Genomic DNA, 135,088 nt, shown 5'->3' with positions numbered 1-135,088 from the left:
AGCCCTAGTTTTTACAGAGGGAATTTTGGATATCTCTTTTTATCACTCCATAAATCAGAAAATACTGTCAACAGCCATAAAAAAAATGTTAAAAAAGAAATTCGCTATGTTTTTAGGTATAAAATGTTCTATAACTAAGGCTGTGAATGGTATATGAACAAACCCCTCTGTAAAAAAAAAAATCAGAATATACTGTAGATCGGAATGAAACTAGAAAGTTGGTTGTATGTAAGTGCTGAAGTGGTATTTTCTAACTCAATTCCCTACATTTTGAAGACACTACAGGTGAATAGGGTAAATATTTTGCCATGAAACTTCCCCAGTTGATTACTGACATTAAGACAATCATATTTAGTATTACAAGATTTCAGATATTGGATGTTTAAATATGCAAAAGAGGCATTATCCAAGGCTAACGTTTAGTGAATTCAGGGAGAAATCTACAGACGCAAATAGACAAAGTAGTAAAATAAACAGCTACATGTGTATTTTGGATATTTTCTTTCCACTAATCTGAAAGAAGACATGTTATGGAAGCAAAATAGCCCAAAATCTCAAATTTGACCAGTGTATGAAAAACAATGCTTTTACCCGGGTATCTATCTATAACAGATCCAGGTCTGATTATTAATTGGAGAACATTTATTGAAGTTTGAGTCATTTCCTTTCCACCACTATGATGATACTTTTGGTGAATCTGTGCATAGTTAGTCTTTAAATACAGCTGGAGGTGTTTCAGTAGGCTATATGTTCCACTGTGGATTCAACTTCAGTGATTCATCTTCTGGGATCAGTTTGATTTCTGTTTTGTTAGTGTTCCTGGTGTTCATCCAGAAACTGCAAATTGAGTGTGAAAGCTAACACTCCGAGTACTACGCTATCATCAATGCAGTGTTAACTTTCACAGTACACCCATCGCGCAACACATAAGGAATGAACCCCCTGACCTCCAGCAGTGTTATGGCTGCGCTGTGCTGGTCTACATTGGACCACATGGAGGAAACGGGACCAGAGGAGCCAGAGGTGAAAAGCAGGACACGTTATAAAGGGGTGTGGGAGGAAAAAGCAATTGGAACATCTGCCATGAAAAAGTTTAGGTGTGCCTCTGAGAGTTTTAGCCAAAGATCGTTTGAGCTTTCTATGACGGTAATTTGAAATATGTCAAAGAAAAGACGCTCCATTTGCAGCTACAAAAGTCTTCAATATTGCCAGAATACGAAAATAGTAGATACAACTTATAGCTCCCTGAGGCTATATTCCAAGGTGAGAAAGACGAAGATGAAATATTATGAAAATGGAATGAAAACTGTGGAGTGATCGGTGTGGAATACAGATTACTCACTACTGAAGACAGGCTGTTTAACTTTATATGCAGCTTCTAAATGCACCTCTATATGAAACACAGCTTCATGTGTAAAGTTGCAAATGTAGACAATATGAAACATGCTGTGTGCAGAACATCCCTCTAAAGAGCACTGTTGACAGAATAAGCGTTAAAGAAGGGGCAGGACATTTCTCAAATCGCTCCCTCACCCAGATTTGTGCCAAAATCCCTCGTCACGAGCCCATTAGCACTGCTCCCATTGTATTGTTGGTCTACCCTGTGGCCCCTTGCGTTCGCGTGCCTCCCATCAGACTACAGGAGAGATGGGGGTGCAGGAGAGCCACATCCATCATGTACAAAAGTAGAGCTCCATTGTTGTCTAAAAAAACACATCACTGAGCTACAACATAGCACCGGGTGCTCCTCAGCTATGATGAACACGGCCATTGTAGTTTATTTTGAGTCAGTCCATCGTACGCCATCATGGTGTCGTATAACAGAGCACCAAGTCCACGGCTGAAAATAGCCAACAAACAGTGTTAACTTTCATGATTATGTTCATGTTCATCTTTCTTGTCTTCAATAAGAACAAATGGGCTGAGTGCCGCTGCACGTTTTCATCCAAACTCATCACATACTGACGCTTCGTCAGACCACTTTCCCTTTACTGTTGCCGTTAATGAATTTACATCGTAGTTAACGGACAGCCGGGTGCGTTGCATACGGGCCATGACAAAGCGTCTCTATTTGACGCCCTGGGAATGAGAACGGGCTGGATGGGCTGGATGAATACTTTATTTTGAGTCATTCCATCACACACACCATCCTGCAACAACAGAGTACCAAATCTGTGGCTTAAAATAGCCAACGAACAATGGTAACTATATATTCATAACCCTTTTTTTAAAGGTTTTCGTCTTTGGGAAGAACAAATGGGCTTGGGGCTGTATCAGAGTATTGACAGAACTCATTGTTGTTTTTGGTCTTTTCATGGGATTTGTTGACAATAACGACAGAAACATGAAATTTCAAGGCAAGGCAGCTTTATTTGTAGAGCACATTTCAGCAACAGGGAGATTCAAAGTGCTTTACACAAACATTCAAGAACATTGCGACAAAGTGCAAAACAACATTAAGCCATAATTAAAACATAAAAACGTTAAAGATTAGAAAATAATAAAAGCTAGAATAGAAGCTAAAATAGAGTTTAACACACAAGAATAAAAGTTATAGTGCAGTATAATTATTTGGTTTAATAAAAGGCAGCAGCATCAAACAGGAAAGTTTGAAGCTTTGATTTAAAAGAATTCAGAGTTGGAGGTCCTGCAGGTTTCTGGGAGCTTGTTCCAGATATTTGGTGCATAAAAACTGAGCGCTGCTTCTGCATGTTTAGTTCTGACTCCGGGGACACTAAGCAGACCTGATCCAGATGACCTGAGAGGTCTGGATGGTTCAGAACACAGCAGAAGATCAGAACTGATTTTGGCCCTAAACCGTTCAGTGCTTTGTAAACCAGCAGGAGTATTTTGAAATCAATTCTCTGAGAGACAGGGAGCCAGTGTAGAGACCTCAGAACTGGACTGATGTGATCCACTTTCTTGGTCTTAGTGAGGACTCTAGCAGCAGCGTTCTGAATCAGCTGCAGCTGTCTGATTGATTTTTTAGGAAGACCAGTAAAGACGCCGTTACAGTCGTCAAGTCGGCTGAAGATAAATGCACAGACTAGTTTTTCAAGTCTACAATTGAACTGTCTTTCCACAAAAGGTTTTGTGAGTAGTTCCCCAAAAAGTAGCTGAATTATCTTTAGTCCATGCCAGATTGGAGTAAAGCAGCCTGGACCGGCTGTCTACATAGAAAAGGTCAAAAACATCAGCATGATTTTACTCCTCTAAGACGCTGTTGTAAAAAACGAGTCTACAGCTGTTACAGCTCTGTGAGGCTGTACTCAGGCACAGTGGTGCTTTGAGCTAAATACTAACAACAGTAGTAGTATTTTCTCCATCAATTAATTGTTTGGTCTATAAAATGGCAGAAAATTATGAAAAAACTTGATCAGTGTTTCCCAAATCCCAAGATGACATCCTCAAATGTCTTGTTTTGTCCACAGCTCAAAGATATTCAGTTTACTGTCACAGAGGAATTTTGACTTTTTTTTCTTTGGAAAATGACTCAAAACGATTAATTATTGATCGATTATCAAAACAGTTGGTAATTAATTTAATAGTTGACATCTAAATTGATTAATTGTTGCAGCTCTAAACAACAGCATGCTAACATGCTCACAACAACAACACTAATGTGCTGATGTTCAGCAGGTATTGTTTACAACTTAGTTTAGTATGTTACATTTAAATAATCAAGTTTATCATCATCATCTTATCTTTGATAGGGAATGTCATTAGTCTTGCAGGTATTTGGTCGTAAACCAAAGTGTCAGACAAACTGAATTCTGAAAGACAAAAAGACAGGGGAGCAAAATCAATTTGTATGTAATCCACATAATTGTGAACCGGGAAGTATAAAGAGCGGTGAACGCCGCATAGGGAGGAGGTCGGGGTGGGACAAAAACCACACAGGAAACCGGCGTTTGTGTCCCGTGTGAAACCAGAAGTCAACGTTGATTTATTTGTCACGTAACTTTCGTACTCAAGTTACGGTACTTCCGGAGTTATTTTAATCCAAACCACCAACTTTTCCTAAACCTAACCGAGTAGTTTTATTGATTTGACATGTGCGTCACGTGTTGCTGGACATTCATAGGAAAATGCGTGCTGAGTGTCACGGAAAAAAAAAAAGGGAAATTCGTGTGTGAATCAAATAGATTCAATTTTGTGACTATTTCACAAACTGCCATGAGGCTGTGTTGGATTTCGATGGCAGTCCGGACCAAAGAGATGGGCCAACGCTATAATAATGTGATATTAGCCAACTGACTTGATTGAGAAAAGACTGGAGTGGGTACTTTATTAATTTTACATAAAACACTATCAAAATGATCCGTAAATAATCAAATTCATTATAGGTACATTACCAGACCCTGAGGCCTGACAATAACTGAGAAATGGCTGCGAAGGACTAACTGTTCGAAAGGTCTGTCATAATTCACACAGTCCATAAAATAGAAAAGACTGTCTGCTGATCCCTGACAGCTCAATAATATCTTATCACCATCTCTGCACTCAGTCGCACACACACACACACACACACACACACACACAATAGCTGATTCATAGATTCAGATTCTTGTTTGTGGGCTGCATTGTTCTCCGGAGCTGTAAAGAGCAGTGACCTGATTCATGACACATCCATGAGAAACATCAGCGACCAGTCTTCCCTCAGTTGACCCCCAATTATTCAATGTCTCTGTGCATTCCTGCCATGTAACTCTTATCACAGCTGCACTTCCTTTACCAGAACTATACGTATTCATGTTCATAGAGATAGGGAGCAGTGAAGGGCTAACAAAAGAGAACGGGTGGTCTGGTGTGATTAGAGAAAAACGTGACCGGCTATTTATAGTCAGAGACTCTATAATTTCATAATCTAAGCGTATAGTGCTATGAGCGTCTTAGCTCTTTAAGTAATAGTTCGACGTTTTGGGAAATGTGCTTATTTGCTTTTGTGCCGAGAGTTAGATGAGAAGATCAATACTACTCTCATATTATTTGGATGGTAAATATGACGCTACTGCCAGGAGACATTTAGCTTAGCATAAAGGCTGGAAACAAACAGGGCTGACAGTTAACCTGACATGACCCCCTGTAAAACCGCAGCCTTTAAATTTTTTTGTACACTTTGCTTTTTGTACAAATTAAACAAACAAGATATATTATGTTAATTAGGGAGTTTTAGAGGTGCTGGTTGGTAAATGGATTTTGTTACCTCTGGATAGAGCCAGGCTAGCAAAATCCGGCAACTCGGCTCCTAACTGCCGGGAACAATCCAAAAATAAAATTGTATTTCTCTGATTTGCTGCTTTGTTCTCACTAACGCCGCTCTCTCTCTTCAGTCACTCTGTAGCTTGCTCGAACATCACTGCTCTCTTTCTCTCTCCCTCTCGGCCTGTTGAGCTGTGGAGGATTGGCCAACTTTGAATGCTGTTTGTTTACAAACAGGAACTGACAACGGATACATATTACACCTTTGAGCGGCCTATTTAAACCATCTATAGTGCATAGCGCAACTGCATTTAGGGCGTGTCCAACTTCACTTTTGCTAGTTAAATGGTCCATAATCTGGGCACAAATTTAGGCCCGAGGGGCAAAGGGGTTGTATTTAGTCTCAATTAATCATACGGAGTGTTTTGGGCATAAAGCCGGTGCACCTATAGCGCTTTGCTATTTAAATGGCAGATTTGGCAAATTGGAGAAGCGAGCAGTTTTCTGCAGTGAAAATGTTGTTTTTGAAAGGCTAAACACCAACAAACATGAATTGTAGCAGAATATTTCGTTAAATAAAAACATGTGAGTTTTGGCAAAGATTACATCCATATTTTTTCAATAAATTTTGACCTTAGACTTTACGCTCTGGAGTTATTGGAAATGTGTGAATCACACGAGTCGGAAACAATCCTACGCAGACACCACTGGAACTGATTCTACAAAGAGCATAATACTAATAATATTAATATTGCCTGATCTCTATCTGCAACTGTGCAGGAATATCGGGTTTAAACACAATGAATCGACAGGCAAAGTGCCCTATTGGGCCTAAATCTGCACCACTGCCAGCTGTTGTTTGTAGCCATATATTTACTGGAAGACATGAGAATGGGTGTAAATCTTCTCTTCTAACCCACAGCAAGAAAGCGAATAAGCGTTTTTCCCAAAACATCAAACCTTTCCATAAGTGATTGTCATTTTGGCTCAAATTTTTAAAAAGTTCACAAAGTTTAAAGTGCATCAAAATAGATCCAGGTTACTTCATCACTCTCCAGAAACCTTTAAAAAGAGCCAAATATTCACTCAGCAGACAGTCAATCACAAACTATGCTTACAATACACAAAAGATTCTGGTATCAGTAATTCAATATGTGTTGCTGACTGAGCCCAGCAGGCGCCAGGTCCTGTCCTGGGATGGCCTTCTGGGTGTCTTTTCCAGTTTGACATCTGTGATAATTCCCTGTGCTACCGAGTCATTTGTCATCTATGGGACAGAGGAGATAAAAGGTGTCCAGCCTGAGAGTCAAGCTGTTTCCCCCTGGAGGCCTATATCATAACCCACAGTCCTGACAGAAGCAATGCTGGAGGTTACAGTTAAGATACAGCGCTGAAATGAAAGACGTCAACATCCTGTGATGTTTGGGAGTCGTGCCATCGAGCTCAAGCTTTTCAATAAGTCTCCATCTACGTGTCCAAACATCCGTCTGTCCTTATGGGCCCTTTTCCAGTTCAGCCCCTCATTTGACTTCTCCCTGGCTTCACCTCCGATAACACGTACACGCCCTTTACATCCTATTTTTCTTATTAACCACGATCCCAGACTGAGGACACAGCAGCTCATTCCTTCCTTATCAGACCAGATGTTCTCTTGGTGAAGTGCTCCCACTCCTGGTGAAGAGGTGAAACTGCAGGAGATATTGTTAATCCATCCTACTGACGGTTGTAAAACCGTGCAGACAGACCTCATATTCAATAAATTATCCTCATTTTACACCAGATCACAGGACAGGTGAGCTTGAAAGTTCCTCGTACTAACTCTGAACATAGACCAGTACTATGCTCAATACTTGGAGAGACTTTGCTGATATTTTACTGTAAATAATATTTGTGATTGTTAATTAAAGCTGCAGTGGGTGGAAGTGGAGCAAATATGATTATTATTTTTATAAAATGGTCACTATATCCTGACAGTAGTGCATGAGACAGGCAATCTGAAGAAAAAATGTGCCTCTGTGTCCACAGACTGGAAAAAAACCAACCAATCAGAGCTGATCTGGAGTCTGCTGTCCAGCTGCCGTCTCTGAGCACCTGTCAATCACTCGCAAACTCTGACCAAACGGCCAAACTAGGCAGCGCTGATCAAATATGAATCAATATTCTGTTACTGTAATGTCTATTTCTCTCCTCAAATGTTTTCAGAAACATCTTGTAGTGCACGGTTTAGCTGTAAAATGAGAAAGTTTGTGACCCGGCAGGCATGTTGAGATCTCTTGAGGAAATACCAAGCACCGCCCACCAGCCGGAGCACAGCCAATAGGAACGCTCTCTCTCTGAAATGACCTGTGACTGGCCAAAGTCTCTCGTCATGGGCTAAACTTCTTTTAAAGCCTGAAAACAGAGCCATGAGGAGGAGCAGAAGTCTAGGGCCCAATTCCAAACCACCCCCTACACCCTCTCTCTACCCACTTCCACTCCGTTTGCGCGTTCGCGTGGAGGGTATGCCATATTAAAGGCCATTCCAAACCAATTCACGGGGAGTGGAAGTGGGTTATGAAACCCTCCAACAGCGAGCTGCATCGATGCCGACTGAACCAGCTGCCCTTATTGACGACATGCAAAGCCGTTTTGTGTTCGTCATTGAACACGATCCAATGTCAGTTCCATGCGACTACTTTAAAAAGAGCTGCAGTTAGTACCGCTGTGTTTTAAACCCCTGCACGTTGCAGTTTAGCTAGACTTGTTCTAAACTGCTAAGCAAGCTTGTTGAACGTTAAGCGACAGAGCAGCAACCCCCATAAGTTTCTGTTTTTACACAAAACACCACATAACAGATATCTTGTGTGCAGCAACTAAGCAAGACCCACAGTCTTGCTCCTTTTCCCCAAATGCTTCCTTTAAAGCCCCCAGGTCCAAGGTGTTTCAGATGCAGCTAATCATCGTTAGGTAATCTGGGAAACCTGCAGAGACGACAGCGAGAAGCACGAGAGGAAAAGAAAGAAAAAAAAAGACAGCAAATAAACACCAACACATGTAAAAGTGTTTGTATTCATTTTGGAAATTAAAGTTTTCAGTCCAAACAACCTTTAATGAGAAACACAAATCAAACTACATATGGAGAGAGAATATAGCTGTCTGCTAATCGGCTGTATGAGAGACACCTGGCTCCGTCCAGGCGGCGTTGTTAGTACATCCAGTTGCCTTGTTAACTCATTTATAAAAATGCTGATTCAGAGCTGTATTAAAGCTGACACATATTTGCAGTTGGTATTTATTCTCATTAGAAGCATTTATGTAGCTGCTTTGGTAATTATGATAAAGCGTTGGCTGCCTGTATTGCTGGTGCATCAATATTTGACTTTGCAAAATGATATGATGTGGCGAGGGAGAATAAACATGACAGGTACTCCCTACACGGACTTTTAAACGGATCTAAAAAATAATAATAGTAAATCTTGTCCCAAAACAACAGCAGGGCTCGGCTGTGATATATATACATTTATATATACTGTATATGTATATATATATTTCCCGTCCTTTGATGGAAGTGTTTGATCCAGCCTGACTTATATCTTGTGATGTTTTGCCAAAAATCTGCCAAATAATATTTACTGGCATCTCACCTGATATATAAAATCCCTAATATTTAACAGCGATATTTAGATTTTGTTCGCTGCTTAACAACAAAAACTGGACTTTCAACCAGGAGATCAGCGTTCGTGTCCCAAAGTGTTGAGTTATTTTGAAGTTACGTTAATGACATTTGTGACGTGTTTTCCGTACTTGCGCTAAACGGTGGTCAAATACGTATTGTACTTAGTTTTACGTACTTATTTTAAGCCCAACCATGATGTTTTTCCTAAACCTAACTAAGTGGTTTTGTTGCCAAAACATGACCGTGACCATTTCCCAGTAACAACGTGGAGTGAAATAACAGGCAAAAAGCCTAAAATGCGTTATCTGGACACACGGGGTGTCCTTTCCTTAAAATGTTGTGCTATTTATACGCCTAATTATTTTGTATTTGTACAATAATTCTGCCCTCTGTACGACGTACGGTCAGTAATGCAAAAAAAGTGCCATAATGTATGATCATTCTATGACGCTCACAATTAGTAGTTGGTTTTAGTCTGTTCTGTCACATTTTAACTCATTTCCCGAATAGCAGAATCTGGATCCCACGTCTGTGTTTAACGTGACCTCTTTCCAGTGAGTCATGGTGTAAGCTATAATGTTGATGAACGTGACTCGCAAGCATGGCTGTCGCTCTCTCTCCCACCACCGTAGATGTGTAAAGAGAACTGGATACAGCGTTGGAGGCGGGGTCCCGTTCATTCCTATGAAAGTTGCTCGGTGGTGCATGAGGTAAAAAATACTTGACTTCCGAGTATAAAATAACCCGGATCTTCCAGCAATCTTTGGCAGTCACTGGGCCTATAGAGCAGGCGCAGTAGTGTTTTCCTTTAACTCCGCCTCCCAGCTCTCGCTCCAGGCTCGGTCTGGGTCTCATTCACATGAACGGAAGAAGAGAAATAACTCTGGATTCGGCTATTTTACAACTTATAGGACCTAATGATTTAAATAAGGGCGATTAGAGTGTTGGAACTATCTGTTGATTTACAGGCGTCTCTTTACCAATGTCAGTCTTTTTGGGCTCAATGGCATCACAAAGTTGTAATTCCACCGTTTGGCCACTATATAAAATTTGCTTCAAACCCCGGCGCTCTTCCTGGGGCTTGGTTCCGCCACTCCAAAAACTGTCAGACAGATGGACTCATCCCCACTTCCACACATCATAGCTACATCAGCGACCGTTAATGAAAGCTAAGTGGAATATTAACAAGTACATAATCTTCTTCAAAAACATTTTTGTTACCATTTCATTTGGACAAAACAAACGATTGCGTCATCGGAGCCTACCACAAGCTGCTAGCGTATGCTAGGAGTATTAACAGTAGCCATGTTCCTTGTTTACGTCAAGGTCTATGGAAAGGAGGCTGGGTCACGGGCGGACATGTAGGGTCTTGGGGTATGGGGGTATGACACATGCGCAGTGTGAATGAAGCTGCGGTCGTGCGCATCGATTGGCTCAATGACGCGTGACCCAGCCTCCTGTCCATAGGCCTTGGTTTACGGACTGTCAGTGTTGCCGACTTGGCGACTTTCACGCTAGATTTAGCGACTTGTGTGGCTAGTGGTGCTAGCTACTTTCATCGGTAAGCGATTGCAACACTGGGCTGGGTTTTTCTCTTGGATAATTTTTTTAATCTAGCATACTCTTGCTAATTCTCAAAATTACCAACGCTGGCTTTAAATGTTGTGGGTGTTGGTGAAAGTTCCACCGTCATCACTGATGTGTGTTACAGCGGTAAACTGTGGCAGCTGCGTTTAAACCCACAGAGGGACGTCTGTTTGACTAAACAGTGGCTTCTGCCTTATTTAAATGATGTACGGAAATTAACACCATCATGTTGTCAGTTGGACGTAGCTGGGTGCAGCGGGACCGAGGTGTTTACGGCAGTCAGGAAGTGAACATAATCAGTGTTGAGTCCCACCCTGCGGAGCATCTGGTTTCTCACAGAGCATCCAGCGCTCCGTGGTTTTAATGATAGCAAGTGTTATTTTTCTCTCATTACGCCATGCTGCAGCTTAATGCGTCCCTAGTTTCTTGCAAAAAGTGTTTCACAAACAAAACAAAAAAAACAGTTTAATACAGCTTCAATTAAGGTAATCAGTTAACAAATACTGATAAGAGTGGCCATGAATTCAAGTCACAAAAACTTTAATAAAACTATACAATATACAATTTACAAATTTTGACAGAGCACCATTTCAGCACTTAGTATATGACATAAAGATGACATGAAAAGATAGAAGACATGTGCCAACAGACAAAACTGGGATTGCTGGATTAAGATTATAAAATACACAATATGTTTTTATCTAGTTATTGTTGTTCTTAAGAAAATACCGGTTACTGCAAAAGAGTTGTCCAGTAGCTGAGGTCTGAGGTTGTACTGGGCGTGTGTGGAAATATACATAAATAAGAGCATGTGCGTAGGGTTTTAAAAAAAAGAATTAAACAAATGTTAAAGATTTATTAAATACAGGTCTGATCCTCTACGTATGAATTTTAGAATCAGCATGGGAAACTTATGAAATGAGGAAATTACCTATTTTATTTTTTCTTGTTTTTTTAAATCTTTTTATTCTCAATTTGTTAATTAAACCTGAGCACATATAAAACTGATTTGAGGGTCTTTTCAGTTATTTAAACATGATTATTGTTCTATTTTCAATTCAAGGCAACTTTGCACATTTGAATAGCTCCACACGCCCACACAGGTGATTTCAGTCATTGTGGCTGATTAAACCTGCAGCTCACACCGACGTCTAATCAATTTGCCTCCTGCTGTTGTTGTAACCGTAGCATGTAGCGGTCCAGCGCTTTGCAGTGTGGGATACAGTGGGTGAGGTAGACTGGTCCGATGCATACTGGTTTTTTTTCCTGAATCAGTACGTACTACTTGTATAGTATGTGGTTTTGAATACAGCCAGAGTCTGTGCAGTAGTCATCGGGGGGCTAGATATAGACATTATGGAGCCGCGGTATCGAGGTCCCGCCGACACAACAGAAGTATTCACCAACTGTCTTCTTCTACAACAAATATTCTTTATTATTATTCTTCAATATTCAAAATATTCAGCCCGATTAGGACATTATTGCTATATTCATAACATTCATACTTTGAGAAATATTCCACATATTCTTTCATTCAAATGAATGGAAGAAATGTTCAGAAACATTTTCATGCGTTTTAAACGCTTATCTATTCATTCATACTTTGACCTAGAGATTCCATTAAAACTTTAAAATGTTCCACAGCTTTCATACATTATGGGCGTTATTCAACTTTCAAATTCCATTAAAACTTTCTAAAATATTCAACCTTCTTTGGAGTTTAGTAAAAATGTCCTGCTCAGATTTTTACATTAGTGTGTGGGCTTAGAGAGATAGAGCGGCTGGAGTGGAGAGGAGGTTGAAAATGTTCTGAGAAATAGATCTTAAACTTTCTCCCATTCCCACAATTTTTCCTACATAATGTTAGGTCAAAATGTAGGAAAATTGTGCACATTCATACAATGGGAAGGGAAGCAAAGGGACTGCACATTTCACCCAGGAGACCCGTGTTCGTCAACCATTGACTTATTTACGTTGACTACAAATTCACGTAACAAACGTCCTTATTTGAACCCAAACCACGATCTTTTCCTAAACCTATCAAGTAGTTTTGTTGCCTAAACATTATCAAGGAGATTTGTTTGAATTCACAACATTTAATACTGCGACCATGCGTCTGTATGTGAACTACATTCTGATCCTATAAGCAGGTTTTTATTACGTAGTGTGTTCACACTATAGGAAAGGGACGAAATAAAGTATTCAAAAGCAGACAGCATGCATTCTAAATATTCTTCTCCCGCAATGCACATAATTAATAATAATTTAAGATAAATTAAGACACAAGACACGAGAACGATGCTGCATTGAACATCACTATCATTCTATTTTCAATTCAAGGCAACATCTGAAAAGCTCCACATGCACACACAGGTGATTTCAGTCATGTGGCTGATTAAACCTCAGCTCACACTGACGTTGTGCGGACCTTTAATTGGAATTATGTGAAATCCATACTTTGTGTACTAACCAGAATAATGTTGGTACTTTTATAAAATAACAGGTGCAACAAAGTGTCAGGGGAGGGAAGGAGAGTTTTTTACACACCGACACAGTCAAAGAGGTCTAATCAGGCACAATAAGTGAAAGCACCTGTGTGAGTTGAGCATGTAGAGCGGCTTGATAGTCCGTCTCTCCGCTCCTCAGGTAGACCCCATGCTGCCACACAAAACACACCTGTACACACTTCAGCTCGTCGGTGCAGAGCAGAGAGGCTCCGTTTGGTTGCTGGGAGGCGTTCATGAACAGCTGCTCTCACTGGTCGCCTCCTCGGATGTGGTCCTCCACTTTCACTTTTTGCATGTTTTTGTGTGTTCAGGTGTTGGAGTGTGTAGTGAAAGCTCTTCTGAAATAAAGACCTCTCTATGTGTTTTTAAACAGCATTATTCGGCATCTTTCTAAAAGCTTTGTGGATGTTTTTTTGTTATATTTGTCTACATAAAAATGTTATCAATAAGAAATAAAAATTAATTTTATATCTTGATTTGCTTGTGTGTTGAAATACCCTCCATCCTCAGTTAGTATTGCCACAATAAATGTTGAACCTTCTCGTTTGTTAGCCTTCTGCTCAGTTATTCAAGGTTTAATAGACAAATAGTGAAAAAAAGACAACTGTTCTTTTAAAAGTTTGATATTTTGATCATATTCCTCTTCACGTGGCCATCATTTAAGAGATAAAGGTAGAGCTGCTGACTAAAAGGGTTTTTTTCATGCACATTTCAAAATAAAGCTACAGGATGTGTCATTTAGGCGTTTTATTCTTTTGTTTTTGTTCTTGCTAAGGAGATGACATTGTCAGTCAGTTGGATGTTCAGTCCCCCACTTTGGTCCAGACTGAAATATGTATAAAAACTAATTGATGGATTTCCATTAAACTCTCTTTACAGATATATTCAGGATCTGCATGAATCCTGGTGATCTCCTGACCTTTCCTCTGGCGCCACCATGAGGTCAGTTTGAAAAAAAAAAGTCCGAAAAATGTTAGAAAACAAAAGTCTAAGAATGTCTGAAAAATGTCTGAAAAATGTCTGAAAAATGTAAAAAAAAAAAAATTCTGAAAAATGTCTGAAAAAAAAGTTTGAAAAGAAAGTTTGAAAAATGTTGGAAAACAAAAGGGTTAGGGTTAGGGTTACTTTTTTTCAGACTTTTTTTTCAGACATTTTCAGGACTATTTTTTTCTAACATTTTTCAAAACTTTTTTTTTCAAACTTTTTTTTCAGACATTTTCTGGACTATTTTTTTCAGACATTTTTCAGACTTTTTTTTTTTTTTTTTTTTACCTTTTTCAGACATTGTTTAGACTTTTGTTTTCCAACATTTTTCAAACTTTTTTTTCAAACCTTTTTTTCAGACATTTTTCAGACATTTCTTTTCCGAAATTTTTTCCAGACATTTTTCGGGCTTTTTAGACATTTTTTTTCATTTCATTGTTTAAAAAAGTTTAAACAATATCTGAAAAAGTAAAAAAAAAAATAATAAAAAGTCTGAAAAAAATGTCCGGACATAAAAGTCTGAGAAATGTCCAGAAGCAAATATCTGAAAAAAAGTATGTAAGATGTCTGAAAAAAAAATCTGAAAAATGTTATGTAAAAAAAAAAAGTCTGAAAAATGTCCGGACACCAAAGTCTGAAATAAAGTCTGTAAGATGTCTGAAAAATGTTATGTAAATAAAAAAAGTCTAAAAAATGTCCAAAAGCAAAAGTCTGAAAAATGTCTGAAAAAAAGTCTGTAAGATGTCTGAAAAATGTCTGGACACAAAAGTCTGAAAAATTTCTGAAACGTCTGAAAAATGTATTTAAAAAAAAGTCTTAAAAGTATTCGAAAAATAAAGTCTGAAAAATATTCGGAAAAAAAAAAGTCTGAAAAGTCTGAAAAATATATATAAAAAAAAAAGTCTGAAAAATATTCGAAAAAAAAAAAGTCTGAAAAATGTCTGGACACAAAAGTCTGAAAAATATTCGAAAAGAAAGTCTGAAAAATATTCGAAAAAAAAAAAAGTCTAAAAAATATTCGAAAAAAAAAGTCTGATAAATGTCTGAAAAGTCTGAAAAATATATAAGAAAAAAAAAGTCTGAAAAATGTCTGGACACAAAAGTCTGAAAAATATCTGAAAAGTCTGAAAAATATATATAAAAAAAAAAGTCTGAAAAATATTCGAAAAAAAAAGTCTGATAAATATTCGAAAAAAAAAAATCTGAAAAAGAAGTCTGAAAAATATTCGGAAAAAAAAGTCTGAAAAAAAAGTCTGAAAAATATTCGAAAAAAAAGTCTAAAAAATATTCGAGAAAAAAAAGTCTGAAAAAAAAGTCTGAAAAATATTCGAAAAACAAAAGTCTAAAAAGAAAGTCTGAAAAATATTCGAAAAACAAGTCTGAAAAATGTCTGGACACAAAAGTCTGAAAAATGTCTAAAAAGTCTGAAAAATATTCGAAAAAAAAGTCTGAAAAAAAAGTCTGAGAAGTCTGAAAAATATATATTAAAAAAAAAGTCTGAAAAATATTCTGAAAAAAAAGTCTGATAAATATTCAAAAAAAAAAAAGTCTGAAAAAAATGTCTGGACACAAAAGTCTGAAAAATGTCTGTAATGTCTGAAAAATATATAAGAAAAAAAAAAGTCTTAAAAATATTCGAAAAAAAATTCTGAAAAATATTCGAAAAAAAAAATTCTGAAAAATCTATATAAAAAAAAAAGTCTGAAAAATGTCTGGACACAAAAGTCTGAAAAATGTCTAAAAAGTCTGAAAAATATTCGAAAAAAAAGTCTGAAAAAAAAGTCTGAGAAGTCTGAAAAATATATATTAAAAAAAAAGTCTGAAAAATATTCTGAAAAAAAAGTCTGATAAATATTCAAAAAAAAAAAAGTCTGAAAAAAATGTCTGGACACAAAAGTCTGAAAAATGTCTGTAATGTCTGAAAAATATATAAGAAAAAAAAAAGTCTTAAAAATATTCGAAAAAAAATTCTGAAAAATATTCGAAAAAAAAAATTCTGAAAAATCTATATAAAAAAAAAAGTCTGAAAAATGTCTGGACACAAAAGTCTGAAAAATGTCTGAAAAGTCTGAAAAATATATATAAAAAAAAAAGTCTGAAAAATATTCGAAAAAAAAGTCTGAAAAATATTCGAAAAAAAAAATTCTGAAAAATATATATAAAAAAAAAAGTCTGAAAAATGTCTGAAAAGTCTGAAAAATATATATAAAAAAAAAAGTCTGAAAAATATTCGAAAAAAAAGTCTGAAAAATATTCGGAAAACAAAAGTCTAAAAAGAAAGTCTGAAAAATATTCGAAAAAAAAGTCTGAAAAATGTCCAGAAGCAAAAGTCTGAAAAATGTCTGGACACAAAAGTCTGAAAAATGTCTGAAAAGTCTGAAAAATATATATAAAAAAAAAAGTCTGAAAGAAAAGTCTTAAAAATATTCAAAAAAAAAGTCTGAAAAATGTCTGAAAAAAAATAGTCCAGAAAATGTCCGAAAAATGTCTGAAAAAAGTTTGACAAATGTTAGAAAACAAAAGTCTGAACAATGTCTGAAAAAGCTAAAAAAAAAAATCTGAAAAATGTCTGAAAAAAAAGTCCTTTCAGAATTCTTTTTACCTTTTTCAGACGTTATTTAGACTTTTTAATTCTTTTTACCTTTTTCAGACGTTATTTAGACTTTTTTTTAATTTTTTTTACCTTTTTCAGACGTTATTTAGACTTTTTTTTAATTTTTTTTACCTTTTTCAGACATTGTATAGACTTTTGTTTTCCAACATTTTTCAAACTTTTTTTTCAGAAATCTTTCAGACTATTTTTTTCAAGCTTTTTTTCAGACATTTTTCAGACAGTCAATTTGACTTTGATTTATCACGAAATACCTGCAATACTGATGGCATTCCCAGCGGATGTACATTGTGTTTAGTGTTAAGTGGCAAATGTTTGCATGCTAACACGATGAACTAAAATGATGAACATGGTAAACGTCATCGCCGTGCACCAAAATCTAAACTATACTGATCCTTAGCAGGTCTTTAGGAAAGTGACAAAAGCAGACAGCATGCATACTAAATACAGTCCATTTTTGAGTATGCTGTTGATGCACACTATTCTCCCACAATGCAATGCACAAAATTAATTATCATTTAAAATAAATTAAAATTAACCTTTGAAGAAAAACACCAGGAAAACCAACTATGAAATGGTCAGTACCCACTTTAACAAAACTCAGCTTAAATAAATCAATAAATCAATCTTTGTTTTGTAGCTGTCATTGTGACAGGCCTACAAATTATAATAATTATATATAAATGATAAAATTAATAGTTAATTAAACTAAATTAAGTTATTTTACAGTTAACAAAAAAAACGATATTGAATAATGTTTACTAATTATTAGTAATACTATAATGTATGTTATTCTAACAGTTTATTGTTGCACACATAACATTATATATATATGTATACATATGTGTATATATATCTATATATATGTATATATGTATGTATATATATATATGTATATATATATATATATTTACATATATATATATATATATATAAACATTACATAGATAGATATTTGCAACACTTTGTTCATGGTTAACAACTGGTTTGTAAACTGTCTATATAGGTAAATAATAATAATTTGTCATAATAATAATAATAATAATAATTATTATTATTATTATTATTATAATTTGTCAATGGTTAATAATTGTTTCTGGTCCATCTGTCTATATTATGTTATATTATATGTTTATAGATGTTTTACAAACAATTTCTTAAAGGTTTACAAATCATTTGGTAATCACTAACAAATACTTAATATAGTATATAAAATGTTATAATGTGTGCATAAATAAACTGGTAATAGTTTACTAATGTAATTGCTATTGTCTCTTATCAGCTATCATACAATATATTATTTATAAACAAATTATTTCATATTACGCAAACTAATGAGAAATAACAGAAATTATTGCTTTTCTAATAATTAGTAAAAAAATTGTTAGCAGTAAAATAACTTAACAATTTACCATCACTTTACACATACAAAACTATTATTTACATTTGTAACACGACGTCACCAAGACAACCGCGGTAAAGCAAAGCATTTTATTGCAAGTATTAGTCAAAGATACACTTCAAACTGAAGCAAAGCAACACTAAAAGGCCAACAACCTAGAAGAGAGAGTTACAAAAGAAAAGAGACATTTAAAAGTGAGAGGAATAGAGCTGTTGGTACAACAGAGCCTTTTGCAACGTACAGAGAGAGACTGAGACATGGATCATCTGGTGGTGAAGGTTTCGCTGTTCAGCGTTAATACATCCGTTTGCTGGTGCATCACTCGGAGGTATCGGAGTCCGAGATCTTTAGTTTGAAGTAAGACGGACGCGAGAGTGACGCTACATTGGGAAAAACAATCGGCGTACACATATAGAATGTTTTAAATCCTTGGCCACTGTCAAATATCTGTCTTCAAAACCATGATGTGTATACAAGGGAAAGACGGCCTACTGTAATCTCTTGTGCAATATTTGGTTCAAAGTCATTATTGGAATGCTGATGGGATGAAAACAGGTTAACCATCTGATAGCCAGGGGAGTAAACAGTACAGTAAACAAAACCAAGGGGGATTTGGTTTAAAGGACAGAGGGCCTACAGAGAGGACAAGTCCCGCACCTTCCGGTGGACATCCATGGGACCGTATTTCAGAAAAAAATATGAACGGTAGTCAACGGAGAGATAAATATTAGTTTGATCCCGTTTGAATTGCATCATGAATCACACATATGATGTTTTGTTAATTTAAAAAACAGTTTTGCAAATCAAGATAGTATCAGTTTGTTGTAAAACTGCTGTCAGACTGAAAATACGTCATTAGAAAGACGACACACCCAAAAGTGTCCTAGTGACGTCTCTCTCTCTCTGAAGCTACGATGAATGTGTGATTCCTACTGGGATGAAGCCCACCTTAAGAGGCGGAGCCGGAGTTGCAGGATACAGGAAGTCGGCTCCGGTCTCTGGCTCGCTTGAGCGGAGCGGAGGAGTTGTAGTTTCGTAGCATTTATTCAGCGACAAATAAACTGTCCACACACTGCTACACCTACGATCACAGCTAGAACGCCACCAACAACCTCACACTCAACGAGGGTCGGTTATCGGTTAAGAATCTTTTTCAAAATGAGCATCCCTATTTCAGATAACGTTTCATTTGTGCGTGGAACATAACTCCGTTACCTAGTTAGCTAGTGTTAGTGACGTATATTGTCCGAGACGTAGTTCACTTTCACACAAAACTAAATGATTCTACGACAAACTGAGACGTTCTTGACTTGCAAAATAATTTTTTAAATGTACAAACATCACATCTGTGATTCATGGCACAATTCAAACGGGATCAAAAAGATATTTGTCTCTCTCCGTTGACTACCGCACATATGTTTTTACGAGATAAGGTCCCATGGTGGTCCACCGGAAGGGGGCGGGACTTAGGCTCTCTATTTACTTTGGGACAGGATTGACAACACTCAAAAGCTCCATGTCTCTGATCCTCCAATGGGGTGAGGGGACAACCAACAACAAAAATAATAAAAAAGAACAGCAATTCATCACAACGCGGTTCATCCTCGGTTCATTATACAGGCACAGGTCTCTGTAATCCAGCACTCTGGGAAACCTCCTGGTTCCCGTCAGGCCCGGGTCAAACTGGATCGGAAAATATCCTTCTTTGGATTTGCCATCGACGACAACGATAACCAATACGCTCACACAAACAGGGAAGGGTATAGAAGTCATTCAGACTTGTTACGGTGATATCTGATTTGTCCTGAGGCAGTAAACACTCGCTGCTCATCTGCTTAAAACAAACGGCAAGAATCACTTCCAGATGCTGCTTGACCCGGACCTTTGTGTTCTGTTCTGACAGCAGTACAAATGGGACAAAGAAAGCTTACACTTGTTCGTACATCAGAGTTCAGTAAGTTCTGGAGCAATGTTAGTGGTTTACATGTGAAATGAGAAGAGACAGGGATGCCGGTTGGTGGGGGGGGAATCAGGGCAGATCAGGTATAGCTTGTTTTTCTTGGTAGGCCAACCCAACAACAGGCATCGCAAAGTCTAACCGTTATGTAAGAACGCACTTAAGGCTGAGGCATGTCTTTTCTTGTGGAATGAGACCTGTTCCTGCTGTCAAATGTTCTGGCACAAGAAGGAAAGTAAAACTCGACAGGAGACGATTTTAAGAGGAAAGAAGTGACGCTAACATTTTCACCATGATTCAAAGAATCCTGACATCTTTCCTTACTTCCTCCGCTGCTTTTTTTTACGTTCTCCCACCTGCCCTTTTTACTGGCTCGGGGGGAATTTAAATGGCTAACGTACCAATCAGCAGCTTGGGATGGAAAAAAACAAACAAACAAACAAAAACAGGTCAGCTATTGGACACTCAGGTCAGCGCGGTTCAGAAACGGTTCCCTTCGTCAGAGATGAGCTGCAACATGTGGGGGTTGGCGTTTGGCCTTCTGAGGTGGTAAAAGAAGGGCGGAGGGTAAAGAATATATTAAGGAAAGGCCGAGGGCAGAGTTGACCAGGTCAAACCCGCCTCCTCCCTTTCCTCCACCTCGCACCCCCCTCCATATTGTTGTGCTTGCGTGTCTCGGAGAATAAGGCGTCAACATGGAGGGGGAGGGGCTAAAGGCCTCATCCTCCTGGCTCCGCCCCCACCATGCTGCAATATGATGCGGAGACTCCAGCCGCTTGAATGCACTCTCAATAAATACACCATAAAATATTCCGCATATATATATTTCATATATAAATTTTAAACACATTTAAATAGGACAACAAAATAAAAGTCGGCTCAAGAACAATTTCTTAAAATCGGATAAGTGTTAAGACAAAACAGAGAATATTTTTTTTTACAGTTATACTTACTCTAAAATAGTTATAAGAATATCGCAATCAGGCATTACTCAAGCATTATATGTCATAATAAAAGCAATTTGCAGTTTTTCTTTCATGTAGTATAACATATGCAGCATACCAAGGGAAGTGAGGTGCAGTGTTTTCTGTTTGTTTTTTAGATCTCTTGTAATAGAAAGATTTCACCCCCCTGGACTGAAAAGGTACCCACAGAACTACAGACCAGTCGACACCCTACCGGCTCAAGACAGGGATACTGCTGGGCACACATTCCCTCCATCGGGGGACGAGACACATGGCAGGGCTTTGCACTAAGATGAAAGAACGCCACGGCTACTAGGGCTGGGCATCGGGAGAAAATACTGACACTGGTTCTGTTCATTTCATCTCTACACTCGGATGAGAGCGTACTTCACTACGCGACAAGACTAAATTGTTTTCAGTCATTGGTGCTTGTTCAAGACGTTTTCTATTCCACTTATGTTGCTTTTCTTAGTAAAAATGCCCCTCAAGAAGAAAATGTCTCAGTGCAAGAATTGTAAAAACCTCTTTTTAAGTTTGAGATGCTTCAAAATGTTGAATGTGGGCGGCGACACCCAGCCCTAGTTTTAACAAAGTGTCGAGTGGTAACTCCAGACGGGAGGGAGGAATCACCACCTGAGATCAGGCCGACTCCACCGAGCCACCAACAAAGTCACGAGAGCGCGAGGCACACTTTTAATGACCGACTGCTTTGTTTGAGAACACATCCCTTCGACTCCTCGTTTGCACCGAGGTTCGGATCCTCTCCTTCCTCCTCCTCCTCCTCGTCGTCGTGGGAGGAAGGAGATTGAAACCTCTTGGCTATGTGTCTGAGTGAGAGTGGCAGTCTCTAAAGTGCTGTGCTATAATGTTTGTCATTCGTGGGCTGAGCTGCGTCACACCACGCTAGTGTCAGCTATAACCCCCCCGACCACCCACCCACCCAAACGCACATTCCACTGTACCAACAACACCATTGGTCCAAGACACTAAATGCACTAGGAAGCGAAAAAAGCTCAACCACAACCATATACTTGGCATATATTCTATTTCTATCTAGGCTTTAATGTCTAAATACATGAAACACCAGTTTGCATTGGCCATCTCTAGGAATCAAACAGTGAGTGTGTGTGTGTGTGTGTGTGTGTGTGTGTGTAAATGCAGCCGTTCCTGCACCGCTATGTGTTTTCTTGAAAAGGAGATTCTTTGATTTTTACATTTGTATCTTTCAGTTGACAGCACCATCAAGAGGAAAGGCACTTTCTGTGGACTTTTGTTTTCTCACTCCGTTGCTACCTTCCACTGCAAATAGAGAGCAACCAAAATCAGGGATATTGATCGAATGGAATACACCTTCACTTCCATTTCACAAAGGGAGACATCGACCTTTTTTGGGGTTTAATTTAGCTATTTTTTGTTTGCGGGTAAGATGTCTGTTCTTCAGCTTCCATAAAAAAGACTTGTCTGTATTAGAGCTGTCAAAGTTAATGTGAAAAAAAACAACACGTTAACGCAAATTCTATTTAACGCCACTAATTTCTTTAACACATTAACGCAACTTGCCATTTTTAGGTTGTAGCGGGCTCGCGGAGGAGACTCAATAACGCTACAAACTAAATTTTGGCGACGAAAAACTGGCATGGCCATTTTCAAAGGGGTCCCTTGACCTCTGACCTCCAGATATGTGAATGTAAATGGGTTCTATGGGTACCCACGAGTCTCCTCTTTACAGGCATGCCCACTTTATGATAATCACATGCAGTTTGGGGCAAGTCATAGTCAAGTCAGAACACTGACACACTGACAGCTGTTGTTGCCTGTTGGGCTGCAGTTTGACATGTTATGATTTGAGCATATTGTTTGATGCTAAATGCAGTACCTGTGAGGGTTTCTGGATCAATATCTGTCATTGTTTTGTGTTCATTGATTTCCAATAACAAATATATACATACATTTGCATAAAGCAGCAGATTTGCCCACTCCCATGTTGATAAGAGGATTAAATACTTTACGGTACACTTTGAACAGATAAAAAAGGTGTGATTAATTTCGTTTATATATTTAAATGGATTGACAGCCCTAGTCTGTATTGTTAGCAATCCTAATTGAGAGCCAAAGGCCACAGCTAGCAGTACGCCGAGTGTACCCTTTCATTTCATATCAAGCCCAACAAGTCATTTTAATAGAACTGGAAGGACAAACACGTCCATTACCCCCGCCGTGTAACACAGACGTCTGCTGAGGACAAATTGACCAAATAAATAATGTCTTGGTATCCCTTCGAGCGTTCCACTTCCACCGGCCCACTAATGGTCCTGCTCACTTCTCTACTAGCTGATATTTGCAAAGCAGAGCTGATGACATTTCAGTTGTAAGCGAGGCAAACACATCTGCTATGTAAACATGTGTTCAACTGCCCTCGAGAGTGTCGTTTATACACTGACTGAACATCCATTTACCCACAGCGGAGATAGAAATGGATTCTAATCCTCCGCAGATTAACCTCCCAAGACTTGTTCAACTTCCAACGTAACCCGCCGCGTAAAGTTATCGCTGATCGGCTTTGATTCCGTCCACATCACATGTACTTGAATGACTTAACAGAAGCCACTGTATCTCACTGACCAGACCCCCGCTATTGTCCTTCAAACTCTAATCTCTCTCACGCCTCCCAGGGGGATCGGATGGGATTGTGCGGCCGTGGAATGTAGTCCTCTGGCACGGGGGGAGTAAATGTTCCGGAGCAAAGGGGAAAGAGAGCAACAATGAGATTACAGGCTTTGTCACACCACAGATTTACCGGGAGGACTAGCTCTTTGTATTTGTGAGCACATGAAGTGGCTCGGGTGAGGAGAGGAGTCTGAGGAAAGCAACAGAGGTTTGCAATCCGACGTAAATCCCCCCCGAGGCTTTAGCACAAAGGAACGGAGAACTACTACCCTCTTGTCACGATTATTCTTTGATCGCACGTGTCCTTGAAATGGATCAGCAACACTTTCAAAAACCCACTTCCTTTACACTCTCCCTCCTGATAAGGAGCAGCACCAGTTAGAAGAAACCCCGAGAACATTCGAGAGCAGAGACGCTCAATACATCAACCGGCTCTTCTTCTATTCTACCGTTAAGGATGCGACGTCTTAATACAAAGCCTTTTCGGAGTACAGTATGTCATATTTTCTCTCTCTCCTCTACGACAAACCTCCGACTGTACGAGCATCTACACAAAAACAAAAGTTGAGAAATAAGCATTCAACATCTTGCAGCTTTTTTTTTTTCAAAACATCGAAGCAAGAGGCGGTTTTAAGTCCACATCCCTATCAATAACAGTATGACAGTCCAAACACACGTCACTAGTTTCAACAAGCCCACCACTGTTCACACATAAACTCTACAGTGACACAGGAACAAGTCAACAGTCTATTGCAATAATAAAACTTTGTTATTATACCTTTTTAAACCATCACTTATCATGATACATTTATTACTAAGATTAATAATTAAGACTACATTATTATTTTTTTTTCTGTTAGCAAAAATAAGTGGTGTGCATTACATAATTTAAAATGTACAAATATACTTTCGATCTGGCTTTTAAAAAGGCTTTCAGACACTAGTGAAATCATGACGGCTCAAACCCGCCGGCCTACGAAAGGCAGTCAGACCCTTCGTTACAGCTCACTGTCCTATAGGGAACGTTTGCCGTTGTACCGTTTTACAGAACTACCGAGTGAAATCCTCCCTCGAGGTTTACCGCTTTCTTTTTTTTTCTTTTTCTACGTCCCTACCGACCTGCTCATCCAGAGTCTCAGCTTCAGCGTCAGATTCAGACAGAGTAGCACCACGCCTGTGTTCAGTCCCCAAACACAGCTTCTTTTAGTGCAGATAACTATTAAAAACACCCCCCACCCCCCACCCCCCCACACTCCCAGACGAGCTTCAGCGGCACAAGAGGAGCCAAGTTGTGACGACAATCCAGCTGCACATTTCAGATCAACAGTCAGCTACTTCTGCTGCAAATATCCGTCACCAACTTAACTCCTCAGCATTTTTTTGAGTCACAAGGTCACAACTTCTGGCCGGTTACATGGACAGGAATTAAAACCTCGTCCCGGGCTTCTCTCTTGAAAGAAACCTGTTTATTGAAGTAATGAGTTGATGACGGCGGCTGACTCCGTGCCCATGAACCCGGCCTTTTAGGTACAAACACACACTGTAGCAGCTGGATCCATGTCTGGTGAAGATTAAGCAAAAAAAAAAAAGGCGACCGCTTTGCTGGAACGCTGCTCCGAAGCAAAGCAGACAGCTAACACTGCTGTTTCGGCAAACACAATAAATATATCGATCTTAGGATGATTTGAATGAGATGTATAGAAAAGTCAGGATACTAAGAGGCATCGGGTGAAACGTTCTCGCTTTAAACCATCTTATGCTGTCCGTTTGTTGGAATATGCTTTTTGAAATAGGATCCCTATCACGAGTTCTGCAGCTTTTGACCATTCAACACTTCCCACCAGGCACTTGAATACTACTTCTTTATGGCCTTTACGCTCCACTTCGCTGCCGTGACGTCAAAACCTCTGTCAGTCTTAGGAATTAAGAAAATCAGCCACATTAGCAAACTGATGATCAGGAATTCTGAAATTATGATGATAAAGTATTCTCAAACCACAGAGGCGCATCAAATCCTTCAATTCAAGTAAAAACATTAAAATCACCAAAACTGCAGTTGCACCATTTTGAGCCCGACATCGAGGGCAAACTCATAAAACATGCTGATCTGATCGTCTCACTGAGGAGCAAAACATGAAAGTGGCAAACGGTTCTCCTTTCAAATGAAATGTCAAAACCAATTAAGTCCCCCCCAATAATCCACTTCCCTTCGTTCAACTGATTATTGCACTAGAGGAAACCGTCGACGTGATCTCTATTTACCCACCGTCTGAAACTCGAGAGAGGGAAATGTGAGATAAAGCACTGAGGGGGATGAATGCATGACGACTACCGAGATTAAAAACATAAGCTTACATGATTTAAATGATTAAAAAAAAAGTCAGAATCATAAAATATTTCACATAATGTAGAAGAAAAATAACAACCAGGATCAAATAACAGTGTTATACTTTAAATAAAATCCATAGATGGCTGCAGCTTGATATATCAGCCGTTTAAAATGTGACTGCTAAAGATGAATCAAAACTGATCTGAAACCTTAGAAGACAACAACTCCTTGTTGTGACTTTAAAGGGGCATTTATACCTCGTCGCCAACAGGTGGCAGTGTGCTCAAAAGAACGTGTTGCTCCGTACAAGAAACTGGTGATTTCACACACTAGTGAAAAGTGACAGAAAAGAGGAAAAAGGGGGGGGGAAATAAAAAAGTGGCAACTGGGAGGACCTCCGGCCCGATGAAACAACTACGTTCCAAAATAAATCAAACGCCAACACAACTCCAGTCGGACCCTTCCTGCTCTGCTCCCTCGTTTGAAACACCGGGGGACAGTCAATAGAATGTGAAAGTGCTGCTGCTCAAACTGACTTGAGGTACTGTAGATGGCAAAGGAGCAGATTAGTAGACTATAAAGAAAGACTCAGCCAAAGGAAAGGAAAAGTAAAGAAACAAAAACACCCACTAGGCCACAAGGAAAGGAGACGAACAGGGAAGGACAGATCGGAGGGGGCGATGAGGAAAAAGGGGCCTGATGAGGGTGAAATAAACGAGTTGGCTGGTTGAATATTGCATAATAGTGCTGAGTTTCTCTCTTGTTTGTTTTTAAAGCAGCGTTTGCATCCTCAGTCCAGTGTGGGGCGCCTCCTCACATCCCTCCTCCCTGCTTTCCTCTGCACAGTGTCAGGTCCGGATTGAATAGGCGTGTGGGGGTGGGGGGGAGCGGGTGGCGGGACTTGCACATATGAGGACTCCTTGACTGGTAAGCCAGGTGTGCATGGTTGTGTCTATGTGTGTGTGTGTGTGTGTAAAGGGTGGCAATGGTTGGGAAGGCTTGTTGTAGCTCAGGCGAAGTACATGGTCCTCAGAGTGTCGTGGTGGATCTGAACAGCTTTGGCCAGCGCCTGGGGGTCCCGACCGTTACTCTGACCGGACACATGGCTGCCCTCAGCGCTGCACAGTGGAGAGGGGAAGGACCAGTTATTACAGATGACAAATAATAATAATAATTATAACGGGAAAATTGGTCACATTCTGCTAGTAACATCGAGCCACCCTCTCTCCCCCCCCTCCTCACCTGTCATGTTCTTTGTCCACCAGATGGTAGCGGGCACGGAAGGCCACCAGGTGGGCGTAGTAGGCTGGCGCAGGGATGGAGACTGAGCGGGTACAGCGCACGTAGGTGTGGCACAACTGGTAGGTGAGCAGCTGGAACTCGTCGGCGGTGAAACAATTGTCGTCCCACAGCACATGGTAGTGGGAGGGTCTACTGGTGCCCTGCGAGAAGGAGATGAAATGGCATATTTGTATTATTATTATTAGATTCATATTTAGGAGAGCGTCCGGTTCGGGGGACCTCAGAATTGCATCTCTGCTCTTTGCAGATGATGTGGTTCTGTTGGCTTCATCGAACCGTGACCTGCAGCACGCACCGGGGCGGTTTGCGGCCGAGTGTGAAGCGGTCCGGGGTTCGGGGCCATGGTTCTCTGCCGGAAACCGGTGGATTGCTCCGTCCGGGTGGGGAGTGAGTCTTTGCCCCAAGTGAAGGAGTTTAAATATCTCGGGGTCTTGTTCACGAGTGAGGGAAAAATGGAGCGGGAGATGGACAGTCGGTTCGGTGCAGCGCTCGCAGTTATGCGGGCGCTGTAGCGGACCATTGTGGTGAAAGGGATTTACCGGTCCTTCTACGTACCGACCCTCTCCTATGGTCATGAGCTTTGGGTAGTGACCGAAAGAATGAGATTGCGGATACAAGCGGCTGAAATGAGCTTCCTTCGTAGGGTTTCTGGGCTCAGCCTTAGAGATATGGTGAGGAGCTCAGACATCCGGAGGGAGCTCGGAGTAGAGCTGCTGCTCCTTCGCGCCGAAAGAGGCCAGCTGAGGTGGTTCAACATCTGATCAGGATCCTCCTGGACGCCTCCCTTTGGAGGTTTTCCGGGCACGTCCAACTGGTAAGAGGCCCCGGGGTAGACCCAGAACACATTGGAGGGATTATATATCTGGTCTGGCCTGAGAACACCTCGGGGTCCCCCAGGAGGAGCCGGAAAACATTGCTGGGGAGAGGGATGTCTGGAATTCCCTGCTTAACCTGCTGACCCCGCGACCCGACCCCGGTTAAGCGGAAGAAAATGGATGGATGGATATTTAGGATATGAATATGATATTGCCATTTCAACATTGTCGACAGGAATTTGCTTTGGTGAAGAAACCTCAGGACATCACATAACTACTCCGACTACGTCTACCGACTACGTTTACGTTTACATGCACAACATATTCAGTTTTTTTGCAATTATTCTGAAAAAGACAATACTGTATTTCTACTAAGCTGTTTACAGAACTAAACATGCATGAATGCATTAATTAATTAAAATAAATTGTGAATTGTGTTACTTATGGACTCCTTAAGTTTTCTAGTTTCTTATGATATCTGCAACTTCACTCTAGCGCTAAAACTGAACCTGCTATCCAGCCTCTGAGAGACAGTTAAGTCGGTCGGGATCGTGGGTCTCAGGGGGTTAAATTATTTAAATGTCCCTTTTCAAACTGCAGTCATATTGTTAAAAAAAAAACTGTGTTCTTCAAGCTATTCTTTTAACAGCCATGCACGAAAACAGACTGGTTTTGTGTACAACACACAGAGCTGGTGGTAAACAGGCAAGAGGCTGCGAGTTGCAAACTGCGGTAAAAAAAACAACAACAACTAAGATGCATATTCCGAATGCGCTGTATACATGTCCAAAGAATGCTCCTAAAACCTGAATAATATCGGCATATCCTACATGTCTAAATTAGAAAAGGCTCCATTTGGAATAAGGCCTAACTCAGAATATACTGTTTTTACAAGTCCTGTATGAAATATGAATATTAGTGTGCATGTAAACACCGTCACTGAGACAGAAAACGAGGGGTAGAAAACCAACTACGATGCCTAATCACAGCATACATACCATTACAGTGTCCTACAACAGCAAAATGGTTAGAAGAGTTAAAGCCTCTGGATAATTGCTGTTGCAGAACAGACAGAAATCTTGCAGAATCTTCCCGTGGCATAACGGTGTAGATTTCAGCGAGGTACGGTAGCTCCTGGCATATGATTTTTTATGATATCATTTTGTCAGTTCTTTGGGATCTGACTTCAAATAATTACAGAAAAGGGGGAAAACAAACGAGGAGTATTTCCTCTCTTCTCTTTCGGCTATTTTTATTTCTGAATCTTGTTTATTTGCAGGAATGCGAAAGCACGCGGTGAAGGAGAGTGTGATGAAATACTGCTGAAAAGGGCAGCAGGCTGAGCGGAGGAGACGAGAGGTTGGTCTGACCTGTATTCCAGCGTGACTGCAGAGGTAAAAGTCAAACTCGTACGGATGCGTGATGTCCGTGTCCACGGTAGTACCAGCAGGAATGTTTCCACTGCGTCCAACCTGAGAAAATCAAAAATAAGGTCAGTTAGTCCCTGCTAATGTTCTTTGACGGTTTTGTTTTCACCATGAAAACAAAAAAACAACTAGAACAGGAAATGGAAGACGCAGGAAAAGAGCAGCAGAAAACAAAGCTTTTAACATTAAATGATGTCGGGAGGTAAAACTTCCAATCACTGAAAAAAAAGAACTAGTTAATGGAGCGCGCCAGGCAAAGGTTTACCAAACGCTTCCCAATCAACCAATTAAAAGCCTAATGCTCTAGAGAGCCTAATGCTCGGCACAGAAAATAAGGTTGTTACTAGCTGAGTCTTACTCTAGGGGCCTTGAGTGCCACTCCAGAGCTCTCGGGCTGCACTGGGCCCTAATTCTTTAATCGAATGTAATTACAGGGGTTAGGAGGGTGAACAGTCCAATTGACAACAAAAGGTAATTAAGGAGGCCCATTCCGAGTACTTAACGTGCAGGCACAGAGCATAAAAAAGAATATGGACTAACACATAACACACTGTACTGACTTTAATGGGTACCATCGCCATCGCTGTGTTGTACTTAAAGAGAGAGTGAGTGTGTGTGTGTGTGTGTGTGTGTGTGTGTGTGTGTGTGTGTGTGTGTGTGTGTGTGTGTGTGTGTGTGTGTGTGTGCGGGCGGTGGGGACTCACTCTCTCGTTGCGGTCGGCACAGAAGAGGCGTGTATGGTGGCGTTTTTGCACAACAATGTAGGTGATGCCTGGCTGGTACTCCTTCTCCAGGCAGATACAGGCCTCACGGATGGCCAGCAGCTCATAATACAGCACCTGAAGAAGAGGAAATTAATATTCAAAGGGACTGTTTGTAACTTTTTAAGCGTATAAATGTAGCGGGTCGGGACACATGCGCGCTCGCATATGCACGCTCGCGTGTGGCCGGAGCCTCGTCTCCTCTTGCCTGCTTGACTTCACTCAGAAAGCGCGCGCGTTCCGCGTTCTCGCTCAGCTCGCCCCACCTCTAGACGTGAACGCGCGCTCACTCCACACTGCAGAAGAGTTAGTTTAGCTCTGAGAATATCTAGTGAATGTTCAGTGGACGTTTGTGCAGAAATAACTGCTGCAGCTCCTCCAGACCAACAGAGGTTTCCCGTGTCTTGTGAAGTGACGGAGCTCTGCAACGAGAAACTTTATCGTCTCGTTACCGACCGGGTTCCGGTGTCTCCCTGTTCACTCCGGCTGCGGGCGTAGAGAGAGCAGGGAGATTCGCTGCAGAGCCCCGTTGCATCAGCCTGCGCTGAAGCAGGAAAAGCCAACACTAGGATCAGCATTAATTCATGGAGAGACCTTCGTCTGGTCAGCTAACATTACTGCCAAGCAGCTGAAATATAGAGTGATATTGTGGTTTTAGCTGACGTGTGTCGCCTCACTGTTTTGAGCGATGCTCGTTCAGGTATATTTAGAGCGAGCAAGCGCGAGCTCGACGCTGACTTTCGTTGAATTTACGGCCACAAGTGTCGCTGCTAACAAGCATTTCTGAAAGTTACAAATAGTCCCTTTAAATCATCTGTGATTAAAGAATATTTTGGAAACTGCTTCTACATTTTGATTTGAACTGAACTTCAAGTCTGAGCTACGGAGACAAAGACAACCCAAACGTACCGTCTCTTATCTAAAACATCCAAATCATGACCCGTAAAACAAGACAATTCTGCAAATCTAAAAAAAGATATTTAGTCTGGTGTTCAATTCATAACCGACCTGTCTGAACTGGCCTTCTGAAACCCCATCCCTGTAGAAAATGATCCTGGTGGGCTTGTAGCGGGTTGACTTGTAGAACTGGATGAGCAGTTCCCGCACCATGGAGGCCAGGTCCTGGATGACCTCCTGCCTGGGCCTCTGGACACGCACAGTGGCACAGTACCTGCTGGGGTGGGCGTCCATACTGCCTACCACCTGGGAGAGAGAGGGGGGGGGTTGTGATAGATTGCAAGGGGACAATCAAGAGTGAATGTCAGATACGGGGAAAACACTCAAAAGTGAATCCATTCAACCAATAGGTCGGGTGTAAAATGAAGATGAAACTCACTGCTGCAATTGAAGGCTTCTTCCCGTCTCCAGCAGGTGGATGTGTAACATCTGCTCCCAAGAAGATAACCGGCTGCTGAAACACTGATGGTCTATTGATTGAGATACAAAACAAATACATTCATTACATTGAGTTACATGACGATATTTAGACTGTTCCCTTGCATGTTACCATTACTACGGTGTGTGTGTTTTCCATACAAAAGTCATATTCTGATGCAAAAAATTTGAACGACGAGAAGCCATTTAAAAACAGCATCACAACAGCAGAGCGTTGCCGTATATGAGGAGGAGGGGAGCATGACTGACCGTTGGTGAGGCACCAGGATGTTGTTGATGCCTCCCAGCTTCACATTGATCTTGAGGCAGAGGTTGGAGAGGGTCTGAGGCGACGTCTTCACCACGTTCTTCACCTGGACGCACTGCGTGGCCATGCCCAGGAGGGTGTCCCCCACACGCTTTACCTCCGCTACGAGTGAGCGTCAGAAAAAAGTAAACAGTTTTAGCATTTTGAAAATTCTAATATATGTCATGCTTGCAAAAGTAGCACAGACATGATGATGATGTCAGTTCTCAAAAGAAACTGACAGTAGTAGTTAAGTATAAAAGATACAAGAGAGTAGTCACACATGGGAACACTGTAGGATTTGGAATAAAAAATGGATACGTACAGTCTGAGAAAAATATACAAAGATAGAAAATGCACCGATCAGCCATAACATTAGGTCAGCACGGTGCACCCTGACCGGTCTGCGGCTACGCAGCCCCATACACTACAAACTGCTCCTCACTGTGTGTTCTGACTCCTTTCTATCAGAACCAGCATTAACTTTTTCAGCAGTTTGAGCTCCAGTAGCTCTTCTATTGGATCAGACAACACGGGCCAGCCTTCGCTCCCCACGTGCATCAATGAGCCTCGGATCTGACCCTGTCGCCGGTTCACCGGTTTTCCTTTCTCAGACCACGTCTGGTAGGTCCTGACCACTGCAGACCGGGAACATCCCACAAGAGCTGCAGTTCTGGAGATGCTCTGACCCGGTCGTCTAGACAGCACTATCTGGCCCTCGTCAAAGTCGCTCACATCACTTGCTGTCTAATATCTCCCCCCCACTGCCAGGTGCCATTGTAACGAGATAATCCATGTTATTCACTCCACCTGTCAGTGGTCTGAATGTTATAGCTGATCGCTGTATAACAATGTATGGAAAGATAGAGCGTGAAGTACACTCTCCTCAATGTGGATCTTTTATTGACATACATTTGAGAGAATATTGTATCACCAAGTACATCTCTGGACTCTAATATGATACTTATTCTAAGCAGTTGTTTTCTAACCATAGACTGGAGTTTTTCCCGGCAGGATGACGATGATGAGCTGCAGTCCGGCGTAGGTGTTCTTCAGGTGTCTGAACATGGGCTCCACGCTGTCCGCTCCCTGGGCGTATTTACAGAAACATGGCTGGCCCTGGATGGGCATCCCGGCATCCTTGGAGATCTTCCGTAGCTGGTCTGTGAAACCCCTACACGAGGGAGAAGCAGGAGGTCAGGATGAAGAGTCAACAGAACGGTGAAGTCAAATACAATTACAGTAAAGCTGTGAGCTTGCTCCCGTTTGCTTGGGAGAAAAAAATAAGCACTGACATCTGAAAAAAAATGTTGTCAGCACGACATAAAATATGGTTCCTTGTGTAGCAGCAAATGGTGTATCAGTGATGTTTGACATCTATCAGTAAGCTTAGGTAAAGATTTTGTATTTTTAAATATGTTTAACTATGAATTTATTATCCTACGATGCCAAAAATATATAAGATATAAGATATTAAATACTTGACAAATCTCCCTTTAAGGTACATTTTGATCAGATCAAAAATGTCTGATTAAATTGCGATTAACTACAACAGAATCTCATCTTTTAAAACTTCACAGGTAAAAATCACATGCATAGATAGATAGATAGACAGACAGACAGACAGACAGACAGACAGACAGACAGACAGACAGACAGACAGACAGACAGACAGACACAGACAGACAGACAGACAGACAGACAGACAGACAGATAGATAGATAGATAGATAGATAGATAGTAACTTTATTGATCCCGAGGGAAATTCAAGTGTCCAGCATCACAATTCCATCGTGCAAACATATTAGTAAAAAGACACAAGTAAGTAGTACAAAGTATATATATATATATATATATATATATATATACTCTATATATATATAAAAATACCAGGAGATGAAGAAAACTGTTAAAAATGACTGTAGTGCAGCAGGATAACAACTGAGATACGGGACTATTAAAAATGTGGATTTAGTGCTGGATAATAAATAATAGGAGATATAGAGACCAGGGGATTAAGAAATGTCAGAAATAGAATATAATGCGGGATAAGAACTGAGGTAGAGAGTTTTTTAAAACTAGACAGCGGTGCAGAATAAAGCTGTAGAGAATAATCCTACTTGAGTATTTCTTCCCGACACTGCCTCTGTGTGGCGAAGCAGGCGATGGCCCACATCTTGATCTCCACCCCGGTGTGGAACTGCTTCCCCCTCATGTCCCACACCCCGTGGCTGGGCGTGGCTACGGTGCGGTTCTGAAACAACATTGCAGTCTCACCACATGTACTCATGATTATGTGGGCAAACACTCACATTCGTACTGTTTTCATACACACTCACGCTTGAACAGGCAAGGAGGACAAGTGGTGCAGCCACTCACACACATACACAAACACACAGTTACTCTCTGAGAACCCACAGAACCCATACACACTCTTCATCCATACCAAAAGATATTAACACATTAAATTCACACTTTGAACAGAAAAGAAAAAGAAACATGTCAGTCAAAGAAACATGCATTTGCAAGAAGAAGAAAAATTTAACTTTCACATCAAATAACAAATATCGTCCAGCTTTGCAGCGGCAGCGTGATGCACTATGTGATGGAATCTATAGTATGGAAGATGCTATTCGGTGTGTGTATCGTGCAAAACATAGCGTGCACAGTGGCGTCATAGTTCTCACTAATACACACATCCAGATGTATAATAGTGGTTTAAAGGTGTGTCTCTCCTCAGAGATGATAAACAGACAGATGTTAATCAACACTGTGGTTCAGTCTCAGTAGGTTGCTTCATTATGCAGGTTTTGGAAACCTCTTCAACCCACTTCTTTTGTACTTAACCAATGAAAATGATCATTAGGCAAATGCTGGCAAAGGCGGTACACATCAGAAGCTATCCAATCATGATTTGGGTATTCATTTTCTTATTCTAAATAATCCTTGTCGTAAAGAGACAAAAATGTAGGGCTGGGCAATACGACGATAGACATCCTCAAAAAGATATCAAAATCATAGACATCATTTTTCTCTATAATTTCACTTAAAGCTGCAGAAAGTTATTTTTATGAAACGGTCACTATATCCTGAGAGTAGTGCATGAGACAGATAATCTGACCTCTTAATGCTCATAACGGCATCTGCAAGATTTCACAGCGCAGAAGGAAAACAACCAATCAGAGCCGAGCTGGAGCCTCGCCGTCTCTGAGCAGCTGTCAATCACTCGCAAACTCCGACCAAACGGTCAAACTAGGCAGCGCTGATCAAATATGAAACAATATTCTGTTACTGTAATGCCTATTTCTCTCCTCAGATGTTTTCAGAATCATCTTGTAGTGCACTGTTTAGCTGTAAAATTAGAGAGTTTGTGACCCGGCAGCCATGTTGAGATCAGTTGAGGAAATACCAAGCACCGCCCACCAGACGGAGCACACTTACTCTTTTTTTGTTATAACCTCCTTCAAGGCCTTTAAGGTTATGTTTCACCAGCGTTGGTTTGTTTGTTTGTTTGTCTGTTTGTTTGTCTGTTTGTTTGTCTGTTTGTTTGTTTGTCTGTTTCTTTGTCTGTCTGTCTGTCTGTCTGTCTGTCTGTCTGTTTGTTTGTCTGTTTGTTTGTTTATTCGTTTGTTTGTTTGTTTGTTTGTTTGTTTGTCTGTTTGTTTGTTTGTCTGTTTGTTTATTCGTTTGTTTGTTTGTTTGTTTGTTTGTTTGTTTGTTTGTCTGTTTGTTTGTCTGTCTGTGTTTGTTTGTCTGTTTGTTTGTTTATTCGTTTGTTTGTTTGTTTGTTTGTCTGTTTCTTTGTCTGTCTGTCTGTCTGTCTGTCTGTCTGTCTGTCTGTCTGTCTGTCTGTTTGTTTGTTTGTTTATTCGTTTGTCTGTCTGTTTGTTTGTCTGTTTGTTTGTTTATTCGTTTGTTTGTTTGTTTGTTTGTCTGTTTCTTTGTCTGTCTGTCTGTCTGTCTGTCTGTCTGTCTGTCTGTCTGTTTGTTTGTTTGTTTATTCGTTTGTCTGTCTGTTTGTTTGTCTGTTTGTTTGTTTATTCGTTTGTTTGTTTGTTTGTTTGTCTGTTTCTTTGTCTGTCTGTCTGTCTGTCTGTCTGTCTGTCTGTTTGTTTGTTTGTTTGTTTGTTTGTTTGTTTGTTTGTCTGTTTCTTTGTTTGTTTGTCTGTTTCTTTGTCTGTCTGTCTGTCTGTCTGTCTGTCTGTCTGTTTGTTTGTTTGTTTGTTTGTTTGTCTGTTTGTTTGTTTGTTTGTCTGTTTGTTTGTTTATTCGTTTGTTTGTTTGTTTGTTTGCTTGTTTGTTTGTCTGTCTGTTTGTTTGTGTGTCTGTTTGTTTGTCTGTCTGTCTGTCTGTTTGTTTGTTTATTTGTTTGTTTGTTTGTTTGTTTATTTGTTTTCTTGTCTGTTTGTCTGTTATCAGGATTACTCCAAAAGTTCGGGATGGATTTGAATGAATTGTTTTTGAAGTCACGCACCTTGGCGGAGGTCTGCGCTCTCAGAGTGCCATTCTACTGTTCATTTTGCAATTTCTTTAAAATGAGAAAATACTCTTTTCATTTGTCAAGTATTGAATTCACACAGGAATATACAAAAATAAGCTTTACCATGTGGGTCTTTCATATAGACTACTTATTTATTGAATTACCAGAAAACATGCTATATCGTGATACATATCATTATCAAGATATTAAATGACCTATATCACGAGAGAAGTCTTTGGCCATATTGTCCAGCCTTACAAAAACGTTAGCCATCCTATTTGTCTCTTTTAAAAACAAACCAAAATTCATAAAGGAATTACCTTTTGTTTTTTAAGGTGGAATCAACGTTTGCTCTACTGAGACTCAACCACAGACACCATGAGGTACAAACAGAAGCCAGTGAGTTAGACACCATGAGGTACAAACAGAAGCCAGTGAGTTAGTTCCCCTCAGAGACGGTGGGATAAAGGCTGAGGAGGTGGGAGAGCGTGTCAGACAAACAGAGAGAATGGGCGTGATTTAAAGGAAGGGTACCATAAAGTGCTCTGTGCTCACCCTGCCGCCGTACTGCAGCATGGGGGCGGGTAGCACTCGCCCCGTCACGTGGGCCATCTCGTCGCGCACCTTGAACTGGAATTCCTGCACAAAGGGGTCCGCCTCGTAGTTGGCACTGCGCACCTGGAGGGAAAGAGGGGATACAGGGTCAGGCCACGGTAGTTAATGACAGCAGGAGGAGAGACCACTGCGGTACTGGAAGGTTATAGTATATAACAGATCATATATATGGCTATGTGTTCTACTGAAGTTTCCTATACCTGCTCACTCATTGTGGCTCATTTTGGTTAAAGGAATAGTTCGATGTTTTGGGAAATAAGCTTGTTTGCTTTCTTATCTGTTATATTAGGTTCTTCTTCTCACCTAACTCCCGACCAGAAAGTGGATTTGTTGAATACTCGATTCTGATTGGTCAATCACGGCGTTCTACGGTTTGTGATTTCTTTATAGCTTCTTATAAGCTTCTTCTATACGCTGAACCAAGTTCTCTAGAGTGATGAAGTTCTCTGTATCCTCCTGCAGCTTCAAAATGTTCTTCTCTTGTTCTTTGATGAGTTCTTGCTGCTCTTGTTCGCGCTGATTTGCAGCTTCTACCCGCTGGCGCTCAGCTTCCTCCTTCTCCTTCTGGACCCTCAACCCCCTGAGTTTGAGCAAGCGAAGGTTCTCCTGGTCGTTGAAGGCCATGTTTATGTAAAGCACTTTGAATTGCCCTGTTGCTAAAATGTACTATACAAATAAAGCTGCCTTGCCTTGCCTTGCCTATAGCAGGCCGTTGCTATGTATAACAGACCGTTGCTATGGACGCAGATCTGATGTCGAGGTCTGGCGGACCGTTTTTGTGTCAAATTATTGATTTCTTAATTAAGTAGCCGTGTAATAAAAAAGGATAATGTACAGCGAGCGGGTCATTTTAATGAAATAAACCCCTTCAGGGTGACGCAAGACCCCTCCACATCGCCCTGTCGGGGTTTATTTCACAACAATGACCGGCTTGCTGTCCATTATCCCTTACTTAGATTGATTGATTGATTGATTTCATTGAGTGTCCTGCACCATTTGGTGCCCAGCCCATATGGGCTTACAAGACACTGGACTACAACTAAGATGGCCACATGACCAGTCATAACATACAGTTCCACAAATTCGAGGAAAGAAAGAAAATGAGAAAATTTCCGAATTTCAATTTCCCAAAAAAAAAGGTCTTATTATGATGGAAACAGTGTTGATCACAAAAAACACATAAACGCTGCTCTTCAGGAGAACCTTTATATCTGCCTACCTCAACCTCCTTAGAAGAGGCTTGTTGTGAATTACCAGTGTAATGAGTATATTGTAACACAGTTGTGATGCCTCTTAAGAACGAAGCCAAAGTGCCGCTGCAGTTCCGTGGGTATTATATGACATAATGTGAGGTCTATGCTCGCCTCAGAGCCATCATTGTTTTAGATAGACCTGCTTGTAACCTTAATGACGCATTGCTTGTCTGTACATGCTCTTGTATGTGTAAGTATTAGTTTTCCTTTAGGCTTCTTTAAGGTAATTTCTCTTCTGCGGTTAGCACTTTTATTGTTTTCATTATTTTATAAGATGTTGGTCGAGAGGAGAAATGGAATAGTAAATCAGTCAGGTGGCAGCACCCTAATCCAAAATGACTGCAAGTACAAGCTTCATGATCAGCCCACCTGGCATGATATCCAAATGTATTATAGAATTCATTATGTAGTTCTGACAGGCAACGACTTATCTGCTTGTTTTGTCCTTTTTCTGTCTCTCAACCTCGGCTATTCCGCCCACGCTGGCCTGTCACTTTTAAGCGACTGTGCGTCTAAATGAAAACGCCACCACGGCGCTGTCTGCAGTGATTTCCTGTAAGCAAGTCCAGTCGTTCTGCTCCTGAGAGAAGCGATCGGGAGACGTGGTTTAATAAGGTAGCAGCAGGAACTAAATGCGCATTGCTAATCTGATGGTGGCCAGAGGCGGTGTACAGTCTGCCAATCTTTCCATAAACAACACTCTGCAGACGCTGTAGCAGCCTCACACACATTAAAGCCATTACCACTCTGGGATGTTGTTGACCCTAGGTAGGCCTGCCTGTCTTGTAATTGCCAAAATGCGATGGACAAGCATGCAGACATGTCTCTGTTAACAATATAAAATGAGAATCTGGGAGAGGTGATTACAAAACAAGCAATTTGAGATGAAGATGAGCAGCACGGCAACCAAGTGTTGACACGCATGGCAACACGGCAGCCATCCAGACGCATTTCCACACCCATCTCCTTTAAAGTTAGAGCCCCAACAATGTACGATATAACCTAAACTTAAACACTTGAATGGTGCATACATTGCACTGTGCAACACAACAAGAAGTTCTGCCTACTAGGTGGGCTCGTCGCGGTAGTCGGTGTTACCGGTGTTACACGGTGGTCGGGCACACACCGATTACATTACGTACCCACCGCCCACCATCGTTTTGCATATCAGCAGCACGTTGTCCATAGATAGTCGGATGGCGGACACTACAAACTGACAGTGAATGTGTCAGCTCCATACGGCGTCTCAGCTCAGAGTAGCAGGTGTCATATTTCACAAACACGGGACGAGAGAGAGTTGACAGACCGAGAGGATTTGGTGTCGAAGCGAAAAGCAAACGCGCCTATATGTGTGTATTTAGCCTGTCATTTATTATTATCATTATTATTATTATTGTTGTTATTATTTTAGGCTGCACACATTGGCACAGGTGTGTGGGTTCACTTATTTTACCTGTTCACTTGGACAAAGAGGGTGAGAGAGGCTCGTCACTGCACTTCATCTACTTTAGTTAATCCAGTACAGTTGTTTTTCATTTAATAAACAGTCAAACACATCTGGATTTGGATTAGAACGAGTCACACAGTAAAGAGCCTACTGAGCCTCTTAGCGCCTGTTTGATTCATAGTAGTCGCTACGGTGTCTACGGAGTGATGGAAGAGATCCTGATCCGACTCACCAGCCTGCTGATCTCCTCCTGTCTGTCGGGCGCAGAGCGAGCCGTGGCTTTGATCATAGTGGAGGTCTGATTATCTGTCAGCTTCTTGATGCACCGTTGACCTGCTACAATGTTACACACCTGGAAGGGAATAAAGGCAAACATTTAATCATGTTAGTTATTATTTAGCCAGCAAAATATCGTCTGGGTACACTTTATGCAGCTGTTTGCTGTATTCATACAGCTGATACACAGACACACCTGGGAGCTGCCCAGCAGCCCATACGCTGCAAATCATGTTTGGAGTTCTGTTTAAATTCAAACCCAATAAAAAAGAGGAATAGCGAGTTGTTTTCTCTCACCTCCAGGGGCAGGTAGGTGTGCTTTTGCTCCTGGCCCACTTGTAGACAGGGCAAATGAGGGTACTTAAGCTGCAGGTCGTACTTCTCCCTGAAGTACTGGGCTACAGTGCGCTCTACAGTCTGACCGTTTTCCAACTGTAGAGGGAACCTGCAGAGAACAGAGCATCTCATGTCAGAAACCACTTCTGAGTGCAACTGAATTAGATTGATATATTTTACAGCACCATTAGGATGCCCATAGCTGATTAAATCATAATTTAATTGATCAATAGAGGTTATATCAAGCTCAATCAGTCCAATCTTTAGTACCTTCTTGGCCCAAGGCCAAAGGCGGCAATCCGAATTCAGGATTTTTTTTAAGAATTCCGATCAGCCTGAGCATGAAGACTAACTACAGGGTATAACACATGTGCAGTGTGACTGATGATGTGTTGATGACGTGTGACCCCGCCTCCTTCTTCGAGCAGAGAGATACGTGTGTGGATGTGTGTGCGGGAGCTGCTGGCCGTCCGCGGTGAGAACGAACAAAGCGGTAGATGACGGGATGAGAGACAACGTAGTGTAACGTTATACAGACATAACAAGGCTGCTGAATGAGAGAGGCATCCGCCGATACGTTACACGGAAACACACCGTGTTAATAACAAGCCGGCTACATCGCGGTACCGCCAGCTGTGAGCTGTGATCTGTTTTTAAAGTCACGCACCTTGGCGGAGGTCTGTGTTCTCCGAGTGCCATTCTAGTATTTTATTTGTCTGCTTTATATGTATAAATGCTGACTGTTTTGCTATCAATGCAATTGTCTAGCATCTCTTACCTTAACTACATTTGTTTTACTGACTTTAAAGGAGCAACATGTCGGACTGAAAGTTAGCGTTTCAAATGGGTTAACAGTCCAAATTCAAAACATTGGAGCCGTGGCCGTCTTCTCCTCCGGTGTGACTGATAGCAGTTAGTGCTAATTTTCGCAATTTGAGGGTTACCTTCTAGACACGACCGTGTTTTCAGGTCGGGTAGAATCTAACGTTAACGTTAATCTCCGTTGAACCAGTTCGTTTGCTTGCTTCCGTGGCTGCAGAAGGCTGCGTTTGCGTGCTAATTTGTTTCATATGTGTCAACGGGCTGTTGAAATGGGCAGAAGACGGGATCACACAGATCCAAAACAAAAACAGACTCCAAAGGAGAACATACTGGGTGTAGCGTTGTTGTCGGAGAAGCCAAGTTTCCTTAATCTCTGATGACATATCATGGTCATTTTTTGATTTATTACAGTAAATATATTACATATTGGTCCTTTAATGTACTTTTAAGTGTTCACTGTGTGGCAGAGACATTGAGTCTCTGAGTCAGATTGGAGGCAAAACAATCACAGCATGATTGGAACAAGGAAATACGATCTGTAACTAGTGGCACAGGAATACATGTTGGCCAGCTACCATATTTATATCAGTGACAGCAGAGCAGAAACAGACTAGCCCATAATTATGGTGTAAGAATAGCATAGGTTTGATTTCACTGTACAGAATAACCCCTTTATCTGTACAGAGGCCTGTACTGCGGAGCAGGATCAGGGGTTAACGAGGTCACTTCAGGGTTTAACCCTTCAGGGTTTTCAGTCCTACGACGGTGGATCACTTCTTGACGGGGTAGATCGCCATGGTAACTGATGCTGAACACCTAACCTGCTCCGGAGCAGGCTATGTTCCAGGTAAGAGATCACCTCGTATAAAAGCACCGCCTACTGACCAATCAGACCTCAGTACAGGGATCGTATGATAATATTACATAAATAAGAAGTTACAGTCATAAACCAGACTAAGAACAACACAGGTTAAACTGACAGATGCAGGAAGGACAGCTGGTTTACGCTGTAGGTGTTTACCGTTTTGAATAATGTTTTTATATTGTATGTACTTGCTCTCCAGTCCGTTTCACACCGCCGGAGTCGGAGACGCTGCTGGAAGAAGGCTGAAATAGTCCTACACGCCAGTACTTCTAACATAACGTGATAAATGTTATCTAATCATCCAGTATACTCTGAAAGCTGTTTATATTTCACTGCTCCATCTAGACGACTATATCGGACTTTTGAGTGTTCCCTTAAATTAATAAGTCCGTTCATTTTCGCATTCACACGTCGGGAGTTTTTTTCTTTCGCCAGCTGTCCTTCCTGCGTTTGGCAGCTTCAAGACAGTTTATTAAAACTAATGCAGTCTAACACAACAGTCCTGCAATGTTACATTTTTGTCGAAACTGTTCTTTGAGAGGTGTTGATTCAGCTTTATGATCAGAACTGAATATTATAACCTTCATAAAGGTAGGAGTCATTGCTATGGTTGTGTTACACTGCATTAGTTTTAACTAGGTGCACCTATTGAATAACTGAATTTAAGTCAATATCAATTAATAAAATCACAGCCAAAGCATTAACATTAATTGTGTAGCCGTCTATCGTCAAACTTCACAATCATTAAACGGCCCTACACGGCACATTGCCATAGATAGGGAACATCATTATAGCGCTGTAAATCCATTTGAACGAACACACAGCGAGGATTTTTGTTATGACTCTGGAAACACTGAAGATCAGCAGCCACACACACAACGGCTACTTCACTAACGGATGACTAATGTTGACCGCATGCTTGTAAGGTGAGTCAGCTATTATCTGGTTTGTTTGGTCTTGAATTGGTGATCGTGTCGTCTGTGGTCTGTGGTCCCGCCCCCATCCCCATCCCATCCACGCACCCCGCCCCAGAGTCTCCTGTTCCCTCGCCCGCCCGGATGCTGACTCACGTTTGATGGCTGGCAGGCCGACGGGTCACGTTGCAGACGCGGTACTTCCTCCGCATGGTTCCACAGTGCGTCACCTCCACCTTCAAACCTGGTGAATAATACAAAGTGTGTGAGTGGCATTACGAATGTGTCTGTGTGTTTGTGTGTGAATGGCTGCGACATGTGCTCTCTCTCTCTCTCTCTCTCTCTCTCTCTCCCACACACAGAATGCACTTTTACTCATCTGATTTAACTCTTTCTGTCATGCAGGCACACTTTACACTTCCGTCTTCACCTTTGATTTCTTTGGTGAATTTGACCCGGTGCGAGTCGGTGAGAGGGCGAGGCTGCTCGTCTATGTTGTGGATGTCCAGCACTTCACACATGAACTGGATGACTGGCTGAGCCTTGTAGAAGGCGGTGGCAGACACTGCGAGACAAAGCGAGGACAAGAGTTATTTAAAACAAAAACATAAACACAATATACTACTAATAACACTACGCTGAACGACAATAGCTTGATTCTCAAATGCAATAGTGTTATACCACTGGCTGCAGTAATAGTTTCAATTGGATGGTATAAATGTTGAACAGAAATGTTGAACTTTTCTGCAGAAAAACAAATTCTGTCTGACATTGTAGGTGCAAGATTCAGACTGAGAGGGGGAATTGAAAGCTGTCCTAACAACTGCCGTAACTAGGGCTGCATAATTAATCCAAATTTTACCAAAATCGCAATATGTCCAACTGCAGGAGGCGCAATATTTATATATTTATTAATATTAAAGGCGAAATGTGTGTCAGAATACCATTTTAAATTAATTATTGTGGTGCTGCGGAGACATCCCGGGCCTACACATCATATTCTACAGACTTAAGAAAACATTTGGTACAGAGCCTCGCAAAAATCACCATAATGATTTTAATGAAAATAATTATGTAAAAAAAAAAAAAAATCATTCCCTCTAATATCGTAAGTCATATCGCAATTGCAATATCAGTAAATATAAATCGCAATTAGATATTTTCTCAATGCCGTGCAGCCCTAGCAGTAACCCTTCCCAATAGTTTATAACGCCTTCAGAAGACCACATGTTCAAAATAGGGCCGTCAAAGTTAACGCAAATTCATTTTAACGCCTCTAATTGGATGGTATCATATGAAACTAGCAAACCTAAAGGAATCCATTGGGACCAACTATGTCATACTAGCTTGTCTGGAAGGAGGTCGAATAACGCTCCAAACTTAAATATTGGCGAGGAAAAACTGTCATTGACCTCTGACCTCCAGATGTGTGAATGTAAATGGGTTCTATGGGTACCCACGAGTCTCCCCTTTACAGACGTGCCCACTTTAAGATAATCACATGCAGTTTGGGGCAAGTCATAGTCAAGTCAGCACACTGACACACTGACAGCTGTTGTTGCCTGTTGGGCTGCAGTTTGCCATGTTATGATTTGAGCATATTGTTTTATGTTAAATGCAGTACCTGTGAGGGTTTCTGGATCAATATCTGTCATTGTTTTGCGGTGTTAATGGATTTCCAATAATTGATAGGAGTATTAAATACTTGACAATTCTCCCTTTAAGATTGATGAACGTATACATTTTTTTATTAATTTGCGATTAATCGTGATTAATAATGGACAATCATGCAATTAAATATTTTAATTTATTGACAGCCCTATTTTTCGAAACGGTATCTACTTTGAAATGTTCACAGAAACAAACGGCCACACAGCTTTAAGTAACAAACACAATGCATGAATACCAGATGGACAGTAACACAGGGATGGAATATGTCTTCTTTAATGTGCAATTATTAAGAAGCTCTTATAGAGGCTTATCACACGGTGTTTGTGTAATCAGCCCACCATGCTAACTACATGTAGCAGTAACACTCGTTGAACACAGGAAGTGCAGTTCATGCAGCACAGTCTGTGTGGAGATTCTCTCGTCAAACGTAGGCAGCTTCTCTTTGTTCTGATACAATGCGTTCTCTCTGTAAATGGAAAGACTGAGGCACTGAGAAATTAAAATGATAGGTGAAACACAAAACACAAAGCAGGATCAAAAGAAATCCAACAATGGACAGAGAGAGATGGAGAGAGAGATGAAGAGAGAGATGGAGAGAGAGATGAAGAGAGAGATGAAGAGAGAGATGGAGAGAGAGATGAAGAGAGAGATGAAGAGAGTGTGGCATTGAGGAAGTTGTCTACGATTAATCTGGCTCAGCTGTTGTGATGTCAGAAATCTCTCTGACGGTGTGTTTGATGAAAGCTCACATCCCATGAGGCAGATGTCCACACGCTCTCTTACACCTCTGGTTTGCATCCTTGAGCCTTTCACCGCCGACAGGAAGTGACTTCACTCCTAATTGTCCTCTCCACGCAGTGGGATTTAATCTCTGTGTGTTTGAGTCATTCTTACGAATGTACAATTGAAAGGTCTCATTTCTCTGTAATCATTTGGCATGTGTTGCTTTTGATCAGCCGTGATAGCGAGCGTGGGAAGCGCTGTTCGTTCATGCACATGCATTCAAATGGGCTTAATAGTTTGCCTTGCCGGTGCACAATGCAAAGAATTTGTTTTCTAACTCTGCTGTATGGCAAACACTTCTAGCAGACAAGAGCCTTGAGCCGACCAATGGCTTTCGAAGGATGACAGGGCGGGAAAAAGAGACAAAGAGAATCAGAGAGCAGGGAGGGAAAGATTCAAATAGAGACAGAAGCTTCAAAGACGTGGAGCAAAACAAAAGCTGTCTCAAGGAAATGCTCCACACAGCTACCCTCCTGACCCAGGCAACACCCACAAGTCTCACTCCTGCCGGCACAGCCACACACACACACACACACACACACACACACTGGCCGCCCTCTGTTGCCACAGCAACCGACAAGTCAGTTCCCATCCAACCAAAAACCCGCCTCCCTCCAAGTTCCTCTCACACACTTTCTCTCTCGTCAGAGGAGACTCAGTCTCCAACAACCTCCTGCAGCGTGCATATGGCGAAACACATTCTCCATCACCCTTTGTGACACTTATTCCTCACAAATAATAACAGATTGATCAAACAGAGTTTTCTACTGACAATAGGCCGGAGCTAAATAGGACTGGGACGATACATCTATCTCCTGATTCGATTCTATCACGATACTTTCACTTTTACTTTGGTATTTTCTTTTTAATTTATAAGGGACATATAATGTTTTATACTTCTGGTGAATATAATCCAATCAATCTTATTTCCATAGATGTATTTTGTTTATACAGTTCCCTTTGTTAACACTTTAACCGGACGTAGTCCCCCCCAGTTCCTGTAACTTCTCCAAGGTGGTCTCTAGCTCTCCCGTCAGCTCCGTTCTCTTTATCCATCCATGGTCAGCTCCATCGGGGCCGTTTCAATGCAGAGAACATAAATGTCAGTATCTGGGTGCTCTACAGTCGTAGCGTCGGCCCATTTGACCACGGAGACGAGAGCGACGGCCGGCTCGACCGCAACGTTACCGTCATACCATAACGTTTCCTGTCCATGACAGAGTTAGCATGCAGCTTTAGCTCTGCTCTGTCTAGCTCTGCTTTTCCTGTCAATGTGTGAAACCCAAAGTGTTTCCATCCTTTACTGGATGTGTAGTGTTTACCACGCTGGATTTAACATGTGAAGGTGCAGGTCGTATCCACGCTGACCCTCGCCGTTTTGTACTTCCTCGTTGCAGCCGACTGCGGTTTGTTTTGGTTGACGGATACGGAACAGATATGACGTCACGTTACTCAGATTACAACAATAAAAGCGGTAACTTCCTTCTACCTCCACATAGACTCAGATGAAGCAAATATATCGATTCTGGCATTCAAAAATCTATTTCAAAATCGTTAAAAAAAAATTAAAAATCGTGATACATACAGTAAGTTAAAGCGAAATTGCCAAACTACATCTTGAACTTTTAGATTTGTTACCGAAAACACTAATTCTCAGCCAGTAATGTGTGATCGATGTCAGAGAAGGAGCAAAGCCATCACCGTGTACAGCTAAAGTCTTTAAACAGCCTTTACAAACTAATGCAAGCAGCAAGTGCAGTTTTGAGTTTGACTTGAAAAAAAAACAAAATATGAAGCAGATATATCTGGTTCTATATCAGTTCCACTCTCCAGCTCATAAAATCTGTGCAGCTACATTAAAAAATGATTCCCGGCACAGCACTCCAGCCTCCCCGATGATGAAGAGAGTATCCTGCAGACCTCCTTCAGCTCCGATGAAATAGCTTTCTAATGAGCGTGACATTGCCGCGTTAGATTTATGTTAAATACAGCTATTAAATTTCCTCAAACATAACATTCACTGAAAGTAAATCGATCAAGCACAGATCTCTAAAAATAGCCTGAATCATTGAGGCTCCATGTCGCTCTAATCTATCCGCTTAATTATTAAAATCTCATTTCCCCAGCTGTGAAAGGGGAGCAGAGAAAACAATTTCTGTGTGACTGTACAAGAGAAGACGTCTTTTTTTTAAACAAAGATTGAATTACAAAGAAAATATTGTACAAATTTTAAATATGAACAGCTGTATTAGCAAACACAGTTCTTACTGTGTCTTAAAACAGCCTTTTTATTTACATTGTTGTAGCTGTGAGGCCTGATCGAAGCCCTGAGGTGCCATCAAAAGCAAAATAAAGAGGAATTTGGTTCTCACCATCAATGTTAAGCATCATCTTCCACATGGCAGGGCGCACAGATTGATGGAAACCGAACCAAACCTCCCTCCCGCCTCCCAGGGGATGGTCATAGCCCTCTGGAGCGGAGAAGAAGGATCGACCCACCGGAGTGTACCTAGATGGAGAAAAGTCACAATTATAGGAGATTGAAGGAATGAAAGATAACGGGGGAAGTTAAGACAATCAAAGGTCATGAAAAAAGGGGCGAGATGAAAGCGAGGATAACACGGGGACGAGTAGGAAAGGGCGGATGAAAGGACACAGGAAATGTAAGATTAGTTCAAACATCCTGAATTGTGAATGTAGGCCAATATGTGTTTAAACAGTGTCACGTTCAGCTGCCCTTCAATACGGCCTCAAACGACATCAGTGAAATGAGAGGTGGTGACACCGCCTGGACCTCTCCACCTCGTATTACTCTGCCCAGGAGACACTTTAATAATGGCACGTGGGCTATGTTTTTCCTCGGTGAATCCTGGACTGACAATGTGTCGGGATGCCATGGCGATGCAATAACGGGCCCCTGGTGGCTGCGAACAGGGCTAAATGAAAGGTGTCGATATAACCGCTTTTTAATAACGCTTTGAAAGAGATTTTCATTAAGGCACTGGTGATATTGTGTTGGGCTGTGCTCTTGCTGGGGCTTGGGAAAGTGATATCGAGTGGAAGATGGTATGAGGTCAAGTATGGCGCGCTTCGTGGGAGCCCATATAAGCTGGGTTTGATTTCCGTTGGGATCGGAGTGATGATATTGACAAAACAAATATATATAGTATTTACTATGAGTATCAGAGGGGTCATGTTTTTACAATGTGTTCTCTATCTTTATGTTTGCTGACTGAAAATGAAGGTTGGGGAGATTAGGGAAGGATAAATGAGCCGTTTCCTTGACTGTTAAAGATCATTCTTTAACATTACTCTCTAATAACTAGGGCGGTCAAAGTTAACACGATAACAACATGTTAACAAATTTGTTTTATTGCACTAATGTCTTTAACGCAATCAATCTTTCGGAGGTTGTAGGGGGCTCAATTTTAAAGATACTGGTATCACATGAAAGTAGAAAACCGAAGGAATCCATCTGTACCAACCACGTTATACTAGTTCGCAAAGGAGGCTAACTAACGCTCCAAACTTACACTACATTTTGGAGAGGAAAAATGGCCATTTTCAAAGGGCTCCCTTGACCTCTGACCTCCAGATGTGTGAATGAAAATGGGTTCTATGGGTACCCACGAGTCTCCCCTTTACAGACATGCCCACTTTATGATAATCACATGCAGTTTGGGGCAAGTCATAGTCAAGTCAGCACACTGACACACTGACAGCTGTTGTTGCCTGTTGGGCTGCAGTTTACCATGTTATGATTTGAGCATATTGTTTTATGCTAGATGCAGTACCTGTGAGGGTTTCTGGATCAATATCTGTCATTGTTTTGTGTTGTTAATTGATTTACAATAATAAATATATACATACATTTGCATAAAGCAGCAGATTTGCCCACTCCCATGTTGATAAGAGTATCAAATACTTGACAAATCTCCCTTTAAGGTACATTTGAACAAATAATAATAACAATAAATGTTCTATTTAGGCCTCCAGCTGTCATTAAAAGAGTGAACCAAGAAGTCTAAAACCTTATGAACAGACAGGCCAGATAAAAACATCAGCAGCAGCTCACTTCATGGAGGGCAGGTGTCGCAGCACCACATCCACTGCGTGCACGGGGTTGGTGCTGATGGGCTTGTCCAGCTCCAGGGGCTCAGGCATGCTGCGGCCGGTCAGCACCTCGTGGAGCATGTGCCAGCTGACCAGAGACACAAACTTGATGGAAACTTTGAAGGGGCGATCTTTACCTCCCTCACCTGGTAGAGTGACATCCAGGTCCACCTGATGGGGGGGGGGGGGAATGGTGAGACGGGTCAAAGAAGGTTAAAGTGATAGTTAGATTAGACGTAAGATTTTGTATTGTGTGTTTGCATGTCTGTATGCATGGGCATGTGAGATATACTGCAGGTATGTGTTGGTTCTGGTAATGGCCAGCTGTGTGAGATTGAGGATCATTCACAACTCCCTACACACTATCCAGGGAGTTCCATGTAGAGGACTATATAGTGAGCTCATCAGCAAAATGAAGAAACACGTTCAGACAGTACTCAGGTCATTTTCTCGGCGCCGTTAATCACATCATTGCTGTCGCACCAGATCAACGTCTGCTGGTCGACCATCCATAATAAACACATGTATTTTTGTGTGTGATAAATACATACTGTAAGCTATACTCTTGAGTTGTCTCTTAGCGAAATGCTTTGAGTGAATTTAAGTTCATCCTTGGTAAGCAGTGATGCAGCGTATATGTCTAGGGCTTTTATTGTGAAAGTTAAGGATTAACAGCCGTTGTGAATGTAGTACTTTGTGGCCGTACGTGTTGTGATGCTGCTCTGCTCACGGATTATTTTCGCGCCACAACTCGTGGATTTGTCTCAACTGTGGTGCTCTTTTTCCTCTCGTCCATCTGCCATTTTTCCTTCAGCGCAATGCATGATGGTATATAGTGATCGGTTAGTGACCAACGTTGTCAACTACTTTAAACGATGCATTGTGGGATACTATAGTCCACATGTATAGGGTATAATAATTCTCACTATACATTCAGACAGCATTACAACATGGCAAACTCACTATACAGTCCACTAAACACAGTAACTAGTGGGTGATTTCGGACACAGCCTGTGTCTGTAATGTACGCTACGTATCACACATGGTTCACATTCAGGTTGTGCTGAAGAGAAATGTGTGTGTCTGAGTCTTTTTGTCCAGCTCACCCCTGCAGGTGCCACAGGCAGTGGGTTGGCAGTATACAGGCTCCTCTTTCCATCGTAGACTGGCCTGCGATCCCCAAAGATGGTCACCTTAAAGTGCTGCACCATTGAGTCAACCACCTCCCTGCAACAACAAACACACAGAGGACGTTTGGGTTATACTGTAGGTAGGTAGTACACGGTTAAATCAACAGTTGTGAAACAAATCATTAGTGAGATCGTCTCCGAATGAAAGGTCAGTTTAATGCCTGTTTCTAAATGTAAATACTGTCTCTGTGAAAGATGTAGGAGAAGAGTTAAAGGTACTACTCAGAGGTTCCCAGCCTACCTGTTGACTCTCCGGGGGCACTTGTCAGGCTTGATGTCCACCTCGTAGAGGTAGACATCCATCTTGGGGATCTCCACCTGGAAGCAGTTGGCCAGCAGCTTGATGGGCTTCCCCATGGTGCCAAAGCCAGGCCGCCGAGGCATGGCGAACAGGGACTGGGCCCCAACGGCATCTGAGAGGAGAACAAGGAGGGGGAAAGAAAACTTAGTGTTGACTATGATTCAGGTCATTCAGGGGCGAGGACGTGATAAACACAGTGTGATGTATGTAATGTGTTATATATGTATGTAAAGATCAGCTGATACACCATGATGACATCGACAGATACTGGCTCATCACAGATACCGTTATGATCTCTATCAGTTTGTATATTTAATAGGGCTGTCAGTCGATTCAATAATTAATCGCACATTTTATATCTGTTCAAAATGTACCTTAAAGGGAGATTTGTCAAGTGTTTAATACTCTTTAATACTCTCAATTAACAGCACAAAACTGCATGTGATTATCATAAAGTGGGCATGTCTGTAAAGGGGAGACTCGTGGGTACCCAGAGAACCCATTTACATTCACTGATCTGGAGGTCAGAGGTCAAGGGACCCCTTTGAAAATGACCATGTTGGTTTATCCTTTAAGTTTGGAGCGTTATTTAGCCTCCTTCTAGAGCTTTAAACCTGAGCCTGTTACAACCTAAAAATCACAAGTTGCGTTAACTTTGACAGCCCTTATATTTAATATACATTTACTTTTTACTCAAGTTTACTATGAATAATTTCATTTCCAGTGAATTTTACAGTTTAATTACTGATGTGATAACAATTGAATACCCTAATTTGAGGTATCTTTGCGAAAACAATATGCATGTGTTATTCGTTTATGTATAAAAAGGAACATGTGAACATCAAACGATATTATTTGTTGGGCTCTAAAGACAAAAAAGGTAAACTATGACGTTAAACAAAAGTTAGAATTGAATGATACTGGCTGATTTAAACGGTGTGTCTTTCAACTATCCTTGTCAGTGGTTTGTTAAAAACACACACAGTTCCAAAAGTCAAGATAAGGAGCTGTGTAGAGGAAACACATCTCACTTCAACACTTCAAACATTATACAACAAACACACACACGCACATATTAAAGTCTCAATGCAACCGTTCTGTCATACTTCTATGTAACACACACTTGAAGACCTACTGAGAAAAGTAAAACTAATTTCAAAATGACAACAATGATGAAAAAACACATTGAGGATAGTAAACACTCCGACACGTTCGTGAGCGTTTCATGGCTCGACTCTAAAGCACATGGACATTACACACGGGCCGACACATGTACTGAAAACACGCCATAAAAGAAGCCTCTGAATCAGAAAGTAGACTGATGGCAAATGAAGCCGTTTTGACGGCAATAAAAAGACGTTTATGATGCAAGATAAATGTTTGCAATGAGGCGGTGCAGCAGTTCTGCCTTCCAAAAATAATACGACAAACATCGTCACTGTCCCGTAAAAAAAATATTGAAAAACATACAAGGGCTTAATAATGATGTGATTTCAGACTTTAAAACGGATTTCCACTAAAACCATTTCATTTCACGGTGGCGGCAGTAAAAACAGTAAAAACAGCGGCCCTCTAAGATGACAGATGTAGAAATGACTCACATTTCAGATGAGTGGAAAGTAGCAGCGAACATGGCTCACAGCATCGGCTGCACAATAGTGGCGAGGACACAAGAAACAAAGCACCAGCACTCACAGATAAAAGGTCTTTCTTCGTCTATTAGGGGGCAGAAAACTAACGTGTTTCAGCTATAAGCCATCATCAACGTTGAAACGCACGCGGGCACCTCTCTTACGCGCTAGAAATACACTCACCGGCCACTTTATTAGGTACACCTTGCTTATACCGGGTGGTCTTCTGCTTCAAGGTTGGACGTGTTGTGCGTTCAGAGATGGTATTCTGCATACCTTGGTTGTAACGAGTGGTTATTTGAGTTACTGTTGCCTTTCTATCATCTCCAACCACTCTGCCCATTCTCCTCTGACATCAACAAGGCATTTCCGTCCACACAACTGCCGCTCACTGGATATGTTCTCTTGTTGGGACCATTCTCTGTAAACCCTAGAGATGGTTATGCGTGAAAATCCCAGTAGATCAGCAGTTTTTGAAACACTCAGACCAGCCCGTCTGACACTAACAACCATGCCACGTTCAAAGTCACTTAAATCCCCTTTCTTCCCCATTCTGATGCTCCGTTTGACCTTCAGCAAGTCGTCTTCACCACGTCTAGATGACGTAATGCATTGAGTTGCTGCCATGTGATTGGCTGATTAGATATTTGTGTTAACAAGCAATTGAACAGGTGTGCCTAATAAAGTGGCCGGTGAGTGTAAGTTTGGCCCAACACAACTCCACGGCTGAAACATTCTGGAAGAGTTGGATGATGAGGAGGAGCTGCTGTGCCTAGAATGGATGAGGTTGTTGTTGTTGTTATGGGAGGTATTTCCAACTCTGATGTCCAATCAAACTTCTGTGGTGTCCGGCGTGTAGTCACATTTTTTTAGAAGGTGCGCGGCGAGTCTCATCGCGAGCTCTGCAAAAAAACGTCTCTACGGCCCTGCGAAAGCTCTGCGCAAGCTTTTCCGCACAAGTATAAATTAGGCACGAGACGTGAGTCACTTTGATCCAGAAACACTGAGTTCTGTTCCAACTCACACACTCTACACTCATGTCAGAGCTATTTTTGGGTCTGCTGAGGCTTGCCTTCCACATCACACTCAACAAAACAAATGGCTTCGCTGATGTGCCAATACAATTTTTGGATGATGTTATTGTACGTTTTGCTATTGTAATGCAATAGCCCACTTCACACAGAAACTCAGATGAGACTCAGATGAGACTCATCCGTTTGCGGAGTGTTACTTTGTTTATTCCCCCCACCCTCCAACAACCACAGCCTTTTCCCCCCCAGTTTTATTCAACGGTCTCGTTCCGTCTCCACGCCGTAGGTCTGGCTTTCTCTACTTTCTACCAAAATGTGTCATTGATAAATGAGAGTCACGGCTGAGTGTGATTCATCACCGATTTGACTCATAGGCTCACATGTGTGGGTGATGTCGGGGCTGAGGGCCCCGCTGAGGGGGAAGTTCATTAAACCCTCCCCACAACAGAACAGAAACCTTGTGTGAGGAAGCGGACGACAACATGAGCAACCCTGTTTGTTTACAGTCATCCTCTGGAAGTGTGTAACTCTCTGCCCCGCTCTCTTTCTCTGTTTCTGTTTCTCCTCCGGCGGGCTGCGGAGCGGAGGCTAACGGGGGTTGATGGAGGGTGAAGGCCTCGTGTTTCGAAGCAGCCTGCTGGGATAAAATGATGAAAAAGAGAGGAAAGTCTGGAATTCCTGCCACGGCTGTCCCTCTCACACTGAACTAAGTGAACACAGACTTTTGTAATGGTAATACCAATGGGGCCCCTCGGAGGTAAGCCTAATTTCACACACACAGAGTGACAAAAAGAAGGAAGACAGATATTCTGGTAAATCTTAATCAAGGCTACAGAAATAAACTCGTCTAGCACGGATTGTGATCTGTCCTAATTCAGTCCTCCAGATATAAACTTCAAGAGGGTCCTCTGTTACTGAGGGTGAAGTCAGCGAGTAGGAGGAGGATAGCAGGGAGTGGCGGGATTAGAGAGTGGGCAGGGTTGGTGTTTTCCAGCTTTCATCTGCCTCTCAGAGCTGGCTTCCGTTCAGCGTGAGTCACAGAGCCACCATGGGCGGAGAAACCCACAGCGGAGCATCCCTGAGTCCATGCTTCTGGATTCAGTAGTGGATGAACTACGGTAGCAATGACGGGGTGTTACAGCGAGAAAAAAGAAAACCCAAAGTAAACACACCACACACGTTTAAGTTTAGGTATTCCACCCACTTGTGTGCACACACAGCCAGTTGGTTTAGATTCAGTATGAAACCCACACACAGATGTATAGACATTTGTAGCACACAGACACACTGATAGAATGGGTTTATATTTCCCATATTAAACTCTGTTGTTTTTCAAAGCAGATACAAATGAGGGTTGTATATTGGCAAGAATCAAGACACGTATCTTGGCGACACGTATCATGATACAGAGGTAATGATTCTATATATTGCGATACTGAAAGCAAGGCGATATGTGAAATTTATATATGCAAAACAACGTTTTTTGCATGCAGTATATATTTGTTGTTTTTGCCCGAACTGCATGAGATTATCATAAAGTGGGCATGTCTGTAAAGGGGAGACTCGTCGTGGGTACCAAGCCCTCAGCAAGAGCGCCGGTCGTCGATCCCAACTTTCGTAGCGGCCAAACGGCGGTACTGCAACTTCCGTGTCCCGTCACGTGATGCCATTGGGCCCAAAAAGACTTTTTCCCATAGACTTACATCGGGAAAGAGAGGTCTGTAACTCAGCGGATAATTTTTTTTTAGGTGAATCAACTCCCCAGTACGAACACCTAAATAGCCCTTATTTAAAAAATTAAGTTTTTAAAGTTGTAAAACGCACTAATAGCCGAATCCAGAGTTATTTCCCTTCCTCCGTTCATGTGAATGAGACCCAGACCGAGGCTGGAGGGCAAGCCGTGACGACGGCGTGACGTTGGGACCCCGTGACCGAGTCATGTGACCGAGCGGACGCTACTGCACACGTTCCATGTGCCCAAGATCCGTTGGGCCCAACGACGGGCCTCGGATTTTTAAGAGTTTAAAGGAGGAGTTTTGGAAATGGATACAGTATCGCACAACATAATATTGTGGTACTCGTGTGTATCGATATTTTCTTACATCTCTAATACAAATTGCTATAATTTCTCACATTCACACAAACAAATTCCTGAGTCTGACACAGCGCAACCTCCAAGGCCAAACCTCCAAAACACCAAAACTCATCACACAAACTAACCTGCGAACACAACATGGGGCATTACGATGTCACATGTTGATATTGAAAATCAACCGGGCATTTCACACAGATATGTTCTGCAGCATTTTCTGAATAGCCAATCTGATCCTGATCATTCGGCACATCAGATACCTCCCTCTAATCGGCCCTCCTAGGAAACTGAGCGTCTCTGTTCCCTCCACAAACAGACGTAACAAATGTGTTTGTCCACGGCGGGAGGAGCGAGGGAGGTTAAACCGGGGGAGCGGAGTACTTCAGTGTCAAGCTTCTACAGATTGGAGTAAAACAAGATTCAATAGCAACTCGTGTAGTAATTACTGAAAACTGTTTGAGACATGTATGCAATATTATTGTTACGTGATGACTAAGACTTTGACAGTCAAAATGGACATTTTGGTGCGTGGGAAGCCATACAACCCCTGACACAAAGACTAGTTTACAAGAACATCCATATTCTACCAGACTAAACACAGAATACTAATGAAGAACAAGTCGGGGACGTCTTGGTTGGTGGGTGACGTGTTATAGTGAAAACAAATCTACACAGACACATCAAAGGTTTATTGACTCTGCACAGAGAGTGGAAGGGTTCAAGGAAACCTCCCCTTGATGAGTAGAAAAATGCCGTGTGTGTGTGTGTGTGTGTGTGTGTGTGTGTGTGTGTGTGTGTGCATGAGCTTTCATATAATTACAGGAAGGACATGCTTTAACAAACAGGGGGGAGTAGATTTAATCCTCTCTCTGTCTATCAGTTTGTTTCTCATTTCCTGACTCTGTACATTCGGAGGGTGAGACATGACAAAAGGAGGGCAAACTCTTCTTCTTCACCATGAATAAAATCAACTCCTTTATTAAGAGTATTTCAGTGAAATTGCAAACAAATCATGGTGTGTGGATGGAAATTGCCTCTCAAGCCTCGGGCCTATTGCACGCTGCTGAAAGAGTAGCTTAAACGTCCTTGTCACCCTTTATTGTGCAGCACACCATTCATTCTATAATAACCTACGTCAGGAGCTGGCTTATCACTGTACAAGCTGTTTAATGAAGTTATGCAAAAGCCTTTCAAGACATGTATAGATATTATGTTCTTTCTAGGGGTGGGAAAAAAATCATCAATTCACATATGTATCGCGTTTTTTTTCACTATTTTGAAATCAATTTTTGAATGCCAGAATCGATATATTTGCTTCATTTGAGTCTATGTGGAGGTAGAAGGAAGTTACTGCTTTTATTGTTGTAAACAAACCGCAGCGAGCCGAAACGACAAAGTAGAAAACGTTGGAGGGTCGTCGTGGATACGACCTGCACCCTCACAGGTTAAATCCAGCGTGGTAAACACTACACATCCAGTAAAGGATGGAAACACTTTGGGTTTCACACATTGACAGGAAAAGCAGAGCTAGACAGAGCAAAGCTAAAGCTGCATGCTAACTCTGTCACGGACAGGAAACGTTATCGTATTGCGGTAACGTTACGGTCAAGCCGGCCGTCGCTCTCATCTCCGTGGTCAAATGGGCCGACGCTACAACTGTAGCAACATTAAATTATTTTTAATAGAAAGAATAAAAACAGACCTCCTGTTGTTCACTATAAAGATCCACATCTCTCATGTTTGAGCACTGACGTGTCATGGGATTTTCAAAACAAAGGCATATCTTAAATATGATGATATGTATCGATGTTTTCACTTTGCATTAACCATACTGGATCGTTGATCATTGGATCGATATATCAATCCATATCGATGTATCGTTACATCCCTATCCAACAGCATGCCCAATATGCTCCAAAACGATTGTGCACTGAGCAGATTTTGTGTGTGGCTTGTGCAGTAAGTTTGCAACTAGGGCCGTCAATCGATTGAAATATTTAATAATGATGAATCGCATGATTGACCATAGTTGATCGCAAATTAATAGCACATTTTGTATCTGTTCAAAATGTACCTTAAAGGGAGATTTGTCAAGTATTTAATACTCTTATCAACCTGAGAGTGGGCAAATCTGCTGCTTTATGCAAATATAAGTATGCATTTATTATTTGGAAATCAATTAACAACACAAAATAATGACAAATATTGTCCAGAAACCCTCACAGGTACTGCATTCATTTCAAAAATATGCTCAAATCCTAACACAGCAAACTACTGATAACACGTTATTATCGCGTTAACTTTGACAGCCCTATTTGCAACCCGACTTTTGAGACATATCCTTGGACATTTTGTTGGATCAGTTTTACAGTCAACTGGTTAGCTGAAGAGTTGCTGGCGCCTTTTATAGTTTAAGCAAACCACATACTTCCAACATACACATCATACTAATCAAGGTTAGAAATGCTTTTCCTGTGCCGTTGTAACTTTGGCCGGCAGCTTATTAATGTTTAGTATCAGAATGTTTCTGAATTTGTTCAAATTGGTGTGAAGAGCGGGGGGGGGGTATTATTGATGTGTTGAAGTGCAGCTCTGGTAAAATTGCGCATTTAACACTTGCAAGTAAGTCTGGTTCTCTTCTTTAAGATTGTCATTCTTCATTAGTCAAATCAGGACCAAATCACAACAACATTCACATGTATTCTCTGATATTCACGGCCAATAACGTTAAATAAGTTGTGGTGTTAGTGGTTTCTTTGTATCGATGGAAAATGTGTGACGAGCATAATTTAGTTAATTGTAAACAAAGCTGAGTGAAACCATTCAGTGAGTGCTACAATAGTGCACATGGAATAAGTGAATCAAATGGATATTGTATAACACACTAATAAGTGTGATGCCTTTCTTAACATATGAATATTTTGCAGAAACATCTCAGCGATGTGAACTCGCTCCACTCTGCAGCTTTGCAACACAACACAGTCACACTGTACACAGTCGGCTCAGAGCCAGACAAACTGGATAGTGAGGAGCTCGGCTGAAATCCAGGGCCTGCGAACCCCCTCAGCCACACCCTCCCCCACCCCAGTACACAAACGGCCACGCTGCTAACGAGTGCACATGTCCACACACCAACACACACACACACACAATACAGCTGTTGTGTTTCTAATCCAGAGAGGCCTGAGCCGTAGGAACAGGGCCAGTGCTCAGTGGCGAGGCACAATGGCGTCAGTCACAGCGGGCAGGACCTAGAAACACGCACACACACACACACACATACACACACACACACACACACATACACATGCACATGCACAGACATACGAAGAAAGACTGATAGCTGGCGAAGGAAGGATTGATGCACGTCACACACCGTCAGACTCCTCCCTCCTGTTCCCCTTCTCATCGACCTCACGAGTGTTTCATCTGGCACCCATGGGAGTCGATGCCACTCTCTGCCACAGGTAAACACCAGCAGGCAGGCAGCCACACACACACTGACAGGCTGAGGAGGACCTGGTCAATCACAACAACATGCAGAAATGTTGAAATCCCCCTCAGGACGAACCTGAGGCTGAGTGAAAGCGTGTAGGAATGAAGCGAGCGAAGCAGAGTACATGGGTCGGGGGGATTTGGGTGGGGTTAAGAATCAACTGTAGTGAGAAGCTGGTCTGACACAGGTAGGGGATGGATGGCTACACACACACATACTGCATATTCACACACACAAAGTACTAGCTCTGTTAAACTGACCAGGAGATTCTACTCAGGCAGGTTAAATGGAGCCTTCTGTCCTCAGTCTTGCTCGGCCGGCCTGACTGGAACAGTGGACGGGGGCCAGGGGGTTGTTGACGCTTTATGTTGACTTGGGCAGGATGTCTGCTGTCACTCTGACAGTTTACATGCAGTCTAATAAATTAATTAGAACCAAAACAAGGTAACACTCAGATTATTGCAACTGTCACGCAACATGCGGCAGAAGCGGCTCCTCCTCCTCCTCCGGCCACGAGCAGAGCTTCGCCTCGCTGCTTCGCCGGTCCCCGCTGGGAGCCGACACCGACACAACGCTGCTGGAGGCCCGGGCCGTATTGCTGAGCCTGCTAGAGGGACGGAAGGACGGCACTGAACAGACTGTCAGACCCTGCTGCAGTAAAAAATAACGGGACTCTGGTGCTCTACCGCTTTTGTCCGTAGGGACCGCCAAAAGAACCTTAATTAAAAAAAAATTACACACTGCATTCAAATTAGCATGTAAACATGTCACACAGAACGGCAAATGCAACCTTCCTACAAGTGTGGAGATACAGAAAGCCTGCAGAAGGTAAACACACGAACACAAACTCTCGCGAGAGTTTCAAGACGGATCCTTTCGAGCCATAACCACTGAAAATGAGCATCGTCACAGTCCTCCCCCCCCGGCTGCAGACAGTTTGCATTGGGACTATTTTCCATGTAAGAAATTGTCCCCAAAAATAGTTCATTTCGAACGTTCAGCTGATCTTTCAAAGTTTTTACAGAATGTTTATTATAATTATACACAAAGGGGTCTACGATCTGATTGGAGGAGAGACAAACAGAACTCAGACTGTGTGAAGCAACTTATTCTCTAACTTCAAATTTGATGGCATCTTAAATGTTTCCCTCTGGTTTTTGTTGCTGTTAAAAACTTTGTCTCCTAAACACGGGAGTATAATTACAATCAGCTGAGAAGTCAAACTCTTCAATCAAACACAAATACCTTTCATTTAAGTGGTAGAAAATGACTGATTGTCCCTTTAAATGTGAGAAAATGTAGTTGCTATTGAAATCTATTTCAACAATCCTCATTTCCAGACTGTTTGGAATAATGAGGACATATTGGACATCTTTCTCTGCTGCTGATAAACAGACAGACGTCGGTCTGTCCTCCAGTGAGCCCCCCGACAAAACACACACACTTCCCCTTCCAAATGCCTCTCTTCCTGTCCATAACCTCCCCCCCAAAATGAGCCCCTTGCAGTTCCCCCAAAAAACAGATCTCAGGAAGGGGAAAGGCAGGAGGAGGGGGAGGAAAAGAAGTGTGGTCTGGCTGCTCTGGCTTTTAATCTCTATGACACATCACAACCTCCAGCCGTCGTCCTCCTCCTCCTCCTCTTCCTCCTCCTCCTCCTCCTCCTCCTCCTCCTCCTCCTCCTCCTCCTCCTCCTCTGTATCCCCCCCTCCTCCCACACACTCACTCCATCCCTTGACTTTTCCTTAAGTCTACCCAGCCCACTTGTAAGAGTTGTAGGAGTTTGCCCTCAGCCCCACACTCTGCCAGCCAGAGTTGCCTCTTCGTCTACTACACCAACACGTTTAAGACTAAAAAATGTTTTTAGACAGCAGATTTGAAGCATGCACTTGGTTGGTATTTAATACTAAATGCTCTTCCTTATTTAAGGAACACGTACATATCAGTCAGTAAGCAGAAAAAAAAACATGGAGATCCAACGTGGAGCAGCAGCGTCCTGCCCGGTTAACTTCTGGCATCATTTTGGATTTCATAACGTAAAAGAAAAACTGTGGCTTGATTTCTTTAAGCTTTGTAAATACTGTCAAGTCACATGTTGTAATGTAATGTTGTAATACAACTAGTAGGCACATCTGGCTCAACACCAAAACAAATGAGGAAGGCAACCGGTTACTTCACCTGCCAAAGAAAGTCTGGAAACAGTGCTACTCTTAATTATTAAGAAATATATTTACAATTAAACTACTTGCCTTTTGAATATCACTGACAGCATTAATTGGAGGTTATTTATTTGTTCAGTACAATAAAGGCAAGGGGTAAAGCTCTCTTTAATACAATGAGCCTAAAGAGCAACGGCAAACTGAATTCTCCATAGAAACCCACAACAATATGCCAATGGTTGGCCTTATGGTTGGATGGGGGGTTGAGGATGGGGGGGTTTGTCTATTGTCAGCGGGCTGCTTGAATGAAGCGAGTATTATGGGGAGAGACTGCAAATCAAGTGCCAAGCCCTCCCTCGAAGCCGACCCCACTGTCTGCACAAAATCCACAGAGAACCAGCCGACAAGGAGAATGACAGGGAGGACAGAGTTTCCCACTGAGGCACAGAGAGGGAAATAGAGGCCGTAACCAAGGACGGGGAGGGGGGGGCGGTGGCGACTGTCTGTGAATCAAAAAAAAGAGCGGGAAACACGGGAGTGTGAGAAAGAAGTAGGGAAAGGATTGGGGGGGGGGGAGACTGGCCGAAGAGTAAGACATCAACGAAATGAAACTAATACCATTCCCTGGTAGTGTTGCATTAATGGACTGCAAAGTCATACCAATACCAAGCTGAGTCATCTCCAGCCGACTCAAATCCCACCTGCTTACAAAGTGTAGTGTGACAGGTGGAGGCTGGGGGAGCCCCCCCCCCCCACTATGTACTGCCATCTCATTGTCTTCCAGTAAGCTGCATCTCTCAATATGCGTAGCACGTTCATGTGTACAGTTGTTGCCACCAACGCAAAGGGTTTCTATGATAAGAAGAACCTCAGCCGACGGTTATGCTGCGTCCATACTGCTCAGCTGGAGAGGAACACCTTGATATGGGCAATGATGTAATTAAAAGAATGGGTACATTTTTGGGAAATACACCTATTCCACTGTGGGAGGAAACCGGAGTACCCGGAGAAAACCCACGCTAACACGGGGAGAACATGCAAACTCCACACAGAAAGGTCCCAAGCCGGATTCGAACCTGCAACCCTCTAGCTGTGAGGCGCCAGTGCTAACCACTGCACCACCGTGCACCACAGTCCAAAGACATGCAGGTTAGGTTAATTGTGGACTCTAAATTGCCCGTAGGTGTGAGTGCGAGCGTGAATGGTTGTCTGTCTATGTGTCAGCCCTGCGATGGACTGGCGACCTGTCCAGGGTGTACCCTGCCTTCGCCCAATGTCGGCTGGGATCGGCTCCAGCCCCCCCGCGACCCCTAACGGGATAAGCGGTTGCAGATGGATGGATGGACACCTATTCCACCACATATGCAAGAAAATATCTCTCTCTCCATTTAACATGATGTTTAACTACGAGGCCTCCGGTGACGTTAACAATGTTGAAGCCCATCATTTTAAAATTTCTGACCAGTTCTGACGTTGCAACTCGGCCGTAATGTCATATCACATCAATATCAAGTTGTATATCTGTTTGTGGGCATGCCGCGGGGGTTAGCACATCAAAATGGATTTGATTAAGGCTCGAAAGCCTTGCTCTCATTATATCCCCGTAGTGCTAAGCTCTCCGGAGCCCCGGTTTCAATGCCACATGTGCTGCTGCTGCTGCTCGGACTACTACCGGGCAGAAGAGTGACTGTCAGTTTCTAAGCGCGCTGTGCAATCAATTTGCATTTTCTCACGCTACTCCCCGGGCCACTGACTGACTGATGGAGGGCCCCCTTTTAATCATTCACCCAGGCATCGGATTCTCTGGTTGGTTAGCGATATGTGATTGTGAACCAACACAATATCAACGCCCTGCAGGAACCTACATGGACAAGCCAACAAAATGATAGAGTAAAACATGCCTCTGTCTGGCTGTATTAACGCACTAATGTCTTCCAAAGTGAAAGCATCAACCACACTCCCTAATACATTTAATGTAAGACTGGCTAACCGTATCCTCTATGTGCTCTCAGACTGCTGTGGTATATACTGCTGCAAGCAAACACCAATACACTCATGGCGAGTCCCTGGATCCGTTTTATGGCATCGATGCTGATTGAGAAACTTTGGTGGAAGAAGACGCAACTCAAATAAACACAGAATTATCATAAAACTAGAAGTCTGTAGTAAAAATATTTGGTTGAACCGACTCACATAATATTATTGAACATTCGCAGCCAACAGTGTGTCGGGGGGGTCAGCCAACAAGACATCCTTTTCTCACTTGGAAGTCAAATCTGGTGCGTTCTTTTTGGCCACAAACTTGTCATGTTGCCTGTGAGAACACACCACATTTGATCTAGTTCAGACTAGTATACTATAAACTTAACTCACTTAACACTGACACATAACTGTTTGACACAGTAGGTGCTTGGTTACTTGGAAAACACCTTGTGTTCCCTATACTACAGACAGCTACAGACATTGGGAAGTGTATCGACGGAGAGAGGAGCAGAGACGCTAACGAGGCAGTAGGACAGCAGAGAGGGATCTCCTCTTGAGGAGGACGAGGAGAGGGGGGCGGCCGGGTTAAGGACCAACTGCTGTATCATGTGTCCCCGGCTGATCAAGAGTACCTGGCATCAGTTTATGGTCACATAAGTGGAAAGCTTCCGTTACAGCTGAGACAAAGCCAGGCGGTTGGTACTGTGTAACTGCCACCGTGACCGAGAGAGAGACAGTTTACCGGCCATCGCTTGGGTTGACAATTTGTATCACCTGGACTAGACAGGAATTTGCGAGGTTACATGAGGTCACTGCTGTAGATGAACACGTCCAGTAACAAGGTTGTGTTGTTTTTTAAACTCAGGCTGGTGTGTAGTTGGAAAAACAAACATGCAAGCTAAACTTAGCAGGTTAAACTTATAGCTAATTTGTTCCAAAAACAATCAAGGATCTGTCAATGCTCTTAAAGGTCCCATATCATGCTCATTTTCAAGTTCATACTTATATATGGTGTTTCTACTAGAACATGTTTACATGCTGTCATGTTAAAAAAAAACGTTATTTTCCTCATACTGTCTGTCTGAATATACCTGTATTCACACTCTGTCTGAAACGCTCCGTTTTAGTGCGTTTCAACGGAATTGCGTTGCTAGGCAACAGCTTGGGTCCATGTTTACTTCCTGTCAGCCGATGTTATTTACATACACTGCAACAGGAAATAAACTGGGACACATTAAGAATGTTTATGTTTAAAACCGTGTGATGGTCTATATATTGTATATTTGTGACATCACAAATGGACAGAAATCCAAACGGCTTGTTTCAAACGCACAATTTCTGAATACGGGCTGTGTGTGTGTTTCTCCGTGTATTGAGCGTTTTGATAGTTTAACAGTATTTATAAAGCACTTAAACCTGCTTTATAATATAAAAGACATGAAAATCTCACTTTTTACAATATGGGACCTTTAATAAAAACACAGCCTACCTACTCACTCTTAAGGAATTAGAAAACAGCATCTACTAAATATTGTACAGGGACGTCAAAACAGGTTAAATCTCAGACTGTGTCGGTGCTGTGGGAGAAAAATACTGCTAAATATGTGGAGGTGAGTCTGGGGTCAGTGGGTGACCAACACCTGGCTGGGGGGCCTTGAGAGGACAGAGAGTTATCCCACTGTCACGAGTTCCTCAGGTGACAAACCATGCTCAGCTTAAGCTGAACACAATATCTCATTTTGCACCATTATGACTAAAACCATGAAATAGTGTGGGAGTCTTCCTGATGCTGCGGGGGAACACCAGGCAGCACCTGTTTAATGAAGCCCAACACCTGGCTGATGATGATGGTGATGATGATGCTGAGGACTTTACAGTGAGTGAGACAGAGAGCTAACTCTTCAGTCCCTTGGGGGGGACAGACACATATTTTGCATTTGACTTCAAAGAGTCTCGCATGGCGGAGAATTATTCACTATTTCAATTATGACTCATGTTCAGACCAAATAACAACAGAGGCTGACAAACTCCCTCCTTGGAGGCTTCACTCGGGGCTGCAAAAGCTCAGCTGCTCCATCACCTCCATCATCTCCATCACCTCCATCTCTCACAAGTTCCATCACCTCCATCACCTCCATCTCTCACCAGCTCCATCACCTCCATCTCTCACCAGCTCCATCACCTCCATCACCTCCATCTCTCACCAGTTCTATCAACTCCATCACCTCCATCTCTCACCAGCTCCATCATCTCCATCACCTCCATCTCTCACCAGCTCCATCACCTCCATCAACTCCATCTCTCACCAGCTCCATCACCTCCATCACCTCCATCTCTCACCATCACCTCCATCACCTCCATCTCTCACCAGCTCCATCACCTCCATCTCTCACAAGTTCCATCACCTCCATCACCTCCATCTCACACCAGTTCCATCATCTCCATCACCTCCATCTCTCACCAGCTCCATCATCTCCATCACCTCCATCTCTCACCAGCTCCATCACCTCCATCTCTCACCAGCTCCATCACCTCCATCAACTCCATCTCTCACCAGCTCCATCACCTCCATCACCTCCATCACCCTCACCAGCTCCATCACCTCCATCACCTCCATCTTTCAGCTGCTCCATAACCTTCATCACCTCCATCACCTCATCCCTCCATCACCCTCACCAGCTCCATCATCTCCATCTCCTCCATCTCCTCCATCACCTCCATCACTCATCACCTCCATCACTCATCACCTCCATCACTCATCTCCTCCATCTCCTCCATCTCTCACTGTAACTTCCACTGACTCTGTTGAACAGTGAACATCTTACAGTAAAGAGGTGTAACAGAATATTTTACCTGTAGTTCCGATTTCCATTCATGAGGTCTCTGTCCGGATGACTGTCCCGGATCACTGTAGTCAAACCTCTGGGACTCTCCCTCCGGTCAACCCGGTGTCTCCTCCTCCGGTCAACCCGGTGTCTCCTCCTCCGGTCAACCCGGTGTCTCCTCCTCCGGTCAACCCGGTGTCTCCTCCTCCGGTCAACCCGGTGTCTCCTCCTCCGGTCAACCCGGTGTCTCCTCCGGTCAACCCGGTGCCTCCTCCGGTCAACCCGGTGTCTCCTCCGGTCAACCCGGTGTCTCCTCCTCCGGTCAACCCGGTGTCTCCTCCGGTCAACCCGGTGTCTCCTCCTCCGGTCAACCCGGTGTCTCCTCCGGGCAGTGGACCTCCTCTGAGTGTCCTGTTGGTCTCTGCTAGCTGTCCTCTCCCTGCTGACCTGTCAACAGGGCCCCTTCAGTAGGTTGTCTCTCCGGTCCTGGGGGTCTTCGGTGTCCCCCCTCCTCACCACCGGTTACCAGGTCAACGTGTCCAACAGGACTTGACTGTCCCGGTGTCTGAAGGAGACTCTGTTCAGTAGAAAGCTGCTAGTTAGCCCGTTAGCTCCTGTAGCCGGCTGAGGAGCTGTCAGGATGTCATCCACCTCCTCCTCTTCTCCTGTAGTCTGTCTCCCGGTGCTGTCCACCGCCTCGTCAGTGTGTCCTCCGTGTCAGAGTGTAACAGAGTGTCCGGCTGACAGATGAAGTCTCTCTGCGGAGCTTCAGCTAAATATGGTGAAATCTCCTCTCTGACTCTGACACCGCCCGGAAGAGGAGGGCTCTGCGTCACCGTGACGTCACAACCATCAACTCCTCCTCCACATAACGGTAACCCTTTACTGTACCATCAATACATCAATACTATCAATACATCAATACATCAATACATCAATACATCAATACATCAATACATCAATACATCAATACTATATTATATATATATACTATAACACATAACGGTAACCCTTTACTGTACCATCAATACATCAATACATCAATACTATCAATACATCAATACATCAATACATCAATACATCAATACTATCAATACATCAATACTATCAATACTATATTATATATATATACCATCAATACCATCAATACATCAATACTATCAATACTATATTATATATATATACTATCAATACATAACGGTAACCCTTTACTGTACTATAATACTAAAGTAGAGCCAAAGGTTTTGCCCTTTTGGAACTAATGGAATTAGTCTATTGAGCACAATGTAGCTTGTTATTAGCTCACCTTCCTCAAGTCCAGGGCAGCCTCGGCTTCTAACCCCCAAAAGGCACAACTAGACCACATTGTCAACCAGCATACCAAATTTGAAGTTCCTAAGTTAAAGGTCCCATATTATAAAAAAGTGAGATTTTCATGTTTTTTATTATAAAGCAGGATTAAGTCCTTTATAAATACTGTGAAAGTATCGAAACACTCAATCCACAGAGAAATACACACGTATTCAGAAACTCTGCATTTGAAACAAGCTGTCAGGATTTCTGTCCATTTGTGATGTGACGAATATACAATATTTAGACCCTTTACACAGATTTAAACGTAAACATTCTAAATGTAAGTTTATTCCTGGTTGCAGTGTATGTGAATGTCATCAACTGACAGGAAGTACACATGGACCCAAGCTGTTGCCTAGCAACGCAATTCTGTTGCAATTTCGTCGCAATTTCAAAATGCGCTAAAACGGAGCGTTTCAGACAGGAGGGTAAATACAGGTATATTCAAGCAGACAGAATGAGGGAAATAAAGTTTTTTTTTTAACTTTACAGCATGTAAACATGTTCTAGTAGAAACACAAAATACAAGTATGAACCTGAAAATGAGCACGATGTGGGACCTTTAAATAGTTTCTGAGTTCTGCTCCGGAAAAGAAATTGCAAGAACGGACGGACCCCGACCATACATTGTATGTATTTATTGAAAATAAATTATCTGCACAGAAATAGAATAGTTTTTGTGCGTCCTAAAGTCCTCAAATATGTGTTCGTAAATTTTAAATTAACGCACGAAATCCAAGATGGTTGACTTCCTGTTGGCCGAAAAAAATCTCAAAAATATTTAATACGCTCTTGCAGATGTGAGCAATGACCTACTCAAATTTCGTGAAGATGGAAGAAACTTTTTCTCAAACCTGCCTGCATTAGGGGGCGCTATGGAGCCCGCTGGCAACGCCCGAGCCCAATCACTACAGAACGTTGCAATTTTTGCCAGTTCTGATGCGAATTTACAATTTCCGTGAGTTTCCGTGCGTCCTAAGTCTTTCAAAAATGCGAATCCGCAGCAGAAAAATAATAATCTTTACAAAAACAATACGTTTCCTCGCACTTTGAACCAGGGACACTAATAAAAGTAGTCTTCAGTCCTCCATAGATCATTCGTTTTTGAGTGTAGATTAAACAATATAGTAAAAAGTTATAAGTAAAAAAACAACAACAACAGGATTAATAAAAAACAATTTTATTTTCTTTAAAAAATAACCCGCCCCAACAGAGTTCCCATACTATCACACACAGAGCCAAAATAATATGCTTCCATGTCCTTTCATTCAAATCTATTGGGAAGTGCTATGACAAGGACTGTTCTTGATCAGTGGCTTCAATATTGCTTAGTCAGACAGTGAGGCTGTGTGGGGAGGAGGAGTGGACTCTCCGCTGTCCACATGATGCATTTCCAGGGTGACTGACGTTTCGTCTCCCCCTCTTTGCAAGGTGCTTTGTGGCTTCGGTGAGTGAAGAACTGCATCTGGTTTCAGTGGTACTGGGAAATGCCCCCCAGACTGATTTTTCTTTTCTGTTTTTTTTTTTTAAAACACTGGCCCCGACTGTGAAAGGCCTGGCAACTGGTGAGCCAAAATACATAACAGGTTAATATCATATATTTATATGTACAAATCACCTCGGACACAATGAAAGGATCAGTAAAACGGGTGTACAAAGGCATTTTGATTATGTTAAGTTGATAAACATGATTTAAAAAAAATCAAAACTCATCTTTTGATCCCTTTCAGCGCAGAAGGGGCTCTGACCATCAGACAACATTTGAGGCGCTTAAAGGGCAACTGAGGTGGAATTTTGAGACTTGTCTCCACAGTGCCCTCTTGAGGATGCACTCTGACACTAGTCACAATATTCATAATAATAATAATAATAATAATAATGACAAAAGAAAAAGCAGTTTTTATAACCATTACACAATCGAGGCAAAACGACTGACGGGCAGTGGCGAGCGCGAGGCTCCTACCTCTAAGGAAACCAAAATAAGGTGGCTCAGAATATCCAGTCATAAAAAATAATTACATGCATTTTTTTTTTTTTTTTCATAAATCCAGAAAGTGACTAGATGTAAAGGCAGGGCATATTAATAAGTAGTAGTAATTGTGGCCCACCCTGTCCAATGTAGCAATCCCCTATCTGTGCAGCCCATGCACACAGAGCACCAATGGGGATTGGCTAACACGAGCTAGGGGATTGGGGGGCAGGGGATGCTGCAGAAGTGAGAATAGAGACAGCAAGGATAGAAGGTGATGATGGAGAGAATGATAGTTTGGCTTGAAAGGGAAATAAGGGGGACAAGTGCATTTGAAGAGGTCGGTCTCTACATGCTAAGAAAGAGACGGAGAGGGCAGATTGGTGTGTGCTTCTGCTGTTCAGGCTATGAGTTGTAAATGCCTGCAGAGGGAAGAGCTTTGTGTAAAAATGGGGATAAGTGTGTGTAGGTACGCGAAGAAGTGCGCGCCGCGTGGAAGTTTAGAGTGCACCGTTGTGGTGTCATCTCCACCGATACATGTCGGAATGTGCAGAATGATCGGAGCAAGGTCAGTTGCTGAATGCGAGTTCAGCTTTTGCAGCACTTAAGTGATCACAGACTTTGTATTTGCCTGCATTCAAATCTACAGAGGAGTGTTGACCTTGCCTATTGCCTTAGTTACCTATTTGTTCTGAAAGCTATGCAGGTGAGTGAGTGTGAAAACCTCAAACTAGTCCATGTCAAGCCTCAGGACAAACTCTCACCATTCTGAAGTAAAATAAATCAACAAGTAAATAATAAAAAAAAGTGCCTCGTAAATACTAAAAGAGCAACGCATACATAAACGAAAGATTATCTTCCTGTTTAAGTGCCCCTTCTCCATTGGTTGGCATCACTTTTGGCTGGTTAATAATGCTGGTTTAGGTGCATGGGGTGCAAGTATATTTGATACACTCTATGCAAATGATCCCTCTATTGTTAAGCTAAGCTCGCCTCTACAGGCTAAATCTCTAAGGGACTGACCGACCAGCACAGAGAGCGTGGCAGGACTTCTCTCCTGTGTCTACGATATGCTACGCCTGCTCTTTCTGTACTGTATGTTCTGTCTACATGTACTAACAAACTCTTATGTGCAGGACTGGTGGCACCTACATAATAACGCTAAGTGCTAATGTACCATACCTCAGACTCCTCAAGGCAGTTTAAAACAAATGACATTATTAAAAATAAAAACACATTAAAACATGAATGTAGTTCATGACAACGATAAAATGATACATGTAAGTGTGCGTGCCCAGTACCGCCCCTCTGGAGGATCCCCGTACTGAGGGCATTGGGATGGGTAAAGAGGCAGCATCGTGGCAGTTACAAAAGGTTTTTGTGATTTTTTTTTTTTTTTTTCTCCGCCTATTGTCCTCCCATCCGTATTGCATACTTACATACACAGGAGTGTGAAGGTAGCGTACAATACAATTACATAATAATACCCACGTTTTCAAAATTCAACATAAAAAGAGCAATAGTCCTGGTAAAGTAAAAAACAACAAAATGACAATAATAATAATAATAATATTCATAACCGTTTGAGTGCATGAGGCTGTAGAGTCTGCCTGTGTTTTACAGGTGAAGGGCATTATGTTTGTTGGGTTTTTGGGTCAATGACTGGCAGGTCTGTGGGGGTATGTGTGGTGGGCAGTCATTGGGAATAAGGGATGGGGATGAGGTGGTGGTGGCGGTGGGCTGCGTTGCCCACTCAGGTAGAAATGAGGTGGGAGAAGGGGTCGATGGCGGTGATGGTTGGCGTAGCTCAGGCGAAGTACATGGTCCTCAGGGTGTCGTGGTGAATCTGAACGGCCTTAGCCAGCGCCTGGGGGTCCCGACCGTTACTCTGACCGGACACATGGCTGCCCTCTCCGCTGCAGAGATGACAGGGAGAGAAGAGGCAGAACAAAGATGAGTGACACTTCAAATCTGATATACAGTCACCAATAGTCTCTCAAACTTGGGTCACTTCATATGCAAACAGTGTCGCAGAACATTTCTATTAAAACGATGGCAGGAAGAATGTTTTTGGCATCATTGGGCAAAAATTCCGTAATGACTTTTCAGCATATTGTAATTCAAGTGTTCTGAGAGATGACTAGACTTCTGCTCCTCCTCATGGCATTTTCAGGATTTAAAACATCTGTCCGCCCGTGACGGGAGAATTTGGCCAATCACAGGTCATTTCAGAGAGAGAGAGCGTTCCTATTGGCTGTTCATTCAACGGAGGCGGCTGTCAATCACTCGCAACCTCCGATCAAATGGTCAAACTAGGCAGCGCTGATCAAATATGAATGAGAAAGTTAGCTCCGACTGGTGGGCGGTGCTTAGTGTTTCCTCAACTGATCTCAACATGTCTGCCGGGGTCACAAACTTTCTCATTTTACAGCTAAACCGTGCACTACAAGATGATTCTGAAAACATTTGAGGAGAGAAATAGGCATTAACGTAACATAATATTGATTCATATTTGATCAGCGCTGCCTAGTTTGACCGTTTGATCGGAGTTTGCGAGTGATTGACAGCTGCTCAGAGACGACAGGCTCAAGATCGGCTCTGATTGGTTGTTTTCCTCCGGCCTGTGAAATCTTGCAGATGCCGTTAGGAGCACCGGAGGACACAGAGGCATACGATTTTTTTCAGATTACCTGTGTCATGCACTACTGTCAGGACAAAGTGACCATTTTATAAAGATATTTTTAATCATATTTGCTCCAACTTGCCTACTTCAACTTTACTACTTCAACATTTTCCGATAGCTGGGGGTTGTAAAACTTTTGGGGAACCAAAAATTGTGTCATCATGAGCAATCAGCGTTTGAGAAAACCCCGCGTTGCATCTTTCATAACACCACTAACCTGTCGTGTTCTTTGTCCACCAGATGGTAGCGGGCACGGAAGGCCACAAGACGAGCATAGTAGGCTGGCGCGGGGATGGAGACTGAGCGGGTACAGCGCACGTAAGTGTGGCACAACTGGTACGTTAGAATCTGCAACTCGTCAGCCGTGAAACGATTGTCGTCCCATAAGACGTAGTAATGAGACGGCCGGCTGGTACCCTGGAGACGGAGAGAAGACAATGAACATGAGATGAAATATGTATATTCTCTCTTATTATAATCTATTCAGGGATTCTAAAAACATAATTACAGAGCAGTAAAACGTTCTGTTTCTGTTATCATTACCTGTATGCCCGCGTGGCTGCACAGATAGAAGTCAAACTCAAAGGGATGAGTGATGCTGGTGTCCACTGTTGTCCCTGCAGGAATATTCCCACTCTTCCCAATCTATCAATAAAAAACACCAGATGATTATTATTAAACGTATGAAAACAAGTCACTATGAAAAGAGAAAACATGTTAGAAAATAGAAAACGCACCCTTTCAGACTTGTCAGCACAGAAGAGGCGTGTGTGGTGGCGTTTCTGCACCACGATGTAGGTGATGCCTGGCTGGTAGTCTTTCTCCAACTTGATGCACGCGTCTCTGATGGCCAGGAGCTCGTAGTGGAGGATCTGCACGCCAGAACATTATTTATTAGCACTCATTCCGATATAATCAACTTCATAGGTAAATGCTAACATGCACTATGCCAACATCAAATTTTAGTAATAATAAAATAAGTTATTTGGGTTCTGGGGTATTTTCCTAAACTGCACCCGAACTTTAGAACTCACATCCCCCTCACATCCGCACACTGGACTCCATTACAGAATCCCAAACTGCTCTTAAGCCCTCTTAAATCTCTTTAAACTACATTTAATATCAGAAAAGTACAGTAAATATCAGATACTTTAAGACTAGTAATATTCTGTGACTTTAACTTCTACTAAAGTTGTTTTCTGATTAGATATCTGTACTTTCACTCAACGGTGGCTTTCAGGTACTTCCTCCACCGCTGGGTTCAACTACCGTGACGTCACAATACCTGTGGCAGCTGTCCCTCAGGAACTCCATCTCTGTAGAAAATGATCCTGGTGGGCTTGAATCGGGTCGACTTGTAGAACTGAATCAACAGTTCGCGCACCATGTAAGACAAGTCTTCGATGATCTCCTGCCTGGGTCTCTGGACTCGCACTGTGGCACAGTATCTGCTGGGATGAGCATCCATACTGCCTACCACCTGGAAGAGACGGGAGGGAGGAAGTGACAGAGTTGAACATGACGCGCTGTCAGGGTTTGATTCAGGCCGGTAACACGTATGCAAAAAAAAATGCACTGGGTATTATAAAGGTGCTTTGCATAAATATCAAATGTATGATGGAGAAACAATCATACATTTTTCAAAATCGACTGCAGCCTACATCTCAATCCATCAGTCATTTGTCCAAATGTGTATATTTGTACGTTAGCATCCCCTAGAGGCCGCCACTGGGAAGTGTGGGAGGCTCAACATCTACCTTTTATTTTTCTTCCCCTCAAATTCTTCCACTGCGCTACAACAATCATCACTTTACACCAGTTTTCTCCTCAGTCAGGAGGAACTAGACGGACCCATTCTCCTCTCCTCTCCTCTCCTCTCCTCTCCTCTCCTCTCCTCTCCTCTCCTCTCCTCTCCTCTCCTCTCCTCTCCTCTCCTCTCCTCTCCTCTCCTCTCCTCTCCTCTCCTCTCCTCTCCTCTCCCGTCCTCTCTGTGTGTGACTCCAGCGTTTGTCATAATTGCTAGGCAACAACACAGCCAACCACAGTTGAGCTGAGGTCAAGGGCGGACGAGGGTTGACGTCATTTCCTTTTTTGAACGTGAGTCAGTCATGAGCCATTTGTTTCCTTTTTCATCCCTCACTAACTCCTCTCTTACTACTGCCTCTTTCTTCGCTCCGTCTCATTTACTGTGCATCCGAGTCTAAACAAAAAAGTCAGACAGCAGTCTCTCGTGAAATGGATTTTCAAAGCACTAATTTAATGCATCAGAAAAGAAACTAAACAAAGCACTTGGACAGTTATTCAGGCTAAATAGCTTGTTAAGTGTTATGTAACTGCCCGAGAGCACACAATACTTATCAATGCTGTAAATCAGGGCTGTGACTAATCATGGTTTTAATTAAAATGCCCATCCCAAGTTACCAGAGCTCAAGGTGATGAATTCATCTCATCAATCAAACAGTAATATATGATATTATTCTATTGTTCTTCTATCGATAATAAATACTCACATATGAGCTGAATGTAATGACGTTTGCTCTCTATTTATTATAGCTGTGGGATTCTTCTTTTACTGCTGTGCTCCACGGTCACCCAGTGCCACTGTCACCAAGCAACCACGACCAAACGTGTTTGCTTTCCTATGACATCCTGAGGTCATTTGCATTATTTACATGACCTTGTTGTTTTTTTTTATTTGGCTATCAAAAAAACTGAGCATCTGGACTTCCATCACTACACCGTGGATATTATTAACAATTATTTAGATTTTATTTTCACTTTGTAGAACTATATATATACTTATAAATAGATAACAAAAAAGTTTTTGTGGCTTTGAAAAGGTTTGAAATGAGAGACCAAGGTTCACATCCCCGTGTTGGCAGCCATCCGTTGTTCTTAAAAGGCACTTTTAGTCCAAAACAAACAGCAGCCGTGGACAGAACCTGCCAGACATTCATGCACATCAATGCTGTGAACTGTATAAATGAATTACTTTGACTTGTTGGAATCTATAACCAGTGGCAGCCAAGTGCCTCAAGCTGTTGCTCCTCTTGAAATGGCCACTACTATACTTAAATAACCCCCCCGACTGTATTGAAGACAAAGAGAAATACTTGAAACTAGAAAGTCAATATTTTTCCCAACAACAAGAAAAGCTGATTTCTCTTCCACTAATGTGTCAGTTTTAGAGTTATATTAAAACATAACCAGTATGTATGTGTCTCAGCCGCTCCACTTAGACCATGTCTGGATTTTCTGGCTCTACTACCTGACATGATAGCGATAAACAGCAAACCCAAACCCAGCTGTTAAAATGATTCTTCAGACACCTATGGCTAAAGCTTAAAGCCTAAAGGGATTGTTTGTAAGAATCAGAAATGTCTTGTTAACAGCGACACCTGTGGCCGTTAAGTCAACGAACGTCAGCGTCCTGTTGCTGGCGCTTGTGCTCGCTCTACATAGACATGAAGGAGCATCGCTCAACACAGTGAGGAGACACACGTCAGCTAAAAGCACAATATCACTCTATATTTCAGCTGCTTGGCAGTAATGTTAGCTGACCAGACCAAGGTCTCTCCATGAATCAATGCTGATCCTAGTGTTGGCTTTTCCTGCCTCAGCCTCCCGACCGCGGCCGGAGGGAACGGGGGAGACGCCGGAGTTTTGGTCGGAGACGATAACGTTTCTCTCTGCGGAGCCCCGTCACTTCACAAGACACGGGAAACCTCTGTTGGTCTGGAGGAGCTGCAGCAGTTATTTCTGCACAAACGTCCACTGAACATTCACTAGATATTCTCAGAGCTAAACTAACTCTTCTGCAGTGTGGAGTGAGCAGCATGCACGTGAGAGCGGAGCGAAAGATCGAGAACGAGCACGGTGTGTGAGTGAAGGCAGGCAGAGGAGCAGAGTACAGCAGAGACTCCGGTCCTGGAGACTAAAGCTACGGTCTCCCCCGCGTCCTCCGACCGCGGCCAACACTGTTTAACAGACGGGCTTCACTAGATACAACCAAGAGGTTTAGGTGCTTCACTGTAGTTTGTGTTGGAGTCTGAGTCTGAACAGCGTAGACACACACGGGCGCGCATGGGACACCAACCCACAATGATTTATACGTGTAAGAAGTTACAAACAGTCCCTTTAACCTGCTTAATAAAATCGGACAAGTGGCCTGCCTTTGTGTGACGTGCAGTAGCTGCACATTCCCTTCCTCTTTCCTGAGATTGTGTTCCAGGTCAACTGGTGTTGTTTTAATGAAGGCGTTGTTTCGGAGACTTACAGCAGTAATGGAGGGCTTCTTGCCGTCTCCAGCAGGGGGGTGCGTGACGTCTGCTCCCAGGAAGATAACCGGCTGCTGGAACACGGCTGACCTGAGAGGGCAAATGGAGGAGGAGATGCAAATTACATTTGCTCGTGAAGGAAGGGTGGGGCTGCTTTTGAGGAGTCGTATCATCATCACAGGCTGAAATACTGAGACGGGTCAATACAGTATGTCAACCAGCGGGACTTTGTGGGCTTCAAATACTTAAAATTAGTAAATATTACACACTGGCCCTTTAAGATAATCCTATTGTTTAAGAGTGACATATATGGAAAAGTTGCAGTCCCAGGTCTTGTATGGATGAATGAACGGTTAAACAAGGGTCATACACCTGTTTATATACGTGTGACAGAAGTATTCAAATCCTCACGGTTGTCCTTCTGTCCTCCACGAATGTGTGCAACTAATTGAAAAGCTCACCGTTGGTGAGGCACCAGGATGTTGTTGATGCCTCCCAGCTTCACATTGATCTTGAGGCAGAGGTTGGAGAGGGTCTGAGGCGACGTCTTCACCACGTTCTTCACCTGGACGCACTGCGTGGCCATGCCCAGGAGGGTGTCCCCCACACGCTTTACCTCGGCTAAAGGGGGACAGTTTGGAAACATGAAGAACACCATGATGCTAAAGGACTGAGGTAATCTGTCTTGAGAGTGTATATCCAAGAAAAATAGCCTACCATAGACTGGAGTTTTTCCCGGCAGGATGACGATGATGAGCTGCAGTCCAGAGTAGGTGTTCTTCAGGTGTCTGAACATGGGCTCCACGCTGTCCGCTCCCTGGGCGTATTTACAGAAACATGGCTGGCCCTGGATGGGCATCCCGGCATCCTTGGAGATTTTACGCAGCTGGTCCGTGAAGTTCCTGAAAAAGGAAACCAGATTAGTTGACACAATATTCAGCAAGCTAAGGCTAAGGGCTTCTTCATCCTTTACTGTTGCCTTGCACCGCATCCCTGCTCTGTCATCAGGAAACATTATGGATCATATTATAGAGAAACCAATCGCTGTGTTTGAGATACCAAATGTAGGCGTTGTGGATGCACTTTTTTCTCTTGCTAGCAGCTAAATTAAAAGTGGATCTAATGACTTACTACTAAATGCAAAACAGCCAAAGAATAATATGGTAAAAATGATTTAACCTGTTAAGCCCTAACCATATCACCTCGGGAAAAAACTAGAACTAAAAAACCTACCTAAAAGGAAAATGATTAGCTGCTCAACCACGAGGCTTAGATGAATATATCTGGTCTCCTTTGAAAAGTAAGAAGCTAAGGAATATGAATCCATTGTAAGTAAACTAAACTATATCACTATGGAGAGTACAATGGAGATGCAATAAAAGAAAAAGTATGTTTTTATCCTCGCCTAGTATCAAATCTCAATTTCGAAGGCATTATACTCATATATTATATTATATTACACTCTCTACTACAACTGGGACTGTACATTTGATGTAAAATACACCATTTATGATACAAATTATAAAGATATACTCATGTGCTCTCCATGTTTTAGTCATGTTTACGTGTTACTGATTACTGGGAGTTACTATTCATTTCCGTATAACCATGTTATAAATACCATAAATATCCCCAAAACATTGAAATAGTAATAAACACAATGAATACTGATCAATATTCGAATATGACCAAAGAGATCCATGCTATTCAGCAGATAAAATGCAGAATGCAAAGGCCCAGTACTTACTTGAGCACCTCTTCTCTGCACTGTTTCTGGGGGGCGAAGCAGGCGATGGCCCACACTTTGATCTCGATGCCGTTGTAAAACTGCTTCCCCCTCATGTCCCAAACTCCCTGGTTGGGGGTCGCTATGGCACGGTTCTGTGGAAGACGGGACCAGAGGAGAGGAAGTTTCAACCAAATGAGGTTTATTCAAGTTTATTCGTCATATGCATTTAAAAGTACAGTGAAATGCATTTTACCCTCTCAGCCCTTCAAATCTATAAATAGTACACTAGATAAATACTACAATAAATAAGACAATACCTGATAATAAAAGGTATAAAGGTGATTCTGGGTCTGCTCCCACAATACTTAAGTGTTTTTATTACGCAAAACAATTGTGGACAGTATTCACTGCGTTCACAGGACTTCTTTGTGCTCTCTATCCCAAAAGTTCAGACAAAAATTGTGGAAGGGGCTTTTGCATATTCTGCAGCCTCAGCCTGGAATTTGCTCCAAAATGACCTGAAAAATCAAGGAGCTGGTATCATTAAACATTTTTAAATCTAAGATGAAGGCTTTAGAAGCAGACTCTATGGCATGCCAATGGTTTTAGCCCCCTTGTTGTACAGCTGACTCCCAGAAAAGTTCCTTTTTGTCCCTCCATTTGTCTTTAGATAGCTCTCTTTTAATGCACATTTTAGTGCTTTTAGTGTTTGTGAATGTGTGTGTCTGCAACTTTGTGTTCTTGCTGCTGACCGTCTTGGCCAGGTCTCCCTTGGAAAAGAGGTTCTTAATCTCAATGGGACTAACCTGGTTAACTAAAGGTTAAATAAAGGTTAAATAAAATAAATAAATTATACAAAAAAAAAACTAAAAACCATAAAAAAAACAATCCACAGCTCTGCATTCATTTAGAGCTACTGTTCAGCAACCTGACCGCCTGAGGGTAAAAACTGTCTCTGAGGCGAGAGGTCTGAGCTCTGATGCTCTGTAGGCGCTTCCCTGAAGACAGATAAGAGAAAAGACTAAACATGCTGGATGACTTGTGTCCTGCATGATGCAAAGTGCTTTCTTCCTGCAGCGAGTGGTGTTAATGTCCTGTAACTGTCCTCATCAGGAGTTTATGGTGATATGATGTAATGTTGCCAAACCAGACCAGTATATGCATCCAGTTCAGATGCTTTCTGTTGCAGACCGGTAGAAGTTGATGAAGGTTTTAGTGGACATACCATGTTTCTTTAAACACCTCAGAACCACTACAGGGCAGATCTACCGTGTGTGGTTCAAATGCAATGTCCCTATTTCCAGACTCCCATGATAACAACATGTTTTTGTTTTTGAATAATAAATGAAGCGTGTATTACCCGTCCTCCGTACTGCAGGATCGGGGCTGGAAGCACCCTGCCCGTCACCTCCGCCATCTCATCCTTCACCTTGATCCCAAACTCCTGGATGTACGGGTCCAGGTTGAAGTTAGCATTCTTCATCTGTGGAGGGAGAGAGAAAGGCCGTCCATCATATCTCACAGTCTCTGTGTGTCTCACACTATGAATAACAGAGTCATACATTCCCATACATACACCACATGTGTCAAACTCCAGGCCTGCGGGCCAAATCCGGCCCCCAAATAAATTTAGTTTCTCAATCATTTTGGCCCGCTGAGTTGTCGTGGTCTGCACAGCAACACGTGTGCTCCGTACGCCAAACACACAGGCGTGCCTCTACTGTCTGCAAGCTAGCTAACACAGAATGGCACATAGGAAAAAGGCTGTAAGGGACGTGTAAACTACGTGATCAAAGATCTTCTGATTGTATTTGTTTTATTAAATGTCCCACATATACTGTAGTCATATTCAGGCCTGTGAAACAGGTTGTTGTGAGTTGGCTGTATGGTAGCCTACTTGTAAAAACGTATTCATGATGCATTATTTTGCTCGACTAAATGCTAAGCAACTTTTTTGTTGACTTTTTTTAGGGCAAAAATCCCATAATAACCTTTCAGCATATTGTAATTCAAGTGTTCTGAGAGATAACGAGACTTCTGCTCCTCAGCATGGCTCTGTTTTCAGACTTTAGAACATCTAGCCCGTGACGGGAGACTTTGGCCAATCACAGGTCAGTTCAGAGAGAGAGAGCGTTCCTATTGGCTGTGCTCCCAACATGGCTGCCAGGTCACATATTTTACTCCGCTAAACAGTACTCTACAAGATGTTCAGAAAACATTTGAGGAGAGAAATAGGCATTACAGTAACATAATATTGATTGATATTTGATCAGCGCTGCCTAGTTTGACCGTTTGATCGGAGTTTGCGAGTGATTGACAGCTGCTCAGAGACGGCAGACTCCAGATCAGCTCTGATTGGTTGTTTTCTTCCGGTCTGTGAAATCTTGCAGATGCCGTATATGATTTTTTCAGATTACCTGTCTCGTGCACTACTGTCAGGATATAGTGACCGTTTTATAAAAACAACTAAATCATATTTGCTCCATTTCTACCCACTGCAGCTTTAAACAAAAGCATGTTAATAAACTATATCTGTCCGGCCCTTTGATGTGATTCTCTTGTCCCAGTGTGGCCATACAACTGTTGTTACATCAGTTGTGTTGCCTCCACCAACCACCGGTCGTCTCTACAACTCACCAGCCTGCTGATCTCCTCCTGTCTGTCGGGTGCAGAGCGAGCCGTGGCTTTGATCATAGTGGAGGTCTGATTATCTGTCAGCTTCTTGATGCACCGTTGACCTGCTACAATGTTACACACCTGGAAGGAGTAAATCCAGAGTTAGTCACATGCACTAATCCTGGATGAATCTTTATTCACTCTTTATTGGTTCAAATCTTTAAATGATAAACTCGTATCACAGTTTAAATCCTCCTTGAGCCCGTCCTCACCTCCAGAGGCAGGTAGGTGTGCTTCTGCTCCTGCCCCACCTGTAGACATGGCAGGTGGGGGTATTTTAGCTGCAAGTTGTACTTCTGCTTGAAGTACTGGGCCACTGTACATTCTACCGTCTGCCCGCTTTCAAGCTGGAGGGGAAACCTGGTGGTGGAGACAAGAAACATGAACGACAGTGAAGATGAAGAAGTTGCTTTCGCTGTAATGATTAACAACGGATTTTGAATATTGTTAATAAAGAGGAACCTTTGCTACTATATAATGAGGGGAGGAAATCGGTAGGGGTGATGATGTAATGATGCATCGATTCAATGATCAATGATCCAATATCATCGATGCAAAGTGAAAACATCAATACATATCATCATCTTTAAGATATGCCTTTATTTTGAAATTATATTTATTATTTTTTATTTTAAAGAAAAGATAGTTTTTCATTTAAATGTCTGGAAGAACTCAGTAATAAAATTGTTAAATCATATTTCAGTTGCTTTTTATGAGTTGTTATAATGTAATCGATTGAGTTAAATGGGCATATGATATTGTCTCATATTGATCGCAGAATTGAATCAAATCAAAATCGCGTCGCGACAGACTTTGCGATATCGGCACAATATCGTATCGGTGTCCAAAGAATTAATATAATATTGTATCATGATGAAACTTGTGATTTACACCCCCTAGGAATCAGTTTTGCCTGCGTCAGCAGGGACTAGAGATTAATATAGTTCCTCTAGGAGAGTTCCAGGTGCAAAGAAAGTGCCAAAAAATGAGTCAGATAAAGAGAGAAAGAGGGGGAAGGTGCCAGTGTGACAAAGAGTGAACAAGAGAGAGACGCCACTTAAGCAAAAACAAATCATCAGAAAACACTCAGCGGAGCGTCAACTGTGGAGACAGGATCCTTTTCTACCTCTGCATGTCTCCTTCTCATTCATTCAAACATCAGAATCATGCAACAGCAGCTACAGAGAACAACAGGATGACGCTGTGTTGTCGTGTTTAATTTGTCGAAACACAAACAGGAATGTGCAAAGGAGGGAGAGTTTATCGTAAATTCATAGTTTAGTTCCTGAAATGTTGTTCCTGTGGCTCCTTGGTACCTGGCACAAACCACAAGATGATCTCTATGGCTAACTAACGTATTCATATCTAAACAGATGATTTAAATCCAAAAAGACGTTACGGGTGTATCCTAATAATGTAGATGTATGCAGAACAGATAGACAATGGGTGTATTTGATTATGTAATTCAATACTGTCCGTGTACTTACGTTTGGTGGCTGGCAGGTCGTCGGGTGACATTGCATACACGATACTTCCTCTTCATTTGGCCGCAGTGAGTCACCTCCACCTTCAGGCCTGGGGATGCCAACGATAAGAGGTGCAAACGGGCATTAAAACAAAGTCATTAAAAGAGCTTCAAAGGAAAATATTGCTAATAAGATATGGCAGTAACTTATGCATGCAAGGTCTAAGAAGGTGTGAGCAAAGAATCTTTAGACAGAGATATGAAGGTGTACATTTATTTGATTATGATGATGTGTTTGGAATGCACTTGCCGGTCACACTGGCCGATAGCCCACCTTTAATCTCCTTGGTGAAGCGGACCCTTTGCGAATCGGTGAGAGTCTTAGGCTGCTCGTCGATATTGCGAATGTCCAAAACTTCACACATGAACTCAATTACAGGCTGGGCTTTGTAGAAGGCCGTGGCAGACACTAGAGGGAGACAGAGAGCAGAAGAAAGTCCACACAGGTCAGAGAAGAGCAGCTAAACAGAAAGGTGCATCGATGCCCTAAAACTTATATGAGCCTTTACTTCACCTCAAGTCTATATTTGTGACTTCATATAACGATTGAAGGTTCAAATCCTCTTAGGTCCCGGAGTAAAATGCACTATTTCTGACCCCCCCACCCCCTTTCTTGCCCACATTACAATACAATGTCAGTAAAAAGCAATGAGATCACTGACTGACTCCACAGACACTCAGTCACTTCAGTGACTCACCATCAATGTTGAGCATCATCTTCCACATGGCGGGGCGCACAGACTGGTGGAAGCCAAACCAGACTTCCCTCCCCCCGCCCAGTGGGTGGTAGTATCCTTCAGGTGGGGAGAAAAATGATCGGCCCACTGGAGTGTACCTAATTAGAGGAGGGGAAAATGATGAATGTGCAAAAAGACTCAAGCATGACCTCAGCATGACTTCATATCCAGTCATGTTCAATCATCTCATGTTAGGAGGTTTCAGAATAAGTCAGCTCTTGAAATCATTAGACAAGAAACCTGCACGGAAAAATGGGAGTTACAAGGAACAGTGTTGTATTTATCTGAAACAGATAAGAAACATGATCACTGAACTGACTACAAGACTTCCTCATTGATCATCTCCAGGTAAAGCCCCTAAAGCCAGTTATCGTTATTCCCCTGCTCAGCATTGTTCAGTGGACACATTCACACAGGTTTCAGCTAACAACTTCTTGTTTAGTGACTCTGACACCTGGAGCTATGATGCATGTGAATGGAACAACCCAGTTAACCTGGCTAGGCTGCACAGTTTGTTTTAGTCAACTTGGCAAAAACAGGACTTTCCAATCTGCTTTTAAGAAGTACATGCAAATAACTCAACTTGACATGAGTAAGGGGTGTTGCACTGTTTGTGTCTGTACTGGTGTATCTAAGAGAGAAAGGGTTCCAGTGGTTTACCTAGGGATGTTAATAATTAACCGTTTAACCGTTAACTGACATTAAGCATTTTAACAGATTAACACTATCGGTTAAAACGGTTAAGAGGCAGAGCCGGAGTTGCAGGATACAGGAAGTCGGCTCCGGTCTCTGGCTCGCTTGAGCGGAGCGGAGGAGTTGTAGTTTTGTAGCATTTATTCACCGACAGATAAACTGTACACTGCTACACCTACGTTCACAACTAGAACAACACCAACCACCTCACACTCACCTCCGCAACACACACACGCGGTCTGTCGGACACTCGCTAAAGCTAAGCCGCGCTGACAGAGTACCGTTACTCCGGGCAGACACACAGCTGACAACCTGCTGAACTAAACTAAATGTGCGGTGGAGACTTTTCCCGGGAAAGTGGCTGCATGTCTGCAACGCTACACGCAGCATCGTAGCTGCTAAGTTCACGTCCCGGACGGTGAACTGGTGTCTGTTGTGCTCCATACACTGCAGCTGGAGCACCGCTGCATGCGAGGCACAGATCTTGTCGGTTAACGGTTAATAATGGGTTAACGGGGTCGGTTATCTGTTAAGAACATTTTTCAGAATGAGCATCCCTGCAGTAGGTGTACCTCATAGAGGCCAGGTGGCGCATGGCCACATCCAGGGCTTGAACCGAGTCGAGGGGGACCTGCAGCCGACCGCTGACCAGAGTCTCCTGCAGCAGGCGCCATGACACTTTGGCCAGCCAACGGATGGACACCTTGAAGATTCGGTCTTTGCCCTCACCTGGGATGGTTACCTCAAATTCCACCTGGAGAAATAGAGGACAGAAAGGACAGAAACGGAGAGAGAGAGAGGTAAAGAACAAGGCTGCGAGAGGAAGGAGAGCAATCACCAGAGAGTGAATGAAGATGGTCTATTAGCAAGAAAAGCTAATTATCAGGATGTGCAGTAAACTGGAAACCCTGTTTGATACAGGATCCATTATTCAGGAAGGGAAGGAGGGCGGTTCAAAAACACCTTGCCTACTACACATCACGCTCATATGACATATCCGGTTCAGCCAGCTTCCTGCTAGCTGTATGTGGCTGTCATAATGGAGATACTGTCTGTAATTCATCACTTTTATGATCTTCTAATACACCCATGGGCTGTATGCTGTCAGCCTGTACCACGGTGGATGTATTAACGTCTCTGTTCCCAAACAGAGATGCTGGCGTTGCAACAGACTGAACAATTGACTTTCACTTCTTGGCAATATACAGTACGTTCTTTGGTTAAATTTTCCTCCTTCGGCCGGTGTCGATTACGTTACTCGCTCCGGAGTTGACCCCCGCCGTCACTCCACTCAGCCTCCGGGAAACAAGAAACAGGAAACCTGTTGGTCTTGAGGAGCTGCAGCTTTTATTTCTGAAACCTCACCACTAGATGTCGCTAAATCCTACACAATGTTAATTTAATACTAGAAGTCTCCAACCAGACAGTAACAGTGTTCCATAAAACAGTAAGTGGTTTTGTGTTTGTGGTTGTTGATGAATACTGAGATGAACATATGTGCTCTGCAGGAGATAAAGAGCTCCTTCTATTCAGTGTTTTTCATAAAGCCCTTCCTCCCCAGAGAGACAAACTCCCGTTTCAAAGAGGACTTCATTGATCCCTGAGGAGACATTAGCTGGTGATAATGGCATGGTGTAACGGTGTAAAGCAAAAACCACTGCACAACATCTACCTTCTCACTCCCGATGGGAAGTGCTAGCACCGTGTAGATGTTCTTCTTGCCGTCGTACACCGGCTTCCTGTCGCCAAAGAGCTGGGGCTTGAAGTGTTGCACCATGTATTCCACCACCTCCCTGTAAGGAACGCAACACAAAGACAGTACGGGATTAACATGCGCCAGAAACAGACCCGGCTCGGACAATTAAACCCATCGCCTGATCAGGATGCTCTTTTGTGATCGGGGTGGGGGGGTGGGGTAGTTCTCAAGTTGATAGAATATTGATCAAGCAGGATGCAGCTGTTGGGTGCAATATCTCATGGTCACGGGGGGAGAGGCGAGGACAAAAAGAGCGAGGGCGTGGGCGAGGGGGCCACCTTTCAATGCCTGTGCCTTGGCCTTCATATAGTGTGGGGGGATGAGGAGTTGCTCTGAAAGGAAAAAGGTCAAAGGGCTTGACCTTTGCATGCCTTCTTGGAACCTTTGTCTCGAAGCCTAAAACCAGAAGAGACCCTCTCTGAATGATGGAGAAGGTGAACGAACGAACACATGCAACTTTCAGGGATTCTTCTTTATCTGAGCAGATGTTTATGGTTGCGTCCGAAGCTCCACACTAACATGCGATTCAGTACGCTAAAACAGTTTGTGAGATGTTTTTTAGTATGTCCGAAATCTTAGTATACTATCTCCAGTTAAATATCCAGTAAATATTAAGTTTTGTTAGCTGTAATATATATTATAAATGAATTCAAGCTTTGATTCTCACAAGCGTGAGTCGTTTTGGTCACATGAGGTTGGCACGGGTTACCGTGGTTACGCGTCTCCAACCGTCAAGGAGGCTCTCGGGAAGTGACGACGTAAATTACTGCTTCAGTGCGTCCGAAAAGATACACGCTTACTGTTTATTCACACAAAAGGTATGTTGAATGATAGTACACATGTTAGGTATGTCATTCACGGTATGCGATTTCAGATGAAGTCTTTGTGAATGACGTTCAGCTGACAGGAAGTAAACAGGGACCCAAGCCGTTGCCTAGCAACGCAATTCCGTTGAAACGGAGATTAAATAGGAGATTTACTGATTTGTTCATTTGTGTCTGTTTCTGTTCACATCCTTGTTCACTGGGAAGTCACTAAAGCTCAAGGACTCTCCTAGAGTGCTCTCTTGTCTTTTCTACGGAGATCTTCATGGATTTTAACAAAAGATTGCTCGTTCAAATCAAAGAAAAGAATATATATGAGTCCACTAGTGTTAAAGTGGAGGTAGGCAGGATATTTTTGGCATCATTGGGCAAAAATTGCATAATCAGCATATTGTTATTCAAGTGTCTGAGAGACTTCTGCTCCTCCTCGTGGCTCTGTTTTCAGGCTTTAAAAAAATCTATCGCCTTTGACCAATCACAGGTCATTTCAGAGAGAGAGAGTGTTTCTATTGGCTGTGCTCCGGTCATGTGACCGGTACTTGGTATTTCCTCAACTGATCTCCTGCTGCTGGGTCACAAACTTTCTCATTTTACAGCTAAACAGTACACTACAAGATGTTTCTGAAAACATCTGAGGAGAGAAATAGGCATTACAGTAACAGAATATTGATTCATATTTGATCAGCGCTGCCTAGTTTGACCGTTTGGTCGGAGTTTGCAAGTGATTGACTCGTGGCTCTAATAGACGACAGCTGGACGGCAGACTCCAGATCAGCTCTGATTGGTTGTTTTCCTCCGGTCTGTGAACTCTTGCAGATGCCATTAGGAGCACCGGAGGACACCAGAGGCACATGATTTGACCTGTCTCATGCACTACTGTCAGGTTATAGTGACCGTTAAATAAAAATAACTTTTTGTTTTTAATCACATTTGCTCCATTTCTTCCCACTGCAGCTTTAAGTCGGGGCTGTTTTAGTAGTCAGAATAAAGAAGTTATTCCTTTCAGCTTTGGGGGGAATTAACTCATTTATCTTGAGGAAATACAGTTATTATTATTAACGTTGCACAAGTCTAAATAAAATTGTGAACAATAATGGCTACACGTTTTGTATGAGAACATCTGGCTTCAAATAACCAGATGCCATTTTTTATTCAGAACAATAAAACACAGACCATCTATCAAGGGTTTCTTAAATTGATTCTAATCTCACCATTTTGCAGCCCGTCTCTCTAAATGATCATTGATGATTCTCCAAAGGGGCCGAGGCTATTAGTCAGTCAGCCGCACCGGGACAGTAAACCTGAGAGTTCACAGATTGGGCTGGTGCCAAGACTTGCCCATATATATATATTATATTCCAGCTTGTAGCCTGTCCCTGCTACCTGACACACGACTCCACACAGTGTGCAACATGACAGCCGATCACATCTAGCTGACAGCCGCCTCAGAGTGTGACACTACACTTTAGGTCTAAAGCGGAGACAGCTGAGTGAAAAGGGAAAAAGGCATTCATGTCTTTATGGAGGGGGTAAACTCTCCTGGATCAAACATGATGACAACATATGTGTTGTGTGGCGTGCTGCCATTTCCCCTCAAAGGCAAACAACACAAGTCTTTTTTAAAAGGAACTGTCTCTCTGGAGAGCCATGACAGACAGCACACACCCACCACCCCACTGCATTTTCTAATTGATCTTTATGTACTGTTTGTTGCTTGGATTAAAGTAATAAATGTGACAAATCATGACCGCGGCAGCTCTTTCTTGTTTTTAATTTGTTACATCTGGAAAGAAAAAAATGGAGGGGGCCAATAAAAAGTGTCTAGGGATTCATAGTTTCCAGTGTTGTCATAATACCAAAGTTATGACTTCAATACGATACCCTGCCTACATATCTCGATACCGATACTGAAACGATACCAAAAATCTAAAACATCAGGAAAAGTAATGTAATATAGACGACAGAACATGGAACTTAACGCTGAAATTATTTTTCTTTAACGGTCACTATATCCTGACAGTAGTGCATGAGACAGGTAATCTGAAAGAAATCATGTTCCTCTGTGTCCTCCGGTGCTCCTAACGGCATCTACAAGATTTCACAGACCGGAGGAAAACAAGCAGTAAGAGCTGACCTGAGGTCTGCTGTCCAGCTGCCGTCTATGAGAGCCGGCTGTCAATCACTCGCGAACTCTGACCAAACGGTCAAACTAAGCAGCGCTGATCAAATATGAATCAATATTCTGTTACTGTAATGCCTATGTCTCTCCTCAGATGTTTTCAGAATCATCTTGTAGTGTACTGTTTATTGGTTTAAGGTTATTATGGAATTTTTTTGCCCAATGATGCCAAAAAATATACTTCCTACTGAAGCTTTAATTTTCTTTTTTAATAATTAAAAATATTCAATGTAAAAAATGAGTTTGAGTTTGTGATTTCTTTAATAGTTAACTTTATATTTGCATTTATTTTTTTTGCGTTTATATTTGATAAAGCACACATTTGCATTTCATCTCTGTTCTTATTTCTATTTTTCTCATAACTTCTCAGTATTTTTTTTATTCTAAAAGGGAACAACTGTAATTTCCCCCGGAGATCAATGATGTATTTCTGATTCTGGTATCACTCATCAAACGGCGTTTTAATAAGGCTGTTTTAGGCGCATTAGTAACAGACATAACAGTTAAGCGGTACTGCAACACGGTGGATGGCAATGAGGGAAAAGCTGCTAAAAATCAGTAACTGTAGAAAGTGCTGTGTTGTGAAGACTAGTTTCATGAAAACAAAAATACTGAAGCTTGCAAGCATGTTTGCAAGTAACACAGCGATCCGTGCTCGCCTGAATAGTTAGAGTGAACCTAATAGAAGACTGTCTCTTCACAATAATAAGGATACATTTCATTTTCATTGTAAACTGCAAGATGCCTATTTTGCTCCTGCATCTTATCATAAAAATGATTGGAAAGCCACTAACAGTATTATATTTATTCTATCCAATAATATCCTTAGAAGAACCGTTCACAAACACGTGGCTTCATTGAGATTTTGACACAACAATTTTGATTTAACCTGCATCAGACAGCGAGCGATTCAGACCGCTCCGCAGCATAAACACCAGCCAAGGTGAAAGGGTCAGTTCAGTGAGATTCACTTTTGAGCGCACTGACACACTGACAGCTGTTGTTGCCTGTTGGGCTGCAGTTTGCCATGTTATGATGTGAGCATATTGTTTTATACTAAATGCAGTACCTGTGAGGGTTTCTGGACAATATTTGTCATTGTTTTGTGTTGTTAATTGATCTCCAATAATAAATATATACATACATTTACATAAAGCAGCATATTTGCCCACTCCCATGTTGATAAGAGGATTAAATACTTGACAAATCTCCCTTCAAGGTACATTTTGAACAGATAAAAAACGTGTGATTAATTTGCGATTAATCAAGATTATTTATTTGCATGGTGCAAACATAACGCACGTTAAAGGTAGTGAGACCATGTGAGGTGTACTGGAGAGCTGAAGAGCTCTGTTTCAGCTGCAGACACAAAAACATGCTAATCAAAGTGTAAAAATATATAATTAGTTGTTAGAAAGAATTACATTTAAATCCCAGTTGCATTGTTCGTGTTGAAAGTAGCTGTTGTTGTTGCTGCCTCCTAAAAAGACTGGCAACACGGTGATTACAAGTGACTGTTGGGCTTTCATTATCCAATTTCAACTTTTCCACACTGCAGACATTTCAGCTGCTTGTTGACTCTTTTAAAATGCATGCCTCGCTCGCTGCCACACGTTAATAACCGCTTAAGACACATGACAACTGACGAGTACTGATCTGGTAGATTAATGCGGGACGTCGCAGACGAGACATGCAAGAAACACTGTGACTGTGATCAGATGGAGGCGGAGCCACGTCCCGTTACCTGTTGACTCTCCGTGGGCACTTGTCGGGCTTGATGTCCACCTCATAGTGAAAGACGTCCATCTTTGGGATCTCCACCTCAAAGTAGTTGGCCAGCAGCTTGATGGGCTTGCCCACGGTACCCATGCCTGGCCGGCGGGGGGCATGGAACACCTGCTGCAGGGGTGGAGGGAAGGCCCCCATGGGCACTGGACAGACGGGGGACAGAGAGGCATCGAGGAGGACAGGTGACAGAGGGGAGGAGGAGGAGGAGGAGGAGGAGGAGGTTCACACCAACAGAAGTGAGGAAAGTGGATGTGCACAAGTCAAAGCAGAGGGAAGCAAACAGGCACACATGAGATACAGTGAGGATGTGGAAAAGGAAGTGGTTGTGAGCAGCGGAGGACAGGGCGACCAGGGCGAGAAATGTGGCATAAGCCGGGAAGGAAGCGTAGGCAGGGGCCAAGAGGACATGATGGGAGGACAAAAGAGTGAAGAGCGAGGGGCACGAACAGGAAGACAGGAAGAGGGAAGATAGGAAGAGAGAGAAACGATGAGAAATGGAACGGTTAAGCAGCATAATGTGAATTCGCAGCCAGGGAGATGGATAGAGGTGTGTTATATAAGTGGTAAGATGGAGGAGGCATGGCATGGCATAAGGAAGAGGAGGAGGAACAACCAGATTAGGTCAAATGAGGACGGACGAGGGAGAAGAGGAGGAGGAGGAGGAGGGGACGGTAGAAAGAGAAATTATGGTGGGAGGGAAGAAAAGGAATACATCGTTAGTTATGTAGCACGGCGTGATTTCTGAATTTGTTTATCACATGCACTTCAGTTTTGTTGTGCTTCTGATCACATCTCTGCTATACACAACACCAACAATGACAACGGTCGATCGATGAAACAATCATTTTGATGTCACAGATTGTGACATCTGGGAGCGCATCAGGGCGGTCCCGAAATACCATTTTTGGGGCTTTCGGGATTCGGCGAGAAATATTCAAAAGGTATTGGAAGCTCTAATGAGCAACAGACTGACATGTTCTTCTGTCTGTCTCCATCTCCTCCGTTTCACTGACACTGCCGCACTACCGTACACACCTCTACACACAACAAACAGCAATATCTGTCTGAGAACAACTAATAATAACTAATGTTGAATATGAATAAATGTGTGATTATCCCTTATTTCATGGGCTACTTGGGGATTTATACTAGGGATGCACCGATACCGATACCAGTATCGGGTATCGGGACCGATACTGTGTTAATCTACTCGTACTCGCAAAAAGGCTCCGATACAACGGCACCGATACCACTTTACGGCAGCGTGACGTTCACCCCTTGTCACCATCTTTCGGATCCTATCGCACACACTCACGCTCCACCTCCCCGACGGTGCGGGCGAGACGGGCCAGTGGTGCGCCCGGTCCGCACTTTCATTGCGCCACAGGGTTTTGCTTGCACCCTCTGACTCACGCGTGCGTTAGACTCTTTGGTCCGTGTTTCAAGACGGGTCAGGTGGGTTGCAGACATCGCCGCGGACCCCTGACGCCTTTTGCGTTGGCCGAGCCCCGATCTGGGGGCACGACGAGGTTGGGGCGCACTAAGGACGGTCCGCACTAAGGACGGTCCGCACTGAGGACGGTCCGCCCCGGTGACGCTTTAGCCGGTCGCGTATGCAGAACTCCCCAGCCTGCCGTGTGTCGCTCACACCCTCCATCTGGCTGTTAACGAGGGTCTTTTGGCACAGAGAACTACTCGTATCGGTACACGGTATCGACAAGTACCCAAATGTAAGTACTTGTACTTGTACTGACAAAAAGTGGTATCGGTGCATCCCTACTTTATACTATACTTGTATATATAGAAAAAGAAAACACTAAGCATTTGAATACTGATATGTCGATTACCATGGCAACGGTTAAAGAGTCGAAGCATTCGGGTCAGCCCTAGAGCGCATAATGACTTTAACTGACCGATTGATTCATCAATTAATTGAGAAAATAAGTTATAGATTATATCGATAATGAAAATAAGTCTTCATCAAACACACACTTCATTTGTCAGTTATTTTTTGTTATTTGCTCGTATAATCTAAGCCTTTTTTTTAAAAACAGTATTTCACTGGCAGAAGAAGAAGTAACAAGTAGCCCACCGCATACACTGATTTAGTGACTATCAGTGTCCATACTAGCATTGTGTCTTAAAAACAAGTCTGAGCCAGTCCAGGAGGTCTAATACAGAGGGGGGGACCCTAGACTGGGTGCTAGATGTGAGGCTATAGCTGTGACTCCTGCCTGAGAGGGGCCCAGCGCCTTAACCTCTGGGTCCCCAGAGAACAGCCCTCCTCCACCACAACAAAGACCCCAGCTGCCCTGCTCCTCTGTCTCACACTCACACACACACACACACACACACACACACACACACACACACACAAATACACGGGTGTTCGACAGAGGGAGCGCCCTTGCTACGGCGAACACACACCCTCACACACACAAACACAGGGGGCCCCCTCTACATTCCCAGCCTCACCATGGAGACACCACGGCAACACAGCATTGTCATGGATATCAGGGGACCTGTGTGTGTGTGTGTGTGTGTGTGTGTGTGTGTGTGTGTGTGTGTGTGTGTGTGTGTGTGTGTGTGTAGGGCTGTTGGAGGAGATGGGAGGAGGCCGGGGTGCCGCTGTGGTCATGCTGAAGAGACCTTGGCCTTTTTGGTCCTGGACTGAGCGTGTTCCCACATCGGGGGCCGCGGCGCCTGTGTATCCCGAACCTGCTTTAAATAGCTGCTACATGGAAATCATTGGGTCAAACATAAACCACTCAGTCATACTGTATTCTCACTAAGCCTTTAGGAAATGCCAAACTGACAGGAAGAGTAATATTAGCCATAAAACTCAGAAAGATGCTCCGTTTGTGTGTGTTTACATGTAGAATCACACTTCGCCACAAACGCATCTGACAAACACCGTAAACACAGACACCAGACATGTGTTGACCACACGTACTCCGTGTGCAAGAAGAGCACGCATGTGTGTGTGTGTGTGTGTGTGTGAATATAACGCCAGAGTGTCTAGAGTGAGTTGTGATCGCTGCGCGCTCACACAATGACACACACACACACACTTCGCCCTCGTGCCAGTGAAGGCAGATGGTGAGAAGCGGAGCCAGCGCTTTCACATATCCCCAAGACAATAGCAGTCTTTCCCGGGCGGTGAGACTTAAAGCAGAAGAGCTTTGGGCGCTGCATCACCAACATGAAGACACTCACAACTTACTGTCTTTACGATGACGTAACAAGCAATAAGTCTCATACTTTAAAGTCATATCTAGGGACATTTTTGTGCACCTTATTTTGGTTCATTAACGGCAAATTTGCCCGTTTTCATGATCCTTCGGTGCGATCTGCAGTACAACTAATTTTAAGTATATTTTCAAGCTCACAGTTCTACACTCTGGGTTCAGTATGTAGCTTTTAAATAAATCTATTTGGCGGTAATAGCAGTTGTGAGTGCTACCGAGCTTAAATGCAACTACACAGTTAAAATGAGCCTTTAAAATCTCAAAATAGGGACGAGTGGTGGGTGTTTACTAGGAGACCCCCGTCCCTCATCAGGAGATCACAACAGGCCAAGTATATGAATGAAAAGAAACAGCCAATTATGCTTCAATTGTTTTTGGCCGAAACAATTTGGCTCTCTGAATAATTGGCTGTTGACCGCGAGTTAAACATGGCAATCAGCTCAATCTTGGAAAAATAGCACATTGAATAATCACACTTCAAACACAAAAGCAGACTTTGAGATGAGGGGCCCGCCCTGGGGGACCCTTCCCCCCATCCTTAAAAAATAAAAACAAGCCTATTCAACTGGATTCAAGGTTCAGTGTCTGGACTGACAACATCATTTCAATCTCAGGGCCCTATACTTGTACCAATAAAGAAAACTATATCCAAGGAGGGTTCGGAGAGAGTTAACGGGGTCTATGAGGTCACAACAACGCCTCAGCATTCAATATATAAAACCCTGCCATCCAAAAGTACAAGACACACTCAACAAGGCGGGATTATAAAAGTGCCAGGGTTCAAGATTTTCCACAATAGGTGGACTTCAGACTTTGGCGTGAAGTCAAACACTACCTAGTTGGTGTTTTAATTGGCTCTATCCAAACTGCTAAATAAAAGATCATCACACTGGGCACTGAGAAATCAGAGTGAAACAACTGCAATGCACTGCACATGCTTCTCAAACAGGTTCTCTGTTATAATACAATATGGTTCCTATATACCACTTTATAGACTGCACATATATACATACTGCACACACTATGTTCACCCATTCACTCTGTATCTTCTATATCTCTATTTCTTGTTTTTATAATGTGTGTATACCTCTACCTCTCCTGTGTTTCACTCTGTTTGCTGATGTTGCTGCTTTGACACCTGAATTTCTCTCCGGGGATTATTAAAGGTTCATCTTATCTTATTTTATCTTAAGAGCAGATGCACAGATATCCCAATTGGAGGATTATTTTTGGTTCAAACATAAATAAATGATGCATCTGTCGCTGCAGATGTTTAGGCCTGTGTGTCCCTAATGTGTAATGTGTGTGTAGGTGTTAAACTCTCTTTTGGACAACCAGAACAGTGAGAGAGCAACCATAAGCTGTCAGTGTAAAGGGAGGCAGGAGGCTGGAGGCTGGAGGCTGGGGGTGCTGTGCGGGGTGCAGCCAGCTGCTGCTGCTTGAAGGCGGGCTTCTTCAGGCTCCAGGCTCCAGGCTCCAGGCTCAAGGCTTCAGGCTCCAGTCTCCAGGCTTCACGCTTCAGACTCCAGTCTCCAGGCTTCATGCTTCAGACTCCAGGCTCCAGGCTCCATGCTCCATGCGTCATGCTCCAGGCTCCAGGCTTCATGCTCCAGGCTCCAGTCTTCAGGCTCCAGGCTAACCTCCAGGCTGCAGGCTTCAGTCTCCAGGCTCCAGGCTTCATGCTCCAGGCTCCAGGCTTCAGGCTTCATGCTCCAGACTCCAGGCTTCATGCTCCAGGCTTCTCCAGGCTTCATGCTCCAGGCTCCAGACTCCAGGCTTTATGCTCCAGACTCCAGGCTTCTCCAGGCTCCAGTCTTCACCTCGTCCCTCCTCACCCAGATTCCCACGACCTCCCTGCACCCCTTCGCGTGCATGGCTGAGGATATTTGTCAGCCCTCCAACAAGGCTTGTCTAAGACTATAAATCTGGATAAATAATACCGTTTCGTGCATGCATCCTGCAGGAGACAGCCATAAATCTGGATGAATAATAAGGTTTCGTGCATGCATCCTGCAGGAGACAGCCATAAATCTGGATGAATAATAAGGTTTTGTGCATGCATCCTGCAGGAGACAGAGCCCCCCCCCCCCCCCCATCTCTCCATCTCTGCAGCCGAGCCTCCTCCTGTATCCCCCCCCACAGAAGGCCAGGCTACCCCGGTTTATTTGATCCATATGCAACCTATCTCTGCAGCCATAACTCGGGTATGCATCATGCAAAAGCATTAAAGTATAAATATATAAACGTACCAGCGCCAGACGGTCCCGGCTCCATCCCATTCACTTAGCTGCGCGGGTCCAAAGCTAGCTGGTCCGGGTCTGGGTTCCTGTGGCCGAACCGGCGGCCCCTTCAGGCTGGAAGCGTCTCAGACCTCCAGCCTCCTCTTCCTCCTCCTCTCTCCTCCTCCTCTTCCTCCCTTCACAGAGCCCCCCAGACCCGCAGAGGAGTTCAGGCTAACGGCCGTAGCTGCCAGCTGCTTGTGCTGCCCGTTAACCCAGGAGGTAGAACCGGTACCGGTACCGGAGAGCTGGAGGAGCGGTACTCTCTCTTCTCTTCTTCCTCCGCTGAGCGTCCTGCAGCGGCGCCGTGATGCGGCTGAGCGGCTGAGTGTTCGGAGGCGCGCTGTGAGTAGCTGTGCTGTGATGTCTGGTCTCTGGTCTGGTCGGTGTGTTGTGCTCCTGATCCCCTTCCAACAGAAAGAGGGCCAGCCCCTCCTCACCCTCCTCAACCCCCCCAAAAAAAACTTCTTCTTTGCTATTAGAAAGTGCAAAAGAACTGTTGATGAACTTGCTGTCACACCCAGGAGGCTGCAGGAGGAACTGCACTGCAGATATGCTAATAAAGAGTCATGAGAGGACAGGCCTCACACAAAGAAACACAGATATTATTAAATAAATTAATCATTATATAAATAAACTGCACAGAAAATATTTAATCATAAAATCGTGAAATAATTCAGAACATTTTAAAGGTCCCATATCGTGCTCATTTTCAGGTTCATACTTGTACTTTATGTTTCTACTAAAACATGTTTATATGCTGTAATGTTAAAAAAAACTTTATTTTTCTCATACTGTCTGTCTGAATATACCTGTATTCACCTTCTGTCTGAAACGCTCCGTTTTAGTGCATTGAAGTGGAATTGCGTTGCTAGGCAACAGCTTGGGTCCGTGTTTATATTTTATTTAAAGGCCCCATATCGTGCTCGTTTTCAGGTTCATACTTGTATTTTGGATTTCGACTAGAACATGTTTACATGCTGTAATGTTAAAAAAAAACTTTATTTTCCTCATACGGTCTGTCTGAATATACCTGTATTCACCCTCTGTCTGAAACGCTCCGTTTTAGTGCATTTCAACAGAATTGCGTTGCTAGGCAACAGCTTGGGTCCATGTTTTCTTCCTGTCAGCAGATGTTATTTACATACACTGCAACAGGATATAAACTGGAACACATTTAGAATGTTTACATTTAAAACCATGTAAATATTGTTTATTTGTGACATCACAAATGGACAGAAATCCTGACAGCTTGTTTCAAATGCAGAGTTTCTGAATACGGACTGTGTGTATTTCCCTGTGGATTGAGCGTTTTTATACTTTCACAGTATTTATATAGGACTTAAACCTGCTTTATAATAAAAAAAAACATGAAAATCTCACTTTTTTATAATATGGGACCTTTAAATAAATCATCATATGAATAACTACACAGAAAATATTTAATCATAAAAATCGTTGAATAATTCAGTATATTTTAAAACTTTAGTTTATTGCTGGTCATTAAAGGTCCCATATCGTGCTCATTTTCAGGTTCGTATTTTGGGTTTCTACTAGAATATTCTGTCATTCAACCCATTCTGTGCTTTGACAGTAAAGATCCTGAATATTTACTGAAGTAAAAGTAGAAATACGACAATATAAAAAGTACTCAAGTATTTGTATATATATTACAAGAAAAAATCTTGAATTAAAATCTTATTAAAGGTCCCATATCGTGCTCAATTTCAGGTTCATACTTGTATTTTGTGTTTCTACTAGAACATGTTTACATGCTGCAATGTAAAAAAAAAGTTATTTTCCTCATATGGTCTGTCTGAATATACCTGTATTCACCCTCTGTCTGAAACGCTCCGTTTTAGTGCGTTTCGACAGAATTGCAAAACCCTCAAAGAAACTTCTTCTTTGCTATTAGAAAGTGCAAAAGAACTGTTAATGAACTTGCTGTCACACCCAGGAGGCTGCAGGAGGAACTGCACTGCAGATATGCAAATAAAGAGTCATGAGAGGACAGGCCTCACACAAAGAAACACAGATATTATTAAATAAATAAATAAATCATCATATGATAATAACTGCACAGAAAATATTTAATCATAAAGAAAATTCCATTGTAAATTGATCTTGGGATCATTTCTATATTAATTCATGATATTATTTATTACATAATGTCAAATGTATGTACACAATTTTGAACACTTTGGATCACCATGCACTGTTTGTTTGTTGATACTTTACACTTTAAATTCATCTGCATATATTATTAGTATATCCACCCATTTAAACTTCTTGATATGAAATCCATCCTAGTAGTAAAAGTAAGCTAATAGTAGGTATAAATATAATACATATGAGTATGGCAGTGGTGGAAAGTAGCTAAGCATGTTTACTCAGGTATAAGTACATTTTGTGAGAGTAGTATTTACATTTTTATTCGCTACTTTATACTTCAACGTCAATACATTTCAGAAGGAAATATTGTACCTTTTTCACCATGACAGGTATCTTTACTAGATAGTTTACTGATAAATTACACACAAAAAAATTATTATCACTTTTAAAATATGATTTGTTGTTATAGACCACCCAGCAAGATAGAAAGTAGTAAAATTGCCTCAACCTTGACTAGCCAACAGCAAAATTCTACTTGTGATAGTAATTATGCAATAATGTAATACATAGTTATATGACCCATAACACTCAGAGGACCAGTTTTTAGGCCTACGCGTTGTGAGTAATTTTACTATATTTTCCTGATAATACTTGTGTACTTTAATCATAAAGGTCGAATATTGTAAAAAGTGAGATATTCATGTCTTTTATAACATAAAGCACTTTAAGTGCTGTATAAATACTGTTAAACTATCAAAACGCTGAATCCACAGAGAAATACACACAGCCCGTATTCAGAAACTGTGCGTTTGAAACAAGCTGTGAGGATTTCTGTCCATTTGTGATGTCACGAATCTACAATATTTAGACAATTTCCCAGTTTTAAACGTAAACATTCTAAATGTGTCCCGGTTTATTTCCTGTTGCAGTGGATGTGAATGACATCAGCTGACAGGAAGTACACATGGACCCAAGCTGCTGCCTAGCAACGCAATTCTGTTGCAATTCCGTCAAAATGCGCTAAAACGGCGCGTTTCAGACAGAGGGTTAATACAGGTATATTCAGGCAGACAGTATGAGGAAAATAAAGTTTTTTTTAACATTACAGCATGTTTTAGTAGAAACCCAAAATACAAGTATGAACCTGAAGATGAGAATTATATGGAACCTTTAAGTTGACTTGTTTTGGAACTATATCTGTATATGTGTATACATGTTCTTTTCTGTCAACATGAACTAATAAAAAGTTGCTCTTCTTTTTTTTTATTGTGCAGTGAATTGATTCTTTCATCAGTGGTTAGAGGAGTCTTTGAGGATTCTGGTCATACTGTTATCTCCGGAACTGCGGTTGATGTTGTTCAATGAGCCGATACGATATGGGACCTTTAATAAGATTTTAAATCAAGATTTTTTTTCTTGTAATATATATATATATACAAATACTTGAGTATTTTTTTTTATTATTGTATTTCTACGTTTATGTCAGTAAATATTGAGGATCTTTACGGTCAGTATGAGGAAAATAAAGTGTTTTTTTTAACATTACAGCATGTAAACATGTTCTAGTAGAAACCCAAAATACAAATATAAACCTGAAAATGAGCACGATATGGGACCTTTAATCAAGAAAAATAATTAGCTGATTACATTTTAATTATCATGAAATGCTATTTCATTCTGCTTATTTTTTACAATAACATAGTTTATTGCTGGATATGAAGAGCTGTGGTGATGTCCAAGAGAGAGAGAGAGGAAGATTTCAACACAATTTAATGACCAGCAATAAACTAAAGTTTTAAAGGTCCCATATTGTTAAAATTTAGATTTTCATGTCTTTTATATTATAAAACAGGTTTAAGTGCTTTATAAATACTGTTAAACTATCAAAATAAGCACGATATGGGACCTTTAATAAGATTTTAAATCAATATTTTTTTTCTTGTAATATATATATATACAAATACTTGAGTGTGTTTTTATATTGTTGTATTTCTACTTTGACTTCAGTAGATATTGAGGATCTTTAATGTTGAGTTCATCCACATCATTTGAAAATCTACTAAACATCTGACAGGAAGTCGTCACTGCGTCGCTGACGTCACTTTACTCCAATGCGGAAGAGGTCGTCATCGTAAAGGCTGTGAGTTGGAAGCTTCTCTGAGATAATGACAGTAAATGTGATAATAAAGACAGTAAATGTGTTTAGAACAGCGCGAGGTTCAGCAGTCTGAATGAATGAAGCGGGTTCTATCAGGAACAGGTGTTTACTGGACTAATAGCGACTCTGTTTGAGGGTTTTAAAGCCTTTTATAGCAGCTCAGCTCTGTAGTGTCTGTAGTCAGGCTGAACGGATGAATCACTGGCTGCATGGTTGCATGGCTGCATGGTTGCATGGGAATCTCGCATGTTTTACACATTCACTGTTAAATTAGACATCAGATCATGTTCTTGCTGTGTAAACAGTGTTGTGGTCATTGTGTGTGATTAGTGTAGGAGGGTTATAAAGGTTGACATTCATTAACAGGCGTGATTTTGTGCTTTCTCACTCAGTAGATTCTATTAGATCCTTAGTATAAGTTATAAATAAAAAATGTCATAGTATAGTATGTCGAATTTTTTTTTTAAAAGTCATAGTATAACATGTAAAAAAAAGTCATATAGCATGTCAAAAGAAAAGTCATAGTATAGCATGTCATTTTTTTTTAAAAAAGTCATATTTAGCATGTCAATTTAAAAAAAAAGTCATATATAGCATGTACATTTTTTTTTAAAAAAAGTCATATTTAGCATGTACATTTAAAAAAAAAATATCATATATAGCATGTGGAAAAAATAAAAAAAAAGTCATATATAGCATGTCAAAAGAAAAGTCATAGTATAGCATGTACATTTTTTTTTTAAAAAGTCATATATAGCATGTACATTTAAAAAAAAAAAAAAGTCATGTATAGCATGTAAAAAAAAAAATTTAAAAAAAGTCACAGTATGGAATGTCGAGAAAAAAAATCATAGTATAGCATGTCGAAAAAATAAAATAAAAAGTCATAGTATAGTATGTCAAAAAGACAAGGCAAGGCAGCTTTATTAGTAGAGCACATTTCAGCATCAGGGCAATTCAAAGTGCTTTACATAAACATTCAAGAACATTGCGACTAAGTGCAAAAGAACATTAAGACATAATTAAAAGAGTTAATTAAAAACATTAGGGATTAGAAAATAAAAACAAGCTAAAAATAAAAGCTAAAATAGAATATAACACACAAGAGTAAAAGCTCTAGTACAGTTTAAGATCATAAGTTTAAGAGAAAAAAAGTCGTAATATTACGATAATAAAGTCATAGGTCTACGAGAAAAAAATGCAGTTCATGTCTCTGTAGTCAGACTGAACGGAGGAATCAATCACTGAGCTGCATGGCTTCATGGGGAAATCTCAGATTGTTTTAGACATTACACGTTAAATTAGACATCAGATAATGTTCTTGCAGTGTAACAGTGTTGTGGTCATTGTGTGTGATTACTGTAGGGTGTGTTATAAAGGTTGACATTCATTAACCTTTAAAATCATCTCTTTTCAGACCATGTCGTGGATCAGAGAAGGTGAATTAAACCTGCTTGAAAAGATTTCAGCCAATATCCTGAAGGTAATCCTGAATCAGTGTATTCTTATATGTTCCTATATACCACTTTATAGACTGCACATATGTACATACTACATTTATTTATTTATTGATTTATACACACTATGTTCACCCATTCACTCTGTATCTTTTATATCTATTATTGTTTTTATATTTTGTGGATACCTTTACCTCTCCTGTGTTTCACTCTGTTTGCTGATGTTGCTGCTTTGACATCTGAATTTCCCTCCAGGGATTAATAAAGGTTCATCTTATCTTATCTTATCTTATCTTATCTTATCTTATGTTCCTCTTTGTATGTACCTCTCAAAATTAACCAAAAAGAAATGGGCTACCCAGCGATGTTTAATTACCTGTTTGCACACCGGCACTATCTGTTTATATCATGTTTATTTTTGTTTATAGCTTATATTGTATATTGGTAGAATTTCATTTTTTTTTTTTTATTCTAACGTTTTTAATCTATTCTTTTGTTATTATACTGCTTATTTGCAGCAACAAAACTAAAGCAAATTCCTAGTGTATACCTCTTACTCCTGACAATAAACACGAATCGGATTCTGATTCTGATTAAAAACCCCAGAGGCTCATTGAGCAACATTTAACCGGAGAGACCAGTATGACCAGAATCCTCAAAGACTCCTCTAACCACTGATGAAAGAATCAATTCACTGCACAATAAAAAAAAAGAAGAGCAACTCTTTATTAGTTCATGTTGACAGAAAAGAACATGTATATACATATACAGATATAGTTCCAAAACAAGTCAACTTAAAGGTTCCATATAATGCTCATCTTCAGGTTCATACTTGTATTTTGTGTTTCTACTAGAACATGTTTAGATGATTTAATGTTCAAACAACACTTTATTTTCCTCGTACTGTCTGTCTGAATATACCTGTATTCACCCTCTGTCACAAACGCCTCATTTTAGCGCATTTCAACGGAATGGCAACAGAATTGCGTTGCTAGGAAACAGCTTGGGTCCATGTTTTACTGCAGTCGAAAGCTCTAAAAAAACAAAAAACAGGGAAATCTTAGTATTTGATGAGGTGGAACCAGCTGGAACCAGAGAATATTTAGTACATTATCACAATTATTAACATTAGTTAATGTCTCTGTCAGTGTCTGATCTGCATTGTGTCTCCCAGGCTGGACCCATGCCTAAACATGTGGCCTTCATCATGGATGGTAACCGCCGCTTTGCACGCAAGAAAAACATGGAGCGCCAGGAAGGGCATATGCAGGGCTTCAACAAGCTGGCAGAGGTGAGGTTGCTTCTCAAACACATGTTCACCTGGCCATAAAATAGAATAGGTTGCTCATGTAATGTGTGTAACCCTTTTGTCCCTTTACTCCACACCAGACCTTACGTTGGTGTAAGCATCTGAACATCCAAGAGGTCACCGTGTACGCCTTCAGCATCGAGAACTTCAAGCGCAATAAAAACGAGGTGGAGGGGCTGATGGAGCTCGCCAGGCAGAAGTTTGAAAAGCTGTTGGAGGAACGGTGAGATTCAAGTTGGGGATTTAAAATAGCTTTTTCACTTTGCTGTTGTTGCTTGTGGGACAAGTCAGATTTTCTACATCACATGATTCATCACAGCTTCCTTAAAGTAAAGTCGAGGGGAACCAAATGCAGGGACTGCTGTGTAGTTAAAGTAAGTTAAGTGTTTTTGCAAGACTGAAAAAATTGCAAAAAAATGGACTGGGCTTCAGATTGTTAGTAAGAAGCCAACTATAACAAGAATGTTTGCAAACCACCTTTTAAATCAGCACAGTTACATTTAACTAAGAAATATTTTATTTTTTTGCCGCAACTGGATACGACGACACTGACACGAAAACAATTTGGCCATTGAGTTAAGATATACTGTGGACTGATGCCAGAATGGACAAGAGGAAGAAAGGCTGACTTATAAATAGGAGGGGACGATATCACTTATTTCCATTGCTAGTTTGGCTGATACTGACTTCTTCTTTGTAAATACACCAGAATATCTAGTCTACACCTGTAGATGTTGCCTCTAATTATACTATAACTGTATTCCTTAGTGCAAATATCCATCCGTTATCCGTAACCACTTATCCTATTCAGGGTCACTGGTGGGTGCTGGAGCTGATCCCAGCTGACATTGGGCGGAGGCGGGTACACCGTGGACAGGTCACCAGACTATCACAGGGCTGACACATAGAGACAGACAACCATTCACGCTCACATTCACACCTACGGGCAATTTAGAGTCAACAAGTAACCTAACCTGCATGTCTTTGGACTGTGGGAGGAAGCCGGAGAAAACCCACGCTAACACGGGGAGAACATGCAAACTCCACACAGAAGGGCCCCAACCTGCGACCCTCTTGCTGTGAGGTGATAGTGCTAACCACTGAACCACAGTGCAGCCCTGCTGCAAATATAGATGTCCAAAAACCAACAACTACCAGGTGTTAATCTGCAGTTCCACAAATGACCACTAGATGTTGGCCTAAGAAAAATCTAGTCTTGGATTGACAGACTTTTCTTCATGTTTTACTGCAACAAGGAATATTTTACAAATGACTAATTTCTTGCTTTCTGAGTAGGGCTGTCGCTGACTGCCTATAGTTAATCGCAAATGAATTGCACATTTTTATTCTGTTCAAAATGTACCTTAAAGGGAGATTTGTCAAGTATTTGATACTCTTATCAACATGGGAGTGGGCAAATATGCTGCGTTATGCAAACATATGTATGTATTTATTATTGGAGATCAATAAACAACACAAAACAATGACAGATATTGATCCAGAAACCCTCACAGGTACTGCAGTTAGCATAAAACAATATGCTCAAATCATAACATGGCAAACTGCAGCCCAACAGGCAACAACAGCTGTCAGTGTGTCAGTGTGCTGACTTGACTATGACTTGCCCCAAACTGCATGTGATGATCATAAAGTGGGCATGTCATTATTAGTATCTACAAGGCTGCTGCCACCAAGAGGATGGCTTGGTCAGTGTTGTTGTGTTGAACACCAACACTTGACTAACCAGCTTTATACAGGAGGACATTGGACTGCAGACTGCTTCAGGGAGACTGTACCAACTGACGACTCAGTGCAAATTCCTCTGTGTAGGCACCTTTGTGTATCTCTAGGTGGGAAATGCAGACAGACATGTTTCAGCAGCCTCGTCTAAATGGAGTAGTCTTCTTGTTCTCCCTGTTCTCATTCATGCTTTTCTTTTCATTTTTTCACACACTTCTCTCTCGTCTCTTGCAGGGACAATCTGGAGAAGCATGGTGTGTGTATCCGGGTGCTCGGCGACTTGAACATGCTGCCACTCGACCTTCAGCAGCTCATTGCCAAAGCTGTGATCACAACCAAGGCGCACAATAAGTAAATGTGTTATTCATTTGTACCTCTGCTTCTATAACCCCTCATCATTAATCACTCACCCCCTTTACCACCACACTTAAGCAGATTTTATGTTATATATTATAAATGACAACAGCTATACAAATACTTGTTTTGCAGATGTTTCCTGAATGTGTGCTTTGCCTACACATCAAGATATGAAATCACCAACGCGGTCAGAGAAATGGCTTGGGGAGTGGAGCAGGGCCTGATCAAAGCAAGGTAAGACATGACGATAACAGAGTCGATGGTGTTGATATCCTGCCAACATCCGTAATGCCACATAGAATATAAAAAGATAACCCTGGGGAGCTTTCACTCTAACACGCTGTGTTTGTGTCGTTCTGTCGTTCTCAGTGATGTTTCAGAGGCGTTGCTAAGTGAGTGTTTGTACAGCAATAGTTCTCCCAATCCTGATCTGCTCATCCGCACCTCTGGAGAGGTGCGACTCAGCGACTTCCTTCTTTGGCAGGTGAGGATGAGAATGACTGCAAGGAGAAATGATGATGATGAGAGATCTCATTTCACTTGTGTAAAGTGTATTTGAGTACTATGAAAAGTGCTCTATAAATAAATTAGGGCTGTCAGTCAATGTCAAATTGACTGACCATTGCAAATTAGGCTAACTTACAGGCACCGTAGCTGTAACCCTGCTTAGACTTGTGTATTTCATGTTGCGTTGCTCAAAGTACTCTCCATCCAAACATGATTCTGAACAAAGATTTTAGTTTATGTGGACATTGACCCCAATTTGTCTTTGATGCCAACAAAAAATATCTGCAAGAGCTGAAAATATGTGTCAGATGTAGAAGTGTCTACTTTTTGTTTTCCCAGTGAGACTTTGCGGTGATCACATCCTGTCTGTCTTTGCCTTTATCTGTAATGGAGCAGCCAGCAAAGATGAAAACTGACCACCGGATTTTAACAATAAAACATTCAATTTAATAAAGGGTTATTTTATATAGTCATGTGATTTCAACAACTTAATTCATGGCAGCTATTGCTGCATTCCAGACAACACGACGCTGAAATTTCCAACTTCCGACCAACGACAAACATAAACAAAAACCATGGCTGACCGTGACAAACTTTGGCAAGTGTACACACAATTGAACTCTCAGCAGTGCAGCCTCCCAATATTTCTTTTTACGTTTTACCGAATATCTTTTGTGAAGTCGGGGTAATTGGATTTGCCCAGACTTTATAAGTAGGAATTCTGACTTTGAGTGGCGTTCCATTGTACTTTATTAAGTAGAACGTCGGACATTTCCAAGTTCTGAGTTGTCTGAAACGCAGCATATGGCCGATTCTGTTTCCTTACCTCATTAAGACTGTAACCGAATACAGGGGGTTCTTTTTGTATTTTGTATTTCCCTTTAAAATCAACCATACATGTTTGGATCGTAGGAAATGCAGGCTATTTGTTTTTCAAAGAGTTTTGTTTATGATTTATATATAATTTATCTTTTTTTTCTGCCTACAACAACAAGGTATTATCCACCAAATTAGAGTTGCAATCTATGATGGACAGCATTAAGCAAATAGTTGATCATAATGTCCAACACTTTCCAGCTTCTCCTCTGGGCCTTTTATATTGATTTTCTTGTTTTATCTTCCACTCTGCAGACTTCCCACTCCTGTCTAGTGTTTCAGTCAGTTCTGTGGCCGGAGTACTCCTTCTGGAACCTGTGTGAAGCCATCCTCCAATATCAGTTAAATCACAAAGCCATTCAGGTAATGCCAGAAAACGGGGATAAATGTGGATCAGTGTTTCCCAAAGCCCGAGATGATGTCTTGAAGATATTCAGTTTACTGTCATAGAGGAGTAAAAAAAACAGAAAGTATTCACATTTAAGAAGCTGCATTCAGAGAATTTTGAATTTTTTTTTCTTAAAAAATGACTCAAACTGATTAATCGATTATCAAAATAGTTGTTGATTAATTTAATAGTTGACAACTAATCGAATATTCGTTGCAGCTCTACTTGCAGCGAATAAAGCTTTGTAGAGGGTCATGAGGTTTGTTAATTGTGACTCTGCCGAAAGGTGTTGATTCAACTGCACTCAGCTGTCATTTTTTTTACTTTTGAGATGTCACTCTGTTATTCTGGAGCAAAACGTAAATTAGAAAATGTAATAAACTTTTGCATGCGTTGTTGCAAAGCAGCTAAAGGTTGTTATAACTTTATTACCTCGTCTTAATGACTTCAGCTTAGTTGGTGAAGAGCGTAGATTTTTTTTTTTTTACACTTTTTTCAAAGACGAGGTAAATATCTTTGTCCAGTATTAACTTGGTAAAACAGTTTGTGTTGCCTACCGTCTGTCACATAATGTGTACCGTCTGTTGTGAATGTATTCAGTATTGGGATTTCAATATACATCTACATTGTTTGTCACCAAAACAAATAAAGGTTTTGTGTTGTGTATTGTAGAAAGCCAGAGACCTCCATCAAGAGCATCAGACCTTCCAGCAGCTGGAGGCGGATCGCACCTGCGTAGCGGAGCACCTGCAGCATCACGGGAACGGAAAGCCTGCCGACGCCCAGAGAAGACAAGAGGCACTGCTGCTCTACACCACCTGCCGGGAAGAACGGATTCAGGACTTCCTAGACGCACTGAAGCACAAGAGAGACTCTTACTTTAATGACCTATGGAGCGACGCCGTCTTGGCCTAGGAAGGCTCTGAGGGAGAAAAGAAACCCATGTTGAAGTGGGGATGAAACCTCTCCTGTCCTCTTCCCAAAAGGGCTTCTGTGGCAAAGGGAAGAGTGAACAGTAACTGGGAATGGTTTCATTGGGTTACTGATTTGTACAAAACGAGAGGGCAATTTTACCCCTATGGGGCTGTAGAATAATTGATATTTATGATTGTAGATTTAAAAAAAACAAAAAGTCTAATACGTGGAAATGTCTGGTCAAGATGTAGTTAAGTAACTGTGTAAATTGTCGGTCAAATGCATGCCATTGATTGGAAATTATATGAGTGAAAGCCAGGGGAACGTTCCCAAAGCAGCCGTCCAGATTTATATAAGTCAGTGCAGTTTTGCAGTTTTGCAGTTTTGTTGTGGCCCAAAGGTTGTGTGTTGTTTGTTGAGTGTGATGTTGATGACATAACTAGATTTTGACCAGCTTTCTTTAACAGAATAAAGTGATCGATGTATGTCAGATATGACTAAATGATGTACGATTCAGTCCTTTGTACTTAACGTATCACATGTCAATGTTATGGCTGTCTTCAGTTCTTGCCTTCATCTGGCTTTTTGATATGTTGGTATGTAATGTCTTAACATGTGCATCAGAAAAAAATATCACTTTTCTAAGGTCCATGCTGCTGACGAAGAACATCTCAACCATTACAGATTACTGAAGCCTTTATATATACAGCCATATCATCGAAACCTTTCATTTCTACTAGTAACTGTTGGATAAGTATTGGACCTCTCCACTAATTGATCCAGGTTAAATCAAGAAATTCATTGCATATATTAAATCAGTATGATTGTGTATATAGTTGCTATTTTGTTTTAAAGCAAATATTTAGCCAATAGTTGTAATGTTGTAGTGCATATATAAAGGTGGGTAAACTATGACTCCCATTCAGCGATTCTAACACAAGTAAAGAAACACAAATATTTTTCAACACTGTTTATTGGTTTTTGTTCAATTGGGAAAAACAATCTTTAATTTTATCTCCTACTTATGATAAGTCAGTTTTTCTACATCCAAACTGCAAAGCATCCTCTTAATCCACTTATTAGAATTAGCTGTTTGAATGTCCTTCTATAGGCAATATTAATATTAACAAAAGTAATTTATATTTTCAGAGAGGCAATCTTCATGTTTCAATGCTTCTTTTATACAATAGAGGAAGACATTGAGATTATTGAGAGATATTTTACTTAAATAATAGTTGCAATACCACGGTATAAAAATACTCAGTTACAAGTAAAAGCACATAAGTGTTAGCAACAAAACGTACCTAAAGTATCAAAGGTACTAAAAAGCTAAATGGACCAATTTAGAGTATTTTATTAATGATATATTTGACTGAATATTATTATGAATATTATATAATTTCAACTACTTTATACACTGTTGGTTAGTTTAATCTAAAACATTACATGACATAATTGATCAATTAATACCTTTACACTGGAATACCACACTATAAAAAATACTACATTACAATTAAAAGCACATAAGTGTTAGCAGCAAAGTATCAAAAGTACTAAAAAACTCCCATTTAGTATACTTTATTTATCATATATAAATTATTGGAATATTATTACTAATGCATTAACAGGTAAGTGGTATTTTAATGTTGTGATGGTGCAATGTGTCACAGCATTTAATAGCTACTGCTTATTTCCAATGCCCTAGGGGTATTTTTACACATTGCTACTTTTACTTCAAGTTAAAATACTTCTTCTCAGAGAAGTGGACCTATTTTTTTTGTCTTTAACGGAGTTCCTATCTGTCGATGAACCTAATTTTAACCTAATAATATGGAAGTTTTATCGGACTTTATTAGTTGTAACCCACAGAAGACATTCCACAAATGAGTACCATGATCTGCAAATATTTCACTATCCACAAACATGTATTTTTGTTTTTGTGTTGTGTAAAGTCACATTCACAAAAATAATTTTTAAATTTAAATTTAGATTTTTTAATTGTATTTGCAAATACACATAACTTACTCTGTAAATACGTATTTTAAGGTTTACATGTAAAGTGATAAACACGCATTTGTGCATCTATTTCTACATGTGGAATGATATTTGTGCATTTGCAGATCGCTTCCTGTGCATTTGTGGGCCACGTGACATTTGTAACTTTCCTCCTGTTTGTTTACAGAATTTTGTCCGATTGGACAAATTTGTACCGAGGCAGATCTGTGGATAATAGTTGTAATATTATACGTATAATAGTATAAATATATAATACGTAATATATTTATAAAATATTTGTGAATTGTCTTCTGAGGATTACGAATGTCACATGGCCCACAAATGCACAGGAAGCGATCTGCAAATGCACAAATATCATTCCACGTGTAGAAAAAGATGCACAAATGCATATTTATCACTTTACATGTAAACCTTAAAATACGTATTTACAGAGTAACTTATGCGTATTTGCAAATCGCCCTGTAAATTTTGTGGATGTGACTTTACAAAACACAAATACAAAAATACATGTTTGTGGATAGTGAAATATTTGCAGATCATGGTACACATTTGTGGAATGTCTTCTGTGGATTACCACTAATAAATTCCGATAAAAACGTCCATATTATTAGGTTATTATTAGGTTCATCGACAAATAGGAACTCCGTTAAATACAAAAAAAGTAGGTCCACTTCTCTGAGAAGAAGTACTTTAACTTGAAGTAAAAGTAGCAATGTGTAAAAATACCCCTAGGGCATTGGAAATAAGCAGTAGCTATTAAATGCTGTGACACATTGCACCATGACAACATTAAAATACCACTTACATGTTAATGCATTATTAATAATATTCCAATAATTTATATATGATAAATAAAGTACACTAAATGGGAGCTTTTTAGTACTTTTGATACATTCCTGCTAACTCTTATGTGCTTTTACTTGTAACGTAGTATTTTTTATAGTGTGGTATTCCACAGTGTAAAGGTATTAGTTGATAAATTACAATGTGATGTAATGTTTTAGACTAAACTAACCAACAGTGTATAAAGTATCATGGTACACATTTGTGGAATGTCTTCTGTGGGATACAACTAATAAAGTCCAATAAAAACTTCCATGTTATAATCGATCAGAAAGCATCGATCCAGCAGCGCCTCCTCGCGGCTCTCTCGCACTCAGTATTTTCCCAGGATGCATCCTGCCTCTTTAACAAAAAAGTGGGTGGCGCGTTCTAGAATCAAGTGACGTATCTTGGAATCACGTGACGTATTCGCGCCCAATGACAGCCGAGAAAACACAGAACTGGTTCGATCCGGTCTCGCGCTTATATTCCAGCGAATAAACTACAAAAACATTCGTTTGCATTAAACATTCGCCATTTTACGCAGCAGCTTCTGGTCGCTGTGTGTTATCTCTTCTGCTTCCTCCTCCCGGGAAAGACAAAAACAACCTGTTTTTATTCTTTTTTCTGTGAGCTTTCAGTTCATTAACTATCAACAAACATGGTCAAGAAGAAGGTAAGGTTGATTTATATGAATTTAACCGTATAAATGCTCTGTATGTTGGTGTTAGTTTGGAGGTTACCGTTAGAAAGCTGCTGCATCAGAGCAGCGTCATCAGCTCGAACACACAGACAGAGACTCTGGGCGGGATAATTCTGCACAATTAAACGAATATGAACCGTTTATAGCTTAAAGTAGGCATGCAACATATATATATTAATGAGTTAAAACACGACTTAATGGTGTTTTTCACGCCCTGCGCCAGAGCTGTGGAGCAGTGCAGCCATTGACATCTCCAGATCTCCAACCAGGCTCACACATCAACATGTTTATCTCTCTATATATTAATATATATTAATGCATAACTCATAATCTACTACGGAGAATGGAGAGCAGGTTATATATCCAGCAAAAGCAAAGTTAGTTCAAGCACAACTTGCAAAAAAAAAAAAAAAAATAGAGGAAGGAGTTGGGGGAGGGGAGGTCACATTTATTTATTTATATATTTATTTTTATCTCATTCTGTTTTGAATAACTTGCTCATTGCATGTTGATTCTAAATAAAATGTCAGTCAGTTGGAATTTAACCAAAAATATCTATTTCAGCTGATGTTATATTAACAAATGCATCAATGTGAAATTGTTTTTTTTATCTCAATTATGAATATTTTTGTTTGATTAATTTGGTTGCAATTATACAAAATTGTCTATTTGATATTAATAAAAACAAATAAAGAAAATAATTATAAAAAAATAAAGACAATAATTATAAAAAAAAAAAAAAAAAATGTTTTCTTTGTGAAACCTCATCTGGGATGTAATTTTAAACTGGTTTACAACCTCGTTTATTCCACGGATACAGATTAGTGTATAGTAGTAATCTCATCAGCTGTCTGTCCGCGCGCACTGATACAAAACAAAGGAAGCTGTCAGCGCGCCAAGGCGTCGTCATGGTGACGAGACAGACCAACAGTATTTGAATTCAAATATGCGCGGGAAGTTCTTTGTGACGTCCAAAATTAGAATCTAGAAACTTGCGCGTTTTTATTTTTTTTCAGCGCCAATACAACATCATGCCTGCAGAAATGTCTGTGATTTAAAGACTGTTTTGAGTTCTGTTGAGTCATGTATAAAACTGTTTTTTCAATTATTATTTATTTTTAATATTGTGTTTTTCTCTCTTTTGTCTTTCAGTCAGTCCCCGTTGAGGTTTGTATAAATAACCATATTTGTTTATATTATTCATATTCTCTTTTATTGCAAGAGTATTATACAATGTTTAACAATAGTTTATTTTCTAACTCCGGATGGATATGAGGGTTGTAAATAAACTGGATGCTGTTCATATATTTAATTTGGGATGTAAATAAATCTGGGATAGTTTATATATGATATCATACTATTTTATATTATAACATATCACTTTATATTATATTATATTATCATTCTATGATGAGTTATTAGAGGAGAAGTGAGTAAGGGGTATAGGGAAATATAAGTTTTACTTCTACCTACTCCTTTTCGGACACTATTACTCTTGTTTTGTTTGTTATTATTTTGTATCTGTTTTTATTTAATTTTATGTTGGAAATAAAGTCTTTCATTCATAGTTTTATAACTGGGATTTGTGTTTAAATGCTGCTTTCTAATGTAATTTTATTTAGTTTTAGGTTTTACGCTATTTTTGACAGGAATGCCCACTTTTAGGGCTATGAATATCATATTTAGTCGGGTTATGTGTTAAAAAATCAGGTTTACATCAGCAATCATTACTGAAGATTTTCTTCCTATCTCAATAGCAAAGAAGAACCTCCCCACGGCTGGCTTCGGTAAGCTCCTCAGAAACACAATTAATCAACAATAAAAAGACTATTGTTTAGCTATTTTGTTATTCTTGTTCCTCATCCAGAAATTTAAATTAGCATAAACCCAATGTCTTGTCTATTTGGATTGCACAAATATACTACGCGGTATCAATTAATCAAAATCAAATTTCTTTTGTAATTACAATATTAAAATTATTTTTGAGAGAACGTCACAAAGCACAGTGTCACCAGCCATTTATTTTCCTCTGTGTAATCTACTGTTACAATACTAATTGAAATGTCTTCTTGTTTTGCAGAAACCAGTCAGACCTGCAGCGGACGCAAAGAAAAAGCCCGTTGCAAAGGTATGAAACCGAAACCACTGATCTCAACCTAACATCTCTGCATGCTGTATGTCACATGTCAAACTGATTCATGGCCTTCAGGTCCTTGAAGGGGAAAATACCTTTTGGGGAACAATTTTGATGTTTTGGTTCTTCATTAATGTGAACCATGTGATGATTGTATTCTAGCTGGAGAGCTCTAATCTGTTGGTAATCAATTGTCATGTCATTTGTAGAAGGCTGCCAAAGCAAAGAAGACCAAACTATCCGAAAATGGGAGCACCAAGGCCGAGGTTTGTTTCTTTTTATGGGAAAGATTTTTGCACAACATATTTTTTTATAATTTTTGCTGGTAATATGTGCTGTTTAACTAATAAATAATTCATGTGAGCAAATAAACAGACTGTTTTTAAACTATATATAAGGGTAGACAAATATAACATTATGTAAACTTATCTTATCAGGGGATGAGAACAAATGTTATGAATGAGATAAGCTAACAATATTAATATGAAGAAATTAATTTAGTATTTGTAGGCTTCTAAATACCAAAACACAGCTGCTAGCCTACCACAAAACATTTAACTTTAATTCCTTTTTGTTATTTGTTTGAAGTATTAATTTGAGGTCACAAAAGCTTAAAAAAATTATTTCCTAATACTGAAGTGCAGATATATCGGAGTATGATTATGAGCAAAACTTATAATTATAAACAACAAAAGTTCTGGGACGTCAGCTGTGTGTCTGCAAGTTCTGAAAAATTCAATTGGATTATTACAATTTATAACTCTTGAGTCCAATGGTGTGATTTCTTTGGTTTAATTTTTCCGATTTGATTTGGTATTAAAATTATCCGACTTGATGAAACTTGCGGACACCTTGCAATATACCAAATAAGATGAAATGAAAGCATGATGACGATCACAGTAGAGGGGGAATATACTGTCGTATCGCCAAAACAAGCAACGTATATAACATAACATAAATACATATATAATATATGTATATAACTGATTCTTATCTTCTGTCCCCAGGAGCCAAAGGCCGAAGCCACTGAAGCCAATTGAATAACGGTTGATGTGCTCACTCTGTGTACTTGGTGATTGTACAGTTTTAAATTAGTATTTTTTACCAAGTTTTATATTACAAATGTCATTTATAGGTTTGTTTTGGGCTTGCACTTGATGTAACAAAAGTTTGTCACATTCATATCCATTTTATATCCATTTAAAAAAAAGATTACCGTCCATATCTTGTAGACGTGGCATTTTTAGTTTGTCTAATTCTGTTCTTTTATTTTAAACTGCTGAGTAATAGATATTTTCCAACAAGTTGGAATCTGATTTTAAAACATAAGGCAGCTAAAGCATATTGTTAAAATTTTGCAGGAGAGTAGGAATTTGTCCGTTTATCTCCTTGTATTTTAATGTTAAACTAATAAGAAATTGCTTACCAAATGTTTTTGAAACACTGTATGTTGACACAAGTTCCGGTCAGTGAAAAATACCACAGAAGAAGAAATGCCGTTATTAGGTCAAAAGACTGATGCATCCCAAAAACATGTATGATGTGAACCTGATCATATGAAGAAAAGTCCTGTTAAGTTATGTTTCTTTCCTGACTGAAGCTTTTCTGACTTTAATGGTTGATCTAAATGTTCTTGAATAAAAATTGTCAAAATGTCTTTTTGCTGTCACTTTGTTGTGAAATATAAACCTCATTGAATAAAATAGTAAAAATGAAACTAGGCTCCTCCATCTTGGCAGGACATCCATTTTAAGATCATTTATTTCCTCATCACCACTCAGTTTATTTTTCTGCTCATTTGTTGGTATATTTTGACAACATCATTTTAATCTTAAATACTTATGTTTCTTCTATATGAATGCCTATAAATGTACTTGACATTGGAGGCTTGTTCACTTAAAAGTTAAAAGACAGAACTTTCCTGGACATTATATACAATTCTTTTTAACTAAATAAAAGCAAAAAATGTTAATAAAAAAGGTCCAGCCTTTGAAACATCCCTTTGTTAAAAAAAAAGAAGACGTAATTAGGCAACACACTTTATTTATGGTCTTTTTTTTAATCTGAATTTATTGTTGCATCAAGTAGAATTTTAATATTGTAGTTTGTTCAGTATTCTGCTTGTTGGTAGTTAATCTCAATTTATAGTGACGCTGAACTGAGTGGATTTATAAAGTTTTACAAAATTTAAATATTGGTAATACTTTATAATAACCATCATTTATAAATGGTAAATTGATAGTTAATTAAACTTAGTTAATAGTTATTTAACTGTTAAACAATGGCATGATAATTCATAATGTTTACTAATTATTAGTAATGCTATAATTTCTGATATTTTATCATTAGTTCGTGTAATATGAAGAAATATATATATATATATATATAATACTTTGTCAATGGTCAATAATTGGTTTCTGGCCCATCTGTCAATGTAATGTTTATAGATGTTTTGTCACTAACAAATACTTAATATAGTATATATATATATATATACACAATTTTATGTATGCAACAATAAACTGATAATAGTTTACTAATGTAATCAGAATGTAGTTGTTATTGTCTCTTATCAGCGATGATACAATATATCATTTCTAAACTAATCATTTCATATTACACACACTAATGATAAAATAACAGAAATTATAGCATTACTAAAAAATGAATAAACATGAATTATGGCATTGTTTGCTAATAGGAAAATAAGTTTAATTAACTATCAATTCACCACTTATAAATAATGGATATTATAAAGTGTTACCGATGTATCCTGGTATAAATAATTATAATATATAATTACCATTATTATATTATATTATATTATATTATATTGTATTATATTATATTGTATTATTTTATATTATAAGATATGATATTATATTATATTATATTATAAGATATATGATATGATATTATATTGTATTATATTATATTATATTGTATTATATTATATATTATTATTTTATATTATAAGATATTATAAGATATGATATTATATTATAAGATATATGATATGATATTATATTGTATTATATTATAAGATATATGATATGATATTATATTGTATTATATTATAAGATATATGATATGATATTATATTGTATTATATTATATTATATTATATTATATTATATTATATTATATTATATTATATATTATAAGATATGATATGATATGATATTATATTATATTATATTATAAGATATATGATATTATATTGTATTATATTATAAGATATATGATATGATATTATATTGTATTATATTATATTATATTATATTATATTATATTATTCAATAATAATAATCATCAGTATTTGAGTTACAAGTAGCTTGTCTTTGTTGACTTCCCAGCTCTGCAGAGCCCTCAGTGTCTTTGCTCTGCAGCACCAGTAGAGGGCTGTGTCGGATGGCTGGACCCAGATCAGATCCTGGTCTTTACTCCAGCTGGTCTCTGCTGGTCTCTCTCTCTCCAGCCTGTGAAAGTCGGTCAAATATGACGCGTTATGTTTTGAAACCTTTAACCAGACATGCTTGCTCATATCATTGAGGGTGCTGCTGTTTTATAGTTTATTTATTGGTTTATTCAACATCCTATTTCTTTAGCAGAGACAATAATGTTGAAAATATGAGTCAAATGTAACTTTTTAATTAAAAAAGATATATGCAGCACACAATGAGGTGAAAGTACAGCCCTAAGTAGGATACAGTGCAAGAAACACTGTTAAAGATCTTTCAAGAATGTTTTCTGTTGGTTGGGTTAATATGTGTATTCCTAAACTAGGAGAGAAAGTATGATGCTCAGCACATACTGTAGATCAGTTAACTGTCATGTCACTCCACATGTGGTGAAGCCGGGTGGGAAGGTGACACCTGGAGGAGCATGTCAGGGGGTGACACAGGCAGGAAGGAGGCTGCGACACAGCGCAGCTATGATGCTGCAGACATACAGGTCAATTAATGTGGTGGAAACTGCAGGGACGAATACCTAACACTACATTCACACTATAGACGGATGTTAAACTGACAAAAACAAAACAAAAGAAGTTGAGATTGTATTTAAGCCAACATGGATGAGTAGGCTTTACCCCATGTGGAGTGACATACCAGTTAACATTTAAACTGTGTTTCACTCTACAGTATGTAGCAAGATTAGAGCAAATATGATTAAAAAAAGTTATTTTATATAAAACGGTCGCTATATCCTGACAGTAGTGCATGAGACAGGTAATCTGAAAAAAAAAATCATGCGCCTCTGGTGTCCTCTGGTGCTCCTAACGGCATCTGCAAGATTTCACAGACCGGAGGAAAACAAGCAGTAAGAGCTGATCTGGAGTCTGCCGTCTCTGAGCAGCTGTCAATCACACTCAAACTCCGATCAAACGGTCAAACTAGGCAGCGCTGATCAAATATGAATCAATATTCTGTTACTGTAATGCCTATTTCTCTCCTCTAATGTTTTCAGAATCATCTTGTAGTGTACTGTTTAGCTGTAAAATGAGAAAGTTTGGGACCCCGGCAGCCATGTTGGGATCAGTTGAGGAAATACCAAGCACCGCCCACCAGTCGGAGCACAGCCAATAGGAACACTCTCTCTCTGTAATGACCTGTGATTGGTCAAAGTCTCCCATCACAGGCTAGATTTTTTTAAAGCCTGAAAACAGAGCCATGAGGAGGTGCAGAAGTCTATTTTTCTCTCAGAACACTTGAATTACAATATGCTGAAAGGTTATTATGGAATTGTTGCAGCTTTAATGTGTTTTTTGTCTATGAATGAACTTTCAACTGATGCAATTATATTTAAGTGTACCCATATCAAATGTGGACAACAAACACTAACCTTCCTAGATCTTTAGTCCAGTAGCATTTGAGTAACCAATGCCAAACACCAACTACATTTCTTTTTTCCAAAAATTAACCTTAAAGGTCCCATATTGTAAAAAGTGAGATTTTCATGTCTTTTATATTATAAAGCAGGTTTAAGTGATATATATAAATACTGTTAAACTATCAAAACGCTCAATATACGGAGAAATACACACAGCCCGTATTCAGAAATTGTGCGTTTTAAACAAGCCATTAGGATTTCTGTCCATTTGTGATGTCACAAATATACAATATTTAGACCCTTGACACAATTTTAAACGTAAACATTCTAAATGTGTCCCAGTTTATTTCCTGTTGTAGTGTATGTAAATAACATCAGCTGACAGGAAGTAAACATGGACCCAAACTGTTGGTTAGCAAAGCAATTCCATTGAAATGCACTGAAACGGAGCGTTTCAGACAGAGGGTGAATACAGGCAGACAGTACGAGGAAAATAAAGTGTTTTTTGAACATTACAGCATGTAAACATGTTCTAGTAGAAACACAAAATACAAATATGAACCTGAAAATGAGCACGATATGGGACCTTTAATCTTTTTTTTCCCACATCTGCTTTGATATATATTTTTTATATTTCTTTGACTTAAAACTTAATAAATGAACAAATGCATTTTAGCCTCTTTTTTTCCCAGGCCATATTTACTCATGCCATGTGCAGGTCGTCTATATGTGTTCACTGTATGATAAAACCCCCTATAGAGGAGAAAGACACACCTACAACATGTGAGTAAACTGCACGTGGACGAGCCCATTCCTCCACACACGTGGGGGTCCATGTAGTTCACATGCACACTAGCATGTATTGTGTGTGCTGCAGGACTCAGAGGGCCCCACCCCTTCATCCACATCGTAACATGTCCCGGCCTCCTTATATAAAGACTTTACATCGTGAACACGCTGTACTTTTCATCCCCAACAGAGCCTGAGCGACCCAAACTCCTCCAGAACCATCTGCAGCTGCAGGTAAGAACTCCGCTATCAACTAGTACTTTAATACAAAGTGTTTATCTGAAGAAAGAAAGAAGGAGCCAGTGAGGAACAAAGCGTGCACAGCTGCTGGTTTTGCAACACTTAAAAAAAAGAAAAAGAAAAGTGTCTTTTGTGTGGTGCATTAGGGTGCATGTTGATGTTTGCTTTATTTTTCTCATTTAAAACCTGAATATTTCAGGTCTTGAAGAGGTTTATAGGCTGTAGTATTGAGCTTTTTCTGGTCCAAAATAAAGGAGTGAATTGTGGCTCATGTGGCTTCTGAACCGTAGAATTTAAAGGGACAACACACCTAAAATAAAGAGCTGGATGCACAAAGGTTTAGAATCATAAACTGAATAATTGACAACAACATGAGTGTTTATTTGGGGGTTTTATGCAGCTGACTGCAAATTAGAGCTTTATTGTTTTCTTGAACAACATGTCCTTTTTTTTATTGGACAGTTCATTTGACACCAACTATGATTTTAAAATGTCCATTAAGGCATCATTTTCTTTTGTGTAATTTTAGTCTTTTAATGAAGATTTTTCATGGTGACAATTGCAAAGTGTGAGCTAACTGTCTGTTGTTTTGCTGCTTTTTTGCATCCAAAAATGCTGAAATATTACAAGTTCATTTGATACCAACTATTATTTTAAAATGTCCATTAAGGCATCATTTTCTTTTGTGTAATTTGAGTCTTTTAATGAAGATTTTTCATGGCGACAATTGCAAAGTGTGAGCTAAATGTCTATTGATTTGCTACTTTTTTGCGTCCAAAAATCCTCAAAATATTAGAATTGGACAAATGTTAAAATGATGTATTTGCATTCAGTGTGTCTATATAGTCAGTTAGTGCTCATCTGACCTTTTTATGAGGAGTCCCCTGTGTGCAAAGCATCACGTCATCTGTACATTATGTACTCTGGCAGCAGAGTGAGAACTGACTGGAGCAGCTAGTCTACGCTTGGCAGTGGAAAGATGAATGTAGATTTTTTATATATATATATATATATATATATTCAAATGGTGGAGATGTTTGGTATTTGATTCCTTTAAATGGACATGAATGTATTTCAGATGGCACATAAAGCCATGAATGTTTACCTGTTAACTGCTGTTTGGTTCAGCAGCGTACCACAGGTTGGATTAGATTCTGTTCTTTGGCTCCCTTTCCCTCCTCGATTAGATTTACACCAAGTTGTCAGCTTAGTGGGAGACTTTAACAGTAGGTGGGCAAACAGTTTATCTTAATACTAAGTCACAAGCTTGAGATCTGGCTCGTTTAACTGATAACGCTTCAATCTTCAAACTGGTAGCCATGTTGGCTTCTTCACAGCTGGGGCCTAAATGGAGGTCATGTCTCCGGTTACATTGTCATGTACACCTTGAGTACATCGGCCAGTAAAGGGAAAAAAATTAATAATTTGGATTGTGACCTTCCCTTTAAACTGCCCCTTGCAGAGCTGAAACGATTAGTCCATCAAAAGAAAACTAACTAGTGTTTTTATAATCATTTAGGTAATTTTTTTAAGCAAAACCGCTAAAGTGGAAGCAACAAAAAGACGTTGAGCTCTGAACTTGCGACTTTTTACTATTTTCTGACATTTTGTAGAAGTGATTAATCATATAAATAATTGACGGAGTAATAATGAAAACGATCGTTGGTTGCAGCCCTAATTTGTGACAAATTTCTACGGAATTCACCGTGACTCTTTAGTGTCTTCAGATCTTCACAAGTATTGGTGTGAGTGTGAATAGTGCGTGGCGACTAGGGCTGTAACGGTCTGCGTATTCGTGCTGAACCGTCACGTTACAGAGGGTCAAGCAGCCGCACGCAGAATAACACGGTATGCAGATTGATGCGCGTAATGCGGAAACCAAAGTTCACACATGCAAACTTTTAGCTGTTTGCAGCAGCATGTGCTGAGGTCAGCACAACGAGCTGATTGTCAGTCACACTATGCAAGCACAAATGAAACGCCAGAGCTGGAAGACCCGCCTATGGGCGTTACCGGTCGACAGCAGTGGAGAGAGAGAGTGTTGTGGAGCCAGTTGTTGACCATGTAAGACGATGGTGTTGTCGGTGTTGCTCCACCGTTGTAGGGGATGTGAAATGGAAACTCATACAGCATGCGTAACGCTCATTCCAAGTTATCACCCAGATGTGCCGATCGGGACGAGGAGAACCCGTCTCCTTAACTAATTAGGAGATGCACTTTTGCACTAATTGATGCACTTATTCTATGTATTTGAGGTGCTTTTCAGTTTTATAGCCTATTGTGACCGGTTGCCTTTTGGGGAAGTGTTTGTTCAGTATCCATACAGTGTAATACAGAAGTGTTTGAAATGTTCCTTATTTTCATAATGAAAATAGTATAAGTGCTGCCTCGGTCCCCTGCAGAAGGATCGGGTATTTCTTTGACACTTGCACTACTGACGTAAACCATGACTCCTAAACCGAGGGTTGAACCGAACCTTGACCTCTTGTTTACCGTTAAACAAGACGCATGTGGAGACGCATTCCAATGCCAGGTGTGAGCAGAGCCATAGACACGAATGGGCTTCTGCTCAGTAGTTGCCAGTTACAGCGTTGCATCACAAAAAGCTTGTGCACATAGTGCAGAGAAACCATGGTAACAGTTGTGTACATGCCATTCCCAGGCGTTGAAGGAGAGCGATTGCACGACTAGCCAGTCGGTCAGGCTGATGCTGATGCTGATGCTGATGATGATGATGTAATCCTGGGCTGCTGTTGCTCGGCAGGAGGTTTTTATTTAGTGGACCGTTGTGCTGCAGCTTCCGTCGGCTGTCGCCTGCGCTCGCTCACAGGAGACGGCGGGGGGTGCAGAGGCGTTATAAAGTGACATGGGAAGGCGTGATCAAGAGAGGAGGAAGGGAGTGCTGATGATATTTCATTGGCTGGTTGGAGTTAAGTACACAATGTACCCTGTCAATGTTTACGGGCCCGGTGCAGGCTGACTGACAGCCTCCGGGTTTGTTTGTTTTTTAACGATCTCAGTGATGAGATGAAGTAAATTGAATTCAGATCCCTCTTTGTGTTTTCACAGCCTCTCCTGATGAAAAGACATTTCTGTGTCTTCTTTCTACAAATCCGCTTCAGACCAGTTTTTGTTTCACTGAAAATGAACAAGCTTTTTCTTTGGGAGATAAGAAGGACGTAGGTTTGCTAGAAAGCAAACATCAGTCCTAGATGTCTAAACACATACAGTCCACGTGTTCCTCATCGAGTCTGTCTTCAGCTGGTGTTTTGAAACGTGGTCACAAGTGCTACACTTGTTTAGGAAACGCCCTCGTGCCTCAGGTAAACCTGAATAGTTCACAGGTGACTCACCTGGACTCCTGCCGAAGCATGTAGTGAACCACTCCTAAATGCTGAATGCAGAAAATCCTTCCTGGCAGCTGATTAATGAGCGGTGTGTCACACAGAAGATTAAGATCATCTTGGCGTGGTCTGATGACAAACACTTGAGACATCTGAGTCAAGTGGACAAGAATGGTAAATTAAGAAAGGCAATCACAGAAAACCCAAAGTAAACCATGCCACACTGTTGGCATTATTATTATTATTATTAATAATAATAATAATAATAATAATAATAATAGCATTTTCACTCCAGTGACTTATTATTGCAGCTTTTTAAAAAATATGGTGAAAGATCTCCTGTCTTTGAGTCTGTAGGTGTGGGTCGAGCTCCAAAAACTCCCATAATACACCTCAGTAGCATCTTTTATTAGACCCACCATGCCCGCTTCTTTCAAACCCTACACCGCAGGCTGTCTGCTAAAAACTTAAAATCTCAAGCCTAAACTGAGATCATCTTGAAGTCATCATCAGGGTTATTTTTAAAACTTGACAAATTCTTTTTAAAACTCCATCTAGAGAACATTATACAGCTGTTGTCACGGGCTCGTGTGCCGACAAGATGATTATTTCCATTTTAAGTTCAGAGCAGGTGATACCTGAGCCGACGTGCGGTTTGTAGTCTCTGTTTGCATGCAGGGCCAAAGCATTCAAACGACCTGTAGTATCCACACAGTCAGCTGAGTGACTACGGAAGACAAAAGGTGCCATTTTAGAACAAGTTATGTGTCTCAGTATGTTCTACTTCTTTATTATTCATGGAACATTTGTCTAACAACCTGAATCTTTTCTGATCGATTCAAGCTGTAAAGAAGTCTGTGAAGCTTGGGTTTGTTAGATGTACATGAGGAACTGTACGTTGTTGCAGAAGAAACAGTCGTGTCTGGAAGGTAACCCGGAATTTGGGAAACTCTCGCGAGATGGTTAAGATTAGGCATTGACCTCGAATGGTTAAGGTTAGGATAGGTCGTCAGGCAGCGAATCTCACGAGTTTTTTTTTTTTAAGTTTTCACAATTTGCGGGTTACCTTCTAGATACGACCAGAAGAAACTCAGACAGCAACACTGATGCCAAGTGATTTCCAATTTCAGTTTACAACACAGAAGAGTTGTAGTGTGTATGAAACTCTGTTCCCTGAGCTTTTCCTTGTCTTATGCAACCTGGTTGTCAACGAGCCCGCGTCACCATTAGACTATTTTCTCCTAACGTGCCTCCACACACACGGCTATGCAGGTTAAATCTTTGACACCACTTAAAAGCTACTTTATATCAGATTATAGTAGACTTGCTTGGAGCCCTATACCAAGCTTTGATTTAGTCTCTTAATCATAGGGCTGTAAAGACTTCCAGTAATGAGTTTACTTTGTTGGTTCTTGCTTGACAATGAAATTAGAAGCCTTAGATGACTCCTCTTTTATTAATGCGGATCAAATGCCAACTTGGAGCCAATGTTTTGAATATGAGTAAAACTCTTGGCATGTTTATTTAAAGGTGTGACCAAACCCTCAAATATCCTGATGTCACCTGTGATGCTGTAATTCAGTTGCAGAATGGGAACAAAGAACCAACGTTGTGTGGAAGATCATATTGCGTGATGTAAACACTGGCTTGTCTTGTCATTCAAACATCCATGGAGGGTAACTGCAACTATTAGTTCAGTGAAATGGAAACAGATTATGTAACATAGATGGGCATTGGAGCATTTAAAACGCACAATTAAAATAAATAACTGTTTATGAAAGAGGAACTTTATGGTCCTGTGTTTCTAATCTGGATGTTTTGTCCGGTTCTTGATGGACCGTCCGGAGCTCTGTGACATTTAATTTCTGCTCCAGTTTGAGATGAAATGGACACATCAGGCTGGTTGTGTAACGCTAACACTCTGACATGCATGCTGCTGTAAGAAGGAACTTGCAGGCTGCATTGCTTTGTTTTTCCTTATTCTTCTTTAACGTAGACTAAATGAGCAAATCATATCTGACAGCTCACAAAGGTTTTTTTTCCTGTTTTGGAAGGAGGAGGAAGGGGTGCGTTTGGGCAAAGCGACCCACTGAGAGTAATGTGTTTCGACAACGTGTATGTGTTTTTGAAAGTGGGCGTGTGCTGAAGGCGAGCCTGCAGATCTGGTTGGGTGAGAGCGGGGCTGTATAAAAAGGCGGAGCACAACGCAGAAGCGCTTCCAGTACTTTATCACTCTGTTTGGCATCTGTTGGGATTTTCAGCGTGGTCGGGTGGAAGTAGGAAATCCCGCCGTTCTGTTTCGGGCTCTTTTTTTGCGATCAAAAGGGCCTCTAGAAGGTGAGGAACTGCTTTGGTTTTCACAAAACAAACTTTTTAAGAAGCAACTTTGAAAGCTTGGATTACATTTCTGTTTCTCATAAGGGGTGTAACTCCAACCAGGTTGGCATGTTAATGCTTCACACATGTTTTACCTGATTCTCCTCCTCCTCCTCCTCTTCTCTGGAACCTTGATCACAAATGCTCTTATCAATCCCAGCTGAGAGTGACTTCCCTTGTCATTTTATGAGGCTAACACCTGGAGGGGTTTGTGTCTTCTAATGCACAACCTCATCTGCTTCATGTGGTCTTTCTGGGATGCCTTTTGAGATGACCCTTTCCGCATCCTTGCACCATTAAAGATGATCCACTTTGAAAAATGTTAAATCTTGGCTTCTCCCCGTTGGGTACTTTTTTTGTTCTTTAACCCCACGGTTGATTGGACATCCATCCCTCCAATATGCTTTTCTTTGGTGCTCTTCCTCAACACTTAGTGTCCAACAATCCCACTTCATTGGGATTGTTCATGTGTGAATGAATGAAATGCTTCTTTTCTTTTGCTGCGTCAGTTTAATGGCGCAGCATTGGATAAAGGCTCTGGTTGTTCAAACATGATCATTTAATAACAAGAGGGGCACTCCGGGTAGAAATGTTGGCAAGTAGGTCAAATCTAAAATGATGATATAAGCACTTATATGTTGGGTTTCTTGACATGGCGATCATGTCGGATCTGCGCCATGGCTGCAGGCGAGAGATGTTCCTTCCTTCCTCACGCATGGATCAGATGGTTTTATTTGCAAGTCGATGGCAATGTTCTCTTTTGGCAGCAGTACTAAAAATTAAGTTTGTCAAGGAAAGTACATTTTATTGAATGCTTCTGTAGAAGTTGCATGGATAATAGATTTACTTTTACATTTTTTTTATGTGTTTTGGAGATGTAACTTCTGTTGGATATTTAATTTTCTGCTATATTTCTATGTCGCTATCTTTATCCTCGGTTAGCGTTTTTCTGTTCCGATTGCTGCTGCGCCGTTACTAAGTAAATTCTCCATTTTTCTTCGCAGGTCTCGAGAGCCGCCCGAGCTCTTCCCACCGCATCAAACCACCTCACGCCACATCGACAGACATGATCATCAGACTGGGCAGACTGACCCCTGGATACTTCCGCCTCCTCCAGGTACGTGCAGCTTCACCACAGTGTACAGAGGATGGATGAGATATATGGTACATACTCTATTTGATGTAATGAGGAAAATGAATTCTCTAATCTCCACCGAACCAAATGTAAGAGGAATGTGGAGTTAAATTCTTGCCTCATTTTCACTTTTTTTGCAAATGTTGTTTTAGCTGTCGACGTGTGTCGGTCTTTATCCTTTTGCTTATAGAGGCATTAACTGGTAATCTGAAACGTGTTCAGGCGAGGGGCCCGGTGCTGTACTGTGACCCACAATCCGCTTTCATCACCAGTATATAATTAGGGGTGACACTAATCATTGACATCATTTCCTCTTAAGTTTCTTTTGTTCCTCCCGCTGTCATCATAATCCACTCATCATATGTCTCAACTCTCATGGAAAAGTCTTTTGTTCGCTTATTTACACTAATCTGGAAACAAAAGGCTGTCCCCTCATGTGGCTTTACATCGACTCAAAAGCTCAACAGACCGAAGAAAAGTGACGAGCTCTTACATAAGATTTGACACGTTGGCGGGGCAGTAGATTTCTCTTTGTTAATGCTGAGTAGTGATTGTGGGGATTCTACCACCAAGGGCTACTTCTTACAGTGGATTAAAATTTTGCACATAGACAGATTTCAAAGATTTCAACATGGTACATCTTTGTATGCCATTTATGAATTTGTGCTTCACGGCAACATTTCCTCAGACGATCAATTTCCCGCCGAGCAAAGACGTGCAACAATACCGAGGGCTAATTTGCCGTTGGTTTTTAAATTTTGTATATAAGGAAAGGTAGCTGTTCGACCAAGTCTTCAACATCCAGGACCAATTAAGTATGTTATTGTACAATTGTGTTTCATATTGTGCTCTACAGTGATATATCCTGAAAAAAAAAATCAGTTCAGTTCAACAGAGTGGGCTCCGGGATCTAAAAAGTGAAGCCAATGCAGAAGTGCCTTAAACCTGCATTCTCTCTAACAGCCAGCAGGGGGCGACTCCTCTGGTTGCAAAAAGAAGTCCGATTGTATAGAAGTCTATGAGAAAATGAGCCTACTTCTCTCTTGATTTATTACCTCAGTAAACGTTTATGGTCTCAATCGCTCGTTTCAGGTCTTCTTCAATACAGCATGATGTTCATTTAGTAAATTATGCTGACATTTTGCTAATAAGTGTAGTGTGTTTGTATACGTTCTTTAAATGACGGGGGTATTTTGGAGTGCATGCAGGTCTCGGATGCCTGAGCTTTTAAAATGCTGACCTTATGTCACTGCTCCGGGCCCTACAGGGGTCATAGAGGTCATAGGGGGCGAGGAGGAGCTGTACATTTAGAAACCTCACACACAGTTAGCATGATCTAATGTAGGCAGTCGTTCTATACAACACAAGCGGTTTCTGGGTGCATGATTTTGCTCCTCACTTTGTGCACAGAACATTGTGTTCCCGTTTTGCTAAAGTCTCTCCCCCCTCCTAAATGTTTAATAACTGTTCTTGCCAAAGGTTTGCTCACATGGCCGAGGGCTGTGGAGCTTAAGTTACAGATGTTTGGTCTTAAAGAGAAAAGCCTCCCAGGACAAAATATTTGCTTTTCTACAGGTTTAGCCGATCAGCATCTTTGTTGACAAGAAACCCGTTTTAAATGGCTCCTTGTTTTAGACTGTTAGCTGACCTCTTGACCTTTTTGTCCTGTTTTTATTTTTGTCTCTGCAGAGGCAAGTCGCCGGGGAGGTGCAGACGCAGCCACAAGACCGTGCCGTCAACCAGATCGCCATGATGCTGGCCATCATGGGCCTGAGTTTGTCCTACTACAGCGCCAAACAAATGACGGAGAAGGTCCAGGCCCAGCCGGCGCCCTGAAGACGCCCTTGATTACTCCGATCGGAGATAAACGGATGAGCCGATGAGAAATGAAGGAGGTGGATGGTGGCGAGGCGGGTGGCAGACGCAGAGACACAGCAGTGTCTTCCAGGGCCGCACTTCTTTTTTCTGACCTCACAGTTGCACTCGGACACTGAATTTCTGGGATCCCTCACTCACCACGCGCAAAAGACTTCAGGGCTGCTGCTAAGTGTTTTCTATACTTTCTGTCGACAGGACCTTTAGGGGGGTTGTTGGGGATGGCTCACTTTGGGGGGGGGTCGTGGATAAGACTGGTTTTATGGACTGGTTTGGGTGGGTGATCAAAACCAGCCAACTGGGTCTGACCATTAGTCGTTAGAAAGGTACATGCTTGCAAGACGCCGTCAATACTGTTCTGAACTACAAAAAGGGGAAAACTTGTATAACTGTGAATTTTGCTCAAAACTTGTGTCCAAATAGGGTTAAATAAATGAACAGTAATGCCTCTTTAAGGGAAAGGCTGACTGCATTTGAGATGTACCTTGTAATGAAGTGATGGCAGACCCAGAATATTGTTAAAGGGGATGAAAAGTAGCTCAACGTCAAAGTTTTCTGTATTTTTAGTTCCCTTCACGAGAACCTTGCAGAGCCTTGTGGACAGATCAGGAGCTGTATTCACAAACTGTCAATATATATATATACGTGTGAGATGTATCGGTCAGGTGTCAGAGATTCAGTGAATATTTGCGCTAAAGTGCTGAATTTCTTTTTTTTTTTAGATCTGCAAAAAGGGACTTCAAACTACTCACTACTTTTTACGGTGTTCTTTCTTTCACTGTGATTTCACACATAAACAAATGAAGTTAATAAGTTGTGTGACGACCTTTAATGAGCACCCTGGTTAAGAACCCTACATGTTAATGCAAACATTTAACTTCACTGAACATTGCATGGGTGTGCAGACTTTTAATCGAAGCAAAAAACAACGAGTCTGTCTTTTGTTTTTATTGATGAATGAATGTACTTTATTTTGTAAAGATCTAATAAAGCTGTGAATCTTTTGAACGAGATGTTTAGTGATATATATGAACAGTCGCCGAGTTGGAGTTTGAACAGTTGAACACCGGGAGTCTGCAGAGCTACAGTATTTCCTGTATCAGAGAATCTGTGGCATCATCTGCACGCAACAGGAAGTGGTCAGGATGATGAAGTATGTGGGGTTTTTTTATGACCCTGCTAGTGTCGCCCTCTGCTCACGCAAGCCCAAATCTAGTGAATTTGCAAAAATAGGGTTGTGTAAGGATGGCTTTGAGTGTCAAGAGTCACGCAATGAAGGCATGAAGGGGAATGAAGGTGTACGGAGAATATGCTCATCAAGTCTTTTAGTTCTAAGTCAACCACATAATTGACTTTTTTTTTTTTTTTTTGCAAGTAATGAGTTCTAAAAGTCAATAAAATATGGCGTTGGAAGAGAATTTTGGTTGGTTAGCTTGTGAAGATGCCTTAATGTGTTACGTCTCTGGATGGCAAAGAACATGTAGTTCTAGTGAGATCGGTCCTCCACAATAAGAGTTGATTATTAACCGTATTTATGGAACATTCTCCAGGTTTTATAGACGTATATTTCCTTCGTAACATCGGCTATATCCGTGTGCGAGAACTAAAAAAACATGATTCCCATGTTCCCATGCGACACAGACAGGTTTGAGGCAGATTGCTTTTCTGCATGCACGCACTCCCTTCCTCTCACGGGGGTGGGGGTTTTAGAAAGTGCTTCATGTCTGTTCACCGTCTGATGTGATGCCCTGTGACAGGCCGGGACCTCGTCGAGCGTCACGTGCCCCCTCTGCCCACGCCGCAAGCTCCTCCCCCCCATAACCCTCCCTCGTCACTGGGCAAAAAAACCTCACTTTGCCGTCTCAGTGATGTTCAGGCTGAGGACACAACCCTTAACGAACGGCGCCCATTGGCTAACCGGCGACGCGTCACCGAAATCGGCCTGGTTCTGAGCCCCAGAGACAAAGGGATGGGGATAAGGTCATTGGTGGGGAATGTGAGGTGAGGAGGATCGTTATCGGGGATGGAAGTGGGTCTCTATTCCCTTTGTTTGATTTAGTTTTAACATCTAACCAACGCTCATAAAGGGATCGCACTCAGAGCGAGGAGGCCTTATAACAGTCAGAACCTCGTGAGATGGTCTGCAGATGGTTGTGAAGGAAACCTTTTAGGAAGGGATTATTCAGGAATTCTGAGCTGCAGGTGTGAACACCTGACATCACTGTGAGGCTCATTCTCAGATGTCACCTTTCATTTTCAAAATCTCTCAGAGCAATTATGAGAAATATGCTCAACCTGTGTGTGCATGTTGAATCTGTTTGACCGTGGGAGTCGTTTCCGTATGTCTCATCTTGTGTGTTTGATTTATTCTTGACAGGCTGTATAATAATGAAATATCCATATTAGCACTTTAGCTTTATTTTCTGTCAAACAGAGACTGTATGAATCTCTTTTCATTGAGGATGAAGTGTTTGACCCCCCCCTGTTTGCTGCTGCTTTCTGTTCAATAAAGACTTTAAGATTTATTATTTGCTCTGTGTATTTTTTTTATGAACTATTATCTTGTCATAAGCTGCTGAAAAGTCACACGTATAAGTTCATAGTCCCCTTCATCATATATTTATGAAATCTAGTGGCCAGTTTGGTCAATTTAACATGTTTTATCAGCATGTTTCTTAAAGGGGCTGTTTGTAAGAATCAGAAATTGCTTGTTAACAGCTTCACCTGTGGCCGTTAAGTCAACGACAGTCAGCGTCCTGTTGCTCGCTCTTGTGCTCGCTCTACATAGACATGAACGCGCATCGATCAAAACAGTGAGGAGACACACGTCAGCTAAAAGCACAATATCACTCTATATTTCAGCTGCTTGGCAGTAATGTTAGCTGACCAGACGAAGGTCTCTCCATGAATCAATGCTGATCCTAGTGTTGGCTTTTCCTGCCTCAGCCTCCCGACCGCGGCCGGAGGGAACGGGAGACACCGGAGTTTTGGTGGGAGACGATAACGTTTCTCTCTGCGGAGCCCCGTCACTTCACAAGACACGGGAAACCTCTGTTGGTCTGGAGGAGCTGCAGCAGTTATTTCTGCACAAACGTCCACTGTACATTCACTAGATATTCTCAGAGCTAAACTAACTCTTCTGCAGTGTGTTGTGTGCGCGCATACACGTGAGAGGTGGAGCAAATGAGTGAGAACGAGCGCGGTGTGTGAGTGAAGGCAGGCAGAGGAGCAGAGTACAGCAGAGACTCCGGTCCTGGAGACCAAAGCTACGGTCTCCCCCGCGTCCTCCGACCGCGGCCAACACAGACGGGCTTCACTAGATACAACCAAGAGGTTTTGGTGTTTCCGTGTAGTTTGTGTTGGAGTCTGAGTCTGAACAGCGTAGCCACAAGCGAGCGTGCATGCGACACCGACCCGGATTCTTTTATACGTATAAGAAGTTACAAACAGTCCCTTTAACACAGCTCTGTATACTATTGAATGTATATTACATGACCTTGGAGCTGGTGCAGAGACATATTGTCATTTAAAGCACATAACACAGTTCTACTGGAATCATTAAGAGGCACACGTGAAGAATGTAAATCACAGTCCTGCAGATCACAGTGCTGTTTATGTGCACAGACCACATCAGGTCACATCCCAGCATCCCTGGCAGAGTCAGCCTGAGGAGGCAGCGGCGTGCACGTGCCCCGGCTGGAGCATGTGCTGGATGGAGGTTCCTCTGCCCGGGGAGCCGGGTGTCCAACGTGCCGACTGCGGAAAACACAGTGTCTCTCAGATCTGACGACGCCGCCCTGCAGCAACAATCAGCAGCATCCGCTTTTATCTGCTGTGACAAAAAAGCCTCCAATCTTAAAAATAGGCTTTTACTTTTAAAAAAAACCTCTAATGAATAAAAGTCTATTTTACAAGATATATGTTTTGTTGTTTAATCATTTTTATGAGCCATAGGAAACCAGCCGTGCCCCAAAAACAAACAAGTGAGAAGCAATGTGCTGAATAAGATAACCCGACAGTAAAGCTGTAGTTTATAGGTTTGCTGTAGATGTTAGTGCTTCTGTATCTCAGCCCTGTAAACTGCCAGGTCGGTGATGTAGGCCGCCATGTTCCTAATGTCTCCTAATCTCACTCTGATTTTTTTTTTCTATCTCCCTATGGCTTCCTTTTCATTAGGATTTAGTGAAAAGCGGCTTATCTCTGGACTCGGAGGGCTGTTTGTTTCTCTATTTATGGGCTCAAAGGTTTATTTTTCCACTGGGGTTATGAACATTTTTGCTTTATGGCTGTTGCTAATTGATGTCATCCATTCAGATCAAACAGACAAAGGAAAGTGTGCGGCGATAGATATCACACAAAACCACCCAATTATTTTTGAATATGTGTTTTTTTTACACTGCGACTGCTTTCCTAAATACTGTAACTAACTGTTTAATGTAAGAACAACGTAGCGTCCAACATGTTCTCATCCCAACTCGTCACATACCGCCGCTTTGTCACACCCCAAAGGCGTCGCTTTAGGAAGGGGCAACAAAACCACTATAGTTAGGTTTAGGAAAGAACTACACGGTTGGGCTTAAAACTAAAGTGAAAATGAAACTGAACGTTGTGAACACGGGACACGAACAAACAGCTGATTGTAACGTGAAAGCGAAACTTAACGCACGGGACAGAAATAGCGGTCTCCTGGATGAAAGTGTGTTTTTTTGGACCCATCCGACCGCCCGGTGTTTTTCTTTTTCCTCTTAAAACTACATCACCTCACTCCCAGCGCTTTTTCTCGGAGCGTTTACTGTTGCAGCCGCAGATGGGTTTATATTACAGCTAATGGAATGGCGGTGTTAAAGGGTGCCTTATGCGGCCAGCGAGGTTATATTTTCACCGATTGTTTGTTTGTCTGTTAGCAGGATTACTCTAAAAGTTCAAGATGGATTTGAATGAAATGTTTTGGAGGGGTCGGGTGTGGCACAACGAACAATCCATTAGACTTTGGTGGCGATCCGGATCATGATCCAGATTCAGGAATCTTTTTAAGAATTCCGATCAGCCTGAGCATGAAGACCACAGGTTACAACAGATAGCTGCTGGTTTTCCGCGGTGAGAACGAACAAAGCGGAAGATGACGGGTTGAGAGACAACGTAGTGTAACGTTATACAGACATAACAAGGCTGCTGTATGAGAGAGGCATCCGCCGATACGTTACACGGAAACACACCGTGTTAATAACAAGCCGACCACCTCACGGTACCGCCAGCTGTGAGCTGTGATCTGTTTTTAAAGTCCCGCACCTTGGCGGAGGTCTGCGCTCTCCGATTTTCATTCTAGTTTATAATGTTAGCTTTTTTCTTCTGGCGATTGCACCACTCTATGATGAAACTAATGATGTTCCAGCTGTAGTACTAATTAACTTTAGCAACACGCTAAACTAAGATAGCGAACATGATAAACATTGTCAGCATTGTCACTGTAAGCCATTAGCATGCTGTAGACTCTTAGTCTGGTTTAAACTTTATCAACAGGGTGTTTTTTTCTTCTTCTTTTTTTAAATCTTACAACCATTCATGTTCTGTCACACAACCTAAAACTACCTTCTGTTCATCTTTCGCCATGCCACCAGGAAACACATGGAGGGAACATGTTGCAAAGCTTTATCTGTCTCCTCATCTGCTGTGTCGGCACTAAAGAAAGCTTAAATGGAAATGACTGGAGGAGGAAGTCGTGACTTAGTTAACCACAAGTATTCAGCACTGCCACGCAAGTTTGTGCCTTGCGTGTCATGAAAGCAATATGATGCAACAATCTAGGTTATATATATATATATATATATATATATACCACATTTCATTTTCAGATGTATTTTAGTGTCAGAGTATTTAATCTGTTGGACGTCATCTTTCTGTCTTCCCAGTAAGGGATCAAAATTGAGAAGCAGCACCAGACCAAAACAAACAAAAATAACTTGACACGTAATGTTCTGGTTTCATCATTAGTCTGCTTCCGGTATGTAAAAGCGAGCATCTTATCAACTGTCTTTGTCTCTTTTGGTCAGACCACTCTTTTAATGAAAGCCTGAGAATGTTGTTTCAACGCCCCGCACGGTTTTCATGGGCACATTTTTTTGCTGAGCCGCTGCACGAGAGGAGCCGGGACAGTGAGCTGCTGATTTCCTGTCTGTCTATATCGATGGGGGATGTTTGTAAGAATACCAGCAGCTGTGAGAACAGACGGTGGTTTGGAAATACAGCGTCTCAGTCATATTTCTGTCATGAGCAGATAGAGTGTTCTGAGATGGTCTCCCTGGAAAAACTGGTTATATACTGTATACTGTATACTTTAATGCATTTATGTGGACAAATGTGTGTGTGGGAGTTTTCTGTTACTCAGCAATACTCTTTATTTATTATAAATAGACCACCATAGGACTTTATTTTGGAAAAAATATGAATTGTTGTCAGTGGCGGGAGACAATTCTTTTTCTTTTTTTTATCCAATCTGAATTGCGCCATGAAACGCACATATGTTTGTCAATTTAAAACATCATTTTGCAAGTCCAAGTCACAGTTTGTTTTAAAACTGTTGAAGTATAAGACTGAAAATATGTTATTATAAAGACTACACACCCAAAAGTCATGTAAGTGACGTCTCTCTTTCTCTCTGGAGCTACGATGTCTGAGTGTTTCCTACTGGGATGAACTCACACCAGCAACACGTCTGATCCTTCTTTCACCTTCCAGAGTCGCTGGATAAAACACATCAGGTCAGATAACGTTACATCCGTGCGTGGTCGTAGCTGAGCTAGTGTTGGTGACGTATATAGTGCGAGACGTAGAGATGTAGTTCACTGAGCGGTTTCACACAAAACTAAATGATACTACGACAAACTGAGACTTTCTTGACTTGCAAAATGATCTTTTAAATTGACAAACATCATATCTGTGTGATTCAAACGGGATCACAAAAATATTTATCTCTCACCGTTGACTACTGTTCATATTTCTTCCAAAATAAGGTCCCATGGGGTCCACCGGAAGGGGCGGGACTTCACCTCTCAGCTTGTCTCTCTTCTCTTTCCATTTTAATTTAAACTCTCCAGTATTTACTACACTTCTTTTTGCCTCGTTCTCCACAGCAGTGCAGCAGGACTCAGTTAGAAGAT

At 41.2% G+C, this 135,088-nt stretch overlaps 3 protein-coding genes and 2 long non-coding RNA genes across 11 annotated transcripts; 3 read left to right on the top strand and 2 right to left on the bottom strand.

Moving 5' to 3' along the window:
- Positions 1–18,022: 18,022 nt before the first annotated feature.
- Positions 18,023–66,958, bottom strand: ago3a (argonaute RISC catalytic component 3a). 4 transcript variants are annotated; one of them, XM_074652569.1, is made up of 20 exons: positions 66,447–66,958; positions 66,161–66,239; positions 50,859–51,030; positions 50,534–50,654; positions 49,390–49,598; positions 47,687–47,823; positions 43,291–43,425; positions 43,017–43,104; positions 40,221–40,368; positions 39,880–39,999; positions 36,867–37,010; positions 33,973–34,106; positions 32,842–33,026; positions 31,816–31,975; positions 31,508–31,598; positions 31,180–31,374; positions 30,115–30,249; positions 29,354–29,455; positions 27,109–27,308; positions 18,023–26,984 (listed from the first exon to the last, which is right to left on the bottom strand). In XM_074652569.1, exons 2-20 carry the CDS (start codon positions 66,177–66,179, stop codon positions 26,876–26,878), a joined length of 2,604 nt encoding a protein of 867 aa, XP_074508670.1. In that variant the 5' UTR covers positions 66,180–66,239; positions 66,447–66,958; the 3' UTR covers positions 18,023–26,875. The 4 variants fall into 4 exon arrangements, with proteins under 4 accessions (XP_074508670.1, XP_074508669.1, XP_074508667.1 ...); XM_074652568.1 differs by lacking the exon at positions 66,447–66,958 and adding an exon at positions 66,360–66,433; XM_074652566.1 differs by lacking the exon at positions 66,447–66,958 and having other exon boundaries at positions 66,161–66,325.
- A 3,871-nt stretch (positions 66,959–70,829) lies between these two features.
- ago1 (argonaute RISC component 1) lies at positions 70,830–96,300 on the bottom strand. Of its 2 annotated transcripts, none has more exons than XM_074652571.1 (19): positions 95,819–96,300; positions 90,278–90,464; positions 85,447–85,567; positions 84,347–84,528; positions 83,043–83,179; positions 82,595–82,753; positions 82,307–82,394; positions 81,032–81,179; positions 80,781–80,900; positions 79,504–79,626; positions 78,162–78,295; positions 77,132–77,316; positions 76,876–77,035; positions 76,414–76,504; positions 73,423–73,617; positions 72,875–73,009; positions 72,681–72,782; positions 72,355–72,554; positions 70,830–71,370 (listed from the first exon to the last, which is right to left on the bottom strand). In XM_074652571.1, the coding sequence occupies exons 1-19, from the start codon at positions 95,841–95,843 to the stop codon at positions 71,262–71,264; spliced, it is 2,601 nt and encodes an 866-aa protein (XP_074508672.1). In that variant the 5' UTR covers positions 95,844–96,300; the 3' UTR covers positions 70,830–71,261. The 2 variants fall into 2 exon arrangements, with proteins under 2 accessions (XP_074508672.1, XP_074508673.1); XM_074652572.1 differs by having other exon boundaries at positions 82,619–82,753; positions 95,819–96,299.
- Positions 96,301–99,996: 3,696 nt separating this feature from the next.
- On the top strand, positions 99,997–108,636 carry dhdds (dehydrodolichyl diphosphate synthase). 2 transcript variants are annotated; one of them, XM_074652593.1, is made up of 9 exons: positions 99,997–100,100; positions 101,536–101,601; positions 102,750–102,866; positions 102,965–103,107; positions 104,859–104,975; positions 105,114–105,215; positions 105,351–105,465; positions 106,620–106,727; positions 107,425–108,636. In XM_074652593.1, exons 2-9 carry the CDS (start codon positions 101,539–101,541, stop codon positions 107,665–107,667), a joined length of 1,008 nt encoding a protein of 335 aa, XP_074508694.1. In that variant the 5' UTR covers positions 99,997–100,100; positions 101,536–101,538; the 3' UTR covers positions 107,668–108,636. The 2 variants fall into 2 exon arrangements, with proteins under 2 accessions (XP_074508694.1, XP_074508695.1); XM_074652594.1 differs by having other exon boundaries at positions 100,100–100,220.
- Positions 108,637–110,962: 2,326 nt separating this feature from the next.
- On the top strand, positions 110,963–114,998 carry LOC141778382 (uncharacterized). Its single transcript, XR_012596056.1, has 6 exons — positions 110,963–111,181; positions 112,361–112,375; positions 112,966–112,995; positions 113,289–113,336; positions 113,552–113,608; positions 114,350–114,998. It is a non-coding gene; the product is annotated as an uncharacterized LOC141778382 (long non-coding RNA).
- A 4,048-nt stretch (positions 114,999–119,046) lies between these two features.
- Positions 119,047–128,939, top strand: LOC141778336 (uncharacterized). Of its 2 annotated transcripts, none has more exons than XR_012596051.1 (3): positions 119,047–119,195; positions 125,926–126,038; positions 127,746–128,939. It is a non-coding gene; the product is annotated as an uncharacterized LOC141778336 (long non-coding RNA). The 2 variants fall into 2 exon arrangements; XR_012596052.1 differs by lacking the exon at positions 119,047–119,195 and adding an exon at positions 124,739–124,882.
- The last annotated feature ends 6,149 nt before the right edge of the window (positions 128,940–135,088 follow it).

The sequence above is a fragment of the Sebastes fasciatus genome, chromosome 12, assembly GCF_043250625.1.
Source record: "Sebastes fasciatus isolate fSebFas1 chromosome 12, fSebFas1.pri, whole genome shotgun sequence".
Lineage (NCBI taxonomy): Eukaryota > Metazoa > Chordata > Actinopteri > Perciformes > Sebastidae > Sebastes > Sebastes fasciatus.
Note: the sequence above shows the minus strand (reverse complement) of the source record. Positions and strands in the feature narration are given on the sequence as shown.

Excerpts from the sequence above, each read along its gene's own strand:
- ago3a (XM_074652569.1), bottom strand. Across the intron at positions 43,105-43,290 it reads ATTCACCAAAGAAATCAAAG|GTTTGAAGGTGGAGGTGACG; the intron begins GTGAAGACGGAA and ends ATTATTCACCAG. Across the intron at positions 33,027-33,972 it reads TGTCGGGAAGAAATACTCAA|GGGTTTCACAGACCAGCTAC; the intron begins GTAGGATTATTC and ends TCCCTCGTGTAG.
- ago1 (XM_074652571.1), bottom strand. The coding sequence starts at position 95,843 with ATGGAGCCGGGACCGTCTGGCGCTG. Across the intron at positions 80,901-81,031 it reads ACACCTACCTGCCTCTGGAG|GTGTGTAACATTGTAGCAGG; the intron begins GTGAGGACGGGC and ends TACTCCTTCCAG. Across the intron at positions 71,371-72,354 it reads GTGGACAAAGAACACGACAG|CGGAGAGGGCAGCCATGTGT; the intron begins GTTAGTGGTGTT and ends TCATCTCTGCAG.
- dhdds (XM_074652593.1), top strand. The coding sequence starts at position 101,539 with ATGTCGTGGATCAGAGAAGGTGAATTAAACCTGCTTGAAAAGATTTCA. Across the intron at positions 105,216-105,350 it reads CAGGGCCTGATCAAAGCAAG|TGATGTTTCAGAGGCGTTGC; the intron begins GTAAGACATGAC and ends TGTCGTTCTCAG. Across the intron at positions 106,728-107,424 it reads TAAATCACAAAGCCATTCAG|AAAGCCAGAGACCTCCATCA; the intron begins GTAATGCCAGAA and ends TGTGTATTGTAG.